The 122,366-nt window shown below is 36.9% G+C and overlaps 1 protein-coding gene across 1 annotated transcript; it reads right to left on the bottom strand.

Annotated features, from left to right (window-relative positions):
* Positions 1-6,531: 6,531 nt before the first annotated feature.
* COBLL1 (cordon-bleu WH2 repeat protein like 1) lies at positions 6,532-72,994 on the bottom strand. The gene is made up of 14 exons (XM_029933314.1): positions 72,894-72,994; positions 68,979-69,167; positions 54,754-54,955; positions 52,948-53,176; positions 52,077-52,115; positions 47,524-47,621; positions 47,176-47,412; positions 29,847-30,000; positions 27,808-27,927; positions 23,541-23,775; positions 22,010-22,104; positions 15,276-16,846; positions 12,983-13,159; positions 6,532-7,240 (listed from the first exon to the last, which is right to left on the bottom strand). Exons 1-14 carry the CDS (start codon positions 72,992-72,994, stop codon positions 7,154-7,156), a joined length of 3,534 nt encoding a protein of 1,177 aa, XP_029789174.1. The 3' UTR covers positions 6,532-7,153.
* Between the last annotated feature and the right edge of the window lie 49,372 nt (positions 72,995-122,366).

The following is a 122,366-nucleotide window of genomic DNA, read 5'->3' as shown; positions in this document are numbered from 1 at the left end:
GTCTAGATCTGCCTTGAGCAGTTCTGTGGCTGTGACTTCTTCCTGGAGGTTTTTCAGGGAAGAGTTCCTTCGTTTTGTCATTTTTGCTAGTTTTCTGTCTCTTGTCAGCTTTAAAAAGCTTGTTGTGCACTGTGCACCTGTTAATATTTCTCTGTTAAAGGAGGCTTATTGACTGTCCAGGCCCTGTCATTTCAGGAAATATTCTTTTAATGGTGTCTCTCAGTTTCTCTTGTTGTGCCTTAGAATATTTTATTTCCCCACTCGGCGATATTTGGGACTCGCCATCATGCACACTTTGGCTTGTTTCTTGGTGTAGCCCTAAGAAGGAAAACAGACAAACACAGAGGGAACAGAAGCACACAAACGCACAGACAAATCAAACAAACAAACAAACAAATTAAAAGGGGGATAGGAAAGAAAGAAAATGGAGAGGAAAGAGCCGAAAGGAAGAGAAGAAAAGAAAATAATAAAGGGGGTCAGAGACAACAAAGGACAATGGACAGTTTAAAAGTGTATGACCAGTTGAGGGGAGAGATAACGATGAGATACAGGGTAATATATCTGGATTGCAAGAAAGAAAATAAAAAGAGGGAGAGAAGAGAAAGGAAAATAAGGAGTAAAATTTAAAAAATTTTTAAGTAAAAATATATAATAATAATAAAAAGTAAGTACAAAAAAACAAAAAGAAAAAGGAAGAAAAAGAGAAGAAAAAGCAGCAGCTCCCCCTTGCAGATAGGCATGGTTTGGTGTGGTAGGTCTAGGAGGCTGCTCTCAGAGACTCTGCCTTGGTGTCTGCAGAGAGTAAAATAGCCGCATGCCACGCTCCGCTGGAACGCTGGAACTAGGTACTGTAGGCCACTCTAATGAGTCCGATTTCCTTGTGCCGTGGTTGAGTTAAGCTGTATTTTCCAGGCCCGCCTCAGTTCAAAGTCCTAGTCCATGCACTTGTATGCTACCACAGATGAGATGTACTGGCTTTGGCGGCTGGCTTCTTAGGGAGAGGGATCAGTTTTTTTTGGCTCAGGGGGGATTTCAGCTGCTGCTGCCTGAGGCGGGGTGTGCTGCCTGAGGTGAGGTGCGCAGCAGGAGGTGAAGTGCACTGCACGCCCTCACAGACACAACTGCGGATTCCCAGCCCCCAGCCGGGATTGCGATCGCTTTGGGGGAGGAATGAGTTTCTCTTGGGGCCGGCTGGGATTCCTGCTGTTGCTGCCCAAAGCGCCGGGCGCTGCCGGAAACGACCTGCCTGCTCCTGCAGCAGAAGTGTGTGCCCTGGCCTCCACCACTGCCAACTCCCTGCCAGGATAGTGTAGGAGTGGGGGCTACTTTTTCCCCGTTGGCACCCAGGACTCAGGATTCGTGTGGCCAATGCTGGGGGCAAGATACACTGTGGAAATGAGGTGCGTGCTCCAGCTCTCATAACCGAGGTTGAAGTGAGCGCCCCTGGCACTCCCCACCGGGATGGCGCAGGGCTGGAAGCTGTTCTTTCCCTTGTGCCACCCGGGTTCAGGATCCGTGCTGCCCAGCAGTTATATATGGAGTGAGAGTTTCGCTCTCCGAGCGCGCTTAAATGTTCTTTATCTCTTCCCCAGAGACAGTAGTATGAGCGTGTTCAGTCTCTGCACTGTAAGTAATAAAGGAAAGATTAAGCTCAAATGGTTTTGAGCTAGTTGGGAGCTAGAGTGTCGGATGTACATTTGTGGTGGACTTAGTAAATAAAATAGTCCATGGGCTCCCTGGGGGAAGTAGGGCATGCGGACCTAAACAGACTGAACGAATTTACGGCTAGGGTTAAAGTCGCATGTGTACAAGTTTGTTTAACGGCATGTATTGCATCTATTGCCACATTAATTCTGTACACCCACCAATCATGAAGCCTGAGGCCTCACGCGTGGGTAGCATTTATGGCTCACGCTTCGGCACCAGTTAGGGGGCGGCCATGTGGCCCTGCCGATCTTGGCTGAAGTTGTTAGAAAAGCTCTAGGCTGGCCTCAGTTGGCAGCTTTGGACCACGCGTCTCTCATTCTCTTCTGAGGATCTCCAGCGAGCTCGGAGATGTCTTTCTTATGGCAGCTGTTCAGGCACAGGGAGAAACATGCAAACACACGCAGAGCTCTGAGGGCTGGTCTCTGAGCTGGTGCAGTCCCTCCCACCTCACTGTATTAGTCCCAGAACCTACTTCTATTAGTGAGAGAAAGTGCAAGCAGCAAAAGATGTGGATGCAGGGGGCCACCATGCTTGCCTACCACAAGGAACACGGGTGGGCAGGAACATAAGAATAAGTTGGAAAGTACAGAAATTGCTTGTTTTGAAAATGAGAAGTTTGGAATTGTAGCACTTTTCTTTCTCTACGAGGAGCAATTTGCAAGACTTCCAAATGAAGTTCTCCGGTTTGTGAAGCAGAAATGCCAACAGTTCTACACAAATTACTGGAATGTTTTGCGATTTCTCTCAAAATACCTGTCAGGAAAGCTCTTTCAAGGGAGCACATGGTGGCATTTTTCTTGCCATGAACAAAATATACCCGTCCATATGAAGAGTCTGAGGTGTTAAAAATGAAAACCTGTAAGAAAGTGGTGACACTGAAAAGGAAGACCAACTAACGATCCACAAGTAGATTTCCATGTTGGTGTCCCGAGACCTCGCACCATTTTCTCCCTGGTTTGCCAAGTTTGGGGTCAGAAAGTGCCTGCTGAAAACTACAGGGAATCTGCCACTCGTCTGACCTTTGTAAAGCAGCAATCTCTTTGTGTACTTTTTTGCTCCATGTGTAGTCAAATGATATAAAAACTACGTATAATCAAAGTGCCAAATAAATGAGCTATTTTTACATCAAAAATAACCTAAGAAGAAAGCATTCTGCCCATAGAAATCTTCACTGTGACCTTTAATTGCAAATTTTTTCAAGTCATTTATCAGAATCCATGGAGAGTAAAAATGATGAGTTTGATTTTAGCTCTTTTTACATCCATTGTCCCTACTGGTAGTGGGTAGAAAATGAACTGACACTAGACAAATAACTGTATCAGCTGGAACTCTTCAGGTTTCAAAGTTCAGGTCCAGGAAAAGAGACTGGCCTCAGTTAAGGACTTGGATCGGAGGCCGGGTATGGAATCTGAGCCCAGTACCTGGTGGTCAAGGCCGGATGGGGCCTTGAGATGGGAGGGAGGGTCACTCTTCAGCAGGATGGGGAATATACTAGATAAACAAAACCTGGTCACTAATAGTATTAAAAATAGATAGCTTTAACAAATGAATTGTGTGCCAAACTCTTTTAAAATTCATTTACTCCTTACAACCAATCTCATGAGGAAGGTATATTATTAATGCAGTTTTTCAGAGGTTAAAATGAGGCACGGAGAAAATAATTTGCCCACGATCCCATGACTTGTGAGTGGCAGATTTGCGGTTTGAGCCCAGGATCCTGACTTTAGGCAGCACTGTGCCCCACAGCAAGAGCCGAGCCGGCTGAGCTGTGAACTGAACCATGATGGGGTAAATCTATGTGCAAAAACCTCTTCCAGAACACTGCTGGTGTGAGAGAGCGTGCTACGTGGTCTTAGAGTGACTTTCTAATGTTGAAACAGTAACAGAAGGAAAAAACAATACAAAAACATGAATATATTTGATATATGTTTTGGGTATAAATATACCTATACGTATTGAGTATATATTGTATTGGGTATGGATATAAATATGTCTATTGAGGGATTTCTATCAATACACTAAGAGTGGTTATCTCTGGAGAGGGGAGTGAGATGCTGGAGACAGAAAAAAAATTTCATTTTGTATACTATGATTTATATAGAATGTGGGTAATTTAAAAATACAAATATAAAGAAATAATGTGATGGGGGAAAGCAAAAGCAAAATGCCTAGGTGCCAAAAATTAAATATGAAAATAGAAAATTGATTTTAAATTGGTATCTGTATCTTAAATCTGCTATTACTTGAGGACATGGTTGCTGAAAAGTTCTTGTCTCAAATTTCTTTCAGGCCAGTCGAGTAGAGAGGTATGTTTTTCTCCTGAAACAGTGTGGATAATGCAGTCTTTTCAGAATGTAAGTTTATTATTAATGGTTCATATATATATCCCCTTAAGTACTATGCGATCTTTAAAAAATAATTATAAACTACTTCAAGTATGCTGAAATATGGAGTCATAAAAGTACAGCTGACCCTCGACAAGTGGGTTTGAACTGCTTGGGTCCGCTTTTACGTGGATTTTTATCAGTATGGCACTGTAAATGTATTCTCTTATGATTTTCTTAGTAACATTTTTTCTTTGACTTTACTTTAAAATTACAGTATATAACATATAAAATGTGTGTTAGTCAACTGGTTATGTTATAAGGCTTCCAGTTAACAGCAGGCTGTTAAGATTTGAGGGGGTCAAAAGTTACATGTGGATTTTCAATTGTGTGGCGAGACTGGCTCTTGGAATCCCGTCATTCAAATGGGGATTGTTTTCAAGCTGCAGTTTAGAAAATAAAATAACTACCAACACAATTGATGACACCTGTAAATCTCCCCAACCCAGTGTTCATTTCTTGGTACCCACTGGCAAACCTGTGTATGTTTTTCTATGTATACAGCCATAATATATGGTATCATTTTGCATGTAATATCAAAACACATGCAGAGCTCCATAACTTGCTTTTCTTGCTCATGTTTGAGCTGTATCCAACATGTATCCATGTTGACATGCATAACCCTGGTTTGTACATTTTGGATGTTGAACAGGGGTTATCATATGAATGTACTATCAACGTCAAGTGCGGGTTAGGGCTGCCATGACCATTTCTGTTAATATCTCCTATGTACATGCATAAGTACTTTTTAAAGGTAACATGGTAGTAAGTCTTTATTCAATATTGCAAATTTGATGGTTGTGCCAGTGTATTTTCCCACCAACAGCGAGAGTTCCACTGCTTTTGCTGTCCTTGACAACACTTGCTATTTTGAAACTTACATTGTTGCTAATTTGATGGGTGTGATGTAGTACAGCCTTATGTTTTTAACCAGAACTTCCTTCAGTAGTGAACAGTATTTTCCCCATGTTTGCTGGCCTTTCAGATGTACTCTTGTAAGAACAGACTTTTTGTGGGGCACCTGCCTGGCTCAGTCAGGTGAGCATCCGACTTTGACTCAGGTCATGATCTCACAGCTGAGGAGTTTGAGCCCCGCGTGGGGCTCTGTGCTGACAGCTCAGAGCCTAGTGACTGCTTCAGGTTCTGTCTCTGGCTCTCTCTGCTCCTCCCCTGCTCTCACTCTGCCTCTCTCTCTCTCTCAAAAATAAACATTAAACAAATTTAGAGATATTTTTGTTCTTTTAGCATGTCCATATTTCTATTGTAGTATTTGGAATTTTTGTAACTTTTATATTAAAATATTCTTGTGGGTTATGTTTTCACTTTCATAGTACTTAATGTAGATATGTCTTAAATTTTAATATATTTAAATTCATATCTTTTATGAATGTCCCTCTGTGTCTTATTTAAATAATTTTTCCATGCTGAGGTCTGAAAAATGTTGAATATATTCACTTAATTAAGTTTTAAAATATTACTTTTAAAAGTCGTCTTTAATCCAACTCAAATATATTTGTTTATGGTTTGAAGTAGGGATCCAGATTTATTTTTTTCCAGGTGGATAATCAAACATTTTTTTTTAAAGTCACTCCTTTCCCTACTAGTTTATACTATAACTTAAGTTTTCATATATTGGGGTCTTTTCAACTCATTTAAGGAAATAACAGCCACATTTAACATTTAAAATGCACCTGCCATGTGTCAGGAACTAGTCTAAGCATCTCAGATGCTGGGATCATGCACTTCGGAGTCTGTGGGCTCACATGTGCCCTAGACAGCCCTGATGAGAACACACAAGTTTTCCTAAGACTTGTTTACTGGTGGATACAGATATGGTTGGCAGGTGAAATTTGTAAATATGCTGGTTGACACAAACCAAATATATAACTTGCTTTTATTAAACAGGGGGGAAAAAAATCAACACATTTTCCAAAGAGGCAGACATCCCAAGAGCTTTAGGGAAAACCAACTTAACATCCACTTGTTTGACAAAGCTTTTAGAATAAATGAGCAATTAGATTCTTAAAGTAGGACTAGAACATGAATGAGCTCTAGACCCCAATACAGGTATAAGCCAACAAATTAGGCACTGTTTTGCTTAATCGTTTTAGCTTTAACGTAAATATATATTATTTAGAATATTAGCATCTGAACTACATAATGACTTTATCATTTTACTTTAATTAAAACAAAAATTTCTGGAATCTCCAAGTAGTCTTTGAAGTTTTCCAATATGAACATATACTAACCCCTGTTCTTCACTACCTATCAAATGTGAAATAATTGTCACAATAGACCAACATTTTCATAAGATTTCTAACGCTTCTGGCACATAAAATATATATCTGTGTGACAACGTCATGATTATATACAAAAAATATTTAAAATATTCCTTGTGCAATTTAAGTTCTAAAGATTAAAAAAACACAAATGTCCCATGTTAATATTAAAATATTATGAGCTTCCCATAAATTTGACACTGATTTTGTAATTACATAAAGAACACACAAGAGAAGACTGGCACACTAAGTGATTCATCATTTAAATGAACTGTCAAACCAAATATACTTATTTGATATTCTTAGATTTCTAGATCATACTTTCAGCCAAAACACACTTTAATATAAACATTTCCAATTAAACTGTAACACTGAGGCAGCAAATGTCAGATCTATATTTGCCTATTTATCTGTCACACAAATCCAAGTCTCTGAATCTTAATTTATTCTTTTATCTAATTCCTACTGTAGAGATGTGTCAGCAAGTAAAATCAACAAAAGGTGACTATGTCCCACTTGAAAAAAAATGAAAGTCATCAACACCTTGTCTTAAAGTTCTAAAGCAGCATATTCAGCTTTTAAGGCAAAATAAGGCCAAAAATATTATAACTTATAAATTCTGTAATTCTTCTTTTGGCATTAAAAGCCACGGCACAAATTTTTACACTTTAATAGACAATATATTAGTGTACATCTGAATATACATTTGCCAACATTCTCCATCAGCATGACGTTGTTCTTTGCGGTAGAGGTGGGTAAGTGCATTAGGACAGGGCACTTAATTTAAGGGCCATCCTGGGCATCAGGGGACGTGGAATGGCTGAGTCTTGACCTTCCATTCACAGATATTGTATTTGATGGAACAGTAACCTAAGGGAAAGAAACATGTTTTGCACCCATCAGTTGAAAATGGGACAGCTATCTAATTTTCAGTTTTCAACAATTACCACATTTTAACTTCTGTATAATTGTAAATAATATTTAGTGTTTTGTATTCAATAAATCACAAATGATTAAATGTTCACTCTACCATAAAATTAAGAATGAGAGAGTTGTTATTTCCACAACAAACAAGTTAAATAACCCACTAACACATCTTAGTCTTCGCAAAATTACCAAATCAACTCAAAGGACAAGAGCACAAACAGACTGCAGGCCAAGCTGTTGAAGAACATTTTTTGCTAGATTAATTCTGGCTCCTCCAAAGCGCCGGGGAAAATGTAGAAATATAAAGTGGATTCCACAAATCAAAGACTTCGATTGCACTGATGGTAAACGTTACCTTGAAGTTCCCTCCCAGGCACCCCTGACTTCTAAGGAAATACAGCTTTGGCTTTTAAAAGGCTGTCATCTGAAGGGCTAAAAAGGTCAAATCCAAGAGTGTTATGCCAAAAGAATTGCAGAATGAAAAGTAGTTTTCTTCCTCCCAATAAATAAACTCCTAAATTACAAAATTCTATGGCAAAGTCTCCTATTTTCGAATGGTAAGTGAATGAAATCCACTAAGAATTTCCTAAGTAGCTTGACATTCTAACACTTAGAAGAATATTTTAAAAAATCATCTGGATTCTACATAGTAAACTGGCATAATATCTTGAAATATTATACATAAAATACAATATTTTAAGAAAAATGGTTACTGTCCAGATTATAATGTTTAGATTCTTAACCAAAGATTATCATCTTCTCACAAGAGAACTGATATACAAAAGGCCACAGATTTTGCCTTGCATCAAAATAAGTTCCTGAAAAGGAAAATAAAATGGGCAAATTCAGTTTGGATTTGATTTTCTTGTGCTTCATTCAAGGCTTTTTATGAAACAAAGACTGGTGATTGAAACAAATCAGCTTTCTTCACTGTCATAATGAACCCAGGATGGAGTCCAGCGGTCGAGACTAAAACAGCTAAAAGAAAAGCTGCCACCAGGGGAGGGAAAACTCCTGCATCTTGGTTAGTATTCACGTGGGATTCCTTTCCAAGTATGCCCAGCAAACAACAGACAGGTAACGACTTTTCATTATGTAACTTTGGTATGAAAAGTTTCAGTGTGGAGGGATTATTTTTGTAATTATTGCCAAAATTGCAGTGGTCATAATTCTTTGTAAGGAAAAGAGAGAAATTTTGTTTTAAGCAAAATTTAAGCATTTAAGAAACATACCGATGACTCTAATGCAAATAAAATATGTTTATATTGTAACACCATTTATAGAGTGGAAAAACCAAAATCTAGTTACATGTCCACCAATAAGGAGCAAATAAACTGTGGTTCATTCATATAGTCAAATACTCCGTAGTCCTAAAAAAAATAGTGTGTGTGTGTGTATAAGATGGAAAACTTCAAAGAGATATTTATGAATGGTTTACAGAGGATTTTATTTTTGTACAGAAAAATTAAATATGTTTATATACTACAAAAGTGGTCTGGAAGGTTTCACTGTAATCTATCACAAGCAATTACTTTGGGAGGGAAAATGGTATTTCGTTTAATATTTAAAAATTTGTATGCTAAACTTTCAAGCATGAGAAGACATTTTTATAGACTAGTCTATAAATTCTGTGAGGTCAGAAACCTTGTCTATTTTAATGCCACATTATACACATGTTTATTTTAGTGCCTGGCATGGTGTAGATCAATGAATATTTCTTGTATGGAATATGGTAACTTTTTATAAACATTTATAAAGTGAAAGAGTATTGCTTAAAATTTTCAAATAAACAATACTTATGATAAAGATTTTTTAAAGATTAAAAACTTTTAAGCATTAAAGAATTTGCTGATATGAGCATCTACTATTTGACTCTCAACTTTAAGTTTAAAGAATATCAGGAATCATCTCATAGCTTTCTTATACTTGTAAGGAGCATTTGCTATAAAACTCTCATTTATTAATACACATATGAAAAGAACTGCCAACCTGAAGCCCTGGGATTGTACATTTTTCCAAACAAGGAAATATAAGTAAAAAGCAGACCATTAAACAAATAAAAATGCCAGCAAGATTCTGGGTGACATACCCAGTCTTTTTCTTCCTACCAGGTTCTTATGGAGCCAAAGATAAATTTTACATTCTTAGGAAATGGTTAATATCAACTACTAAGTGGCATTTGACAGTTTATTTTCATAAACCTATTTTAAAAACCTATATTCTACTTGTAATAGTGTAATGGCCTTTAGTAACTGAAGCATCAACAGGAACCAAAAGTAGCCAGAAAGTTCTTGTATCAACACAAGTAAATGATTTTAATCTCTTATTCTCTGAAAAAAATTTGCTGATTCACATATAAATTTTAACACCAAATGCATTTTATAGAACAGCGAACTAGATATATTAAAACTTTCTATGAAGGCAAGACAGAACTCTGACTACATGGGGATCAAACGGGGTAAGGTGTGGAAAAAATCTTAAGAAATATGAGAGAGCATGGCATGTTCATGACTACATTTACGCTAGAGCAGTCAACTAGATAATTGTTCTAATGTGAACCAATTATTATAATGAAGGTTAATTATTCGGGTATGAACCGAGCCATAAGGCAGGTTGGTACCTGGAGTTAAACTGAGCATTTGGGTGCCAGAATACAGGCAAACCTGGAGCCAACTTTCTGATGAACAGTCTAAGCCCACTGTCAAAATCACGGAAGATTTTAGTTGGCACTATAACTGTTGTTCTATAAAAGAAACGTTAGAATTTAAAACAAACCAGGAGAAATGTTCAGTGCAGGATAGAAATATGGGACTTACGCAAATATCACAAGGAATTAGAGCCTTCTGGTGTCCATTTTTATTTCCTTTTGCAATATAATATTGTTTGAAATACAATACCTACACAGAAACTTAAACAACCCAATGGAAACAAATACAAACATATATAAAATCCACCACTCTGCCCAAGGGAATAGCTCCAGCTCCCTACTGATCTTGTCTTTATTTAAAATGTTGACATTTTCTTTATCACAGGTTTTTGCTTTCATTTAGACATTTAAAAAATCTTGCATTAAGATAACATTTATCTTGATTGCTTATTTTTTTAGTTTCCTCTTAAATTGTGTTGCCTGTCCTTCTCCTACAAACCCTCAGCAACGCCTTTTCTTTTCCTGTGGAAGTAACCCTAGCATGATTTCTATAATTACTTCCTTGCTTTTAAAAATAATTGCCACCTACGCATGCATCACTAAATAATATAATTTAGTTTTGCATGCCGTCAAACTTTACACATATATTTTTATAGGATTTTACCCTGTTGTGTTTAGGTGTATTTTGCCCAATTTATTGCTGTTTGATCATCTATTCTCTGAATATACTAATTATTCTGTTTTTGGATATTAATGTTATGTTTATTTGGAGCTATGACAAACAGCATTTCATCAATATTCCTGTAAGTATGTTCTGGTACATAATACACACCTTTTTAGGGTATAATTGAAGTGAAGATACTGATCATAGTGTGTGGATAATGTGAACTTCATTACACCCTATGTCCATTTTTAGTGCAAAAAAAGTGGATTATGTAAGGAATTTTCATTAAACAAAATTTAGGAACTGGCAGTATAAAGCCTCAAGGCTATTGATAATCTCCTACTGAAAGAGATAAAACTTAGACTTGTTGGAACCTCAAGTAATGACTTATAAACAGGATACAATTATAGGATCATCATTTAGGGCTTGCTTTCTATGCTGATTCACATCCAGCTCATTCTGGAAGCGAGGCGAGTTTTATAAGCGAAGAGACGGCCAACTCAGAGCCCGTACACAGCCCACAGCTGCTTGCCGGTACAGTTCTAAAAGGCCCTCCCAGCTCAACGCACTGTTGTCTGCAGTTAGTCCATCGGAACTGGTACTTGACCCAATGACTGCGGAAAAGGCACTGCAGTTGTGTTCTGTGCAGCCGCCTGATTCTCCTGCGGACCTGATGCGCCGTGGTCCTCAGGCCCAGCCTGTGCACACCCGGGAGGCAGAGGCTTCCTTTTATGCATTTTTGTATCCCCCGTATCTAGGGCAATGTTTAGTACTTTTGTGCTTACAAACTGCTTATCAAGTTTATTGAATTGAGAAAGCTTTACATCTTTTTAATGCTTATTTTTTTGAGAGAGAGAGAGAGAGAGAGAGAGAGAATATGAATATGGGGGAACAAGAGAACAAGCAGGGGAGGGACGGAGAAATGGAGACACAGAATGCGAAGCAGGCTCCACGCTCTGAGCTGTCAGCACAGCTGACCAGAATTGAGAAAGCTTTAGATCAGAAGTGACTGACTTGAAACTGAACCTTAATTTACAAGATTAGAAAGAGAACTATTTTCTTAAGGGAGAATGTACAACTTATTTGCATGGGCACATTTCCCCCACAAAAATATAAATGTCATGACCCCTGAAATACCAGTTACAGTATTCAAAACCACCAATTCTCCCCCCCTGCCTGGCACCTAAATTCAGATCCTATAAATACTTGACAAATTTCAAACCTAATCTCCTGAATTATTCCTTTATGTTTCCTCCACCCCTGACAGCAGGCAGTCCTTTGCCGTCTCGTTTGCCCGGATGGGAGCGCCAAGCCCTCCGTGACAACCGTCGTCACTCACGGCTCCACTGAAACACACTGAGGAAAATGGCGAGTACAGACAGGCGGCCGCGAAATGCCCTCCCCTCTTCTTTCTCTCTTTGCAGCATTCCTGTCCCTGTGCAGAGTTCATTTCTGTTGAGCTCAGTGCTTTGTTCAACAAGTCTCTTACTCTTCTCTAAATAGCCTCTAAAATGATTAGAGAAGGAATTCACAAAACGAAATGCCTAGGGAGTCAGGGGAATAATGAGCACTTTTCTTGTCTTGGGTGTTGAGGAACTTGCAACCAAGACAACTGAGGGGAGAACAAGAAAGACATTTAGGGAGACTGCGGCCTCGGGAAGTCCAAGTTTGGGCGCCAGGCTGCAGGCTTCACCATGTAGGTCTTCTCTGAGTGGACGAAAGCGACAGAGGGAGGAAACTCACCTACAAAGAATTCCCTGGGACGTTTCCTTGGCATTTGTCCCCCCAAGAAGTACACCTCCCTTCCTGAGGTTCTCCTACATCTCAGGGAGGAGCCAGCCACTGTGGCAGGGCCGTCGTAGACCAGACTCTCTGCCTTCAGTCCTCTACATTCTCCCTAGATTTTTTGTTTAACCTATAAAGCTACCTGGGCCCCTGCTCAGTCTCCCACATATGGTAGTTGACTTTGATCATTGTGGGAGCCAGGACTGAAAACCTGCACATTCCTATGACTAGTGCGGCTTTTCTGGAATACGGAAGGATTTTCTTTCTGAAAGAAGTTTTCTTACTATGCTAATATAATTTATTAAAATAAGAGTCCAGGGTACCTTCTACATATAGTTATATAATAATGAGCAAAACCCATGTTCTGCACCTGGCCCATGCTGTGGAAAATAGACCGGACATATTTTTAAGTATGTGTAAGACTCTGGACTCTTTCAGCTTATACTCAAAAATGACCCTTGACATCAAAGAGCAACTTCTGGCATACACCCTATTCAGATGCAAGAGCCAGAAAACAATTTCCTCTAAGTATTAGTTTGACAATGTTGAAAATAAACGTGGTGTCACCCATATGATAAAGAAAACTTACCCTTTTCAATTTGGCAGCAGCCTCTCCAGAACGAATTGCAGTCAGCAAACTCTGTCGGATCTGTTCTGGGTCAGAGCTTTGGAATGTTAAAGAACTTTGTCTCTTAAGAATGAATGATGGGCAGTCAGTTGGAGATGGTATTTGGGAATTCTGTTCATTATGTGCAGAGTTATGTCCCTATAAAAATAAATGCAAAATATTTATATGAATACCAAGTGAAGAATGGGCCATTAAGAAAATACATCATCTGTATATTCTTAAAGAATCACTATTTGCCACACTGGTGTTTTAGACATAGCTCTGCTGCCTTTCCCTGTGAGTTCTCTCTGCTGCCCGCGCTCAGCTGGAAGATAAGGGTACTACCTTCCCTTCTCTTCACCTTATAAGGCTAAGGAAGAAAAGTGGTACCTCTCTCCTTGCTTTACGAATATACTGGTAATTTTACTGTTCTTAAGTCAAATAATGCTGATTTCACGAATGGAATTGGCCAGAAGAGCCAAATAATAATAAAAAAATTCCACAGGCTAAAAAATAACACATTTTTATTGACAACATATTAGGTTTCCAAATTATTTTTGCCAGTACAAAATGGACAAATTGACAATTTTATAATGTTTGAATCTACCGTACCTTCTAATAAAAGAATATTAAGGACTATGCTACAGGTTAACAACTTATTTTGTGTTAATGGAAGTCACAGGAGCTAAGTGATAATTGTGTTTTCTTTATTTTGCCCATGGACTAAAAAATATTAGGAATTTCCAAATTTAAGAATCAAAATTTAATTAAACTTCTTAGGAAAGAATATGTAGTAACTGATTTAACTGAGAACTATTAGCAAATAATCTTTAGAACTGTCTTTTTTAAGCTGCCAAATATCTTTACAAAAGATGAGCTAAACAGAGCTTGGGCAATGACTCAAAAACTGTATTATCTAAATCAAGCTTCTGTTGTTTAGGAATAGTATTCCATTCTAAGAAGAAACACAGGCTTTGTTCCCAAGTAAGAATTAATCTCTAGATCATACATCTCTTCCTGACATTATAGCAAAGCTAAGAACATAAATGTGAAATATATGAAGAAATATTCTTCAAGATGAATACTGCTTTGAAATTATGGAAAAATCTTTACTTGGCAATATGGTTAATATTCTGTTACTCTAGGAATGCTTGAAAAAGTAATATAAAATACTTCTGGAACTGTCACACAAATCTGAAAGTATCTTTAAACACTATTAGGGTAAAAGTACACAAAATATTTTTTTTAAATTCCATGGGGATTATCATAATTCATACTATAAGTTCCATCCTTTCCTTTGACTATATTATTTGAATCTAGCAAATTATAGCACTTAGTTGACCTAACACTAAGTCAATAAATGCCCTTTTATGTAAATTATTAAGGTTAGATAATGCTTAAATGATATTTTAGTCTACATACATGTAACTGAAAAAGTTGACACTGAATTAATATGGGAAATTAAGAAAATTACATTTTGAAATTGAAAATTCTGATTTCAATTTAAATCATTTATATGCATCAATGTTTGGTAATTGAGGTTGAGTGTATGTGATAGAAAATATATAGCTGAGAAGTACTTGGTTATTATCTAGTCTTCAGGGCTTATGTTTCTGTATAATTAAAACTATTTTGCTATCATATAGAATTAGAGCAGAAAATAAAATGAAACAGAACATCTAGAAGAGTTATAAACAAATTGAGACACGCAAAACACAGGAAAATAGAATCAGAACTATAAACTAGTACAATATACAAATGTATGGCAAAGAAATTTTAAATTAAAATAGGGGTATCTGGATGGGTCAGTTGGTTAAGCATCTGACTTTGGCTCAGATAGTCATGATCTCACTGTTCGTGAGTTTGAGCCCTGGGTCAGGCTCTCTGCTAACAGCTCAGAGCCTGGAGCCTCCTTCGGATTCTGTGTCTCCTTTTCTCTCTGTTCCTCCCCCACTCACATTCTGTCCCTCTCTCTCAAAAATAAACATTAAAAAAATTTTTGTAAATAAAACATTTTTAACAATTAGAATATTTGCTAATGATACAATTATATAATGACCTTATAGTAATACCCAATCAAGTTATATGAATTATAACAATTCTGAGAGTAAATAATCAGATTTCATGTGTTACTACTCTTTTTGCCTATGGCAGCTTGCCATTAGATTACTACAAATTCAGAGTTAAATAACACACAAATATACCAACATGCTTGTTAACCCCCATCTAAATCATGTTGTATAAGAACCCCTGTTTTTTAAAAAGGTCATGTTACCTTATCACTCACAAATAGTTGTGGGATGCCCACAAACTGATTTACAGAAGGAACCTTCCCTTCTTCTGTGTCAGGTGGAGGTTGGGCGGCCCCCTCCCCGTGTGACACTGTGCGCACTTTGCTGAGAGACTGTGACCGTTTGACTACAGCGAGGGCAAACGGTGAGGGCGCAGAGCTCGAGTAAGGCCTCGGGGCACCAAAAGTTTTCAAAGTTTTCAGATTGAGTGCTGCTAATTGACTGGCAGGAAGAGAAGCAGGTCTCGGGGCTATGGGAGGCGGAGGGCTTTCAGTAGGCTTCTGGAGGCTGATGTTATCAGCGGTTTTAATCTGGGGCTGTGGTGTGGACGGAGTTGTTTTACTTAAGGGAGAAAGAGTTTGTTCTGGAGGAGGTATCGCATCCCTCTCCCCCTCTTTCTTTATTAGTTCTTTTGGAGTAGGGTTAGGGGCCGCATGCACACCCTTGGCAGCAGCAGATGTCACATAGTGACCTGAAACTCTTTTTTGCATCTGTAGGAAAAAAGTACTTGGTTTGGTCTGGGGATTTGAAACCCGAGATTTAAGTTTTGACTCCAAAATATTGTTTATATCTTCCAACTTCGGCACAAAAGGAGCTGCACCAGTGTCCCTTGTCATTCTGAGAGTAGGTTGCAGAGGACTCCCCATGGCAACGCGGGGTGAGCTCGCCACCCCGTGCACCTGACGCTCTGTTCTTGGGCTAGGCTGCAGTTCGAGGTCTGCCTGGGGCTCCTCTGGGCTGTTGGAAATAACAAGCTCTTCTGTTTGGATTGCAGTTTCTTTCACATTCTCACCAGTGTGCTTTTTCCCTAAAGTATGTATCTCGTGATCATCTTTATACTCAGTGGTTTCTGATTCCCAGTTCTTCAGGACCTCCCGGGATCTGGGAGGCACTACTGTGTAAGTAGTCGTTCCTGCTCTGGGTACGAGCTCCCTTGTGATCTCAGTCGAAGGTTTGGGCTTGGGATAACAGTCTTGTCTATAAAGTGGATAATTCTTTGTATAAGAAATAGTCGAGTTTTTATCAGTCCCATCTACAGGAGGCAAAAGGTCCTCATTACCATGTGCACAAATTGGATCTTTTATGGCGAGTTGGTTCTCTGAATGCACGTTTAAGGGGCCCCGACTCCTGAATTTCCTTGAGGCACCCACAGCAGAATCTTGGGGACTTAGAGATGAGTGCTGAGTTGATTTATTGTTACCTGGAGTTTGCACACTTTCATTAGCTTTGAAATTAGACAAATTCTGATCTTGGTGATTCCCCTCCAAAGTGTCAGAGGAAGGGGTCGTCTGAATTGCTGCATCTTGCATTTTTGTCTTTTCCTCACTGGGTTGATTCAGTTTTTGGTCTGGCACTAATGGTGCAGCGAGAGGACTGTCCTTGTAACTTTCAGCCGTATCAGTTTTTTGTGCCTGATAGTTTGATAGTCTGTCAACTCCCATGTCCACACTGTTATTTCTGGCAACACCTCCCACATTGATTTCTGTTATCCTCACTCCATTTTTCATATTCACTTCTGTGTTCATTGGGATGACAATTATTTCATTTTGATCTACTAAGGGGAAAAAATATTGTCAAGTTAAATGTATAAAAAAAGTAGAAAAATAAGCCTCAAGTTTCCAAATGTCTGCCTCCCCCAAACTGAAATAGGTTGATTTGAATTCTACAGGCAATTTTCAGCTCACTAATTATACAAAATAAAGTAATAGCATTAGCGGGGGAAAGCATGGGCTTTGGTACCACAGAAATCTGAGGCTAGAGCCTGGCGTGGCTGACTACAGGCTGTGTGGCCACAGCATGTTACCCAACCGCTTTGAGCCTCAGTTCGCTCTGGTGTAAAAAAAAAAAAAAAGGCAAAAAAATGTATTATATTTAAACATCATTTATGTAACATGCCAAATAGACGAGGATATTCCCCAGAACAAGCACTCCATAGAAGAGAGATACATTTCTCCTGATAGGCACGCTTCATATTTGAGTTATGTTAAGAATGACAATAGAAATTGACAGATTCCAAAATATGTTTTTCTTCCCCCCGCATTGTGATTGTCTTTTCCATAACCCCTAGTGTATTTATATTTCACACCTTACATCAAAACGGAAATAATCCCAGAGAATGTTATCAATTTTATTTAAGCCAAACAACAGAAACATTACTTTTAAGAGTTGAAGTAAAAACAAAATCTAAGTTGACTGGCTTGGTAACTAGGCATCCTTGGTAAAGACTTTGTTTTTAGTCATACTATGGGGCATTTCCGTTACATAAAAACAATCCTGTGGGTTTTAATTTTTCTCTGAGGGCAAAGATACCTATTCTCATGTCAGAGTCCAAGTAGAGAAAACAGCCTCTTCTCCCCTGCACTACTTTTCCTCTTACTTCTAATTCAGATCTCCTGAAAGCAAAAATCACTTGCCAGTGTCTAGGTTAACAAGCAACAGTTGCCAGGCGGCAACACAATGGCACAGAATTGGAATGAGGCATCTGGAAGGAAACACAGGTTTATGAGTGTGCACCATGTGCCTGGTCCTCAGGGAAATGGTTACTATATTGGGCGCCTGTAGTCAGACGCCCAGAAGAATCATTTCTCCCGAACGACTACTAGTCTTCATCTTCAAAATCATTATTGGCTTCCCCTTCCAGATATGGTAGTTCACACAAGTAAAGGGTGAGCCCTGGGAGTCAAATCATGAAAGGATGTCAAGTATTTCTCTATAGTTGTATCATTACTCACTTGTAAGATAAAGAACAATTTCACTGCCTAAAATGTCATAAGCTATTTTGAATAGTTCTGTTAGAAAAGAAAAATATGCATACAAAAAAATTGCGCGTTGTCAGGTAAATGTGTATACTTTAAGCTTATTTATGTATGGGGGTGGAGGGGAGGAACAGAGAGAGGGAGAGAGAGAGAATTCCAAACAGGCTTCACACTGTCAACACAGAGCTTGATATGGGGCTTGAACACACAAACTGTGAGATCGTGACCTGTACTGAAACCAAGAGCCGGACACTTAATCAACTGAGCCACAAAGATGCTCCTGTATACACACAACTTTTAAAAACACCTTCATATTGGGGCAACTGGGTGGCTTGGTCAGTTAAGCATCTAACACTTGATTTCAAGTCAGGTCATGATCATGTGGTCCGTGGGTTCGAGTCCTGCGTCAGACTGCGCTGACAGTGCAGAGCCTGCTTGGGATTCTCTCTCTCTCTCTCTCTGCCTGTTGCCCCCCTCCCGCTTTCTCTCAAAATAAATAAACTTAAAAAAATACTGGGGTACCTAGGTGGCTCAGTCGGCTAAGCATCCGACTTTGGCTCAGGTCATGATCTCATGTTCCGTGGGTTCGAGCCCCGCATCGGGTTCTGTGCTGGCAGCTCAGAGCCTGGAGCCTGTTTCAGATTCTGTGTCTCCCTCTCTCTCTCTCTGCCCCTCCCCTGCTCATGCTCTGTCTCTCTCTGCCTCGAAAACAAACCAAAAGAATTATGAAAATAAAAAAATACCTCAATATTTGTACACCGTACCCAACTGCATGATCTTTTGGTCATGGTAGTAAGATTTTCCATTATGTTGCAAGGTTCTTGTATTAAATATCTAATTTTGAAATGGAATTCATTTTTATTCTTCCTAAAAGATGCAACTGATTATCAGAATATTTATTATCTATACAAGTGATCTCTCGAAGACTAGTAATTGTTAACTTTTGTGAGGAAGGGCACATTTGATTAAAAAATCATTGAAAAGGCACATTTCTGCCTAGGTTCTTATTTAACTAGTTCACAAGTATTTTTACTGTCTACATGAAAAGTACTATTGTCAACACTGCTATGAGCACACAAGAATGTAAGAAATGTTCCCTGGCACCAGGACATGAATGTAAATGTACTTCCTTCTCCGTTATTTCTCGTTATCCTGTGAATATAGGTATAGCCCAGTTACACAATAGAAATATTTTCCAAGACAAAATAAATCAACATAAAAATATATTGTAAATTCAGTTCCATATAACAAGCCCTAACTGTTTTTGAACTCCAAATGTCTATTTTTCACATTTTGGTGGGTCCCACCTACTTGACTGTTTCCTATTTCTGAATTTGTCATCAGAAACTCACAGTTATTCCCAATGACAGGCCTGGAAACCTAGAATCACTTGTGAATTCAGTTGCTAATCCAGCTTCATACTAATAATGACACTAACCACATGTCAGTGACTGGTAGGCCATTTTCCAGTGATAGCCAGTAGAGGTTAAAGGTAGATTTTGTACTATCCTGTCCTTTCCCTACTCAAAATCGATACCAACATCTATAACACAAGTCATTTGACAAAAGGATGACTGAAACAAGTATACAGGATAGGTTAAAAAAAAAAAAAGAATAAAACTCCTTTAAGGATAATAGAAATTATTTTTAAAATCCCCTATATAATTCAATTTTTTAAAAGTGGGGGAAAATCCCACACAGAGTTGACAAAGCTTATTGCAAATCAAATGCAAATAGAAAAATATTATGACAGGGCACCTGAGTAGCTCAGTTGGTTAAGCATCCAACTTCAGCTCAGGTCATGATCTCACGGTTCATGGGTTCAAGCCTCACATTGGGCTCTGTGCTGGTAGCTCAGATCCTGGAGCCTGCTTCTGATCCCAGCTCTCCCTCTCTCTCTGCCCCTCCCCCACTTGCTGTCTGCCACTCTTTCTCTCTCTCTCTCTTAAGAATAAATATTAAAAATATTTTTAAAAATTAAAGAAAAATATTATTACAGAAATATACCTGTGACTCTAGCACTAAGTTGATGCCAAAATCTTAGCAAAAAATGACTTAATTTGATCATTTTAAAAAGAAGAAAGCATCTCGATAAGCATCTCACTAAAAACTCTACTGGCCATCCAGTGAATGCTGTGAGAAACTAAATCAAGAGGTAAAAGATGGGGAAAGTATATACTTTTAGAACTTCTCAGTATTCTATCTTAGGATGGAAATGACCATGGGGAAAATGAAGCAGAGACTTATCCAAATTAACCAATACATGGGGAGCCTGGGTGGCTCAGTTGGTTAAGCATCCAACTTCAGCTTAGGTCATGATCTTACAGTCTGTGAGTTCAAGCCCTGTGTCAGGCTCTGTGCTGACAGCTCAGAGACTGAGGCCTGCTTTGGATTCTGTGTGTGTCTCTCTCTCTGCCCCTCCCCCACTTACACTCTGTCTCTCAAAAATGAATGTTAAAAATTTTTCAAAAACAGCAACAAATTAACCAACACATACCACAGAGGTAAAACTCTATCCATTTGTTTGTGATGCTGGGATAACCCACATTTTATCTGAATATGAATTTATATACATCCCTATGTTTTCTAAGAATCTTCACCCAGTTTTGTATATAACAGACCAGACTATGAAAATTCAAGCCCCAATTCCCCCGTATTTTCTTAAAATACCACCGTGCACTCCTTGCATCTTATGTTTGTTTAGTATCATTCTTCTGAAATTCAATGTTAAGTATATATCTTCCTTAACTTATGATGGAGTTACTTCCTAATAAACCCATCATAACTTGAAAATATCATTAAGTCAAATGCATTTAATACATCCAAGCTACTGAATGTCACAGCTTAGCCTATACTACGTTAAATGTGCTCAAAACTCATTAGCCTACAGTTGGGCAAGATCACCTCTCACTTTATAATAAAGTGTTGAATATGTCATGTAGTATATTAAATGCAGGACTGAAAATGAAGGCCAGAACGGCTGCAGGTGGAGGGCTGTTTGCCCCCAGGGGGCTGACTGGGGCTGCAGCGGACGCCGCCTGCATCATGAGAGTGTAGCACATGGCACATTGCCAAGGGAATACCCAAATTCAGAATCCAAAGTACAGTTTCTGTTGGATGCGTATCACTTTTGCACCATTGTAAAGTCAAAAAATCTGAAGTCAATGACTGTATATATTCTAACACTATCTCAGTATTCTACTAGGTGCTATGAGGGATTTAAAGTATTGGATATAATTTCTCTGATTCAAAAGACTGTCCAAGCTGGTTGAGCAGTCAAGACCAGAGAAATACATGGCTTGTAGTAATCAAGTAACAAAGTAAGTGAAGCAGCAGGATTTGGATAATAGTTGAATGGGTGAAGTCAGGTTGGAAAATTATAGTCTTTGCAAAGAAAAAAAAATGAGCATAGCCCTAAAGATAGAACTGAGTGAAATATAACAAAGAGATGAAACTTTCTTTATTGAGGGATAGAGAATACTGGTAAGTAATATTACAGAATTAGATGGTTTCAACCTTAAAAATCAGGCAGACAAGTTTCACCCACGTAAAAGCAACTTGAGTATGAAGTAAAACAGGCTTTGACTCAGGAGTTGGTATAAAGAAATAAGAGAAATACATCACAAGTAAATGCATAGAGAACACATTTTTAAGATCCAAAATCTAGGTTAAATAATCTCTAAGATTTAACAACAAAAGTAGTTCACATAATGGTAAATGGCACATTAGAGTAACACTGAGTTCAAATCCAAGGTCCACAACTTACTAATTATGGGAACTCAAATGAATTATATAATATTTTTGTGGCTCAATCATCTGTAAAGTGGGACTAAAAATAAAACCCATAAATAAGTTAATACACAAGATCAAATGAGTTGAATATATATAAAGTATGAAGAATGGCCCTTTGGCACATAGTTAGTGCTACGGAAATGTTGGCTATTAGTGTTTGTAGAACTCACCACTTTCCTGGTTTGAGCCCAATGACTTCAAGTTTCTTACGCTGTCGACTACCCTCTCTTCATTGTTTGCATTATTTACCATAATGTGTGGTCCTCTGCAAAATAGGATATTGTATGTTATTGATACTACTTAAACACACACATACACACACACACACACACCAGATGAGAAATCAGGCAATAATTTTCAAAGACAGATGGATTGAAATAAGCATCTTTTTTTTTTCCCCTGCCAAATACTGGAAATTTAGTAGCAAAGAAAAAAAAATCCAACTGAGAGGAAATGCTGCTATGAACCATTAGCTTTCATAGAGTGATCCTATTACAAAGAAAGATCTAAGAAGCTTGGTGAAATGAACACTTTTCCAAAAACAGTCTCTTTTTATTATTATTGATTGTTTGTCTTTTAAGGAAAAAGGAAACTAAATTAAACATTTTAGTCTTACATCTGCCAAGGCAAGTTCTGGCAAATCAGGATGTGGACTGACCTCACTGGGATTTCTTAGTGATAGAAGGGTTTAATTTGGAGACAATCCCATGCAAATTATGGTGAAACTTTGATAAAGAAGGTTTATTTTGCCTACTTGATTCATCTTTATTCATGATTTGGCATTTCTAACACAATACAAGTATACTGTAGTATAGATTTCAATTTCTAGGATCAAGTGGCAAATGCACTTTCTTCATCATGAAGTTGACTGTAAAAATATTAGTAACGTAACATACTCTAATATGCAGAATTGTTTTATATATCAGTGAAAATCTTGGAGGAGCATTCACTATTAAAAATGAAATGTTTCATTTATATCAAACAGATAATAGGTGAAATTCATAGGATACAAACAAACACTTTTATATTTGAGTCATACATATTAACTACATGTTATGGTTTATCTGACACAGGGATACCAGAACTGTCAAACTTTCATTTTATTGAAAAATAAAACATGCAAATAGATACTTTTTTTCAGAAGTTTTATTTATTCAATATTTTTTTAATGTTTATTTTTGAGAGACAGCATGAACAGGGGAGGGACAGAGAGAGACATAGAATCTGAAACAGGCTTCCGGCTATGAGCTGTCAGTACAGAGCCTGACGTGGGGCTTGAATTCATGAACCACGAATTCATGATCTGAGCCAAAGTCAGACGTTCAACCGACTGAGCCACCCAGGTGCCCCAAATGCTTATTTATTTTTGGAAAAAAAAAGTTTAAGCAGGGGAGAGGCAGAGAGACAGGGAGAGAGAGAGAATCCCAAGCAGGCTCCATGCTGCCAGCACGAGGCTCGATCCCACAAATGTGAGATCATAACCTGAGCTGAAATCAAGACTTGGTCGCTCAATGAACTGAGCCACCCAGGAGCCTCACTCAAATAGATCCTTTATTAATAAATATTCTTAAAATGATGGTGAAATAAACAGAGTCTAAACTAAAGGAACTACCATATTTGTGTTTAAAATATCGACCTATAATTCAAAAACTAGTATTAATTAAATCATAAACCAACACTTCTGGCGCACAAACTACTTACTGTCCATCTGTGTTTCTAGCTTCTTGTTTTTCTTCTTTGGAGTTTTGTGAGGAGTCTCCAGTAACATTGCCAAGGGCTGAGTTAGGATCATTTTTCAGTGTATTTACTGTATCAGTAGATCCAAAAGGAATATCTTGTGACTTCAGAGAAATCTTTTCAGCCTCATCTTTAGGCACTTCACTCAGTTCTTCCTTTTCATCTATCTCTTCAAGGCTATGATCAGAGCTAATTCCAGCTACAAAGAAATGAAGATATAATCCTAAATATTAATTTGCCCCATTCATCCTATGCAATCCTAGCAAGAAAGGAGTTTTTTAAAATAATAAGTAGTTGGACTCTTTTAAGTGCTGGTCCAAAACTAATAGTGAAATACTTTTATAATAGTGAAAAATCAAATTAACATAATCAGATTATCTCAAACACATACAATTCTAAAAATAATATGCTATCATGCTAACTTTTACTCATGGTAGAAAAATAAATTATCTAAACTCAAACTTCAAGTTATATATCTGAAAGATACCTATATATTTTTGAATTTAAATGATGTTACATTCATGCAATAGTTTTAAATGTAAATGAAAAGAACATGAGATTTTTATATTGTCTACAAGTGCACTTAAAAAACTTGACTCCACAGTTATCAGTGCTCGCTACAACGGAGAGTCAGTATGAGCCCCTCTTAAAAATACTGATTTTTTTTTTTTAACCTGTTCTACACCGATTAAATCAGAATCTCTGAAGGAGGGGACCAAAATGTTTAAAGTTCCTGAGGTGATTCTAATAAAAACGAAGGTTAAAACCCACTGCCTTAGATGCTCAATATAATTTTTGAAAATACAAATAAGTATTATACAATGAAAATTATTCTCACCGAGTTTGAGTCTGAGAAGCAACTTCCTTGAACAGGTTTTTCCTATATATTATCAGAAAGCATAACACGCATACAAGCAGATCTGCATACTCATGTTTCCTTTTTTTGTTGTTCATCTAATATAAATGGAAGCATACTACACCTGATGTTTTTCACTGTTTCTCCAGTTAACTATATCTGAAAAATCACCCCATATCAATATATGTGTGCGTGTGCGATTCTTCTCAAAAGCTGTGGCTAGTACTTCATTTGTATAAAATGTGTTTTATCATTATTCCTTAAGCACCAACAACAAGTGGCCAACAGGCTAAAAGAGGAGACAGACTAACCAGTGCCCACACTAGCTGTGAAAGTTAATTTAATCTAAAGAACAAGGTTCTGAATCTTCGTTTATTTAAATATAATTTAACACTTCCATTTACATAATAGCAAGTGAAAAAAGTTTAATTTTACCACAATAGACGAAGGGAGGAAAGGTGGCATAGCATTGGATTATAGTGATCAGCACAGCCACAAAATTTAATAAAAACTTCAACATAGTAGAAGAATATTTAAAGTACTTAAAATGTATGTCTTTAATTTTATCTCTAGGTGTATCAACAGAAAAATTTGCTGAGGGAGGGAAGGAAGGAGGGAGGGAGAGAGAATCCCAAGCAGGCACCACTCTGTCAGCACAGAGCCTGAGGTGGGGCTCTGACTCACAAACTGAGATCATGACCTGAGCTGAAATCAAGAGTTGGATGCTTAACTGACTGAACCACCCAGGTGCCCCAAATATGGAGACTTTTAATGATAGTTTTGTTGTAAATTTAAAAAAAAAGATTACTCAACAGAAAAAAAAATTAAGGGATTTGAATTTTTAAAAAAATATATTTTGACAAATATTGTTTTATTATGATTTAGAAAAGAGTCATTATGATACCAATGCACAAATACTATGTATGTAAAACAGCATATCATATCTGTGTAGTAAGTATATTTACATAATTTGAAAACTGTATATTGAGAAAATGAAAGGCTGTTCTGATTTAGAGGCAAATGTGTTTTATAAATGTCTCCTTGGCATATAATAAGCTCCTTTGCAAATTAGATTAACTGAGGTAACATTTAGCAAATTATTGATTGTATCTCTATTTCTCTCTTGCCCATCAAAAGTTATTTCATATAACTTTTCTTTAAGTATGGGGCCCCCTCAATGAGAATCAGATCTCAGTTAATTAAAGTATAAAGAATGAGTAACGTGTTTCAAAAACCTTCTCTATTTTTATGAAATTTTATAACTTGCTAGTCATAAGCATCATATGGGCTTGCTTAAATATATATGTTTTTTAATAGCTTGAGGAGAATTCTTGCTCTTAAAAGTCTTAGGAAAGGCAGTGATTCTTTTTAAAAAATTCTAATTATCTGAAAGAACTTTCAGAGTTGCTTGGTTGACTAGCACAAATTTCCCCAAGCTTTGAAAAATAAAACATCAAGTTTGTTTTGTGTTAACAGACTTATATGAATCAGGCCACATTTTAGGACTATAATAGAAAAAAACTGGGTAAGGGCTGTGAACAATGAATACATTTTGCAAATACTGTAGCACAACTACTGTATTTCAGCTTCATAGGTTCTAATGGAAGAATATTCACTTTCAAAGAATACAGTGTTCAAAATCTTTGTGAAGTTTTAAGATCTAACAACTTCCAAAGTATAAATGTTTAAAAAAAATTACAGAAGTCATTGTTTTAAAGTTTAATTACTGCATTTTTACCTTCACTTAGCTTTATTTGAATATTTTTCATCTTAAGTTTTTCATTCCCTCTAAAGAAAGCAAAACTGAAACAAAATATACATTTCAAAAATTCTTTAAAATTCACAAAATGTAATATGTGTAAATGAAATTTAAATACTAAGCTTTCACAAGACATTTTTGTTAAGTTTGTAGCATTTTACTTTTAAATTATTAAAGCTTATAGATGCACCTGGGTGGCTCAATCAGTTAAGCATCTGACCCTTGGTTTCAGTTCAGGTCATGTGGGGCCATGTGGATTTGAGCCTTGCCTCTGTGCTGACAGAGTGGAGCCTGCTTGAGACTCTCCCTCCCCCTCTCTCTGCCCCTCCCCTACTCACACTGTCTGTCTCTCTCAAAAAATAAATAAATCTTAAAAAATTATTAAAGCTTATAATTTCACTGAGACTTTTGAGATACTTTGCATATTTTTCCTGGGAAATGATTGAAATGGCAAAATAAACAAATTATCTCCTTTGCTAAAATAAAGTCATATTACATCCATTCACGTGAACTACTTTTTTTTTTATTCACTCATTCAAAAAATGCTCACTTTGTCAGACACTAATGCAGCTGCTGCCAGAGTAGTTTTCTTTCTTTTTTAGAAAATGAGATACAATTTACCTTCAGTAAAATTCATGGTTTTGGTGATCCATTTTGGAATGCTTCATTTTGATAATGAAAATACCATATAGTTATATATAGATATATGGTTGAGGGACCAGCACCACAATCAAGACACAGAACAAGTCCATCACATCCAAAATCCGCCATCCCCTCCCACAACCCTAGACCCTGGCAGCTATTATCCCCCTAGAGCTTTGCCCTTGCAAGAGTGTCCTAATAATGAACTCATACAACATCTAGCTCATTTTTGGCAATTATGAATAAAAATCCCACAATAATTCACATGTATGTTTTTGTGAGCAGAAAGGTTTTCATTTTTCTTGGAAAATACCTAGGAGTGGGATTTCTGGGTTATATAGAAAACCAGTGTTTAAATTTTATTTTTAAAAACCTGCCAAAGTATTTTCCAAACTGGCCACACAATTCTGCAATGACTATAAGCAGTATGTGATAATATATTAATTTTAAATAAGGACCCATTCTGAGTTTATAAAAATTAAACAAAATTATTTGTGATGAAATTCAAATATTACCTAAAACTATAAATTTTTGCCATCTGATAACAATAACTCCAATAGTTTACTTTAAAAATCCCAGTCAAAAGCAATACTACAGAAAATAAGCCATGCCTGGATAACAAGAGTAGTTCAAGAAAGAAAAAAATGTATATATTCTTTTATGTTCATACAGTTACACATTGAAAACAACAGCGTTTAAAGAGTTTTGTCAAAAAAGCAGAGAGCCAAATAGCAGAAAAGCTGGAATCTCCCAAAGCCACTTATTTTATTCATCTTACACCCTGCATTATTCATCTCTATGGTCAGGGAAAACATCAAACTCTAAACCTGTAATAGAATTTCAAGTGAAAAGGGGAAACTACTATTTCTTTGAGACATTTTTATACACGGAATGACCAAGTAACCAAATTTGTCGTTGGTGACATCCGACTCTGCGTTAAACAAAGCGCCAAGCGGGAAGGCCTGGCCACCTACGTGTCAGAGCCGCTGCGGCCGCCTCGGGCGATCCAAGGCACTCCGAGAGAGGGGCTTCTTCCGGCAGTTTGGGCACAGGGCACTGTTCATGACTGGAGAGCCCGGGGCCAAGGGCGGCTTCTGCCAAAGAAGCAAAATCTGTGGAAATGGCACTTAGACAACAGAATTAAGGCAAGCAGACAACGAGAAGCATTTCGAAGAAATCAGATTTGTTAGCTCACAATTATCCGTGCATTAATCAAGAAGAGATAACTAGGAAAAAAAAAAAAAAGACAAAGAGAAAGATCAAGCAAAGTCTGAATAGCATTCACATATTTTTTCTAATACTTCTGAATCTTCTCATTTCACTTATGTAATCTGATATTAATACATTTCCTTAATGGAACAAAACAGTATCATTGATATTATTCAGGGTAGGACTTAAGAAAAATCATGATTAGTTATATAATGATAATATTTTTAATCACAGAGGACAGGAGAATTCTTACATCTGTCAAAACCTCAAATTCCTAAAAGTAAGCTAAGGATTAATGATTTAGGAGAATTTGGGTGTGCCTTAGTTTTTCTAGTGTTTATGAATATTAATTATAAAAATTAGGGTTATACTGAGTAATTTTCTTACCTATAAAATTATCCCCATGCTAAAGTACTAGCAATAATATTCTATTTTTGGTTAGAAATTAATCTGTCATATTCATTTGTATCTAACTTTAAGAATTATTATATTTATTCTTATAAATTCTTATAGCTACTAAATAGCTATTATTAAAATATTAGGAAATAGTGCTAAATCTAATTATTTTATTTTTACTGGCATTTCATTTATTTGGGGAATCCAAAATGAGACCATATAATATTTCATGATGACAAATTTTTTACCACTAAATGATGACATCATGTATATGTCGAATTCACAACTAGGACAGTTGTGTAAAGAATGGTACTTTATACTTTGGTGTCAGTTTTCTTCTGAACACGCTAAAGTATATTCCTAACTAAAATGTGTCATTTGTTTTGGGAAGGACATTGATAAATGGTAACCTGACACCGCATAAGGAGAGTTCTTTTTTTTTTTATAATAGTTTATTGTCAAATTAGTTTCCATATAACACCCAGTGCTTCTCCCCACAAGTGCCCCCACCATGACCATCACCCCCTCCCCCTTCAGTCCATGGATCGTCTCCAGTATGCAGTAGTCTCCCTTGATCTGTGTCCCTCGCTCTTCCCCGCTCTCTTTCCCCCTTCCTCTCCCCATGGTCCCCTGCCAGGTCTCTTGCATAAGGAGAGTTCTTAAGGTCTCATTACAGAACTGAGTCTTGAGTTCTGCCAGTTTCATACTCAGCCCAGGGTGGAAAAGTTTTCACTTCCTAATATAATATTTGGGAAGTAGAGTCAAAGCACCTGCCTCTCTTTCACAGAGTTTATAACTAGATTCCTTCCTCCGCTGTCACGAAAGATCTTTGTCAGGACCACATGACTGGGCCAACGGTGCCCTCCCTGGGCTGGACGGCCCCTTGGGGGAGCTGGCTTCCTCGGCACTGTCTGGAGGAACCGCACGTCCGCCTGCAGGACTCAGGACAGAAGCAGCACCCCTTACACACACTCACACTCACAAATGGAACAAGTCCTTAGAAGGTTAAGTTCATTATTATTTTTCTATAATTTAGGAAGAGAGAGCCCTAACTTTGTTAGAAGCCATTTCTCTACCCAGCTTTGATACAGCTAACACCTCCTACCAGTAGTCAGCCCTGGGATGAGCGTGTCCTTCTGAACAGATGCACAAGGGCTCGCATGCTCAATTTTAGGATCAGGGAGCTGTGCAAGTTTTTTTCATTTTATCCTGTGATCTTGCAGATTTTAAAAAGGTAGTTAAGTAAGAATAATCAGGGACTATCTAAATATTATCAAAATTTATTAAAAGCCTATGTTTAAGTATTCTCTTTTAACAAAAAGACCTGATTTATAACCTATATCACTTTCCTGTCTGTGTTAAACAAGACCCAACACACATGTAATGTTAACAGGAAAAGCAACGTTACCAGTCACATGATCGGTGTCATCACTTTGATGCAGGGGCATTTTGGAGGGTGGGGAAGGTGCTTTTCGCTTTGTCCTTTTCAAAGATGAATTGCCAACAGATGTACTACTGAGCTGCAGTGAGCCGGTCCTCACTATGCCTGCTCCACAGGGACTCTGGGAAACAAAAGGACCAGACACAATCTCTATTTAGAAATTAACAGCAAACTTCAGGAAGACATTGGCCTTTATGTCAAATGCATCACATTCAAGAAACGTTATAGAGCATCTGCCATGTGCCAGAAGCAGAGCTAGGAGACGGGTACGTAAAGTAAAATAAACTATGGTCCTTCTCAAGAAACAGGCTCGGTTGGGAGGGCATACAAACCACCAATTATGATGTGGAGTACTCAGAAGCATAATAGTTAAAAAGTAGCTTCCAAAGAAAAATACAAAGAAAATATTGGATATAAAGTAAGAGCTAAAAAGGAAAGAATATCTGTACATTAAAATAGCTGGCTTGATTAATCCATTTTTTTCTAGTACTAATGTATTAATGATAAACATCTCAAAAATTTATGTCTACCCAAGGCAAGGTCATTTGAGGTCACCGACTCTCTACACAGCCAGTGGCTGAGGCTCACACTCACAGCATGTGACTGTCAGCAGACCCTAAGACAGTCAGTTCTGCCTTAGCAGGCTGCCGGGTGCCTCCTGGCTCACTGCCACATCATCTCACTCTTTCCAACTAACCTGCTTAAAAGAGCGGCTCATAGTTTTTTGTCTCCAATTTCTGTCTCCCAACCAGGAGACACCAACCAGGTATTTCCGACTTTGGATCCATTAAAACCATTCCCATCAAAGTCATCAAGGACCTCCACCACGACTAAACTAGTGGTTAATTCTTAGAACTCATTTATTTGACGTGTTAGCATTCAACAAAGTTGATCACCCTCTTACAATCCTCTTTTTCTTAATTCCAGATTACTACATTCCTGTTTTGCATAGATCCCAACACTCTGCCTTCCTTTAGAGTTCTTTTTCATCTCAGGCCTTGGATACATTTTCTTCAGCCTCTGGGTTCACTCTATTGGTAATCTCCTCAATTCCCTTGAATTTATGTATTATTCATATGCCAATTAAGTCCAAACTTACATCTCCATCCTGGACCTCTATCTGATCTGCACTTAATGTCTAAGGTGATTTCAAACATGGCATGTCTAGAACTGAGATCCTGATAATCCCTCTTTTCCACTGTCCTGTCAAAAATAATCCTGTTCTCACAGTCTCTGTTTTAATAAAGAGCAAGTCATTCCTCCAGCTATTCAGGCCAGTAACTTTGGAGTCATCCGCATCCCTCCCTCTCACACTCCACATGAAGTCCATCCTGTTGGTTCATCCAGTTTGACTGCCACCACATAGTCTGAATTATCGTCAAGAACCCCCCATCGGGACTCTGCTTCCATATGGCTTCCCTACAGTCCTTTCCCAACATACCAGCAAAAGGATCATATTAAAACTTGAGTTCGATTAGGTCACTGTTCAAGACCAAGTAATGTTTTCCCAGTTGGCACAGAAGGGCCAAAGTCCTTGTGATGACTTCTAAGGTGGTGAACCACCTGGCCCTTAGATCTCTTTGGCTACCTTCACCTCTACAGGTGGAATGACTCATGCCCCTGCAGACACACTGGCCTTCACGCTGCTCAAGTGTGCGGGAGTGTCCCCACCTTGGGCGGCTGCCCTGGCTGTTCCCTGTGCCTGCAATGCTCTTCTGATGACTAGATGCCGTACTATGTCCTCATTTTCTTCAGGTTATTTCTCAAATGCCAGCTTTTCAATGAGATCCTCCCCCTATATTTATCCCTTTTCCCAGCTTGATCTTTATGATCAGCATTTAGTAGCTCTCAACATACCAGCTAGTTGCCTTATTCACCTTGTTTATTGCTTGCTTCCACTAGAGTTGAGTGTAAGAGGAGGGATTTTCTTTCTGTTTTGCTCACTGCCATATATGCAGAACATCTGGCCCATAGAAGTCTCTCAATACATATTTGTTGAGTGAATGAAGGAATGAAATACTGTCATTTCCATTTGTAAATAAGAGCCTTTAAAGCATGTAAAGCCTGAGCCATTCCAATCTTTAGACAATGCAAGTGCACCTAACAGAAGGGAACGAGTTCATTAGATGCCTTTCATCTTTATGCCTGTGGCACACCAAGGAAAATGTAGCAAATTTTACTATTTTGTATTTCATAATATGGCTGTCAGAGAAGAAAGAAAAAAGAAACGTTTGAGTCGGTTGTCATCATGTCAGTTGTGCTAGGTACTAAAAGGGAGTCCTCTCACAGGGACAGAACACAGTTAGGTCCACAGTGGCAGGCACCTGATGGAACACATGTCCGAGGTTAACAGCTCTTAACAAGGGAGTGCACAGAATGGCCCCTGGCTAACCTGACTGTGGTCAAACCATTAAACCTCCTCCATACCAGCTGCAGCCACCGACCTCCGCTCCCCTCCATACCCTGGTCCTTCCTCCAGAACGTTTCAGACCTCTCCACAATCCAGCAAGGAAAGAGTTAAAGCCCGCCACCCAAACTCAGATTGATCCAGTCAATAAAGCCAATTCTGATTAAATCTTAGGGCCATCCCTCATCCCCTGCTCCCTCCAGAGCAGATGTGAGGACTGATCCTTGAATGCAGCTTGGACTTCTGAAAAGCATCAGGAGGAGGATCCTTGGTATTCGAGAGCTGAGAAAGAAATGCATTATATAATACAGCTGGATAAGCAGTATTTAAATATCATTTTGAGTAGAATATAAAGTTTCCTTCTTATTGATTGAGGATATATCTCTGTGTTCAGAAACTTTCATTTGCTATCTTATAGTAATATTAACCAATTTAGGAGTCTTTAGGAAAAAGGTCCAAAATTCTCCTAAAACAATGTGCCATTTCACTTTTCAAAATAGTGATATAAAAATCAAAAGCAGTAGAGAATATGTCATTTTATTTCTCTGATGAATTTAATTCTAGAAAGCCCTATTAAGGCATGCCTTCTTACTCTCACAGACCGAGCTTAACGCCAAAAACACAGTAAGTGGTCAATACATAATTGCTGAGTGCACAGAGTTGGGGCAGCATTTGCTTTTCCTCCTATTTCCATGCTGAAAACTTATTTCTCATGCTTTGATTGCTTTCATGAGGTCTAGGGTACAAACCCGTGTTCCCCTTGAGGCCAGATTCCCAATCGCGGTCATTTACTGGTCTTTCCTATTACCTGATAAGAGCAGTCATGACTGGAATCAGTCATGACTTTCTCAGATGACAGTATCCGTTTGGGAGTTAGAGCTCTTAAGTTTTGCTCACAGTAATGTAGACAGTATAGAAATGAGAAAGGGAAGAATTTATATACACAAATCTATATGAGCCTATCCATAACTCAAAGATAAAAACAGATGCATATATTTGATTTATGTCCCTAGAGGTCTAAGAATAAGCTAACTTCGTTTTTATATAGGATATCTATATTTCTATGGACAAAGAACTTAAAATTAGTCAAAGTATATAGATTTCAGTTTTACAAACATTAAAAATGTTTTGATAGTCTTCATAAAGACAGTTAAGGGAAAAGAGGGGCAAAGCCATGAACATCTTAAAGGAGCACAGATTTTGTAACTTTACCCCATAGAACGTAACTCCCTTTACCCTATTTTGTACAACATGAGAAGAGGAGGACATACATTTTTAGAGAGCTGCAGTTGGACCAAAGACTAAGAGGAGGACGTTAAGAAAAACAGTGTAATGGTCACTGCGTGGTCCCAGGTAGGTGTAGGTGACCTGCCGTAACTGTTTCTGTCCTATAGATTTTTTACTTTGATTCTTTATTATAATGAATGGCTCAAACTTATTAAATTTATGATAGAAATATAAATTTAACACATTATGTAATATGGCCCAAGTTTAGATAATTAGCAACAATGACAGAAATATAAGTTTGTCCTGAGGTACAATAATACTAGTGTTAGTGTTCAAGGAAATAGTTTAATATATATTTCTTGTCTTTTAATACAGAGATGCAAGAGCTCTCCCCTCTTTTATTTTTTAAGACTGTTAGAAAATAATTTCAATCAGCTAAGAAAGGGTAAGAGAATAAAAATCAAACTTGCAGTTATTTTGTATTAAATAAAACATCACAAACGCCAAAATGGAGGAACCCCCAGGCCTTGAGGAAAGGATGTTCTGTATTTACTGTAAGCATCTTCTCTTGGGTAAAAGCATGCCAGAAAAGAAGGGGCATAAGTCAGATGACCTGGGTGCTCCTGAAAACCAAGAAAAGTGGCATGTGCTGAGGGATGTGGTAGGATACACACAGCTAGCACATGAGAGTAGAGAGGCTCCTAACCCAAGAATGATACGGGTAGAAAGACTCACTAACCCATCACAACTACTTACATAAACACAACATGATTTCCCATATACAATGCTAGGGAAGCAAAAGCAAAAATGAACTACTGGGAGTTTATCAAGATAAAAAGCTTCTGCACAGCAAAGGAAACCATCAACAAAATTAAAAGGCAACATTCAAAATGGGACAAGGTATTTGCAAATGACATGTCCGATAAACGATTAGTAGCCAAAATCTATAAAGAACTTAAAACTCAACACCAAAAAACCAAATAATCCAGGTAAGAAATAGGAAGAAGACATGAATAGGCATTTTTCCAAAGAAGACATCCAGATGGCTAATAGACACTTGAAAAGATGCTCAACATCACTCATCATCAGGGAAATACAAATCAAAAACACAATGAGATACCACCTCACACCTGTCAGAATGGCTTAAATTAACAACACACAGAAGTTGGCAAGGATATGGAGAAAGGTGAACCCTCTCATACTGTTGGTGGGAATGCAAACTGGTGCAGCCACTATGGAAAACAGCGTGGAGGTTCTGCAAAAAGTTAAAAATACAAGTACCCCATGACCCAGCAGTTGTACTGCTAAGGTTTTTACCCAAAGGATACAAAAATACTGATTCAAAGGGACACATGAACCCTGAGGTTTAAGGTAGCATTATCAAAAATAGCCAAATTATGCAAAAAGCCCAAATGTCCATAGACTGACCAATGGATAAAGAAAATGTGGTGTGCACACACATACACACACACAAGAATATTACTCAGCCACCAAAAAGAATGAAACCTTGCCATTTGCAACAATGTGGATGGAGCTAAAGTCTCTTATGCTAAGTGAAATAAGTCAATCAGAGAAAGCCAAATACCATATGATTTCACTCCTGTGTGCAATTTAACAAACAAAACAGATGAATACAGGGGAAAAAAGAGAGAGAGAGAGAGAGAGAGAGGCAAACCATAAGAGAGACTCTCAAACAAAGAGAACTGAGGGTTGCTGGATGGACTAACTTGGTGATGGGCATTAAGGAGGGCCCTTGTGATAAACACTGGGTGTTATATATTAAGTGATGAATCACTAAATTCTACTGCTGAAACTAGTATTACCCTACATGTTAACTAACCGGAATTTAAATAGAAACCTGGAACATTAAAAATAAATAAATAAAAATAATAAAATGCTTTAAAAAAAAAAAAAGAAGGGAAAAAGGCAAGGAAGGCCATCAGTGTTTAACCAGCAGTGCTCTTCGGCCCTAGGTTTCCTGTGACCTTCAGGAGAATGCACCTGACTGTTCTACCCTTGCATTAGTCAGGCTTGAGCCCAGTCTTTTTGAGTGTGAATTTGTGTCTAACTGGAGAGAGGCTTCCAGAGGGTTTGCAAGTTGGAAGGCGGCCTAGAGTAATGGTTACGAAACAAATGAGCTTTAGAGACCAGGTCAGGGCTTCAACCGGGCTGCATGGCCACCTAGTGTCTCTGCAACCTTCAGTCTCCTCATCTACAAAGTGGGAAACGTAACAGCATGTACACTTCAGCAGGACCTGGATGCTTAAGTGAAATGACAAGTGTGAAAACAGTATAGTGCTTAGTATACAGTACCTCCATAAATATTAGCTAATAATGCATGCAGCTTGTCTATTTTAAAGGATGTGAATGTGATCTGTAAATAAAATAAGCAAAGAATAGTTCTAATGTAGAGTTGGAGTGAAAATTATGGATAAAAGGAGACACTTACTCTAAGATTTGTGTATTTTGTAGGCAGTATCTGTGGTGGTGAAGAGTCCTATTAGAGTCTGTCTGCATTATAATCAACCTTCAAATGCCAAGAGGGCCCAGGATTCAGGAACTTGCATAAGCCAAACCTATTGTGTTTAATTCATTGTGTGTAAAAATTCCACCTCTAAGTCACCTCAGGCAACTCTATCCTACCTTAAAGGAATTTAATAAAAGCTCCATGCTTAACACCAATTAGTTAATGTTTGGTAATGGGTATTATGAATATGTATAATAATATGTAAATGTGAATATTTCATAAACTTAATGTAAATAATTAAAGTTGAAGAACTGTTTAGAATGGTCATTAGCTTTCAGCACCAAGATGCACTCTCTTTCATCAAATTAGGACTGAAATTTTTTAAAAGAGGTTGAGATTAAGCTATATTTAAATCCAAAGGGTTTACAAAACAAGAATACAGAGAGGTTTCTACTTACTGGGGGAAAATGCTTTGGTTAATAATTAGAGATGTTCAATTATTTACTTTAGTTACAGTCCCTAAGTCTGTTTGCTATTAGGGAAAACTACATCCCTGGCAGGAATGCACATCACTGAGTTTTACAGTCTGTGAAAAAGAAAATCCTGCATGGAGAAACAGAACACACTAGCAAAAGTGGCAAGGTCAAGCTGAAAACTATGCCAGATACTTAATCCCTCAGAATTCACACCCAGATCAGGATTTACTGGTTCAAAATGGAACTAAATTTAGCTGAAGAAAATAGAATTGAATGGCATTCAATATATTTGCTGAGGACGAGCTCAGTACAAGTTATTAGATCATTTACTAATCAGAGGTGAATTTTAAGATGTGGATCACTGAAATCAACATATTCTGTATAAAAGACTTACAGGAAAGCATATATGTAGAGAAATAAGACAAGTTTTTGAATCAAAGGATGGAAATACAGTGGCCCAACTTCAAGGACACTGTTAAATGTTTCTATTAGAAGCTGTTGGGTTTTTATTTCTGTTGATTTCTACAAGTAGAGAAGGATGGGTTAGAGAAGAAAACCTAAGCTATCCTTTGAAACTGTTTTAAAAACTCTTACTTTTTTTCTCTCCTTCTAAAGTGACAAATTAATTACAAATTACAAATTTAATTTACTATGAATTATATCCCAATGACTGAACTTTTACATAAAGTTTGAAATCTTAACTCTTGTTGGAGTAACTTTTCCTAAAATAATTTTACAACTTAAACAACAGATCAGTTTTCTTAAACTTCCAAACATATAATTATAATATATGTAATACAGAGTATGAGGTATCGAAATGAATTTGCGAAATAAGTGAAGCTGTAATGTTTTTTTAATCACAATGAATTCAGTATTATTGCTGACTTCATCATAAAATTAGCACAATCTCATAAGATGCAAACAGTGCATTCATTGATGAGAAAAAAAAGAAAAATTAGTGTAAATCCCAACACCTGTAAATCACATCATCGAAGTTTTGCTGTCCACTATTTTACAGATACCTTTATGCTTTTATTCACATGAGTGCATTTTTTTACTTGTATTGGATGAAGGCATATATGCCCATTTCTTTCTTGTGAAGTTTTATTAATTTTTTTTAGGTGTTTTTGAGAGGAGTGTGTGCAGAGGAGGGGCAGAAAGAACAAGTGAGAGGTAGAATCCCAAGCATGTTCCACACACTTTAGCGCAGAGCCATGTGGGGCTGGAACCCATGAATCATGCTAGCACTAAAAGTCTTAGCCTGTTTCGGTCACCTTAGATGAAGAAAAATCCTGTCAGTGAAGGGGTGTAAGAAATAGAGGTGATATGCCAAGTACCCGGCTGCTGTATTTAGGGTAAGGAGAAATACGGTGGTAGTGTTAGGGCCCCGCGCTCTTCAACCCACACCTTGTAAACAGTCATCTATTCTGCCAATTTTTAGGGTGTTCCCACCAATTTGCCGACAGAAATTCTATGACAGCAAGTAAGGAGATTAGAGCTGGATTCACTTAGAGGTGTCTAAATACCATGACTGCTTGTAACTTGTATCTTGTTTGCTTACTAGAATTACAATCCCTTAAGAGGATTCGGAGTGGCCAAACTTGCCGGTGTATTTCTCTCAAAATGGTCTGGATTTAAACTCAGCATTATTCAATAATAACATCTACATCTTCTGGCTAACAAATGCATTAGCCTGAGCATATCTTCCTAAAACTTTGTGTCCTCTATCTCTTTTTATTGAGGCCCAAATCGCTTGTGTTGACTTTTGTGTTATAGTCAAGAGTTCAAGGAGAAAGATGTCATTTCATGTCTTGTTATTGTCCTTTAGGGTTTTAAAAAATCCTCAGAGAAGTAAAGTAGGAGACTAGCCATCACTATATGGTTAACATTAATCAAACCAAAAATCCACATAACGAAGCACTTTCATCTATTAAAGGCCAATTTTAAAAGACAACAAAAGAATAATTTGATTAGACTGGAGTTGGAAGAGACTTTTGGAAATTTAGTCCCAAAATCTTTTTGTACAGAGGAAAAGCCAAGCCACAAAGTTCAATGGCTTCTTCTTCAAGGTAGAAGACAAAGAAGACAATGAGAAAAGTGACAACAAAGAATATAAAAGACCTACTGGTAGATCCAAGACTGTCTGTCAAACCAGACAGGGGCTTCTTCTGCCACAACAGATTAACTTTCCAGCTCTTCTCCAATGCAGAGCAGAAAAAATAAAATTAAAATTAACACACACACACACACACATTTTACAAACTGGCTTATAACCTTGCAAAGTTTTTCAATTTCTCTCCCTGAGGCAACCTGTGCTTTTATTTCTTCAGCCCTCTAATACTTTGAGATATCATATAACCAAGCCTTATTAGCGGTAATCCCTTACAAATGACATTTCTTAAATGTCCAAAGAGGAGGGCCTAACTCAGTAATACATCTCAGATGAAGAAAGAGAAGATGAATCAGGAGAAACTGGACCTCAGGATAAAGTTAAAAAGACAGAGGGTGGTGGTAATCAAGGTTCTCCATGGTCAGTGATGAGAACAAAGAAGAGTGTGCAGGGCAGGGTAGGAGAGTAGTAAACGCGTAACCGAGTTCAGGGCGCCCACCAAGGTAAAGCAGCAATCAGAGAAGCTAACTGGGATCAACTCAGTTCATCCCAGAAAGAGAGCCAAGACGGCAGGCAGGCATTGTGACCCCGCTGTTTTACCACCATGGTTCCAAAAAAGTGGCCTGCTTCTCTCTGCCCTGGTCTCTGGTAACAGAGAAAGGCATTTTCTTCCCCATGAGATCACAAACATCACAGTGGTAGAAAGTCTAAGTAAGCTGCATACGACAAGAACTTGTAAAAAAAAGATTATCCTGACAGTGATTATTTTAAATATTTTATTAATTCAGTATGCACTTCAGAGAGACACAACTTTTGTGTACTGTTAGGTAAGGGAGAGAAATTCACACTAATTCCATAAAGGACCCATTGTTCTTTGAATAGTATTATTCTTTAAATTTTAACAACTTTATAATGAGCACAGTTATTTACATTTGGGTCAGAGGTAAAGCTGGTAGAAACTTAGAAAGTAATGGCTCAGAGGATTTTCGAAAATGAGTAATGTGCTTTAGTACCTGGTCTGAAACGTTACTAAATGCTACATAAGCATTAGTCATTAATTTTGCTATTGTAATTATGACCCTTTGAAAATCTGATTAAAACTACCAAGACAAAGTATATTTATGTATGGGAAAGCCTTAGAAAGGGAAACAGATTATATTCAATTATATCGCACTGGTGCATGTCTCTACTGAATGAAACAAGTCATATTTTTGGAAATACAGACAGCTGTATCCCGTATATCAAACTAAAAATGCCATGGCAACCACTGTTCCTAGGCAATTGTAGAACTGTGTGTGTGGTTCTCTTTCTATATGATACATACAAGTGGAAAGTGGCGGGGAAAATCAAATGTTGCATGATAACCTGGAGAAAATAACAAAAAGATGTATTTCTTAAAGATAACAAGTACGTGCTCTGTTACAACCTTAGTGAGTCTGCATAAAACAACTAGGATTGAAACTCATTAAGTGAGGGGGCGCCGGGGTGGCTCAGTTAAGCCTCTGACTTATGCTCAGGTCATGATCTCACTGTTTGTGAGTTTAGGCCCCACATCAGGTTCTGTGCTGAAAGCTCAGACCCCGAAGCCTGCTTCAGATTCTGTGTCTCCCTCTCTCTCTCTCTGTTCCTCCCCCACTCATGCTGTCTTTGTCTCTCTCTCAAAAATAAATAAACATTAAAAAATTTTTTAAAATTCATTAAGTGAAACCGACCAAATATACATTTACACATTTTATAAACATGATAATCTGTCATCTTACCTACTTATAAGCCATGATAAATATTGCAAGGTAAAATTGACCAGAAGATGACTGGCAAACATTTTTTAAAAACAAATCATCTGTTAAAAAAATGAACACTCTCAGTATTAAATTTCAGTTGCATAACACTGGATGGCAAAGTATTTCCATTTCTCAATATCTGAGTGTTTGACTGCATCAGAACGCAAAACAGGACCAAATGAACAGTTCAATCATAATTCCTTATTGTGTTTCCAGCCAAAAGCCAATATCCTAAAGAAAATGACATGCCATTCTGGTAGGTTGGGAAAAGCTGCCTTACTGCAGTGTACACATTAACTCCAAAGAGTAAAACCATACCAAATGTGTAAAAATAAAGAATTCTCCAAAAGTTTCTGTGGCTTCTGTGGGCCAAGGTCATCCACAAATGGCACCCCCTTCTTCAAATGTAAACTACTTGTTAGAAGGCTAATTTGTCATTAATATTAGGACATCCTTTGGCTACAGATTTTATTAAGTATGCTCATACAGGAACTTGGTCAGCAAACATGGTGCAGATACTGGTTTTCTGTAAAGTTTATTTGAGAGTGAGACTGAGAGTGTGAGAGGAAGAGGAGCAGAGAGAGAGGGGGAAAGAGAATCCTAAGTAGGCTCCATGCTGCCAGCGGAGAGCCTGATGCAGGGTTCAAACTCATGAACCATGAGATCATGACCTGAGCCGAAATCACAAGTCAGATGCTTAACTGACTGAGCCACCCAGCCACCCTTGAACTTACTGTCAATCCCAGGATTGTAAGTCATTTTCAGTTTAAGTCAATGTCATTGTATTTCTAACTTTTGTCATATGTGAAATGACAATCTATGTAAATAACTACATACTTCTAATCTTATTGTAAAGAACTATACACATTTATACAGTAATACATGAGATATGATTTAGGTAAACAGCAGGAGCCTACCATTACATATGTTGCAAAAATGGCCTTTCAAATCTTTAGGCAGGATCATATTCACAAAATATTCAAAAAGAATTCAGAAAAACTGCTCGAAAATTTCTAATAGGATAGTATTTTTCTGCAAATGAAATTTCCATAGAAGAGAGTATGGTTTTTTAAATTTTTAATGCTTTTTATTTATTTTTGAGAGACAGAGAGAGACAGTGCGAGCAGGGGAAGGTCAGAGAGAGAGGGAGACACAGAATCTGAAGCAGGCTCCAGGCTCCGAGCTAGGTGTCAGCACAGAGCCCGACGCGGGGCTCGAACCCACAAATTGTGAGATCATGATCTGAGCCAAAGCAGGACGCTTAACCCACTAAGCCACCCAGGTGCCCCAGAAGACAGTATGTTCACCTTTTATAAGGAAAATGACACAAAGTTTGAAATGCATAAGAATACAAAGAAATTTAGAGACATGAAAAAACACACTGTAGCAATGACAGTAAACTGTATTCTTTAAGATATATTCTTCAGGTGGACAAAATAATTTTAGTTGCAAAAAATATTCCAAGAAATAGGTTAGGTTAAATTATTTTAATAACTTGGATCTTCATTGAATCCTCTTTGGAAACTGTACAATCAGTTGCCAAAATTAGCTTAGAAGATCAACAGCCTTTTATGTGAAGAGTTTCAGTTTAAGCTCCAAAATCACTATCCAATATTTTAATTTGCCAATATTGAGAAATGCCTTAGAGAAATGAGACAAATTATTAAATGCTGACAGCCAAAAACATAAAATAGAGATGATGAACCAACTTCTTCCAAGCTACAAGTAGACTGATTTATCCATAAGCTTGTCTACAGCAAACATAAGATCAGTAACTACTTAAAAGAAGGCTAACGAGAAGTGAAAGCTCAAAATGAATAAAACTGTTAATTATAAATCACTTTGTCATGCATTACTGTTTTTTTTAATCTCCCTAGCTCTATTTTCTTGCACTTCACTGGCAAAAGATAAGCATTTGCTATTTCTAATAGAAGATAACTATTTCCAATATTTTCTTTCTACTTTATTAAAGGATGCTTTGGGGGGAAAAAAAGTGTAAGAATGAGAACATTACAGATCTGTTAAACAGCGCACCCTTGTGGTTTATTCTGACTCCTGAAAAATAAAAATTACAGGATAAGAATATATCCAAAATTCTTCCGGGAGTTGAAAGTAATTCTTTCCCCATGCCTGCTATCACTTTCTTTTTTTTTTTTTTTTAATGTTTTTAAATTTGAATATACTACCTACACATATATACAAATTAAAACAAAATAAAAATTCACATGAGAGACAAATGCAGAGAAAGTAAGATCACTCTGCTGGAATCTTTAGAAAATCCTCCATGAAGTAAGTGAAACCGCAGGTGTAACTTGAATGGATAAATAGGAATGAAGAAGACAGCTCACTATTCTGAAAGGATAGGAAATAGGCTTCTGCACAAGTAATGAGTCAAATCTTATGGTTAGAGTTAAAAGCATACTGGAAATGATGAGGAATTAAAAGTTTCAAAACAAAATTGCACTTCTGCAAGGCAAAGGAAACCATTGACACAGTGAAAAGGCAACCTATGGAAAAGGAAAAAATGTTTCTAAACCAAATATCTGATGTGGGGTTAATATCCAAAATATATAAAAACTCACACAACTCAATTGCAAAAACAATAAGTGGTGCAATTTGAAAGTGGACAGAGGAACTGAATACACATTGTCCTGAGGAAACTATACACATGGCCAACAGGTACATGAAAAGGCGCTCAACATCACCCATCATCAGGGAAGCACAACTCGAAACAACAATGAGGTGTCACCTCATCTCTCCTAAAATGGCTATCATCAAGAAGAGATTTGTGCTGGTAAGAATGTGGAGAAAAGGGAATCCTTGTGCACTCGTGGTGGGAAAGTAAAATGGCACAGTCACTATGGAAGACAGTATGGAGGTTCCTCAAATAATTAAAAATAGGATGAGCGTATGATCCAGCAATCCCATTTCTGCATAGAGATCTAATAAAAATGAAAATGGTATCAACAATATACCTGTACTCTCATGTTTATTGCAGCATTATTCGCAATGGTCCTAATATGGGAACAATATGTCCACATAGGATGAATAGACATGCGGTACCTACGTACAATGGAGTATTAGTCAGCCAGGGAAAGAAGGAAGTATTGTCATTTGCAACAACACAGACGGACCTTCAGGGCATTATATTAAGTGAAATAAGCAAGAGAGAGAAAGATAAACAATGCATGATAACATTTATATGGGGAACCTAAGAAAGTCAGCTCACAGAAATAGAAAGTAAAAAAAGGTTGCCAGGGGCTAAGAAAAAAATCAGGAGAGGTTGGTAAAGGGGACAAACTTTCAACTATAAGATGAATAAGGTCTGAGGATCTAATGTAAATAATGGTGACTATAGTTGATAATACTGTATGATATAATCAAAATTCACTAAGAGAACAGAATTTAAATGTTCTTATCAAAAAAAATACATGAGGTGATGGATGTGTTAACTGGATGGTAGAAATTCTTTCACAATGTATATGTTTTTCAAATCATCACAATGTACACTTTAATATCTTGTAATTTTCTCTATCCATTATGCTCCAAAAAACTGAAACTGTAGAAGTGCCCCTTGTACCAAATTTGTGCTTGGTTTGTAGAGGGCCTTGAATGCCTAGAAAATAACAGCCAGTTATCAAAGTTTCTGAGCTAGGAAGACATGTTAAAGTACTGGTCTTCTCCTTATTCTGCACTCTGGATTTCTCGCTCTTTTTAAATAAATTTTTTAGTGTTTAACTATTTTCAAGAAAGAGAGAGACAAAGCATGAGGAGAGGAGGGGCAGAGAGAAAGGGAGACACAGAATCCGAAGTAGGCTCCAGGCTCTGAGTTAGCAAAGAGCCCAACACGGGGTTTGAACCTGTGAACCAGGAGATCATGACCTGAGCTGAAGTCGTACCACCCAGGCACCCCTGCACCCTGGATTTTTCTATGACATGACTTCAGCAGAAGGAATGAAAGAAAGGGGCAAGGAAAGATAAGGAAGGAAGACTGAATGAAGGACACTAATTGGATGTGAAAAGAAAAGGGAAAAAAACCCATCAACAATGATCCCGAGGTTTTAAATCTGGGGGAACAAAAACAAGCTTGATCTCCAATATGCTGATTTCTAAGTAGTGGTGAGTAAACAGGCAACAGTGAGTTTAGCCTGCAGCTGGAATAAAGTACTGGGATTGGAATCACAGTTGATGTATTCGTTTCCCAGGGCTGCTGTAACAATTCACCATGACTGAGGGGCTTAAAACAACAGAAATGTATTCCTTCACAGTTCTAGAAGCTAGAAGTCTGAAACCACACTGTTGGCAGGGCCATGTCTCTCTGAAAGTACAAGGAGGGAATCCTTCCTTGCCTCTTCCAGATCCAGCTCCTCGCTTTCCTTGGCTTATGGCAACAAAACTGCACTCTTGACCTGCATTATCACATGACCTTCTCCTTTTTCTGTCTCTGTGCCTGTCTCCACTCTTACAAGAACACAAGTCATAGGAATTAGGCTCAGCCTAAGTCCACCATGATCTTATCTCTAGATCCTTGACTTGGATATATCTTTTGTGGAGATACTATTGTAATCAGTACAATTGAGAACTCAACAAAGAACACATTTTCTCGGAAAGAGTGCAGTTAATATAGGTTAAGACCATATTTCAAGTACCTCCAAATTTAGAAAATGGGTAAAGGAAGTGGTGGTAAGAAATAAAAAGAGAGGTGAAATATAAAAAGAAAATCAGGACCAAGAAAAAGAGGAAAAATAATCAAGACCACTGGGTGATTTAGCACATCAAATATGGCGACGAAGTAAAGGAAATAAATGCTGAGGTGCCTAGAAAGGCATGAGTGTGTGTGCACACACAGCCCCCAAACCACAGCTTAATTGTTAAGAATTCTTGTAATGAATAAATAAAAAGTAGTTCTTCAGTTTCTCTAGGGAGAAACAAATAATTCGGGGTCATACTGAACAATACATCAAAGAACTGCCCAGATGTCCAGATCAAAAGAAAAAATAATTAGAAAATTATATAAAGATGTCCAGTTTGCCAAAGGCAACATAACCAAAAAAAGAAAGAAAAAAAAAAGATTACTTAACACGGGATCATCAACTGGTCATAGACCAGAGGGTGAGAATCAAAAGAAATGGCTTTTGGTAAGGCCACCAGAAGCACAGTCTAGAATTTAAGAGACGGACTATTAGAAGGACAATGTAGACCTTTTCAGGACCCAAGTGCAAGGAAGTTTACTGGAGGGGAATGGGTGAGGTCATCTGGAATAAAGATTTGTGAGCAGGGGCAAAGATTTATTTCTGCATCAAGAAAAAGACAGACTTTGGTAACTCCTCTAAAGTATAATAATTTACACCCTTGTAGTATAGTTCTATGATAATTAAAATTTTTAAACAATCCTAAAAGTGCTACCTCTAAGTAACTTACTATGAAGAAATGCAAAGGAGTTACAGCCGCAAAATAAGTCTTTGGGGACACTGACTTAGCCTCTGTTTATCTCACTAGGTTTCATCTCTGCTTCTTGTTCATGCCCGGGCAGGCCATCGTCTTCACATTCCCACGTCTTTGAAATGGTTCCTCTTGCCTGACTAAGGCACACCCACACAGATGTTAATCCTGAACCCAAGAATCACCTCTTCTGTAACACTTCACCCAGTTACGAAGTAGTTACTTTGGAAAACTTTGCAGCAAATGATTCTATCATTTGAAAAAATAACTGTCCTCCTGATTTGTAAGGTGCATATTTTATACCACAGACATTAGATAAGACAATCTTTGTAGAAATAAGAAGATAGCCTAAGAGATGATTTTCTAAATAGCTACTGAGTTTAAACATTTTCTTCTTCATTTCTACCTTGATTGCTATTTACGTTCTAAAGGCACATAATAGTTTATTAACTACAATGAAAAACTATGGTTAAAAAATTTTAAGTTAAGAAAGCATAGAAATGCGTGTTAGTTGTTTGGGAGGAGTTAATTTACTTAAGCACTGAGTTTACTAAACTTCCAAGGGGAAATAAAATCTTCAGTAGATACTGGAAAACTTCTCAGTGTCTCAAATACCTCAAAATAAAATTTGCTCTCAAAGTTACTTAAACCATTTGTCTGATTACAAGCAACAAAGTATACAGTCTCATGTTCAATCTCCTTTGCTTAAAACGTCATTTATAGTCCACATGAATAAAGCAAGGTATGTACATATTTTATAGCCATGAAAAGTAGTTTGCAAAAGGATTTCCACAAAACCACATACTTCAAGAAAATGTGGGAATAAACGGAAGCAGAGACACACCTAGAACAATGCTTTGAACATAAGAGTATAGAAAAGTAATTGCGATATATTCTATATAAAAAAGACACACTTCTTTTTTTTAACTATAGAGTATCTGGGTACCAACAAAGTGTCAGGATTTCCCTATGAGAATCCCAGAGTCAGGTCAAGAAGATATATCTAGTTACAAACCCATGAATGCCAGCAACATAAAGGTTTTGTTGCTATTAAAAAAAAAAGTTCAAAAATAAGTATCTGCATTCCCAATACATGTAACAAACAAGCACCTCTGGTTGAGTCTTAGGTAGGACTTGAAAGTTTATGGATGATTTATTTGTTTGAATATGAAAGCTTCTTAAAATTGACACATTTATTCTTTAAGGCATCATAGAACAGTATTGTCTCTTCCCAGTGCCAAGGTTATTAATAACATGTTATTTATCTTATTACCTATTAGTAACTGTTATTAACCTTATTAGCAGACTAGGTGGAAAAGAACAAGTAAGAGGAAAAATAGATGGTTCCTCCCCCCAAAAAATACAAAACAAAGCAAAATTACATACCTTATCTGTTTCATCCACACTCAAGGATTTCACTACACAAGCAGCTGCTCTCTCCTGGATGTGAGCGAGGTCCTGGGGGGCGCTCTGAGACCCTGGCATTGGAGGCAGGGGAGCACGCCTCTTCTTGGGTGCATCCGACGGCAGAGTATTTGAAATGTATGGCTTGGAAATGGTATTGGACCTCGTAAACGTTGGCCGATGCTTGCTTACGAGAGGGGTTGCAGGAGCGCTTGCAGTCTGGCAAAGAATGAGAAGGCAAATCTATGAGTTATTTCAAGATAAAAAGCACATGCAATTAAAAAACAGATGAGAAGAATCTTAGAAAACATTACATAAGAAAATGTTTACCTGTTCCCGCTTTTTCTTACTGCGTTGAAAAAAGCTGAAAAACCCTTTATTGTCTTTCTCCTTCATAATGTCTAGGTTTTGTGATATTTGGCAGGATTCTAAAATTGAAGAAAAGCATCTTTTGTACATGGGGTTGTATGTTCACCTCCAAGTTTTCCCTTGAAAACTTACCGAGTGATAAAAGCTACTAATTATGATTGACTATGCTAGGTGCCTTATATCTTATTTAATTTTCAAAGCAACATGTACATATAGTATTATTGTTCCTATTTCAGAGCAGAGCAATCTGAAGACTAGAGAAACAGACATACTTGGGGCCAACAATCAAGAAATGACAGAGCTAGGACATAAACTCAATTCTTTGTGACTCAATCTGCGTTCTATGCACAACTGCCAACGTTTCGGAAGTAAAATGGACACTTTGAATTAAATGAGTTATGAAGTTGCTATCACAGTTTGAATTTTTATCTTGTCTCAGATAAAGTTATGAAATACTTTATTCTCCAAAACAGGATTCATTAGAAGTAGTACTTTTTTCAGTGTTTCAAAACATGATTTCTTTAATCTGATGGTTCTCAATGAGGGGGCAATTTTCCCCACTCCCCACTCCCCAAGAACACTGGACAATGTCTGGGGACAATTTCAGTTGTTACAACTGAGGGTAGGGCAGGAGAACATGCTACTGGCATCTACTGGGTAGAACCCAGAGATGCTGCTGAACACACAATGCACAGGGCAGCCCCCCAACAACAAACGATTCTCCAGGCCCAAATGTCAGTAGTGCCAAAATTAAGAAACCACATTTTAATCAAAATGACAAATGTCAAACCTCATGATTGCATATTAACATTCCATTTTTCCAAAAAGTATTTCCTAATGTCAACTTAAAAGCCTTACAAACAATGACAAATCCAGTCGTGCTGAGGAACCCTGGCCCTGATAGTCTCTAAATACCATTTCCCACTAGAAGGGGACCACAGCTGCATAAAAATGGTTGATTCTTTGTGACATCAAGGATTGTAAAGATTATTCTGGAATATCTAGTGATAGTAGACAGAAATCAGAATCAAAGGGGGTCATTTTAAAAGGGCACAGGAAGCAATCCAATATGGTCTACTGACCAAAGTCAGGACAATTTGGGCATCATAAGAACAGCTCAATAAATTGAAACATTTTGCATATGTTTAATTCCATGCAGTCATAGTGATACTGAAAAAATAACTTATCCTCACTGTTTACCTTTGGGAACTGCTAAGGATCCAGTCTGTTAGGTTAAAAACTGATGAAGGAAAAGAATCCTGCCTCTTCTGAATGAATTCCACACAGGCAGAGAAGCTGACCTGGGGAAATTTGCTGTTTTATAAATATCTCAATTAAGAATTAAAATAATATTTGCAGATTATAATTATTTCCCAACTCCTAATCAAGATTTAAGCAATGATTATTGATAACTAACATAAAAAAGGTAACTTGCAGAGCACCTGGCTGGCTTACTCAGTAGAGCAAGTGACTCTTGATATTATGGTCATGAGTTTGAGTCCCACATTGGGTGCAAGGATACATACATCAATGTAGCTTGCTCTTACATACAATTGCAATATACAATTAATGCTAATGAAGGTACATAATACCACCTATGAAGTATTCTTGCTGAAAATATCTCACCCAAATCTGATCAAGTCTCTAGGTTTAATAATCAATGTACGGGAAATATAGATGATCAAGACACACGTTAAATGGCACTGCAGGATGCAATCAGCAAAATTCTGAATGTGGGAAACTCAATAAAACAGAAGGCCTGGTTTCTTCAACAAACAAATGGCAAATTTAAAAGAAGAGGGAGAACTTTAAAAACATTTCTACTGTTTGGGTACTGGAGCACCTATGTATTTTACAGTAAATCATAATTTAATTTCAGTGACATTTGAAACAAAGTACTATATATTGAAACAGTCTAACACAAACTTAAGAGTAAATTTATAGTCTTAAATACACTTACATCTTAAATACATACCTCTTTCTTAGGACTGAATGTATAGTCTTTTTATTTAAAAGAAATGTTTCAAGGGGTATCTGGGTGGCTCAGTCAGTTGAGCATCCGAGTTTGGCTCAGGTCATGATCTCATGGTTAGTGATTTGAGCCCCACATCAGGCTCTGGGCACACAGCTCAGATCCTGGAGCCTTCTTCAGACTCTGTGTCTCCCTCTCTCTCTCTCTCTGCCCCTCCCCTGCATGCACTCTGTCTCTCTCTCCCCCAAAATAAACGTTAAAAATTTTTTTAAAAAGATGTTTAAAAATTAATAAATTATGACAAAATAGGGGTTACTCCAAGAAAGCAGTGTTAGTTAATGACAATAAATATATTAATGCAATATGCCTCAATAACACATTGAAGGAGAATTCTATTTCTCAAATTAAAACTTCATACATCTAATGCTTTAAACATTAATAAGCAGTATGCTCTGTACAATGAGTTTACTGACAATACTAATACTGAGTGGATAGCACTTTACAGTTACAGATTTTTCACATGCTTAATTTCTTTCCTAGAACAATCCAATGAGGTAGTATCACAAATTATCATTCGAGCCCATACATTCTGAATGTAAAGAAATGGAAGCAAGTAATATTGCCTCACTATACATCTGAGGCCCTGACCAATGAATATGAATGACTTGCACCAAGACACACAGGCATTAATTAAATGGTAGAACTGATTCTAGTATCTATTCAAAGATATACATGATACCTTTGACTTTTCCTCTTTCTTTTGTTTTTGGAAATGCTATTTCATTTTAAGATGGACTTTTCTGCTAACTGAATGTAGATATACAATTAAATTGGGATGGAACAGTAGATAGAAAATTCACACAGTGGTATGGTGCAATCAATATAACCAAATTATTTCATATATGTTTCGTAAAGCAATTTCCAGCCACCCTGTCACCCTTCATACTAGTTAACCTAAGTCTTTACTTACAGCTCTATGGCAGAGATCAACGTAAGTCAGCATTTAACACTAAGAAACACAAGGGCTTGAGCTTACTTAGAAAAACAACTTAAACACTGCAGTTTCCTGTTTCCAGAAGAGAGACTCTAAGTAACTGCATACAAAGTTCTAAGATTTCTGATAATATCAGACAAAATTAGGAGGCAGAGGCATTTAGAACATTTGGGTTGATCTTGTAGATTCTGACAGTGTAAAATGAACTTTCTTAATTTTCCTAATCCAATATCTTAGGGTTATATTCACAACATTTAATACACTGAATAAACCACATTAGTTTCTGGGCTTGGAAGGCATGTCACAAACCAATGCATTAAACACCTTCAAAATGAGGCCAACAAGACTATGGATTTGCTTTGGGTTGTGTATGTAGAGAATGGCAAAGGTAGGAGCAAAAGCCCCATATAAGTACTAGGATGTTGCTACCGGAAAAAAGCCCATTTCCCCCCCAATCTATTATTATAGAAGTGGAAGGTGAGATCCCAACAGATAAAAAGCTATTTGCCCTATTAACTTGCTAAGTGAGTTTGACAGCTAATCAAGTTTTAGAATTTAAATGCCTGTCTTCTATTAGCCAGCTCCTTTCAGCTCCTTTGATGAGCCTAGTCTTCATGATGGCCACTATTAACGAATAATCACACTTATAGACTTAATTCTTAGAATCGAGAGGCTTACTGTGCTATGGGAAAATCAGAAGTGGTAAAGAAAGAAAATTTCAATAACACATAATGTTTCTTAAGTTTCTTTTATTAAGTTTCTTATTTTTTATTAAGTCTATTAGGTTTCTTTTTTTTCCCCCAGTAAAGTGGTAATTATTATAGTAATCAATTATCTGAGCCTATCCTTTTTTAATGGAGGGAAAAGGCTTCCAGACTTTATTATTATTGGCTAATTTTTAATAAAGTTTTCCTCCATGAAAGTAATACATTCCCATTATAAAATTCTGCATTATAAAGAAAAGGTTGAAAAAAAATCACCCATAGCCCTACCAAAAGGTAACCAGCATTAAAATTTTTTATGTACTTTGTTTCAAAATTTTTATGTAAAAATTTTTTATATACTGTATTAAACTCATTTAAATGCTTTAAAAGCTAATTTTAGCATGCATGTTTTTTCCATGTTATTATAAAATATTCACAATTTAACACCACAAAAATTTTCTATGATGAATATACCCTCATTATAATGTAAATAATCTGAGATCCTTTCATGGTACCACCAAACTATCACCAATGGTACTTAATAAATAAACCAGAAAAATCACTTTTTCTTGTATGGGAGTGAAAAATATGTTTTTCACATTCTTAGGATGATATTAACTTTTAAGCAATTATTGAAATGTAATTATTGTATTAATTTCAGAAATCAAAGCCGGCGGGGGGGGGGGGATGACTTAATTTTCAGGAAATAAAAGCCAAAAGTTTTCTTACATAATGTACACATTAGTAATGTTAAGACAGGTAAATTAGAAGCTTATTTTTAATGTATCCAATAAAAATAGAGATTTCATGATACCATTTTTTTCTACTGATTCATATGTCTTACCTTGTAAGGACGACTTATTGGAGGCAGTAACAGAAGTGGCTACAGAAGGAGGGGGTAAAAGAGGGTAAATTGACGGTAAAGATGATGTCTGTTCAAGTATAAAACACCGCTGGGTTGAAACAGCTGTCTATGGATTATATACACCCACAGTTTGCGGGGGACCTTTCAAGTACTCCATGCACAGGGGATGTTAAGTCATCATCGTTCACTAAACTTTTATTTCTAATAAAACAGGGTCATGTTGAATAAATAAGCTTGCTTTATCTACTAGCATAGAAACCAACATTATCCAAGATCTCCAAATTTAATACATTAAATTATTTCTACAGATTAATACTGCAAGTTATGTTTTTGGTTTTTGTTTTGTTTTGTTTTTTTTTTTACAAGTTATGTTTATTTAGAAAGTTTTGGAATTAGATTTATTTTAGAAGCCAGTTGATTTGGGAAGAACCTAGAAAAAAATCTTTCAAGAAACTTCTAAATTTGAATGATAATTAAGACTCAGGCAAAACTATGGTGACTACAGTAATTCCCACTTGATTAAAACAACAATGAATTTAAATGTAAATTTTTATTTTCTGTTTAAATCACAAAGCCACAAAGAATTAAGTTAAATCCCACCAAAAAATATTCATAGGTTGATGGAAAAGGGTAAAATGTGAATGACAATAAAGAAAATTTTTGTTCTAATTTCAAAAACTGAAATCAAGTTAAATTTTATTATTTTCTCTTATTCTCAATGACATGTATTGACCTCTATTTACAGGATCCATTAAGTTGTCATTATGAACTTCAGAAACTCTACTCACAAACACAGTACATGCACTTACACGGACCCCCTGTCAAGTGTATAAAACAGGGTTTTCCTTACCTCTGCTGACATCCATGGCATATAATTCTCTTAGTCCGAGGTCATTAAGAGATTTTGTCAAATCAAGGGGCTCCTGAGATTGATAATCCTTTAACAACAGTGTATGCAGTGGATCAAACTCACATTTGCTGCATATAATGGGGGCAAGTTCTTGAAGTGGTGCATGTGGGCTGACTCTCACTATTGTCTTCTGCGTTTTCTTAAAATTGATCACGACTCTCACAGTTTTCTGAAACACAGAATAAATCCAGTTATTACCATAATTTACTAAAAACAAACATTCCATAATGATATCTATAATAAAGAGATAATCTACAAATATATAGTCATATAATAAGTAGCATTTTTCTATTTTGGTATAAAATTATTTTTTCCCTGAAACATATTCTTAAAAATAATTTGCTTATTCAATATCCTAGGTTCAATTTATAATCCTTGTAAGGTAAAGGAGATTTTACATCTAAAAGGGAACATAAAATCCTATTCATATTTTTGTTTTTTTCCCTAAAATGTTTATAAGCAAACATCCATAATAATACAGAATTGCATATGTTCTAATTTGTGTTTCAACTGAAGAATATATATCTTGTGGTTTGCCAGTTGTTTTGATGAGAAAAGTAATATTTGGATTAAAATATAAAATTTTGTGTTTCCTTTACTGGAAATAAGATAAATGAGATAATCCATATAAAAAGCTTAGCATAGGTCTGGCACATAGTAAATTATCAACAAATAAACATTAGCTTATTGTGATTACCTATTGTCACTGTTGTCTGACAATTTAGATATCTAGTAATAAATAAAATTGAGAAGATTCTAAATATATCATTTTAATGTAACTGAATTTATTCCTGTATATAAATGGAACTTAGAAACAAGTTACCATGCTAAGAAAAATCTACAGTTTGCAGGTTCTCAAAGCTTAACACATATTCATTAAACTAAAACACCATGTATAATCCCATGCTATAACACAAATATTTCCACCTAGATACATAAGTATCTAGATGGAAAATAGTCCAATATCCTAATTCTTAATATTAATATTTTGTATAACACAAATGTTTTTATATTGTAAAAGAATTTTTAATTTTTATAAAAAGCTATATAACAATATGAAGAAAATGTGAGAATATATATACACTCAAGTCATATGTAAATAAACTATGAATTTAATATATAGACCTCCATATATTTCCTGAAGTTAAAAAAAGTTATTGTTCCTAACAAAAAAAATAGTTCTTGAAACCCACAAAATTCTATCCCTATTGCTTATAGAAACAGAACAATTTTGTAAATAAAGAAGAATTGTTATTAGAATAATGGTTAAAAGTTTAGATAGCAAAAAAATTCTGCTTAAAATTCATATATTACAGAAAACAGAGTCATTATAAAGCTCAAATTAACAATTCAGAATATGTATAACCACCACTTACCAAGTAGAGAGAAGCCAAAAAAATATTTTAATTCTTAAATAAATTTTCATTAAAAGATTCTAAAACTTTCCTTTTTTGAAAGAGTAAGTTAAAACGCAGATCATTTATAATTGTCAAATTCTGATAGGGTCCTATAGATCACTTTAGAGCATCTAAAATCTAAAGTTATTCCCCAAATTCTAGTTAATCCAAAAATCAATAACCAAATGAATCCTAAACAAAGTAGCCTAGGCAAAACATGCTCACATCAAATTTAAACAGAAAGTCCATTTTTATTTCATTTGAAATAAATACAATCTTCAGACAATGTCAGAAAAATCAACTTAGTATTTTTGCCAGAAGACATCAAACTCTACAGTGACATTCTTACCTCTGGTATTATAGGTGTAGGTTTCTTCTTATCCAAAATTTTTGGCTTTAAAATGACTTTCTCCACCTCCAACATTCCTATTGGTGTGTTTGGCTTAAATTTAATGGGGTTATTTTCAGCTGACTGCAGATCAATTGTGTAACTTGATGGGTTTAAGTGATACTGTGCACAGAGGAATATCAACAAGTCCATCATAGGTTTACTGTAAAACAAAAGTAATACTCATTATAAAAGTCCATAAAACAATTTCATTAAATGTTAAAGGTTATTATTATCCCTAGCATTTTTCATAGGGCCTTGTTTTCAGTAGATGAAACTAGTTCAGTAGATTTAAAAAAAAAAAAAAAGAGTATGTGTGAAAGCAACTTAAAAATCTAACTACAAGATTTTTTCCCCACTACAGGAGGGAGGTATATACATGGTAGCCTGAGCCTTGGACTCCAAGCATCTCTCTAACTACAAGATATTTAAGTGGACAAATTTATAATAGTTTAAAAATCCTGTTTAGTATTCAAGGGAGCTTGGATCCTAGTGCTGGTTTGAAAAATACCTATATATTTTTATCTGCCAAGTTGTCATCATATTATACATTTTAAGAGAAGTCTTTTCCTTACCCAAGAGCATCTTGTTAGATGCTCCTTTACAATATTATTTTGATTATTAGAAGTCTTTTGCTTATGAACAGGTTATACTCCAAAAAGCTCATTAAAATGAAGCAATCAGAACCACAACCACCCCAGGGTGGCTGGCTGGCTGGCTGGCTCAGTGGATAAAGCATGTGACTCTTGATCTTGGAGTCATGACTTTAAGCCCCATGTTGTGCAAAAAAGCTTACTTTAAAAAAGGAAGGGAGGAAAGACCATCACTACCACCCTTTGGGCTTTAGAAAGCACAGTTGAGTATCTACATGAAAAAGTCCACAAAATTCTAAAGAAGTGTGTAGTATAGATTTCTTAATTCATTAAAATAATTTTTTGCTCGGCCCTGGAGACACAATGCAAGTGTTAACAGCGTATCTGCTCTCACAGATCTACACTACTAAACAGACTAGACAAAGTGTTGGCAAACTACAGTCTGCAGGTCAAACTGGTCCCACAGCCTATTTTCATAAATAAAGTTTTAATGGAACACAACCATGCTCACTTGTTTACATAATATCTAGGGCTGCTTGTGTGTTATAAAAGCAGATTTCAGTAGATGTGATGGAAACTGAATGTCCTACAAAGCCTAAGATATTTACTACCTAGTTCTTGACAGAAAAATGTTATGGGCACTTGTCCTGAGACAATTAGAAAGTAACCAAGTAAATGCATAATTTCAAATGTGATTAAGTACTATATATTACTGGTAATATAGAATCTGCTTCTATAGGAAACTGCACATCCAATATGATAGTCAAAGACACCTCCCAAGTTTTTCTTCTCTTTCCACAGACTCCAATTGTTAATACAGATTGTGTTTCCACTCACACCAACAACAGAACAGTGTGGTCTCTGCGTCTTTCTTAATAGTCAGCCGTTAAGGAAAGAATACTAAAAAATCTTTTGTATTATCTGCTTTCCTCAAATGTCTGATGATCCTTAAGCTGTTAGTTCAGATTAAAGACTGAGGCACTAAAACTTATTTTCATGGATTAGGTATAGGTTGGTGGGCTTCATTTGACAGTAATTAGCCAATTATTTTTTTCCATGGGGAAATATAAATGTCAATAAAAAATTCTCCAATTTCTTGACTAGATATGAACCCGGGTACTGGCTTTCAGGAACCTGACAGGGAAATGAGGCTAGGAATCTCACCACTCAGTCTGACATTTAAAATTGTGTACATCTGTTCACAAATGCACCTCATCTCCACTCTCCTAAGTGGAGTTCTCTGATCTGTAGTCTCCCTGGTTCAGTTTTCCACAGAGGCATTCTCCTCCTGGGAGAGGGTTAGTTGTCTGAAATCATATGGTCTTGAGATTAAACAACATTTTACATAGATTCTCCAACAATCCCCCGTGTTCATTCCCCTACCTCACCCTCACCTCCTGCTGCCCATTAGTTCACATCCCTTTTCCTTTCCCATATACAAGTACCCCCTCACTATACATATATCAAGAAAATAAATAAGAACTCTTAGTCCTTCCATAAATTAAAAAAAAATATTCTCTGGACTATGTTTCAGTCCTTAAAATATGTTCCCTAGGTCTTTATTAGATGATTCCACAACAACAAACTTAGGAGTTTCATGTCCTCTTGAACTATATAATATGAGCATATATAAGTTTGTTTATAATTGCCCAAATTTTGGCACTGAGTAGTATATATTAAATTTCACCCACAGGAAGACTAGCATAATGGTATTATTCAAGTTTATGTTTTTGGTAACATACTACTATCTGAAAGCAATTTAATGCTACATACCTATTCTTGACTTGAAATGGTTTCTCCTTTCCCTGATAGTAAATAAGGTTAAAAAGGGTTAGGTAATGTCTAGGTAAATACAATACAATTCCAGGAAAGCTGGGGAGAAAAAGAACTTTCACTGCCAACCAAAATGAGGAGCTGTCCACTACTGTTTATGAATAAATGATGATATGTTCACATATTTCTTTCTGTATATATAAATGTGCCAAGTAACAAATGTAAAAACAGTAAAGCTTATATTTTAAACACCTTTTTACTTCTTGAATATACAGTTCTTTAGAATCTCTGCCAGAAATATACAGAAGTTAACAAGATAAAAATATTTATTAGTGCCACCATTTTCATCCTATGTACAAAAATATAAACATTTAAGGAAAATATATTTTCCATTTTTAAAAGGTAAGAATTTGACACTTTTTATATACACTTATTTAAGCTTGTTATTATGACTTAATGAAGTATTGTACTTTTATCTGTGACATTAGTTTTCTAATTTAATAAATGAAGTGCATAGTGGGCCAAGAATATTATAATAATGGCCTATTCCCTCAGTCAATTTGGTCATGTGTATCTTTGCACACTATATCAGATTTCATGGCAAAAAGGCTACATGCAAACTAGATCTATGTGATGACTTTTAAACTCAACGCTGCCTAAATATTTTCTAATAAAAATGCCTTTTTGAAAGGCAACTAAAAATCTTGGAACTTCTTTATGACTATTCTCTCATTCTAGAATTCCATTTAATTCTTTATTCAGTAATTCCAGAAACCAATTTTCTCTTGAAAATATTTCTACTTAGAGACAGATAAAAATGCAACAGGTCAGAAAGTTCTATAACAGAAGGGAATTTAATATTGCATATGATATTGGTATTCTAAATTTTCAGGGAAAAGAACTGAATTTTCAACAAATGGTATTTGGGGGAAAATAGCCATCTGATAAAAAAAAAAAATAAAAGTTATGTACCCATTTAATGCCTTATACTAAAGTAAATGCCACATGGACTAGATATATAAATATGGGGACATTACTCTGAAAAGAGAGGTGGCAGAAAAGAAATCCATCTACATGTAGCTTATGTTCTAGATCAGTACTGTCCAACTGCTCCAAAGCATGGAAGTTTTCTCTCTCTCTGCTCTCCAGTACCGCGGCCGCTCACCACACGCAGCAGGCGGGCACTTGAAATACACTGACACGTAGGATCACAAACTAAATTTTTCATTTAAGTTCAGTTTAAATAACCACAGGCAGCAAGGGGCCACTGTATTGGCCGTAGGAGTTCTGGACACTGGTTCTTAAAGTGTCATGCGTGGGCCAGCAGCATCAGGATCTCTAGGACCTTGTTAGAAACACAAATTCTTGAGCCCCAGTATAGATTACTAAATCAGAAACTCTGGGAGTGGGGCACAGCAATATGAGCTTTGACAAACACTCCAGCTAATTCTCATGCATATGCTAGTTTCCATACCAGCAATCTAAGGAGGATAGAGAAACAAGAAAAATACACAGTATAACAGATAATAATAAATAAATAATTTTCCGATGAAAAATAAGATAACAAAGGAGGTTAGGAAATGTTCTAAATGTGGGGGAAAAAAAGACATTAGAACCGAGACCTGAATGGAATGGGCTACCTGGGGAAAGAAAATTCCAGGCAGAGCTGACAAGCCGCAAAGGCCCTGGGGGCAATAGTGTGCGCAACTTGTTTAAGGAAAAACATAAAGCAATGTGCTAGGGTGAACAGGGAGACTGAAATCAGAGTGACGGGATTTTATCAAGTGAAAAAGAAAACCGCTGGAGTTCTGAGGAGAGATGTGGTCTACTTTACATCTAAAAGGATTCTATGCTGAGTGTATATTCACAATAGCCTGGGGGAGCAGTTACAAAGCTACTGCAAAAACTTGAGAGCCGGTGGCTTGCTCTAGTCTGATTTCAGATATATTTTGTGAAGTGTTGATGGGATTAAAGTTGATGGCCAGAGGAAAAGGGTAAGAAGACCTGAGAGTGACAAGGAGTTAAGCAGTAGAAAGAGATCAGGATTGGGGAGCCTGGGTGGCTCAGGCAGACTTCAGCTCAGGTCATGATCTCACGGTTTGTGGGTTCAAGCCCCGCATCAGGCTCTGTGCTGACAGCTAGCTCAGAGCCTGGAACCTGTCTCCAGATTCTGTGTCTCCCTCTCTCTCTGACCCTCCCCTGGGAACCTGTCTCCAGATTCTGTGTCTCCCTCTCTCTCTGACCCTCCCCTGCCCATGCTGTCTCTCTCTCTCTCTCAAAAATAAAATAAAAAACATTAAAAAAAAAAAAAAAAGAGTCCAGGATTTCAGGAACAGTAGAATGTGGGAGGGTTGCTGAAAGGACCCAACAAGAGGCCTAAATTACTAATTTAAATGATTTGCTATGTGATACACTAAGGTCCTGGTAGCTTCCAGGGATCATGTTAAATCAAGAAAAGAAATTTCAAAAGGGAGAGACTAAAATAATAAAAATCTAAAAATAAGACATAAAGTCAGAGCCAGAGGAGAAGCCTTCAAGAACATTAACCCTTGGGAATTTACAATAATATTATAAAGGGATCGAACTTTCCACAAGATCTAGGACAAGAGTTCAAGTCAATCTTATCTTAATCTGAAGGATGACTTCAAAATGTTACGTGGGTAACTCCTTTCTTGCAAGACCATCCCTTAGTAATGTTTATTCCCAGTACCTAATATAATATCAGTGCACAGTGAGGTCAGTGTCAGTGAATGAGGAGTTTATAGGAACCAGCGATTATTTATCTCGTAGGTAATTCTAGTATCTTAAACACATTAGGCAACAAACAACTGAGTTCTCTGCACAGTATCAGACATAGGAAAAGGCAAAGTTGTTGAAAGGAGATTCATATGCTTTAAACACACACAGAGGTATGAACACTGGTTTTTTTCTCCCTTAATTAAACAAACTTGATTAGTAACCTTATTGTATCTGAAATCAAGACATCTTTACACAGAGGTGGGATTATGGCATTAGGTTGGGTTAACCTTTTCCAAAAATAACCTCAAACCTGTTCAAATGCTTCTGGTATTTCACCGAAGCCTCAGCATTTGGCACTAAAAATACAGAAGATACGATCCTGACCTAGCCAATTTTAAGGGTGAGAATTACTGTCTTAACTCTATAATAAAGAACCATAACACTATAAAAGTAGGGCGTTGACTTTTAAGCAGGCTCTGCACGCAGTGGGGCTACTTTAGGGACTACCTGGTTCCAAACTATACCACAGAAAATACAAATCATCTGTTGAGTACGTTTAGAGTTATCCACCTAGAAGCCAAATTTCTTCTAGCAAAACAACAATTTTGTTTTGAGGACAACTATCCCAAGTTGATGCACCAAACAGCAGTTGGCTAACAGGTTCTACCCTAGAAGCACCACAGGAAGGAGGCTTGTGCCCATGTTTGCTACAGCAGGAGCACGCGCCAACAGGCCACCTGAAACCTGAGCCAAATGACTAAACATAGGAAAGGACTGTCTGACCTTGGTCATCAGTTTCTCAATCAAGTAAGAATAGTATCCTCCTCTATAGCACCCTATCACTTGGAATTTTGTTTTATTATATTTAAGAGTCTACTGTGTATTACTATTTACAGACATTTTTTTTCTCTTGTAATTTCCTGGAGGGCAGATATTTTTTTAAGGCTCTTTAATAACTCTTCTCTCTTCTTTGAAATGGAGAAATCCCTGTGAAATTCCCTACTTCCTTTAGATATAAAAACAACCCCTTGTATGAATTTCATATCTATTATCTCATCTGAGCTCACAGCACCACAAAAGCTGCTCTGACTTCATGAACGAAAAAGTTGAAATTAGAGAAGTTACATGACCAGATTATGAGGAACATATACAGAATGAAGGTGCAGTCAAAATTAGCATTTTCTGAGTCCTAATGGAGCTACATTTTAGCCTCCTAATACGCATAAATCAGGATTCAAGATGGGATGATGGTGTGCAACAGGCTATCTGTTATCTCTGGTAGTTTCTACTTCAAAGAATGATGACATCACTGCATCACCTGCCAAATCCTATGGTGACTCTCTCTGCATTCATGACACCTATTAGGGGGAATCTTGTCCTAGTTTTGCCATCTGCTAGCTAAGAGGAGACTTCCATTCTTGTGTTTCAAAGTCCAACTGGATATCAGAAATGAAGGTCATGATTCAACAAAGCGCTCTCAGATCAGCAAGATGTCCAATAACTGCCTCAGTGAATTTCCAACCCCGGGAGGTGTTTAAACAACATCACTCACCAATAGGGTGGCTATGTAATTTATCATCCCATCTGGAACAAGTGAGAGCGAAAGGGGGCACTATTAGTAATTAATCTGGGATAATACATACAATCAGGGTTTGTCATAGGAAAATGAAGATGCATCATGTTAAGGACTTTTTATGAATAGATAGGTTTCAAAGTATCTGATGGGGTGGCATTCTATGAATAAGATTCTTATTATGATTTTTTAAATGAAAAAATAATTTTTTGATGTTTATTTATTTTTGAGAGACAGAGCCTGAGTAGGGGAGGGGCAGATAAAGAGGGAGAAACAGAATCTGAAGCAAGCAAGCTCGAGGCTCTGAGCTGTCAGCCCAGCGCCCAGTGCAGTGCCTGAACCCACAAACCACGAGATCAGGACCTGAGCCGAAGTCAGACACTAAACCAACTGAGCCACCCAGGCACCTCTTTATTCTAAATCTTTAAATCTGCCCTATTATCTAATACCATTTTCAATGCATCCTCAAAACTGAGTTGAGTTGAATTGGTTCTAACTGCCCCTTACAAATGCATACCAACAACCCAATTAGACTTACTAATGATAGTATGGAAATTTTTAGAACACTCTTTGTTATTACTGACATTTATTTATCTTATTCTAACCCACTTAGCTCCGTAATGAGTTCAGGAATGAAGTAATGCTTTCTAACTATTCCTATGTGCAGGAAATGAAGTAGATGAGATACATAATACAAATAGACCTAATCTCAAAGTTGAGAATGCTTACTGAATTATGGCTATAGAAAACATTTAGAAAAAAGGAACACAGAATGAAGATTTTAAGACAATAACAGATCAGATCAGTATTAAATTGACTAAAGTTCTTACATTAAATGACGAAAGATATTTCTAAAAGGAAAAAAAATTTTTTTTAATTCACCACTTTAGGCTAAACTCTACTCAGTCATTTACCTGAAATGTTATATTCAGAGCTAATCATAATTACTTAATAAAAACTGTCTTTTAATAACATACCTATTAAACACACACACACACACACACACACACACACACCAGATTTTTTAAAAAAGTAGTACTATAAATGTAGCTCACTGTAATTGGGGCAATGCAAATATGGACAAAGGATAAGATAAAATTTTATTGACACAAAAGTTAGATAGAAATCATTAACTTAAAGGTAAGTTAACAAGATAGCATGTGCAATATACCATATTACCATATTGGCAAAACAAAAAAAAAAGATGCCTATATAGATTATGTGTATACATATACATTTGTGTGTTTGTGTCTGTGAATGTGTATGAATAAAAGGTTATATACTATAATGTTAATAGTTGTAAACTGCCTGCTTAATAATGACATGATATTTTAATTTTTTGGCTTATCTGCATTTTCCTACTTTATATAGTGTCCAACTATTGCATTTGTAGTCATAAAAAATTAAAAACAAAATTAACGAGACTCACTGTTATAAGGCGTAGATGCCTGGAAAGTAAAGAGAGGCGGGTGGCCCCCTTAGGAATGGCACTCAGAGGACATCTGTGAGTATTCTGTTACCTTTTCCCAACCAGAAGAGCACTCAGCCAGCAGAGCTTTATGCACTCCCTGGCTAAGAGCAGTGGAGAGCAATGCTCGGGCCCGGATTACAGGATTCTTCAGTCTCACCAATGAAAACTCAAACAGCACTGTTCTACTTAAGTAATTTAACAGTACAATTCCAACTTTTATTTTAAGCAGCCACAAATGGATAAGTATCTACACTAAAATTTAAGTATTCTTTGAGAGTACAACATAATTTGTGCCATGGAGTAGATTTTCAACAGTGTGTTTTTGAAATCTATTAGCCTATTACATATTCACTACACACTTGCCATTATTTTACACTTTGCAATAAATGTGTGATATGAAATTTTGAAACTCTTCTGAGATCCATACTGTTGCATTACTGGTTTGTTTTTTAAACAAAATTGACCCACATTAATCCTATTATTATGTTGTCATTTTTCATAGTCTACTTTTTCCAATAGATGGCACTGTACTCCTTGTCAACCATTTTCTAAGCTAGTTCTGTAACCCAACCAGTGCCCCTGAAAGTTGGGCTTACTCTCATCTCTGCTATAAACTGGTGCTGCTGGAGAGGTAAATTAGGTCACAGATCATGTGTAACATGTCTCTGGGTCATTTTTTAGGCAAAGACCAGAGAGATGAGGTGACTTGCTTGAGGTCACATAGCAAGTTACAGAATCAACTATAGGGCCCAGGATTTCTAACTTCCAGTTCTATGCTTTCTTTATTTGTGTTTTCATTTTTATGGCATTCCAGATTTGCTCAAATCAAAACAAACTTCTATTTATGGTAGGAGCATAAAAGAAAGAAATACTTTGTTATAAATGCTGTTGATTCCATTCCTCTTTTGAAGAAGAGAGACTATGCTAGTCTAGCCATAGAATGCTCTCTCCACAGGCTAAAAGAGGATTGATGTCAATCTTTTACCAAATCTCCAAAATGAAAACTGTTTTTAAAGTGTCCCAGAGAAAGAGAATAGAGAAAAAAGGAACAAACACTTACTTAATGAGGAATAATTACATACTGGGCAGACACCTGACTATAAAGTAAGGACCTTATAGTCCTTATATAATAATGATAATGCAAACATACTCACATATTTCCTTATTCTGTCGTGTCCATAGGAGTTTACCCCCATAAACTCATTTTCATTAAAAATTAACTTTTCCAAGTACATGTAGAGACACCACTACTTATGCTGTTGCATAGTGTAGCATTTTCTGAGGAGGGCAGGCCCTGGGCAGCTTGTTCCTAACACCAGTATCCTTTAATGCTTACTTTTAGTAAGGCACAGAGCTGCTCTGTCTGGTGAAAAAGGTTGTTTATTCTGCCAGCACACATGTGCACGCACACACATACACATAATGTTTATGAGTGTATACATATGCGCACGCACACACACACACACACACACCCCCCACAGTAAACATTTTAATTCCACCTCCCTTTAATGGGTGGAGGATAATCCTAATATATATATGGGATAATCCTATCCCTCCAATCATGACAGGATACACAGAAATGCTCAAGGGTTTTAAGGCTGGCACTGTAGCTACCCTCAGTGTAAGCAAAGGATCACAAAGACAAGATGGCAGACAAAGGGTAACTTTTGGTCCTTAAAGAGGCATTATCACCAAGCTCCAGTACCAAAAGATTGGTAAGCCCGTGCGAGATTACCATCCTGACTCAGGACAACAAGTTTTGAGTTTCCCCTGAGCATAAAGTCTATTACCACCTCCAACCTTATTGTGTTCCCTAATCTGAATAAGCTCTTTGGTGAAAAATCAATGTACAAATAAGGGCATTCTTCTGAAGATAATGCTATGCGTTCACATTCCTGCAAATCGAACATTCTGAGCATATCTCTGCATGAGTTATATAGGGAGACAGAGGGAAACTTTCTAAATACTTCCCAAGAAGATATTTTGAGAAAAAAATTATTTATATGAAAAGTTAAATGAAGTATATGTTTTCTAAATATTTATTCCAGTCTAATATTGATATTATTCTTCAAAGGTAATGTGTATTTGATAGATAATACTATCAAAATAAATATCATGCACAAGGAATACTTAGACAAATTAATATCATCTCAAAAGGTTTTATTAGAATATTCACAGTGACACATGGAATTCTGATTTTCTAAGAAAACATTATATATGTAAACATATTTATTTTTAATTTTTTTTTAATGTTTTATTTAGTTTTTCAGAGAGAGAGAGACAGACAGACAGACAGTGTGAGCAGGGAAAGGTCAGAGAGAGAGGGAGACACAGAATCCGAAGCAGCCTCCAGACTCTGAGCTAGCTGTCAGCACAGGACCTGATGCAGGGCTCGAACCCACGAACCATGGGATCATGACCTGAGCTGAAGTCAGACGCTCAACCGACTGAGCCCCCTGGGAACCCCTGTACACTTATTTAAAATGACTCTTCCTTAATCTTCCACCAAATTCCTGTATTATTTTGTTGCAACTTTCCCTATTCCATTTATAGTAACAAAGCCAAGAAGAGATTTAAGTTATCCATGTCATGGGTCTTCACTTTAGGTAGCTAATATTTATTTGCACATTTTGTTGTCACACTGTTTTGTTTTGTTTTTTAACCATGGGCCAATCAATGGTAGCTGCAACATTCAAGATACTCCAAATTACACTCTTAAGATATTCCAAATTTCAGCCTAAGATATCTATAATCACTCCTAAGATATCCAGAATCATACCACTTTTAATTATAAACACTTAATATTAAAAAGATTAGTCACTGTATCTATAACTTGAGTCATTCCTGAATGATAAAACTATTAGGAATAAAGTCCCTGAACCAAACTGCCTAATGAAAACACTGGTATGAAACAAATTCTGCTTATAGGAAAAATTTTCAGCCCTAAACAAATTTTAAAAAGCAATCAGTATTTGGGACATACCTTCCTTGTTCTCTATGTGGAGAAATTGTCTTTATTTAAAAGATCCTAGGAAAGTAACTATGGGCTATCCAAACAAATGTCTCTAGAACATACCATTTAAGTTGCTATCTCCATCTACATAAGAGTTTAGAAAGAACATATTCATTTTAATGCATTTATTAAATGCCTAGTATATTGCAAGAAACTGTGCTAAGCACCATAAAGTAACAATGCTCGCATGGGTGTTGTGGTTTTTCAAAAGGACAAGACATGCATAATGATTACAGCATAGAATGATACATGGTAACCATCCACCGTAGTAAAGTGAAGAGTTTGGAAGTTAGAGGTAACAGTTCATTCTGGGAAGATCAGGAACCCTTTATAAATAAAAGTGTCACCTGAGCGACAAACCAAATGGAGAAAATGTGGGTGGTAAGGTACGCCAGATGGAAAAACTTTCAAAATGGTATGGAGGTGGAAAAGTACAGTATCTGTAGAAAAAAGAGTGATGCAGCTGAAGCTTAAGATATTCAAAGGGGAGCTGCGAAGGAAAATCCTACCCAGTTTTGGAGAAGAAGAAATAAGGTGTCCCAATCTTCAGACTTGGTAGTTTGGACTTCCTTAATTTAATATTAAATTGCTGTACCTATGTTCTCTTATCAAAAATAGTGCCACAAACAGAGGGGTGTTTTAGTCAGATTAATCTGACGGTGGGAGGTAATGAAGACAGCCCAGAAAGAAGAAACACAATTCTCGATGGAAAATGGAGGAAGTCCACATGTGCCAGGCACTGACACCGTTTCATTTAATCCTAACAACTGAGTTAGAGACCATTTTATAGGTGAGAAAACTGAGGCAATCCAACAATCAGTGACCCAGAAACAAAAAGGTAATTAATGGAAAACGACTCAGGTTTAGGAACCTAAGAAGCAAACGTTCGGAAAGGTCAAAAAGGTGAAGAAAATCTAGGATCCTGTTAAGGACAAATGTGGTAGAAATGATTGATGCAGAATCTGAGATAAATATGAAGAAAAATGCATCAACTTGCAGAAAAGTCATAAATTAGACTTAATAAAAAGGATGAAGAACATATCCAATGAAGAAATAGAAAGTGGATAAACTACATGTCAAAAAGGTCGTGTCAAAGAGGGAACCCTAAGATCTCAGTAACAGAACAGCCTCAAAGTGATGAGATCCAGGGGCACCAGGCAGCTCGGTGTCCAACTCTTGATTTTGGCTCCGGTCATGATATCATGGTTCATTAGTTTGAGCCCCACACTGGGCTCTGTGCTGACACTGTGGAGCCTGCTTGAGATTCTCTTACTGTCTCTCTCTTAAAAATAAACATTTAAAAATAAAGAGTGATGAGATCCTATTCTCCAGGTACATAAGGGAAGCAGACTATGGATATCAGTTTCCCAAGTTAAGGAAACAGAAAAGTTACCTCAGAAAACATGTGAAAAATTCTAAAATAATTATGATGGGTGACAGGACAGGGGAAAACCATGATGCTATTACTAAAGTCACTGAGGTTAAAAAAAAAAAAAAGTCCAAAGAACTCAGAAAGTTGAGAGTAGAGAAGGCGGCGATATAAATGCGTATGATGGGAGGACCAAGAAGACATTTTAAGAAGTACTGGTGAAGAAACCATTGTTACCTGTCAGTGTCAGTGAAGAACTAGGAAAAATACCGACCTTTTAAAAAAATTACTTCGACTTCAGGGAATATAAAAGGAACTGTCTTCATTAGCCCTAGCAACATCCATTATTATTATTATTATTATTTTAAAACCAGGGTAACAGTATTATTTCAAGGATTGAAGATGATAGGCATGGTCTCTAACTTACAAGATGCCTTCCTTGCCCAAAGGAAGTACAATCCAGGTGATTACCTGCATATGAGCTAGAGGCCCACCAAGGACAATCACAGGTCTCTCAAACTCCTAAAGAGAATTCACGATGTGATCTCCAAAAGCACTTTCAATACAAAATAAATGGCAAAATGTAACTTACTTCAATTTAATGAGAATTTAATACACCAAAACTATGTATTGTTTGCTAATACTAAACTTTTCTATTTTCACCTATTTCCAATAATTTATGAAGTTACCCATAAACTTGATGGTAAATCTGAAGATAAGGGTTATCTTGAATGAGTTTCTTCTAGATAAAACCACATTGTAAGAATGCAATACCCTATAGGTTGCTTACTTATTCTTTTGTTCTACACACACACACACACACACCACATTCTTTCTCTCTCTTTCACTCTTTCTCTATACAAAGGTCAAAACAGCTTAGATTTCTAAAACAGGACTCCTGATAACAAATGGGCAGTTGAAGGTGAAAGGTGGAAGAAGACCAAGTATACAGCTCATGTAACTTTCCACTTCAAAATGAAATGGAAAATTACACTTGGCTTTATTCCATTTTTCCGATTTTTATGCAGGTATTAAAAGTATCAGTCTCCTAAATCACATTTTCACTTCTTGCTGGGTTAAAGTTTAATTTTATATTTCTATTAAACTTATCCACATTTTTAGTAAATTAATGAAATCATTCAAAGAACTAAAAACTCCTACTAATTTTACAGTTAGATTTATTTGTTTTGATAATAAGAGAGTATGACATTTTAAGAGTAGTTAGTTAACTTCTGCAAAATCAGATTCAGAGAAGCAGCTTTAAAAGGAAGGAACAATTTGGAGAGAAGGGAAAGAATTTCCTTATAGGTCAACTGGCCTGCTTTGTAAGTTGGACTTATAAAATCAATAAAATGGATGATTGTTCCTCTGGGGAAAACTTTTTTTTTTTTTTAAGAAGACTTATTAAATTAGTAATAAAAACTAGAACTCTAAATTTCAAGAGTCACTTGACGGGGGTTGTGGAATTCATAGCATTGATACTAAAATATGATTAGGAAAAATGTATCACCTTTTAGCATATTTTAATAGATAACTAAATAGGGTAGTGAATGAAATATTTTGTCAAAGAAAAAAACCAAGAAGTACGTATACAACAGGAGGAATCAATGACAGAGGAAGAGAGGGAACTCCTGCTTTCATTTGCTCCATCGTACCTGCCATGCACAGTAGTGGATTTGATAATATCTCCAGGTAGTACCACTGAGAGTTCAATGTCTTTATCTATCATGTTTTCTTTCTGTTCCATGATGCAAGCAGAGGAATCTACAGTATCATCAACTGAAGAGGCATCAAGGTGTTTGGTCTCAGCTGGAGGAAGCGGTGCCTTGGCTTTTGGTTTTCTCCTTAAATAAAAACAAAAGACAGAAATTAAATATATCTATTGTATTTTTTAATTTATTTTGAGAGACAGAGAAATCAAGCAGGGGAGGGGCAGAGAAAGAGGGAGGGAGAGATAATCCAAGCAGGCTCCATATTATTAGCACAGAGCCAAACACGGGGCTTGAACTCAATGAACCACAAGATTGTGACCTGAGCCAAAATCAAGAGTTGGATGGTTAACCAACTGAGCCATCCAGACACCTCTAAATATATCTATTTTAGTAATTTTCTAATATGATGTGACTTAAGAAAAATACAAAATGTGTGTACATGTTTCTCACATGTAGAAAAAACATGCACCGAAGTGTTAACTGTTAGTTTATTAGAGATGATGGAATTAAGGATTTTTCTTTGCCTTTAAAAAAATGTTTAGTGCTTATTTTTGAGAAAAAGAGAGACAGACAGACAGCAGAGTGTGAGTGGGGTGGGGGGTGGCAGAGAGAAAGGGAGATACAGAATCTGAAGCAGGGTCTAGGTGCCTAGCTGTTAGCAGAGACCCCACGCAGGGTTCAAACTCATAAACCGTGAGATCATGACCTGAGCCGAAGTGTGATCCTTAACAGACTGAGCCACCCAGGCGTCCCTTTTTATGCCTTTTTTTAAATTGGTACTTGCTTTTGTTTTCAACAATATGACTACATTATTTGGTACTAAAAAGAAACATGATAAAGAAATTTGATATTCACTTCCATTAAGTTCTATTAATGTATGTTTATTATAGTAAAGCAAAAGTGTAACATTTTCTTTGATGAGATAAATTATAAAAATCCTTGCTGTCCCAGGATGGAGACGTGTATCTCATTCTTATACCTCATCACAGCCCTTACCTTTGTGACTTTCATTCTATTCGTTTCCAATCTAGCGTGTTCCACCTCTCTATCCAGATAACCCCAGCTACTCTTCAAAGTCAAGCTGAAACCACTCTTCCCTGACCCCTCAAAGCACAGTCTCTGCCTATATAGCATATACAACAGATTCTATAATTGTGACATTTTTTTCATTTTTCCCCCAGGGACCAGTTTCATGTCTTCCCCTACATTTATAGCTTCCTGCAGGGAAGAAGCATCTATATTAGAACCCACAGCACTTAGCAATGAATAATGAACTGTGATTGGTTATTTGAAAAAATACATTTCTGCCTATGTGAAAAATTCTACAAATAATTACTGTAGCAAATGCTTCAGTATCACTAGGGCAACCTCTTAACCTATTTATAACAGAAATAGGTAGTAGACATCCTGAAAAAATTCACATGGGTCAATTCAGTGATTTGATGGGTTGAAAAAACATAAATATATAGTAACTACAAGTAATGACAATACATATTTTTTAAGTACTACAAATTAAAGCCTTTGAAAATGTTGCTTTTAGTTGCTTTTGGAAGAATCACTACTGCTTTCCACAGAGAAAAATATAAATATTAATTTCTCTCTCTCCCCATTTCCTACACAAAGTAAAAACCAAACTAGACAAAAGGGCTTCTGTATAACTAAATATGTAACCTCCAGCCTATTTAGTATTTTCGAAATTTAAGGTCTCTTAAGCACCTTATGCACCTGACATTATGAAAAGCAGAAACAAATTTCCTACACTGCATATTAATTTTCCAAAGTAATAGGCCTTTAATTTTTGAGAGTATAATTGCAGAGATACATTGTACCTGAGAAAATATTTCTTTTGTAGTAGTGACAAAAATGAATTTTTAAAGTGTTACAATATATATAACACATTTATAAAATCTATATAAAGAAAAAATTTATCCAATTTCAAAACATTTTTAATATGTAGAATTGACTACTCATAAGATAATTGTAGGTTGAACACATAAGAGACAATGATGTAGCAGATTCAGCTAAGCACTTGGGATGTAAAGATGATAGAACCCAGTTCTACCCTTAAAGAGTTCAAACCCCAAAAGGGGCAATAAATACACACAAAATCATGATAAAGTTTGATGACTATTTTAATGTAGTTATACAGATGATAAAGGTGAAGCTCATGGAAAAAGAAATGTTCCCAGGAACTCAGAAGTGTCTTACAGATGGGAAACATGAGTTTAGGGGAATGAATAGAAACAGCCAGGAAAAAACAATCAAATAAGAAATAATTGACATTTCAGGCAGAGGAAAGTAAATGGAACCATGAAAGAAACTGGTACGTTCACAATAGTTTGGTAAAAATTCTCAAGAAATCAGTAAATCAATTTTTAAATACTTTGATAAATAAGTGAATTCGGGGGATGCCTAGATAGCTCAGTTGGTTAAGTGTCAGACTTTCAGACTTCTGATGGTAGCTCTGGTCACGATCTTAGTTAGGGTTTGTGGGATCAAGCTCCACACTGGGCTCTGTGGTATTAGCAGATTTCTCTCTCACTCTCTCTCTCTAATAAATAATTAAACTAAAAAAAAAGAGAGAGAAAATTCAGTAAAGCAACTCAGCATAACAGGAATACTCTAAAGTCAATCGCCTATATAAACAAATGCAAAACTAGTCAAATTATAATGAAAGAAATGTCTTTTATACTAGGAACAAAAATGAATCTTAAAAATTGTTATAATACATATAACAAGAATTCTGCAAAATCTGTGTGAAAAAAATCTTAAACGCCAAATATTCAGTTTGGATCTCTCCCTTCAACTCCAGATTTGTAAATCTAACGCCTACTTGACATCTGGACTCAGATGACTAACTGGAACCTCCAACTTAACTTCCGATTCCTCTCTCCAGCTCCTCTATACCAAATCTTTTTCTCTCCAAGTCTCCCTATCTCTGTAAATCATAATTCTCCCAATTGCTTGAGCCAAAAAATCCCCTCACACACATAGCTGCGATCTAATCCATCGACAGCTTCTACCAGCTTCTATCCAGTTCTATATGACAGGCCTGGATTCCACCAGCAGCCCTGTTCACCAAACATCCCTGACCAAGTGGCTAGGTAGTCCCTGCTCCCAACGCTGGTCCCTCACATTCTTCTCCATGCAGCTGCTGGAGTGACCCTTTTAAACTGTAAGATCACCACACTTGCTCTTATACCCTCCACTGACTTCTGACTTCACCCAGAATACGGTCTAGAGTGCTATAATTTGTCCTTCCTTACCTCTCTCTAGTCTCTCCAATTTTCTTTTCCTGCCCTCACAGCACTCCAAAACTGTGACTCTTGGAACACACCTAGAACAATCTTTGTTGTTTTTTGTTTGTTTGTTTTGTTTTGTTTTTTAACATCTGGAACAATCCTGACTCAAGATCCTCACAGGGTCTTGCTTCTAACTTTTTAAGATGGAATCTCTATTTCTCTGCTTTACTTTTTGCCTTAGGGTTTATCAACAACTAACATACTTGTTTTCTCCTATCTCCTTTTAATAAAGAATAATTAATCCCATGACAACAGGGACTAGTCTCCACTGCCCTGTGTCACACAAACGTGCAAATGCATAGAATCTCTGGAACAATACCTGCCGCATAACAGGCACTCATATTTATCAAATGAATGAATTCAATGAATATCTCCCACAAAAGAGGAGGTCCCTGTGCATATAACTGGGCAGGAAAAGTTCTTACCACCAAGGAAGGGAGAGGATTTTTTACATCCGAATAACCTGTGTTGGAGTTTTAGAAACTGATAACTGGGAAACTTTGGGCTTTAAAAGAGTTTCATCAGGAAGGCTGAAGAGAAGAAGCCCAAGTGTCACAGGCAGGGAGGTAAAGAAACAGGAACAATGGTGTCCGCAGTGGACGTGGCTTTCAGGAGTGGCAGAACCGAGGTCTGACAGGCACCTCCTGCCACCGTCATTGTCCTCCCAGGCCCTGCATTCACTGGGGATTAAAAAAAAAAAAGCACCTTCTCATCCCCAGAAGTGGCCCATCCTGGTCTTCATTTGAAAGCTCTCCCCATCCTCTCTACTTTTACACATATTGTTTATCCCTCAAGATCCAGACTGAGTCACAATTCCCTGGGATGTCTTTCCTCTCTGCTGCACACCACAATGAACTCTGATTAACAGTTTGTTCTGTGTACGTGTGACGCTTATTTCCTAAAGTACTTTGAGTCTGTGATGAAAACTCAAATTACTAAAGATAAGCCTACTTAGAAAAAGGGGAAGCAGAACAAGGCAGTACTTGAAATATTATTTACACGGTTAAAAACATCTCAGTATTCAATCATTACTTCAAATAATAAAGCATTGGTCACCTCTGGTCCTGCTAATTGAAAAGCATATTGGCAATCAGAAAGATCTTACCACTGTGAACTAGAAACCCAATTGGGATAGATGCATTGTCTAGTTAAATAATGAATACAAAGCAAAAAATAAGTGTCATAAAATAAATGAGTAACCTTAAAAATTCAGAGGAATGAGAGCATGCTGAAATGAGCTCTGTGGGGGTGGGAAGGTTCACTTCAAAGAGAAGAGATATGTGACTCAGTGATTGAAGGAAAAGCAGAATTCAGGTGGGCAGAACCTGGAGATCATTATATGTTGCTTCCATACTATGATTCATTTATATTAAATCTGGGCATGTGTCTATAAGTTAAAGTTTGCTTACTACACAGTATAGTCTAGTGAGAAGAATACTGGGTAGAGGCCTGGATTTGGTCTGAATCTTAAGTAGTTTTAAGATTTTGTTAACTTAGCCTTTTAGTCACCAGCTAAATTTTTAAAATATCTTTTACCTACTTACCTCTCTTCTAATGTTATCAATTTTTTTAAAGTTTATTTATTTATTTAGAGAGAGAAAGAGAGCAAGCTGAGTGGGGGAGGTGCACAGAGAAAGGGAGAGAAAAAAATCCCAAACAGGCTCCACAGTGTCATCACAGAGCCCAACATGGGGTTCAATCTCACAAACTGTGAGATCATGACCTCAGCCAAAATCAAGAGAGGAGCACTTAACTGAGCCACCCAGGCACCCTCACAATGTTCTTAATTCCTTTACTGAGATGCTCTGAAGCAATAACAAAATCAAGTGTTACCCAATGCCCAAGGTCTAGTGAAAACCATCCATTATCACCTAATCCAGGTTAGATAATTCTGGTAATACAAAAAAATTAAATTTACACAACATGCAATAAAAACTATAATTTACTGCTTAAGAATACTAATTTTTTTAATATTTTAAAGTTACAATGTCATTGAAGTCCTCCATCACCTTTTAAATTTATTTTTCAATGTTTATTTTTGAGAGTGCAAGTGTGACCCGGGGAGGGGCAGAGAGAGACTCCCACTCCAGGCTCCACACTGACAGGCTGTCATGGGGCTCAAACCCACAAACTGTGAGATCATGACCTGAGCCAAAATTAAGAGTTGAGAGAGTTGGAGGCTCAACTGATGGAGTCACCCAGGTGCCCCCCCCCGGCCCCCCCCCAATCCCTTTTAAATAGGAATGTTTGAACCAGTTTTCCTACCAGGGTATTTTCACATGAGCTCTTCTTCACCAGTGGCCTAATTGACTTATCAGTTTCCACTCGACAGAATCTGCTACCCATAACCAAAAATAATAGCAAATAAGGGGAGATGGGGGTGGGGGCAACTTATAGATAAAGATATAGAAAACTCTTCTAGGTTGGAACAAAAATTCATTAATCAAGCCTTAAAAATAACAAGACATCACACATGAATGTGGTAAATTGACTAGTATTATTTACATCTGTACTCTCATTTACAATAGATTTACATATAAATGCTTGCTTCTGTCTGAGGCACAAAATTTCTTTCTCTCCCCCAGCTTGAGGCATAATTAGCATACAAAAAATGCACATTATTAATGTATGCAATTTGCTAAGCTTGCACATATGCATATACTCCCTTCCAAAATATTAAAATTATATCAATATTATATTTTCACGATAAAATTAAGGTAAAATTTCACACAATGCAATAACATTTAAAAAATATCAAAACAATTTTTTTAAAGATAAACCTTTTATTTTTTTTTAATGTTTTATTTATTTTTGATACAGAGAGAGACAGAGCATGAGAGGGGGAGGGGCAGAGAGAGAAGGAGACACAGAACCGGAAGCAGGCTCCAGGCTCTGAGCTAGCTGTCAGCACAGAGCCCGACGCGGGGCTCGAATCCACGAACCACGAACGGGAAATCCGACCTGAGCCGAAGTCAGAGGCCTAACCGACTGAGCCACCCAGGTGCCCCAATATCAAAACAATTTTAACACAAAATTTAATTGGTATCCTGCTAATACTGATTGATCTTTTTACCACTTGATTTACAAATCACTTCAAAATCTTGTGTAATCATTACTCCTTCTCTGTCAATATTAGTAAAATAAACGGAAAAGAAGGACTATAAGTAAGACCCAGCAAAACAACAGAAATCTACTCAAACACCTCTTGGTTTGAAAGGATAAAAGCTTTACATTATATATGAGATATACTTACATCTTTAATAAGCTACTCAAGTCCACTCGGATCTAATCTGTCTGCTATATTTACATAGTATTTCTATAAATTCATTCAGGAAAGTATTATATAAAAATACTGCCTCGGGGCACCTGGGTGGCTCACTTGGTTAGCCTCCGACTTCGGCTCAGGGCAGATCTCACGTTCATGGGTTCAAGCCCCACGTCAGGCTCTGTGCTGACAGCCAGCTCAGAGCCTGGAGCCTGCTTCCGGTTCTGTGTCTCCTTCTCTTTCTGCCCCTCTCCCCTCATGCTCTGTCTCTCTCTGTATCAAAAATAAATTAATAAAAAATAAAAATAAAAATACTGCCTCAATATCAAAGACTAAAATATAAAAGTGGAATAATTAGTCTTAAAACAATAGGCTTCTTATGTATTACATCCTAATGCCAAAAAGAAATTGAACCACTCTCTCTCAGTATAGTGGACTACCAAACAGAAGATGCCAAGTAAGGTGGTCAGTGTCTGTGAGATAGCCCTTCAAAGTAACTGGCAATGTTTGGTGGCCCCTAAACTATACAGACCCATTCCTCAAAGCAATTTCTTAGTGTTTCTCTCTGGGTTTAATAAGAGAAGATTGTATTAAACAAAATCTGTTCTAATGGTGGGCAGAATACTGTGCTATATGCTTGAGGGAATGCAATTAAGAACAACAAAAGGTCCCTTTTCTTGATGAGCCTTATATGAAATTAGAGTGACTAAAGCAAAATGGCTTTAAAAGATAAGCAATAATGAGAGGCAACAAGGGAGACATAAAAATCACATGACTCCTAACAGACATTTCTCTTGTCAAGGTCACCAATCACCTATGTGTGTCCAAATCTCATAGACGATTACCTGAGTCACCTCAGTTACACTTGAGTGAGTTTCTAACTTCTAATAAGGACACATTTCACAGCTGTGCGGCAGCTGTGCTGGGGATCCTTTTCCCTCAGCTTCTGTGTGTGACAATACAATCTACTATGTTCTTCCACCTTCACTATCACTCCTCAGTCTCAGTGCCCTCATCTCCCTGTCCCAGACTCCTTCCCTGCCCTTTTCTCTTTCTCCCCTCCCGGTGATTTCATCAAACTCCAAGACTTTAAATACAAGTCGAGGACTCTCAAATTTACTTCCCCAGCCCTGACCTGTTTATTGAGCTCTGATTAAATGCTCAGTAATCTCATGGTCATCTCCATTTGGATGTCCAATAGGGGTCTCACAACCCATACTCTTTTCTTTTTAACTTATTTTTTTAATGTTATTTTTTTTTTTTGAGAGAGAGAGAGAGCGTGAGCAGGGGAGGGTCAGAGAGAGAGGGAGACACAGAATCTGAAGTAGGCTCCAGGGTCTGAGCTAGCTGTCACCACAGAGCCCAACACAGGGCTTGAACCCAGGAACCCGTGAGATCATGACCTGAGCCAAAGCCGGACACTTAATCGACTGAGCCACCCAGGTGCCCCGTCCCCCAACTCTTGATTCTCCTCTCCATCCCAATTCTCATCTAAACCTCCCCTGGTAATCACCATGTCTACAAATAGCCACACTAAACACCCCATTAACTCAAGTAAAACTCTTAGGCATTCTTTGATTCCCCTGTCACTATCTCCTATTTCCAAGCCACTATCAAGTCCTGTGGGCTCTGAACTCTGAAACACATCCGGAATCTGTGTACTTGTCACCAGCTTCTCTGTTATCACCCTGGTAATTAAAGCATCATCTCTTGTTTGGACTACTCCAATAGCCTCCTGGCTGATCTCTTCTGTTTCTCCTCGTGTGCACCTTAAAACCTATTCCTCTCTTCAGCAGCCAGGAGGGATCTTTTAAATATGTAAATTGGATCATCTTATATCTATGATCTCTCACTGGCCTCTCAGTGAACTAAGAAAAAATCCCAAATTCCTGTCCTTGGCTTACAAGGCCTAGAGGAACCAATCTGGTGGCTGTCAAGGCGTGATTTCAGAGAAGCAACAGCACCAAGGACCTTGTTGTAAATGTACAGCTTGGGGGCACTTGCATGGCTCAGTTAAGCCTCTGACTTTTGATTTTGGCTCAGGTCCTGACAGCATGGAATCTGCTTTGGATTCTCTCTCTCTCTCTCTCTCTCTCTCTCTCTCTCTGTCCCTCCCCTACTCATGCTCTCTCTTTCAAAATAAATAAACCTAAAGCAAAAAAGAATTGCACATTTTCAGGCCCTATGCAAAATTTATATAACCAGAAACACAGAGGGTAGAGCTCTACAATTTGCATTTGACAACTCCCAAGTGATTCTGATGCACACTAAAGTTGAAGCAAGCACTGACCTAGCCTCAGTAAATCTCTGAGCTCCCCTCGGGTTATTCTGTTCCAGATCCCTGAGAATTTCACACTGGCATCCTTTCTCTTCCTCAAATAGACCAAATCCCTTCACTTCTACCCAAAGTGCTTTTAACCACAGATCTTCAAGTTGCCTTCTCCACAAGCTCATTCAACTGCAACTGCTTCCTCCTGATAGAGACATTCTGTCACCATTCAAAAGAGATGCCAAGCCGATTGATTCCCATCCATTTCCCCCTTCTCTTCACAGAACTCCATTTTGTCCTCATCAGATTTATTACCATCTGATATCATCATGTTCATTCATGTATCTACTTTTTTATTATTTGATGGCAGCCTCTGGAATGAAAATTCTACGAGACCTGGGACCTAGCCTGCATCATTCTCTGCTACCACCTCTAGAATGCTAAATGCCACAAGAAAGGGAAGGGTGGTCTGTGTTTATTGATTTAATTGAAGGAAGAAATGACAGGAGGTTATAGCAGTTCCATAAATTCATAGGAGAATATGAGCTTGGTGGGTTGCTGAGTATCAATTATTTTGTGACCAGTCACAGATATAAGAAGTTCAAAGAGACCAACATCAATAAATGTATTTAGTCCTCAGGAAGATTCTAAATCTTCTATTGGGGGAGGCTGAAATTAAGAATTACATTGGAACAGACTGAATCCTGGAGTGGAAAGAAATCATCTTGCCCAGATGTTCAGTAACCTGCTGTGGGTCAGAACTCAGATGTCCTAGCTACAGCTTCCTTTGACCAGGGAGGAGCATGATTAATATGAGGAAAGAATAACTTAATTTCATTTTTAAGAATGTAACTCCTCTCTCAGGTACATTTGACATAATGTACCTGATAACACAAGTGCTGACTCTGTGTTGGAAATTTCCCTAGGTCTTTTATATCTGCTAACTCATTTTCACAGCGGTGTATAAGGTAAGTGTGCCCGTCTTCATGTTCCAGATGAAAAGAACTGATGCACAGATGTTTAAAGAACTTAGCTCTCGGTGCTAGAGTGGAAATTTAAACCCAAGTTGTTGAATTCTATAGCCAGTGCTCTTAACTATTTACTGTATCACCCCTTTGGGAGCACAAACAGTCCTACAAAATAACAGCAAAAAAAAAAAAATGAATGAGCAAAAAGCCATGTAGTAGAGAAGACAACAGTAAGCAGTTATTGAATATCTACTGCTAAGCACTCTGCAAGAACCCTTATTCCACATTTAATCTCATGAAGCAGGTGTCACTGCCATTTACCTGGGTTTTACAGAGGTTAAGAAGAAACTCGCTCCAAAGCACACACAACATGGTCCCAAACTCTCTCGATAACCTCAACAAGGGCCATCTAAACAATCCCTGCTTATATAAAAAGGATTGCGGACACCTGATGTGCGAATCCCACTCCCACCTACAGAGGCTGCTACTTCCTCCAGTGGAGTTGTGGAAACAAAGTACTAGGATCCAAAAAGCACAAGAGTGTCCTAAGTGGCTACTTGTGGCACCTTTAGTTAATCATTTCTCTGGTCCTCCATTCCTTCATTTACAAAATACAAGTATCAAACCAGATGCTCTCTGGTCCCTTTCCTCATCTAACATACAGAGGTTTGTACATACCAGTGTTGTCTAGTGACTGAGAAAGGCGGCCTCAGACGCCGTAGGACGGGGCATCGAGGCACGGCGCAGTGTCTGAGCTAACCTACAAATAACGTTTGGTGGAGAGAGTAGCCTGGACAGAACCCTCTCTCCCAGGGCACTCTTCCTATCCTGACACACACTGGTCCTGGTCAGGAAGGGGTCTCTCTGAGCTCATAGGAAATGGTCCCATTTCCAAGTGCCTTTCTCTGTCTTGGCATACACACTAGGAAAAAATGATGAACAGAGTGACAAACTCAAAAAACAGTTTGAAAAGTTTCTGGTTTCAGTCTCCCACACTCAATACTTTCACATTTCCACACTTGGAATACAAGGTTCCTATCAGAAGCCATTCATCACTTCAGGGTTTTTGATCCCATTGCACCTCCACTCAAATCTGATCAACAATCCAAACTACGTTAGCTATATCCTGGGTTCCATCACCTTCGATATCTTTCCTTCTCCCCAGAACATGCTAACAAAATGTACTGATTATCTTAATTTCCACTTTCTTGTTCCTTCCAAGTATTATTTTATTTCCCTCCTTGCTTTTGGAGCCAAACTCCCAGAACTCTGATGCCCAGTGGGACAGCCATGTGGCTACTGAGCACTAGAAACATGACTAGTGTGACTGAGAGATTATACTTTTTAGTGAATTTAAATTTAAAAAAAATTTTTTAACGTTCATTTACTTTTTGAGAGAGACAGAGACAGAGCATGAGCGGGAGAGGAGCAGAGAGAGGGAGACACAGATCTGAAACAGGCTCCAGACTCAGAGCTGTCAGCACAGAGCCTGGCGCAGGGCTCAAACTCATGAACTGTGAGATCAGGACCTGAGCCAAAGTCAGATGCCCAATCGACTGAGCCATCCAGGAGCCCCCTAAAATTTAAAACTGATACTTCATTCAGTGGTTGGTAAACATTTAAGTATATTTGGAACAACTCAGGTATGTGGATCTATTTTTTAACTATAAATTTTATGACAACTAAATGTAGACCAAGTCCTTCTAATGAAAATATCTGAATGGAGATGTGCTATAAATATAAAATACACACTGTATTTTGTTGACTTAGTACAATATTTAGTATTAGTATATTTATATACTGATTACATATGAAATAATATTCTTACATTGTTAAGTGACTCTACCTCTTTGTGTAATCCCCTCTCACTGAATGTGGGTTTGGATTTAGTGACTCATGTTCAGTGAATAGAATATAGCAAAGAATGTCACTTCTGAGATTAGGTTACCAGAAGACTGTGGTATCAGTTCTGGGCATTCTCACTCTAAGGGAAGCCCGCTGCCATGCTGTCAGCTCCCTGTGTTTCTCTGGCCAGCAGCTAACGAGGACTTGAGCCCTGCCAACAGCCATGAGTGTGAGCTTGAAAGTGGATTATACCTCAACTAAGACTTGAGCCCCAGCTGACACCTTGGTTGCAGCCTCACCTCCCTAATCGACAATCTATAGAGTACAGTTCTGCATAAGCCCTAGGCCTCGGCTCCAGCATCCGGTGATCTGACACGTACACTACCCTTGGAAGCACCCACTGCTCATGCCATCATCTGCATGAAGAGGCCTTCTCTTTGCCACCAACCAGTGAAATCTCTTTGCATGCCTTGTCTTTCAAAAACCTTTCTTGCTTTACATATAGAAGTTGTTCTACTTTGAAATTGTTTAGAATCTTGTTTATATCTATAGATCCTTTTATTCATTAAGTATCTGTGATGAATTATCACACCTGACACACTATGCAGATGAAGTGGTGGGAGTCCAGAGAGGTTTTCTCTTATAGCACTGTTAGTAGTATGGTAGAAAGAATAAAAAGAAAGCCAAATAAGTAATTATAGTGTAGAAATAAAGCACCCCAAGGCTGCCTTGTGTCTGAGAACACAGTTCTCAATGCACTCCACCTTATCTGCCGGAAAAGTTTTTGAAGCAGAAATCATGAATAAATTTTTTTGTATTTTTTACTAATTCATCAGAGTATTAATTTCTCTCAGAGTATGCTCAATCATTTTTTAAAGAATAAACTATTCAACTACAGTTTTCATTTGGTTTATGCATTTTTAATTATATGCCTCTTAAGTCTTCCTTTTTTTACTACTTTTAGGACTTAGCAATTGTGTAAAGTGAGGGCAGGAACATAATAGAATCTCTTTGTAACAGAGGTCTTCCAGCAAAAATCAGCATGAGTAAATGAAGTTTTTGTCATGGTTTAGTTGTCCTATACCCAAAGAGACACAGATGCTCCCTTCTCCTGTTTTAACCAGACATCCATTCCAAAGGCAGAAATAAAATTTCCAAATGTTAATTCTGGTGAGGAAACGTTAATGAGACGCTAAACAACATAATTCACACTCCCTACTCCCACCCTGCTCACAAGGTAATTTCTGAGAAATTTCATCAACATTTAGTGATATCCAATAACATTCCCAATACCAAAAGCCCAACTTCTAGTCTTTATTTTGTTTATATATCTAAAATAGCTAAAAACCACACAACATATCACATTTTAATAATCAGTAAGACAATAATTTACTCCTGAGTATTTCTAAGCCAAGCTCTTTTTCAAACACACACACACTCAAACACACACACACACACACACACACACACACACACCACACTTACAATGCTTAAGATGCTTAAATGCATAATTTGGCTTTCACCTTTTTTGGTCAGGAGGCTATCAGTGGTGTGGCAGGGGGAAACAAAGATATCTAGCTCATAATCTCCCTATGACAACATTAAGATATTACATGTAGAAAAGCACAAGGTGATATTTAAAAAGTACACATTTGCAATTAAAAAGAGAAAAAGAATCTACATATAAATCTCCAAGAGGTACTGAAAGAGTTCAAGATTTTAAAATGAGTCAGAGACTGTGGTTTGTGCTTAGGGCTGCCCTTATTAGTAGGTCACTAATCTCTCTGGAATAATTTCTTCCATCACAAAACTGGATAATCTATCCCACTTCACAGGGTTGCTGAAAGGGTTAAGTGGGTAATGCATATTCATTGTGTAGCCCAGTGGTGCCTGAACGTGGCTATACAATGGACTCACCTGAGGAGTTTTAGAAAATGCTGAGGCATACGTCTCACTTTTGAAAATTGATTTACTTGGCTTGTGGGGATTTGTTAAACCTCCCCAAGTTGATTCTAAAGTGCAGCGAAGTTTGAGATCCACTAGTCTACATAATGCCTGGCCTATAATAGGCATTCAATTGGAGTTAACAATATACCTTCATAAGAACTATGTAAATGCTGACACACTGCCTAAAGGTTGCTACTTAGGTCAATCCAGTTTGTATCCATTCAAGAAGGTCTCAGGATCACTGAATACAACAGATCTAGAAAGGCAGTCCAAAAGTTTATAATAACTTTTCAAATCTAAATATCCATAATACTTTTGCTTATTAATTCCTTATAAAAGGAAGGAAAATATAAATCTCACTTGATATATTTTCACTGAGGTATATTTCAATACAAAAAAATGTACAGACATAAGTGAATACATTTTTACTCATGTATACACACTCAAAAAACCACCTCGCAAAGACAGAGTACAGAGTATCTATAAGGGGTGACTGGGGGGCTCAGTCAGTAAAGCTTCAGACTCTTGATTTCAGCTCAAGTCATGATCTCACACAGTTTGTGAGTTTGAGCCTCGCATCGAGCTCTGTGCTGACAGGGTACATGCACATACCCGATGTCTCTCAAAAATGAGTAAATAGACATTTTTAAAAAATGTATCTATAAATTAAATATTTAATTTTTCATCTAGTCCATAATTGTCACTGCAATTTCAGTTTGTCTCTGGGCTTTCCCAAATATATTAGGAGATGTTTATTATAAGCAGTTAAGAAAGTCACACAAGAGGTAGGATCCGGAAAGTCTCTAGTAGAAATGTGCATATCAAAGGAGGAGATAAAAACTCATCAAAACAAATGAGCAAAGTTGAGAAAACAGACCTGAAAGCAATATAAACAATGAGTCACAACATTTATTGGGCACCCACTGTGTGTTCAGTGCTATAGAAAGAAACTGAATAGACTATTAAAGAAATACCATGAGATCCTCAGATACCAGCAGCTTAAAAATGAAATGAATCCAAAAAACACTCAAAGATCTCGTAAAAGGATCTTACCAAAAAAAACCAAAAAAACAAAAAAACAAAAAACCTACATTAACTGAATGCCTATCTAGCTCCAGGAACTAAATTTATTCAGTAAATAATTTCTCTCAGAAACTAACTGAAACTCCAAAACCATGACCCAGTGATCACTTGCTGCTCCATTTACTCTTACATAGTCTTCTGTCCAGAGAGTAACCAATGTCAGGAGCAACTGGGCTCAGCATCATCTACTGAAAGCTTCCTTAGAACATTTTAAGTGCTGTCTGGCAGGCAATGTATATGGGACACTCGATGCAGTTTATGGAAATTAGTCTAAACAGTAAGAAAAATGTGACTGACACTACAATCTAAAAATTCAAAAATGATTAACAAGAACATGGAGAAAGTGAAGCAGGCAAAAGTTCTTGAACTTCTTTTTCTCCGCCACAAAATAATTAAGTATAAAAAGTCCTGTATAACTCCACTTTTTCAAGAGGTTACATACTTACTAAAAATTAAAGAGTTGCTGATTAAGTTTGAAGTAAAAAATATTTTTTAGTTTATCCTGAGAGAGTGTGCACACATTCAAGCATTAGTGGGGGAGGGGCAGAGAGAAAGAAGGGGAAAGAGAATCCCAAGCAGGCTCCATACTATCAGTATAGAGACTGATGGGGGGCCCCCCTTGATCTCACAAACTATGAGATCATGACCTGAGATGCAATCAGAGTCAGAAGCTTTACTGACTGAGCCACGCAGGCGCCCCAGGGCAAGAATTTATCCACAGATTGCTTCATCTTATTATGAGCTCTGAGACAATAAAATAAGAAATAAATAAATAAATTTTCACCCCTTAAAGTAAGTTAAAAAGTTCTTAGTTACAGGGTGCCTCAGTAGCTCAGTCGGTTAAGCATCTGCCTTCAGCTCAGGTTCTGATCTCCTGGTTTGTGAGTTCGAGCCCCAGAGTAGGGCTCTCTGCTAATGGCTCAGAATCTGGAGCCTATTTTGGATTCTGAGTCTCCCCCTCTCTCTGCCCCTCCCCTGCTCACACTCTGTCTCTCTCTCTCTCTCAAAAAAAAAAAAAAACATTAAAATTTTTTTTAATAAAAAAGTTCTTAGTTGAAATAATTTTCCAATTTTCAAAAGCATGCTACGTAAGGAACTAAAAAACATTAAATGTGGACATTATAATTATTAAAATATATATATATGTACCTATGTATATTACTTAATGGGAATGTATATGTTAGCCAAACAAGCACACTAATAATAAATTAGCCAATTATAAAATGAAAAAAAAGTTGACTTCAAGTCACAATTTTAATAACCTTTTCTCAAATACAGCCATAGCTCAGAGATATTGCAGGTTCAGTTCTAGACCACGGCAGTAAAGCAAATTTTGCAATAATAAGTCAAATTGATTTTTTTTTCCCAGTGTAGATAAAAGTTATATTTAAACTAATATGGTAGTCTATTAAGTATGCAATAGAGTTATGTCTAAAAAACAATGTATACACCTTAAAAAGTACTGTATTGCTAAAAAATACTAACCATCATCTGAGTTTTCAATGAGTTTCTGAGTTTCTCAGAGCTCATTACTAATCACAAATTGCTATAACAAATAATAATGAAAAGTCAGAAATAATGCGAAAATTACCAAACTGTGACACAGAGACACAAAATGAGCAAATGCTGTTGGAAAAATGGTGGCAGTGACTTGCTTAACACCAGGTTGCCACAGACCTTATTTGCAACAAAAGCAAATAAAGCAAAGCACAATAAAGTGAAGAGCAGTAAAACAAGATATGTCTGTATGTACTTTGGTAAATATTAAACAGCATTTAGTCATTAATCTCTGTTAAAGTTTTAAATCTTTGTTGGGGAGTGGTGTATGTTAGAGTAAACCACATTCAAACAAAACCTTCACTGCACACTGATAATGAAAAGTCCTTGGAATGAATTTTCCTAGCTGAGATTTTATCAAATACTGGGCTAGAAAAACTACTTGGAAATAGTGTCTCAAACTTCGGAAACACTAAAATCTAAAGTAGCACCTTATACAGAAATTAACCTGAAGCTGATATAAATGTAAAATATAAACTTATAAAATGTTTAGGAAAATAAAGGGAAAAAAATCATTGGGACCAATGCTTAGGCAAAAGGTTCTTAGGCTCCAAAGATACAATCCACAACAGATTTTTTTAAAAAATATCGATAAACTGGATTTCATCAAAAATTGTTTTTTGATCTGTGAAAGACCTTTTAAGAGGATTAAAAAAAAAAAGCCTCAGAGTAGGGGAAAATATCTGCAAGTCATATGCCCAAATAAATTATATTCAGAAAAGAGAGTGCGCTCTAAATTCAACAGTAAGAAAACAACAAAGAATCCAATTATAAAATGGGCAAAAGCACTTAACACTACCAAAGAGGATACAAGAATGACCACCTCATTCTCCATTAGGGACATGCAAGTGAGAGGGGCGACTGGGTGGCTCAGTCTGTTGAGTGTCTGATATCAGCTCAGGTCATGATCTTGTGGTTCACTAGTTCAAGTCCCATGTTGGGTTCTGTGCTGACAGCTCAGAGCCTGGAGCCTGCTTCAAATTCTGTGCCTCCCTGTCTCTCTTTCTCTCTGCCCCTATCCCGTTCACGCTCTCTCTCAAAACTAAATAAACATTAAAAAATCTTTAAAATAAAAAAAAAGAAAAAAGAAAAAAGCTATGACAAGATACCACACCACATCTAAATCTAAAACTATTGACAACATCAAGTGCAGATGAACATGTGCAGAAACTGGCTCTCTCCTATGTGGTTTATGTAACATGAATGCAAAATGGTACAGCCGCTTTGGGAAAGTTTGAGAGTATAATATGAGCCTAAACACACACTCCATATGACCCTGTAATCTACTCTTGGTATTTACACAACAGAAATGAAAATATACGTTCACATAAAAGCTTTACATGAGTGGTCACGGCCGCCCTCTTTTTAACAACCCCAAACTGGAAACAACCCAAATGTGTGCCAGTAAGAGAAGGAACAAACAAGGTGTGGTCCACCTGTACATCAGACTCAGCAATAAAAAGCAACAAAGATCTCAGATGATCTCAAGAGCGTTATGCTGAGTGAAAAAAGCCAATCTCACAGGGTTCCATACTGTAAGGTTCTATTTATATGAGTCCTAAAGTGACAAACTTAAGGTCATGGAATACAGATTACTGCCTGCCTGGGTTGGAGGCAGGCTGTGACCAGTAAGGGTATACAAAGGAGTTCCTGTGTGGTGAGGTAACAGCTCCGTTTTCTGAATGTGGGATGTCACACAAATCTATGTAGTAAAATGTCACAGAATTATAAATCAAAACAAGTAAATAATAGATAATAATAATCATAATAAATAATGCAGGTAAAAGCTGATGAAGTCTGTCCCCGAGATGAGAGTACTGTACCAGTGTCGCTTCCCTGGTTTTAATAATGTATTATAGTTATGGAAAATATTATTATTGGGAGAAGCTTGGGGGAAGACGTATGGGAACTGCACTATTTTTGCAACTTTTAGCAAATCAAACTATTTAAAAATAAATTACAATAAAAATAGATTAAGGTAGTGATTCTCAAAATTTGATAGGTATTAGAATCATCTATGGAACTTGTTTCTAATACAGATTTGTTTCAGTGGTCCCATGTTGTACCTACTTAAATAGAATCAGTATATGGGGTCCAAATAATATATCCCAGTAATCCACACATTACACTTTGAGAACCACTGGACTAAAATAAGGACAATGGTATTAGAAAAATGATGTTCCTCATCAATATGTATTGCTCTAGTTCACGGCCAATTACTGAAGAAGTCCTACCTACACAGAATTTCATTCATAGACTATCTAACCAAGCTAAGAGGCTCTCGTTTATAGACACAGTAGGAGACATGCAAATGAATTTAATTCTCTATTTAAAAAACACAAATATTATTCATAACACAAATCTGACATATCAACAGAGAAATGAAAATGCTGTTATAAGAAAAAAATCCATGCTATTAAAACAAAGGCATGTAGGGAAAACATATCCTTAATAAGAAACAAGGGCCCCTTTTTTGAATGTCTATTAAAGGTTCTTAACCTGTACTTCTCTGTAAAATAACTATTGTTGGCAAATAGCAAGTACACATATAATAAGCATCAAGGCACTGATTTAATTTTTTAAATTTTTTTTAATGTTTATTATTTTTGAGAGAGAGAGACAGAGACAGACAGACAGAGACACAGAGCATGAACAGGGGAGGGGCCGAGAGAGAGAAGAGACATAGAATTCTAAGAAGGCTCCAGGCTCTGATCTATCAGTACAGAGCCTGATGCAGAACTTGAAGTCACAAACCATGAGATCATGACTCAAGCAGAAGTCAGACACTTAACCAACTGAGTCACCCAGGCACCCCAAGGCACTTGATTTAAAAGCTTCTTTTATAGGAAAAAAGAGAGACAGAGACAGAGAGAGAGATCAACCTAGACATTATTCTATATGCAACATAATAAAAATTAAACCCCAAGAAGTCTCTCAAGATTTAATTCAATTATTCCCTCCCTAATGAGCATTCACAGGGATTGGTAAGATTTGCACACTTCAAACCCCAGACCTATGGCTTTTGCATTTGCGTTGGTTGTCTCTGTGCTAAGCACCTACTCGGCCCCTTTTCCCTTTCTGAGGGAAGAATGATTCAGTTTCCCAATGTCTCCTATCCATCTTTTTACCAAAAGAAATACAACAATAAAACAGAATAAGTCATGTCTTGGAACAACCATTTTTGAAAGGCTGCTCCATTTTAAATCTTAAATCTCAATCTGAAACAGCTGCTATAAGTTCTTAAATGCAAACTCATTTGCTCTCAGCTCTGTGAAAAAATAATTCTTTTGGATGAACTGTATAAAGCCATTTTCTGATTTGTGCTCAAATAATTCAGCTAATATAATAACTAGCAAACCTGGTAATCAGTAAAATCTAGAATGTGGATAGCCTACAGCCCAGTTTCTCCTACAAATCCACAATGTGGGAAACAAGTGGGGATATAGGAGGAGGAGGAGAACTGGTGTAGAGTGGGAGATTTAAGTACCATAACCACGAGAGAAATGGGAGAAACTGACTCTAGTTTGGACAAACTGACTTCTAGAGAAATTTAAGAATATTAGATGATATGTTAATTTTGCTAAACACAGTAATACTAGAGAAGATATGTTTAAAAACAAGAGTCCTTATCACTCATACATCTATAAGAAAATACTCAGGAGTAAAGTGGCTATGGGTGGGATATTCTTCAAAAGAGAAAGGGGGAAGAAATAGAGGCAGGGAAGGAGATAGTAAGACAAGATCAGCAAAAGTGATTTCAGAAGCTGGGTGATGAGTAATGAATACTCTCTCCTGTTGTGTTTGAGAATTACTGATACAGAACCACTCCCACCCCAATCTTATGTCTTATGGTACAGATGAACAAAACAATTGGAAACAATTGAAAACCAAAAAAAGAAATTACTAAGGCTAATCAAAAATGCATATTTCGAATATATCTAGATCAAATACATGCTCATTTCCTAAATGAAAGCCACTTCTGCCATTTCATATGCAAAATGAGGAGCTGTGCTGGAATATGTGTGAAGTTTCTTCCACTCTCATATTCTAAGTGCTTTAAATAAGCAAAGATTGCAGTGCCTGGGTAGCTCAGCTAGTTAAGCATCCGACTTTGGCTCAGGTCATGTTCTCGTGGTCCATGAGTTTGAGCCCCATGTTGGACTCTGTGCTGACAGCTCAGAGCCTGGAGCCTGCTTCGAATTCTGTGTCTCCCTCTCTCTCTGCACCTCCCCCTGCTTGCTCTCTGTCTCTTTCTCAAAAATAAACATTAAAATTTTTTAAGTAGGATAAAAAAAATAAACACAGATTATCATTTTTCTTTCTAATATCTGTGTCCTATCCCTAACCCGTCTGGAGCCCTAGGCAGCCATTAATCTACTTTCTTTCTCTATACACTTGCCTTTTTGGATATTTCATATAAATGGAATCATAAAATATATGTTCGCTTCTCTCTGGCTTCTTTCACTGACTATAATACTTCTGAGGTTTGTCCATGTTGTAGCATGTAACTGTACTTTCTTATTATTTATTGCCCAATATCATTCCAATATATGACTAGATCACATTTTATTTATCCATTCATTAATTGAAGGACATTTGGGCTGTTTCCGTTACTTATTTATTTTTTTGGCTATTATAAATACTGCTGCTATGAAGAGTCACAGGCAAGTCCTCGCACACACATACCCCTTTTTGGCATATCATCGTTGTTAGGACTTCACAACAAAACCAATATAGCATGCTCCTAGTACCCAGGGTCACTCCTCCCAGACCCCTGTAAGCTCACAGAAATAGTTTAAAGCCATGATTCCCTAAAGCTATTTGACATCACTGGCATTTCAATGTGTAATACATTTGGGGCACCTGCATGGCTTAGCAGGTTAAGCATCCTATTTCAGCTCAGGTCATGATCTCGTGGGTTCATGAGTTTGAGCCCCACATCGGGCTCTGGGCTGACAGCTCACAGCTTGCAGCCTGCTTTGGATTCTGTTTTCCTTCTCTCTCTGCCCCTCCCCAGCTTATGCTTGGTCTTGCTCAAAAAATAAACATTAAAAAAATTTTAAAGTATAACATATTCATGGAGGACTAATAGTTATTCAAGAATTGTTAGTCACACTTTGACTAAGCAAAACACAGCCTCGGACACAAACTGATTATCCAAGAAACATTTTGATTGTAATTCAAACAGCTCAAGAACTGCTTTTCCAGTAAAGCCATTCTTCTTTCAACTATAGATTAAAGGGCTAATATAAATCTTTAATGTCCAATAACTGTAGTGAATATAGTTAAACATATTTAAGTCAAGATACAAAGCAGCAATCATTGAATACATTAACACATCTAATAAAAAACAAGGTCATTGGAACAACAAAAACATAGCATAACTGCATTATGTACAGGTTTCACTACCTAACCCCAGAAAAGTTAGGATTCCCCCAAGTGTGGCTCATGTAGTTCAAAACTGTACTTTTAAACCCTGACACAGAATTGTAGAAATGTCTTTAATATTTTACTTACATATTTAATAAATTCATTTGGGGAAATATCTCTAAAGTTGTCTATATATAAACAGAATTGGTACTGATATTATCTTACAAGTATACTGTAAGCATGTCATTTTGACTTAAAATAACAGATGTAAATTCATACACTGATCTCTGATGCAGAGTGAAAGCTTATCTTTGCAAATATACACACTGAGGGGATTTTCACCCTGTTGGTCTTACAGACATAGCACACAATGGCTTGCCTTCCACTTTCAATTATTTTAAGGAAGCCATGGATTTCAAGACATCTGCAAGGAATTTGAGTGCAAATTCCTTGATTTTTACGATTTTTATTCTTTTAGTTCTCTCAGTCACATGTAATTCAATAGCACGTTTTTGATAAAGTATAATAAGAGGTATCAGCAGGCAATCTAGAAAGTAGCCTACTGGCTCTAGTGGTTCATTGTGCCGAGCACAGCCATTTCAGCAGGTTTCATCCAGAAAGTGAAAGTTTCATTTGACCCTGTGAGGGAGTTCACTGAATTTCAAGAGCTTCTACAGTATTAATACACATAAGATTGCTGGAAAACTTTGATCCGCACACTGAGAAATCTTTAAGAAATAGTGGCTCCAAACTCATTTTTATAGTTCACCCAAACACTTGCAGGCTAAACAAAAACCACATCAAATACCTCTTAATCTTGTAAGAAAGGTGGTAAAAAATGAGAACACTGTGGATCAGATCACAGGTCAAAAATTATACTAATAATTCTCTCAGCAGAATAATAATCCAAGCAGTATTAAGATATAAATTCATTAAAGTATAACTCTTGAGACATCATCCTTTTTCTCCTTCTGCAGAAATACTCCCTTTCATCTGGGGAAAGAATAATCTGGAACTATTTTATTTTTATTATTTAAATGCTTGCATGATTATTTTCAATCCCAATTAATAATTTAATATAAAGAAAGTAAAAAAAAAAAACCTAGAAAAAGAATCTTATTTGTGCCATCAGAACTGAAAAACCACAATGAAAATGAAAACTAAATAATATTTACTGACAAAAAGGTCTCTAGGAAAGTTCACCAATCTCCTATTTTTTGTTATTTATTATAAGCAAAAAAGGGCATATCAAGCAAAGAAATCCTAATTACATATTATATACATCTCATCCAGTATCAATGTTCAAGTGGCTTACTGTAAATGTCCATAATTCTGACCTAGCAGATAGTTCAGATTAGTGAATTCTGATTAGTGACTGAAAGCTCACTGAACCCGAGCACTTTAATGCCCTAGTTTAGTGCTGTATTTCGAAGGATCTTGAATTTTTGGGGGGGCACAAAGAAGATGCTTAATAAAATATTGCTGAATGAATGAACTCTGTCTCTTCAGATAGATACATACACACAGAGTCAGGTGCTCAAATATTTTCCCAATTAAAAAAAAAATCCTAATTTCTTAATATGCTGAGCTAGGACATTTGATGTATTTGGTGTGAAATGAATGTTTCACCATTTGACACTGAATCTGAGAAAACAAGGAGAACTTACACAAGGAATAAATTATTCTTAATCATACAAAATTCTGGTCTTGAAGCGATGCAGACAAATAACCAACCAACCATTAAGATTCCTAACAGCTATATCCCATTTAAAAAATGTTCTCTTCCTCTTCCCAACTATCATAGAATCCTCTACCTTTTACTAACATTTTCTCATGTTAGTCTGACAACTCTCCCAAAGAAATTATTTTATATGATTTCTCCCCAATCATCAACAAAAAAATTGATTTGATATTCCTGTGTGTGAAAAAGGTCAGATTATAGATAAATGGAAATGAGCTCACTTAGTAGAATCACCATACAGAGGTGATGATACATGGGAAAGAACTTTGAACCAGGACGTAAAGCAACATGAGTTGTCCCCCACACATTCCTGCACAACAGTATTTACTGAGCTACCAACGCTGGCTTTGGGTAGAAAAAGAAATACAACATTTCCTGCACTCCCAAAATTAATAGCTTATTATTTTACATAACTACGCATGAAAAGCCCCAAATGTTACTTTGGTCTCCCTTTCTCTTAAGTGTCTTCATTTTTTAATGAGCACTGGTGAAGTACCCATAATAACATCAATAGTGCGACTCATTAAGCTACAATAGGTGAGAAACTATGCATAAGACATGCATGCATTATGGTTAATTCTTACAACAACCTTGCCAGTTACTCTTTTCTGTATTTTACAGCATAAGGAATGAATTCCTGAGAGGAGAGTTATCTTGTCCTAGTCACAGTTTGTAAGCTACAGATCCAGATTCTAAACCCAGGGCAGCTTATTTGCAAGCACCTTCTCTTTCCCGCATGCCATTCTACTTTCAAATCTCCTACTACATATGTCCAGCTCTGGTGAAACAACGAGCTGAAATCTTACAATTCTATTTGAAATGACAGATAGGAAGAAAAATTGTGTGAACCTATTCAATAAATACAATTCATTATTATATTCTCGGGAACAATATCTAAAAGAAGAAAACCGTGAGATGTTGTGTATGCTAAAGACTAATTCATTGGAACCAGGCTTTCATGATCTATAAAAACTATGGTCTTCAAGCAAAGGAAGTCACCGACACTCTAAAACATAAATTATGTGTCATCTGCCTGGTTTAAGTAATCTGACATACTCTTTCCAGCCCTCCCAAACACCATACATGTCAGCTCCACAGTAAGGTAGCTAATTTAGGGTAGAAATACTGTAAAGTCTATTGCCATTCTTCCTCCAGAGAAACAACAGGAGGAAATGACAAAGAAATATACAGTAGTCCCATTCATTTACACAAGCTTTCCCTGAGGAAATAGGCGGATCTAGAAACAAAGGCATATATGACATGCCAAGTACTGGTGGTCAATACAGTACAAAGACTTAGCAAAGATTTTGTTCAAAAATAGCTTGAGAATATCAAAGCCATTAAAACAGCTTTAGCACAAGAATTCTGGTATAATAGGTGTGTCCCGTATTATGAATGTCAAGATAAAGGAACCAAAATAATAAGCAACATTCACTTTTTGATCCTAAAATAAAAACCCATCAGATATATTGCAATGATCTCACAAAAAGATCATTATATTCTACACTTTGTCCCCAAAATTTCCTGAACACCATGCACATGTCATTCTAACTCTAGTTTCTTAATCTCCTTCTACTGCTTTTCTTAAGGAAAACTTCAAAAGTAAAAAACAAAAATTGTACAACTTAAAGAATGGTATTTATAGTTTATCCCAAAGTAAAACTAACCCTGTAAGTATTTCTTTTTGATGAACTGTGGTTTTTTTTTTTCATGAAGTCGATGGGATATCTTAGGTCTTTACTTCAAGAAATGGTGGCTAACTTTGACCAACAACTTTTTTCCATCTATAAAAGTTGGCAAATCATGTTTATGCGATTCCACAAAAGTAATTAAAAAAAAAACAAAAAGAGCCAGAATGTCATCAATATTCAAATATCAGGGCACATGGGTGGCTTTGTCAGTTAAGTGTCCAACTCTTGATTTCAGCTCAGGTTATGATCCCAAGGTTTGTGAGATAGAGCCCCACATTGGGTTTTGTGCTGACAGCGTAGAACCTGCTTGGGATTCTCTTTCTCTCTGACCCTCCCCAGTCCTCACTCACTCACTCACTCTCTCTTAAAATAAATAAATGAACATTTAAAAGGTGTTTTTGTTTATTTAAATAATAGTTTTATACATTATTTTCAAGTATTTCTCTTTAGGGGGAAGAAAACAGAACTTAGCTACATTTTTACAGAAAGTCAAAACCTTTAAGAAACAAGTTACCCCAACAAATGGAATCATCAGTGGACTATCCATATGACTTGAGAGTTGTAGGCCTGACAATTGGCTCAAGTTAAAAAGAGAGGGGTAGGGTGGGGAGTCAGCATTGTGAGGAAGTTGACACAGTTAGGAAGAATGAGTTTCTAGTTGTATATCTCCATATACATGGCTTTGGGACTAACCACTGCATTTTTCCCTTGTGTGAATAAATATCCGCTTTCCTTTCACAAAGTTAAACAATGCTAGGAAGGCATTTAAACATACCATTTAAAATCATGACTATAAACCTCCAAGATTCTGTAGAAACCCTCACCCAAATTCAATCCTAAAGACTGATGCATAATCATTTCAAACATGGAAGTGCAATATAATTATACTCTTAATGTTGAATGTATAATGAGTTTGTGTTAAATAATTCTGTTACTCACCTTAGTTTTCTTTCCTTATTCCATCTGGTTCAGTACTTTGCTTTCTGAAGAACATATGCTTAGTGGGAGTAAACAAGACACCCCAGAGGTACATTCTCCTCTTTCTTATTAATGACATCATTAAATCTGCCTATTTATAGTCTCAATTATCTGACCTCATGACCTACATGGTTAAATGGATTTGTTTCCCTTACAATCCTCAGTGTGTGCTTAGTAGCATTTAACAGATAATAACTTGATACATCTTTTTGATCTTTAAAATAAAATATGGTGAGATTGGATTTTCTGTTGTTTGATATGTGTGAATCTTAAATGTGATAGTTTCTTTGTGACTGAAATTTGAAAAAATAAATCTCATAATTTATTTCTACAGGAAACCTATAAATTTGAATTATGCAAGCCAGATTTCTATAAGATATTCAGAAACATAGCCCTGTTTAAAAAACGTAACCTCTCTGATCCTACTGAACTAATTATTTTCCACATTTTAGATGTATTTTATGATAGCGAGTTTGTTTATAATTTGAACACTAAGAATCCTTCCTAAGTACAAACAATTGTTACTTTTCCATTTTCTAGGGTTTTTATAATTTTATCACTTTTAGGAAGACTTCTTTAAATGCTGAGCAGCTATAAGAAACACCTTTGCACACTGTTATTGGGCAGGTAAACTGGTGTAGCCAGTATGGAAAACAGTACAGAAGGACCTCAAAAAATTAAAAATAGAACTACCATATGATCCAGCAAGGTATACTCCCAAAAGAAATGAAAAGAGTATCTCGAAGAGACCCCATGTTCATTACAGCATTATTTCAAAATAGCGAGGACATGGAAACAACTTAAGTGTCCGTCAATGGATAAATGAATAAAGAAAGTGTGGCATACAATATGATGAAGTATTATTCAGCCATTAAAAAAAAGGAAAAGAAATCCTGCCATTTATGACAACATGGATGAACCTTCAGGGTATTCTGCTAAGTGAAATAAGTCAGACAGAGAAAGGCAAATACTGTATGGTATCACGTATATGTGTCATCTAAAAGAGCAGAACTCAGAGCAACACAGACTAGAATGGTGGTTTCTGGGGCTAACGAGTGGGGGGAATAGGGAGATGCTAAACAATTTAAGATGAGTTCTGGGAATCTTGTACAGTTCCGGAATAATGTACAGCAGAGGTGATTATAGTTAATAATACTTTATTACATACTTGAAAGGTGCTAAGAGAGATCTTAAGTGTACTCACCATTAAAAAATAGTGGTAATTATGTGATATGATGGAGGGATTAAAGTTCTAGTGGTTATCATTTCACAGTATATAGGTGTATCAAATCAACACATTGTACACCTCAAATATACACAAGACAGTGTTAGTTCACCTTTTTTTTTTTAACCTTATTATTTCTTTTAAGTCCCCAGACCTCCAGTGGGAACCATTTAGGGTTTCGATGAAAGTTTCTATTAGAGTTTCAATTCTGATTATCTACAGATATTCCACCCCAACATTTTAGCATACACAAAAAGACTTGTTTCCACATTTCATCTAAAATTACATAATACTGGGCATCTATTTGAGGTTAGTGTGGTCTCTAAAAAGAGAATGAAGCTTTAGCACACACATTTTTACAAAGGAAGTACATTATAAGCAACGTGATGAGTCAGGTTGTGTTATCTGGTTAGTTAAATAAGTGAAATCATATAATCAAGTACCAGCAAAATCATAATTTCCACTCGTATCCTTCTTATTCATGGATCATGCAGACAGAGTTAACATTACACTCAGGATCTGCTCTAAGATTAATGTATTATGGATAGGTTCTTTGTTTTTGTGGGTTTTTTAACGTAGGTAAATTTGACCTAACGCTATTTTTACTCACTACCTAAACAGGTGCTATACAGAGAGAGCTTCTGCCAGTATGGTATTGAAAAAAGAACACCAATCTGGAGAACAAAATGTTAATTATACTTTGAATTTCTTGTTAAGTAACATAACACCTCTGAATCCAGCTTACTTATTTACTGACATCGAATGAAGAAAATGTTCAAAGTATGCTTTATAGGGTTTTTTGTATTAAAAGAGATAGTGATTAGTATTACTAATTTAACTTTTAGTGAAAGCCCTAGATAAAAAATTATGTTATATATTTAAATATTTGTGATCATTTCAAAGAAACATCACCATGGTTTAAAGCTTGAATATGTACCAAAATATAATAAACAACAGTAATTATTATACACATAGAGTTTAAGAGATTACGTATTATATTTATTTTTTTCCCTTTCCAACAAACTTAAATTACATCCTTGCATCTACATCTAATGTGTCAAGGGAAATAAATTATATAACTTACTCTCCAAAACACCAATTCACAAAACTGTAAGTTGTTCAGCTTTTTCTATAAAAATTCTGAATTAAAGAGTCCTCAAATAGATTAAAATGTTTAAAAGTATAATAGTTCAAAGAAAAACATTAGATGATTTTTAAAAGCAAAGCTTAAGAAATTGTAAGTTATTGTAAGTTGATAAGTCACATATACTTACAACTTTTGCAGAAAATGTTCATGAAATGGTATCGTCCCTTTGGCTATTAGCTCTTAGAGAATGGTAAACCAACTGTCCTGTTCTATTACTGACTCTACTGTTTATCATGTGTGTTAAGTGCCAGGCACTTCTTACCTCTGGCAAATATGTAAAAGGAGGAATTTACTGGTCTTTCAAAATCATTCCAGGAATGATCATGTAACATTTTCACAGGTCCTTTTTCTGAAGGGAATGTGTCTTACACAGTAGTTATAAAAAGTAGCTCCTTATTTAGCAGTTTAAAAACTAGAGAATTCAATATTTTCATCTGTTTTTATAAAATTACAAATTCTTGCAAATTTTCAACATATACAATTTCTTTTAAATTCTTAAGCAACATCTCACTAGATATTTTAGTTAATCGTTAGATGCTAGTGCCAAGAAACATCTGTAGAATATTTAAGAAAAATCTTAAAAATTATTTGTAAGATGACAATTTGAATAAAGCTGAGTAAATACAAATAAAATTCAGAGAAAAGGTCAGGTATTTAATTTTGTAAACAGGAATAGGAAACAGGCACATTTCCTGCAGAGTCCCTAAGACTTCTCCCAGTTGGTTCAAGGCAAATACCATTTCCCATCATAAAAACCCCAATACAGACAATAGAAGCTGATACTTTGAGTTACATGGCTTTTTACCACTTTACCAGTCCAGGACACTCTAGCCCTGACGTGAACAGAGGAGCATCTGAAAGGCTAGATTTTACAGTCAGTCCTTTTACAATTCAAAGGTCATCTTTGAAACAATTCAATTTCTTTTAGGATGTTCAAAATCAAATACAGATTATTCAACTAACAGCAATAGAAACTTTGATCCAAAATTACATGTCCCATTATTTTCACTCACAGAAGCACTATTTCTTCTTCCACATGTGCAGTATTGACTTTGATGCAAGCAATAGCCTCAAATAAACCAAGGACTTCCACTGGAATTCTTTCTAATCTCGATGGAACTCAATGGTCTCCAAAAGAGCTCTAGCTATTTTTTACCTACATCTCTCTCCACAATTAAACCTCTTTATAAGGGTGTCTATAGCTTTTATGTCTAATTCCTTACCTCCTAATGGCTCATGAGTCCACTCCTATCTATCTGGCACCCTCTAACCTCACTGATACTGTCATATTTTTATTATCACCCAACCCCTTTAGTTGTTCTGGATTTTGAAGAACAGACCTTCTCTCTGTTCTTATCTCACTTGACTTCTTAGCATTACTTTAGATATCTGATATCACCAATCCTGAAATCTATCCCTGGAACTAGATTCCTACATATCAGACCTTCTGGTTTGCCAATAGAGTCACAATTTGTCTCTGCTGTCCCCACTTTAGTATAGTAGTTGGGTGTTACTAAATCCAATCACACCCCTGTTGCATTTTCAAAGGTGTTCCGGGTTGCACAGTCACATAGTCACCCTACCTGCAGTATTACTGCCCATTTTCTTACATCTGTCTTGGTTGTTTAATTAGGCATCTCAAAGTTGGCAATGTCAAAAGCAAAATCTTCGCTTCTCCTAACTTAGCCTTCCCATCTCAATAATAAGCCACAGGAAAGCCAAAAATCTAAGAATTAACTTTGATTCTACTCTTTCCTTCACTGCTCACATTTAGTCCAAAATAGATGCTGAATCTGTAACTCCATCTCTATTACCACCATTCTATGGTCAACCTGCCATCCCTGCCACATACACCACCATTACAATCTCCATGTCTGTGCTCTTACTCTGCAATCCAATCTCTTCTAAACCCTTTAAGAGTGATCATTTTTAAATATAAACACAATCAACTCATTCTCTGTTGTAAATCCTCCAAAGGCATCCTATGGTTCTAAGAATAAATCCCAAAAGCCTCATCCTTGAGTAATACATGAACAGACTGGCCCTATCTGGCTCTCACACCCCTTTCATAGCCCTCTGTGCACTAGCAACACTGACTTTCTTGACTTTCCATTATTCATAAGCCTTCCCAACCTTTGGGGCTTTACCTTTGCTCCTCCCCAGACCTGGAATTCTTTTCCCCCTTGAGCTTTCCTCATCACTCAGGTCTGTTTAAATGTTACCTTCTCAGAAAGACTTCTAGGAATCTTGTTTAAAGCAGAAAATCCATTGTTATTACATCACCCTACCTTAATCTGTTCCAAAGCATGTGTCCCTGTTATTTTTCTTTTATTTACTTATTTTTCTGGCTACCCTCACAAAACCCTGCTCTCACCCCACCCTTCCTCCAGCCCCCAGATTCTACCTTGCAAGATACCTTGCCAGTCTTTCCACTGCAGGATGTCTCCTAGACCACCAGAGACACCCAGGCCCTGGTGCAACTGTCTGGTCAGCACTGAGGGTCCCTGCAAACTCCTTTGGCAATAAGACCCTTCAGCTGCAGCAGCCCAGACCAGATGCACTAGGATTCCTCCACCAGCCACTGTTCCAATAAATCAGTCTAGAAGGAAAGAAGAGCTAAGGCAACAGAGCTCCACTAGTATAGATGCAACAATGTAAGGAGAGTAGGGATGTGCAAGAAGGAAACATGGGTAGGTTCCCATCTGTGGAAAGGTTCCATCTATGGCAACATTTGCCTCATGCCCTTCTATATTGTAAAAGGTAAAAATATAATGGAATTATTCTTATTTTTCTGTAGTTTAGATAAATAATTGCAGCATCACAAGCACTATCCTACAATTCAAGCTAAGTGCTATTTTGCTAAACACCAAACAACCTAGCGAGATAGAGCTGACTGTCTGGGCTGATTCCCGGCTTAGCCATTAACTGGTTGTGTGATTAGGGCAAGTTACTTATTCTCACTCAATCTTGGGTGATCATCTGTAAAATGGGATAATAACAATAATACCTACTCAGGGGCTTACTGTAAAAATTTAATATGCTAATATAAAGAAAGCTCTCGGCACAGTGTCTGCAGCATAGGGATGACTAATTCTTGAACATTTTAAGGTCCCAAAAGAGAACATAAGCAGGCCTTTACCATAAATATTTTGATAGTGAAATGAGTGAAATGAATTCTATGCAATCCCTTTAGGAAAGAAAAAAAAAAAAAAAGAAAGAAAGTCTTAGGCACCTGTGTGGCTCAGTCAGTTAAGCATTCAACTTCGGCTCAGGTCATGATCTCACAGTTTGTGGGTTCAAGCCCCGCATCAGGTTCTGTGCTGACAGCGCAGAACCTGAAGCCTGCTTTAGATTCTGTGTCTCCTTCTCTCTCTGCCCCTCCCTTGGCTCATGCTCTATCTCCCTCTCTCTAAAATAAACAAACATTTAAAAAAATTTTTTGAAGTATATCAGTTAAAATTTAAATCTATAACTTATTATTCAATTACACTTAAAGATACAAACACAAATGCACTTTCTTTTAAAGGCCTCTGGGTGAACCACATGGAAAAGTTTTAAGACGTTTCATGAGGGCTCTTTCTAGATCAACTTTTTTAGTGTGTCTTACTCTTGGAAAATAATTAAACATTAACTTTAAAGCTAAATATAATTTTTCTTGGTTCCTAAGATGTTGGGTTGTAAACTCTAAAATGACATAAGTATTATCACCGCAAAGTACAGACAGGAGCTGAGGCACTACAGTCACTCTACTTTTGTGTATTTTCAGCTTTGTGCCTTATTTAGAAACCAAATGATGTTTGCCCTGGGCGGCACTGCCAGTGTCTCTGCAGGGCTCAGTAGAAATCCAGAAGGCAGAGTAAGCAACAGACACAGTGGAGATGCTATGTTTTCATGAAGACATGCTGTCGCCTTGTGAGGTCTCTGGGCAAGAAGTAAATATAATTCTCAGTCAATAATTTGCTCTTCCACTTAGTCAAACTCCAGAACAGACACCCTTTAAGAATACCTTGTCTGTGATGTGCATATTTCCCCTGGGCGTTTCCTTCCTTTTGGGAGAATTTTAAATACACACATGCCCCTCCAGAATTTTACCAGCAGTGAGCAATCTGTTTCCCTCCATAATATTCTGAATTTCACAATGTTGCATTTTAATTGTGAAAGTAATTTTCACTCCTTTAAAATCAAAAGCACAAAAATAAGATTCAGCACCTTACATGTAGAGCATAATGAATACCATATAGAGAAAGCAGCCATTTATCTTTTCTGATTGATTTCTTAGACTTTTTTTTTTTAATCTAAAAGGCTTTTATGTTTTAGATGCCCCATATCCTTAAGACAAAAAGCATAATAATGATGTATGTCCTCCCAAAAAGTACATAAATACTAATGGATAAGGCTGGAACAGTTCTGTAAAAGGTCAAACTGCTACTAACAAATTGTAGCAGTACTTAGCTAACATTTTAACTTTTAGATAAATGAATCCTTTGGCATCATCATGGCCCCACGAGGGAACCAAGGTTCAGCACTCACTCACTGCAGACCAGGCTCTTTGTAAAGTGCCTCTCAGGGACTCTTTTATTCTATCTCAAAACACCCCACAACAGGCACTCTGCTCCTCTGTAAGGCACTTAGGGATAAGAACTATTTAGAGAGTCAACGAGGTGTTTACGAGGCAATATTTGAACCCAAAACCTATACCCCTGTTCATTAAACTTAACAATTTAAGTCCAAATTTGCTCCAAATTAAATTTTGCACCCTAATTTCATTTTAAAGGGCTGGTCTGTGAAATGACTTATTTATAAGCATTCTATACTCAAAACATTTTTTAGTAAGAGCATGAAGAAACCGCATGCACAGAGAAAAATCAATAAAACTGACTTATTTTCAATAGATATCAAAAGCATAACAAGGTATTCAAACACCACTGCTGCTTTTTAGGAAAAAATCTAAAAATGATTTCCTAAATAGTTGATGGCATTATCAATGCATGTGTATATATATATTATATACATTAAAACTGAACAAAGCCATACATTATTTTCTTAATGATGTTTTCTCTTTAACCTCAAGAAAGTGTATCAAGTAGAAAAACAGGAATTTTTATTCTTATAATTTAAACACTACTTCTAATTCCCTTGTTACTTTGCATTGCCTTTTATGTTTTATAATTTTAGATTTCCAGATTACAAAAGTCTGAGTAACTTTAATGGCTAGAATGATTATAGCATTTAATTCTCAGTTATTACTGTGGTTATGCTTAAAATGTTAACAATAGTTCAAAAGACTTTTCAACACTATTTTTTTTATGTTTATTTTTGAGAGAGAGAGAGACAGAATGCAAGAGGGGGAGGGGCAGAGAGAGGGAGACACAGAATCCAAAGCAGGCTCCAGGCTCTGAGCTGTTAGCACAGAGCTCGACATGGGGCTCGAACCTACAGACTGCGAGACCATGACCTGAGCCCAAGTCAGACATTTGCCAACTGAGCCACCCAGGCACCCCCATTTTTTCCCTCTATTATACAAAGGGAATATTAAGCCTTCAGTGTATGATTATGATGACTATGTATTTTGCGACTTCCACAGCAATAATCAAACAGTAAGGGACTAAAATTCCACAGGTCTTTCTGACAAGCAGGACACATGCCTCTTGGGTTGTGGGCTGTGGCCCTCACAAAAGCCATCTACTCCATCAGCAACGTCAGGAACACATGTTCTGGCTGGACTGGCCAGATCCAACACTAAAATCTCCTCTTCCATCTCAGACATTCCAAACACACCCAAGATTTAGATCAGACATTTTAATGCAAGAGATAAGAATGAAGTTAAAACCATCAAACACCAACACCAATCATGGGAGTGGACCTTGTCACACGCTCTCCTGGGTGCTGCCACAGGCCTGGAGGGAGAGGCAGGGAGCAACAAGGCCAGCTAGACAGAGAAGCAGCAAGTCCAACGTGGGCCACCAAAACCTTCTCAGGCTTCCTTTCTCTCCTCAGCTCCTGGTGATTGCGCTCACTTCACGGCACTTACCTCCTAACTACTTTCATTTTAATTTTATAGGCAAAAATGCTGTTTTTTCATTTCTGCCTGCTTTATATTCTCAAATAAGATCATTGAAGAAGGGAGTGCTATCACCATAGGCACAGCATGTGGAAGCTACTCACTTTCTATGCATATAATCCTAGACTGTCTTATGGATCTATTTTTGTGTCTGTATTTTGAATCTCTAATTATGTAAGTTTCTTTCTTTAAAGAATAATTCACAGGTATTTTTCAGTCCCCCAAAGTTCTTCACATGACTGCTAAAGCATATATAAATTCTCAATCCACATATTTTGCACAGCTCCTGTGAAATCCTTAGGAGAATATGCATATCTGTTGTCCAAAACACTGGTTCTCTCAAAAAAAAAAAAAAAAGGCGAGTTCCAGTATTAATTCCCCTGAGAAGAGCCCCTGCTCTCTCTGCCTTCCTCCCAGTGAACATCCTAGTCCTCTGTCCTGTGTCACTAAGCACTTTGAGGACACTCAAGGTACTCAAGGTGCAAAAGTTCTCACAATACTTATTATGGGTCATCTATTTCCCATCCTACATTATGGATTTATTTTAGGCAAAAAGTTTTGTCCTTTTCATCTTTTTTATTCCATTGGTACTAGAAGAGTCAGTAAGTGATTTTCAAATAATGAAAATAAAGACTAAGTGGACATCTATAGAAAGTAGTCAGCTATTCATGAGAATACTTCTAGAGAACCCCATGATGAATTGAAGTAGTCAAAGATTTAGAGTTGGGACTTTGTTTGCTTTGGTTTATTTTGCTGTGTGTGTGTGTGTGTGTGTGTGTGTGTGTGTGTGTGTGTGTTTTCTAAAGCCAAAGCTTTTCCTTTAACCAGGGACAAAGCCACAACTTCCAGCAGGAGTTAATATCAGAACTTACACCAGTTACACCAAACATTTTTTTCATGTGAGCTGGGAGCTCCAAAAGTGAGAGACAATCTAACTGCTGGCAGTTGCTATGGTAGCAAAAATAAACCTTGTACAGATATTCCAGTCATCCCTTAACTATGCTTTCTACTTGCTGGGGGTTTTCAATGGTGTTTGAGCCCAAGAAAGGAAAAAAAAAAAAATGCTAAGGCTTATGCTCCAGGAAGAAAATAGGAAGCTGATACCAGAGCTACAGCTGTGGTTTTCTTTGATAATAAAGAGCTAGAGGAAATCCCCAACCCTTCTCCACAAAAGTTGGGCTGGAGGTGGATTTTTTCACCAGACAGGTAAAAAACAGGCAGCTGAAGATACAAACTGAAAGAAAGCAGTGACATTTAAAAAAATAAATCTAGGGGGAACTGGGTGGTTCAGTCAGTTAAGTGTCCAACTTTGGCTCAGGTCATGATCTCACAGTTTGTGAGTTTGAGCCCTGCTTCAGATTCTGTGTCTCCCTCTCTCTCTCTCTGCCCCTCCCCCGCTCGTACTAGGTCTCTCTGTCTCTTTCTCTCAAAAAATAAACATTAAAAATTAAAAAAAAATAATTCTTGTTAACAAAGCTAACCTTGCTGCATGGAGAAATGAATTAGGAATATCTCAACACATGGGTTAAAACTCCATGAACCTGGAAGGCTCCTTCTACACGGGGGTCCCTTTAGATTGCCCTATTCAACAAGGTATTTTACACACAGGAGGGGAATAGACCCATGCTAGGTAGTAAAAGGAAATTAACTAAAATATGCAGTCCTGCAATAAATACACAAAATAACACGTGCACAAAGCAACTCAGCAGTCATGCCAAATACAACGGAGAATATATATTTGGGGAGAAATATGAAGAAAGCATCCCAGAGGAGGTGAGGGTTGACATGGTCTTATGGGAAGTTGATTACAGATGATTAGACGGACTGGGGGAGACATTTCTGGAAAACTGCATATCACAAGCAGGGGCAGCCATAAACAGGGCTTGGAGAATAACAACTAGCTGAGTTTATGAGTAGTCTAGAAAGAGTGACTCCAATAGACAGTGATAATACTAACAAACAGCAACTAAAAGTTGCAAATCACATCACAAAGAGCCTGAATGAAATCTATTTCTTTTTCTTTTTAAGTGTTTTATTTTCAGAGAGAGAAGAAGGGCAGAGGGAAGGAGAGAGAGAATCCTAAGCAGGCTCCATGCTGTCATCACAGAGTTCGAAGCAGGACTCAATCCCATAAACCATGAGATGATGACCTGAGCCAAAATTAAGAGTTGGACACTTAATTGACTGAGATATTCAATTGACTGAGACAGGTGCCTCTGAATGAAGTCTATTTCTTGACTCCATACCTCTCCACCTCAGATCCATAATTATTGCCACCAAGTAGCTTAAGTATCACTTTTCCAGGTTCTTTCTCACCAACCCCAACCCATAGTCCTTTCAATAGAAATTCTGGAATTGCTGATTCCCAGGAAGATGATGTATATTGCCTTTACCTCAATTATGCCATCTCCATCATGAATGCCATTCTCCTCCTGCCTGAGCAGATCAGGGAAAGGGAGTAGAGTCTGCATCTTTCTGAATCTCTTCTGCACCTTCCACAGGAATGTGTGCTATAGTTCATTAACAACACTCCTCTTCCTCCCAGGGGCTGGCCATCTAGATAGATTGCCACTTTATCTATGCTAATCACTTACCTCCAGGTTGCCATCTATAAACGATGAGGAACTTGACATCTGGCTCATACTAAGCTTGCCCTTCCTTTTGCTATCACTGCTCTATAAATGTCAGTGTCCATATGGACGGCTCGTTCAACACCCTACCTAGTTCAGACTTCTTCATACCTGTACTCCATCACAGGATCTTGTAATTACCTGAAATTTCACATCAGATATATCCAACTTGAATCTCTATCCTCTGATTATAACTTCTTACACCTTTTTGAATCTGTACCCATCCTCCACACCCCATGAACTTGACCTCAAATAGATACCTCAGCTTCATTTCCTTGTCATCCACCATATCCTACTTGGCAAATACCTAAGTTACACTTTCAATTCCAATTTTGATTATTTTGTATTCTTTATCCTCCAGATTATTTGGTTCATAAAATACCAAATTGGAATTACTAAAGTAATAAAACCTTCCCTACTCCAATATGAGTCATCTGAAGAAAGTAAACCCACTGATTTGACTATCTTCTCTTACGATTTAGTTTTCTACATTTCTGTAACCAAACCAGAAACTATTAGAAATGGAAAATATTTCTTTATGTACCAGCCACCATAACAAATACTTATCAGTTATTTCCCCTGCATCCATTTCATACTTCTTGCACAGTTTAACAGTCCTGATGATTAGTTGGGATGGATTCCCATTAGCAAGCCACATAAGCAGGCCCTAATTGGCCTAAAAAAAGTAGCATGGTCCTACAACCATACTACTGAGATTGATAATAACTCAAGACCAAATCAGTTAGAGGCTGGCATTACTCTAGCCACAGGCACTGCTATGCAGACTGTCTAAAAGCTGGTCCAATGTGCAGCCCAGGAGTTTTTCTGACAATCATGGTAAGAGACTTCTCTAAGAAAGACAGATGTGCAGATGTGACATTTGGAACTTTAGTCATCATTCTACAATGTATCAGAAGGCCTGAGTTGAAACCCAACTTCCCTCTTGTTCACCCTCCTTCACCACCCCCTTCTTTCTCCACCTCCTCCTTTTAATCTAGAAAATGGTGATAATAATAGCTTCCATGGAAATTATGAAAATTATATGAGATACATGCAAACACTCTACCACTGGGTTATCTGGCCCGCCTTCTCCCTCTGGTAGCACCCATCAAGTAGAGAACTGAAAGAGGAGATACTACAATTTAGGCCGATTCAGTTCTTTGGTTGGTGGCATGTTGAGCAAAAGTCTGTCTAGGGAAACCAGAAACTTGAAATTGAGCCAGCTACTGAAGAAAGTTAAAATGACTGACCCTGGAGTTTAGATAGAATAGAAAATAAATGCATGAGAAGCCAGATAAGTAGAAAAATAAAGAATGTTAAAGAAATGTAAAGAGCAGTAGAATAGGTTTGACAGGAAAGGAGTTTAAGATTTGTAGAGTGAGTGGAGTTTCTGACTTTATTGTATCAGAGGTATGCTAATTCCAGTTACTAATAAGAGAGATGGCTTGCAGATACAGTAGAGGTTTTAAAAACAAAACAAAACTTAAGGGAACATGGGTGACTCAGTTGGTGTCTGACTTCAGCTCAGGTCATGATCTCAGGGTTTGTGAGTTTGAGCCCCGCATCAGGCTCACTGCTGTCAACCCAGAGCCCACTTTGGATCCTCTGTCTCCCTCTTTCTCTGCCCCTTGCCCACTCACACATGTGCACACACTCATTCGCAAAAATAAACATTAAAAATTAATAAAATAAAAACATAATTTAACTAGGTGGCTCAGTAAGTTAAGCCTCTGACTCTTGTTTTCAGCTCAGGTCATGATCTCACAGTTTGTGAGTTCAAGCCTGGCAACCAAGCTCCATGCTGATAGTGTGGGGCCTGCTTAGATTTCTCTCTCTCCCTCTCTCTGCCCCTCCCCTGCTCACATTCATGCTTTTTCTCTCTCTCCAAGTAAATAAATAAACTTACAAAAAAAAAAAAAAACACATTAAAATAGGTACTGGATGAGTCAAATATCCCATCTTAATAGACATCATAATGACAGGCTAGAAGGGACTGAGAAAAAACTGTAGGAGATGGGCAGCTCTTCCAAGAGTATAGAATAATATGAAGCAAAAAAAGAATCATAATGTAAAACCAATATTAATACTGCCTCTGTGCCTGGGAGAATAAATATCTTCCAAAGGAAATGCAATATTTTTGAAGAACAAGAATAATGTAAGAAAGCAGAGGGAGGTGTAAAGTTGAAGCTGTGTTTGTCACAGAGTACAAGTTCAGAAGATATAGCTGAATATGTAGCTAACCCATTAATTCTCAAAACTCTATTTTTAGACTCATATTATTTCTATTCAAATTTCAGAACAGGTGAAAATATAAGATTAATTTAATTACTACTTAAATATCTACCTGAAAACCTATAATCAGCAAACCTATTTCTCACATCAGAATCTAGATTGTAATTGCAGATATTCTCTGCAATTACTCCTTTTACAGGACATTTTCAAAAATAAGTAATTATTGAGTACAAGTGGATAATTCTCTGCTAAGATTATTACTTACTTTCCTGGTCTCAAATTGATGGATGTTTTACACATACTGGACTGATTACATAACTGTGAACACTTCCAAAAGAGCCAGCTGGGTTTTTTGATTAGTTTTCTTTTTTTCTTTCTTTCTTTTTCTTTTTTTTTTGAAGGGTTTTTTTTTTAAGCTTACCAGTTTTTTTCCCCTGCTTATACTCAAATGTTTTGAGGGAAAACAAATGAAGAAGATAAAAATTTTAATATCACAAAAAATGTTAAGTACAAATACGCTCTGTAACTAAACATGAACAAACCGTATCCTTCAATTTTTTCCCTTAACCTTTAAAAATTATATATTTGCTCACTAAATATTAAAGGTTTTAGGAAAACGGAGACACTATACAAGGAACTCTGGGGGGGAGGGGGAAGCATAGCTTATGTAATATAACATCCATCAGTGAGGGGGAAGTGCTTTGGAGAATTCTACTTCTCTCTAAAAACCAGTTAAACTTTCGACTGTTTTAAGCATCTGACCTAAAAACAGTAACAAACGACAGAACACCAGCCTGGAAATTACTCTTTTACCACGCTCTGCACAACTTCAACTATTACCTTCTCATGTGCTCTCCACAGGATAACTCCCATCAGAAATCCCCAAGAAAATCTGTATCAAAATTGCTTTCCATTCAGAAAAAAAATGTATATGTATGTTTATATTATACACACACATTTGATTCTCTGGAGCTTATCTCTGAAAAAGTCCTCTGAAAAATGTTCCTCCAGGGATAGAACAGATTTAGAATACTCTCCCAAGGTTAGGTCTCCTATTTTTTTTCCTGATATTTGGGGATTGAGAACTAGAGGTTAGCTTGAGCGTCCCCTGTGGCACTTGCTTTAACATCTAGCTTCTCAAAATTAAAAGAAAAATTGCTGCATTTATAATCAAATACTTATTTTAAATATTTATATATTTTATTCATTCACTAAGAAAGTGAATAAACTCTTGTCATGGAAAAAATTCTTGTCACCTATATATCTACCCACTTGAAAATCAGGAAGGGTTAAAAATTCTTCCGCAGTACACGTGACCAGAAAGGCCAAAAGTGATAATTACTTTTAGATGTTAAAAACATAACAGCTTTATTGAGATATAATTCACATACCACAAAATTTACCCATTTAGAGCATACACTTCAATGGGTTTTAGTACATTCACAGAGTTGCACAACTATCATATCAATATAATCAATTTTAGAACATTTCCATCACCTCAAAAAGAATCAAAGGTGATATTTTAATGACAGGTAGGGGTTAGGAAAGTTAGGAAATGTGGCCATGGAAAGCAAAACAAGGTCTCATCCATCACTAAGATCAGCATCAAGGAGCTTCCTGCCTAGGTATTCTTTTAGGAGTTTTATGGTTCCAGGTCTTACTTTCAAGTCTTTAATCCATTTTGTTACTTTTTGCATATTGTGTGAAACAGTGGTCCAGTTTCATTTTTTTTCCCATGTAGCTAGTTTTCCCAACACCATGAACTGAAGAGATTATCTCTTCCCCATTGTATACTCTTGCCTTTGTTGTAGATTTATTAATAATATGTATGAGTTTATTTCTGGATGCTCTATTGTATTCCATGGATCTATGTGTTTTTCTGCCAAGACCATAGTGTTTTAATTACAATATCTTTGTAGAACAGTTTGAAAATCAGGGAGCATGGTATATTCAGCTTTGTCTGTCTTTCTCAAGATTGTTTTGGCTATTCAAGGCATTGTGTGGTTCTATCCAAATCTTAGGATTATTTGTTCTAGTTCTGTTTAAAATGCAATTGGTATTTTGATAGGTTTTGCATTGAATCTGTAGATTGTTTTGGATGGTATGGGCATTTTAACACAATAAATTCTTCTAATCCATGAGTGCAATATATCTTTCCATTTATTTGTCCCCTCAGTTTCTTTCATTGATGTCTTATAGTTTCCAGAGTAAAAGTATTTTACCTGTTTGGTTAAATTTATTCATAAGTACTTTAGTTTTTAAATGCAATAATAGTTTTCTTAATTTTTCTTTCAGCTGGTTCATATTAGTGTGTAGAAACTTAGATTTCTGTATGTTAATTTTGTATCCTACAACTTACTGAATTTACCTAACCATTTTTGGTGGAGTCTTTAAGGTTTTCAATATATCGTATCATCCGCAAATAGTGACAATTTTACTTCTCCCCTTCCAATTTGGATGACTTTTATTTCTCTTGCCTGATTGCTTGGCTAACACTTCCAAAACAATGTTGAATAAAAGTGAGAGTGTGCATCCTTGTTTTGATCCTGATCTTAGCAGAAAAGCTTTCAGTTTTTCAATGTTGAGTATATTAGGTGTAGGTTTGACAATATATGACCTTTATTATGCTGGGATACATTCCCTTTATAAATACATTGAGAGTCTGCTATCATAAATGTGAGTTGAATTCTGTCAAGTGCTTTTTCTGCATCTCTTGAGATGATCAGTGTGGTCTGTCATGGTGATGGATTTGCAAATGTTGTACTATGCCTGCTTCCCTGGAATAAATCCCATGTGATCATCGTGTATGTTTTTTTTTAATGTACTGTTGAATTCTGTTTGCTAATATCGTGTTGAGGATTTTTGTTCATCAGGGATATTAGTCTGTAATTTTCTTTTTTGTGTCTCTGTCTGGTTTTGGTATTAGGGTAAAGCTGGCCTCCTAAGATAAGTTTAGAATTTTCTAAACTAGTTTGAGAAAGATTGGAATTAAATCTTTCAATATTTGATAGAATTCACCAGTGAAGCCATCTGGTCCTAGCCTTTTGCTTGTTAAAAGATTTTTTTTTATTGATTTAATCTCCCTAGTAATCTTGGGTCTATTCAATTTTTTTTTCTTCATGATTCACTCTTGGAAAACTGTGTGCTTCTAGAAATTAATCTGTTTCTTGTAGGTTCTCCAATTTCTTGGTATATCATTGTTCACAATATCCTCCTATGATCCTTTGTATTTCTGCGATACCAGTTGCAACTTCTCTTTCATTTCTGATTTTACTTGGGTTTTTTCCCCTTCTTCTTGATGAGACTAGCTAAAAGATTATCAATTACAATGATCTTTCAAAGGAACAGCTCTCATGACCACAGATCTCTATTTCTTTCTTTTTTCCCCACCACTATTTCATTTATTTTTTAACTCTAGTCTTTATTATTTCCTCTCCTCTACTACTTTTGGGCCTCATTTCTTGTTTTCTACTTCCGTTAGAGGTAAAATTAGACTGTCCATTTGACATTTTTCTTGTTTCTTGAGGTAGGGCTGTATCACTATGAACTTCCCTTTGCTGAATCTCATATATTTTGTAATGTTGTGCTTTCATTTTCATTTGTCTCAGAGTACTTATTTCTCCTTCGATTTTTTTCATTGACTCATTGGTTGGATAGTAGCACATTGTTTAGGATCCATGTGTTTGTATTTTCTTCCATTTTTTTTTCTTGTAATTGATTTCTAGTTTCATACCATTGTGGTTGGAAAGATTCTTGATAGGATTTTAATCTTGTTAAATTTATTGGGACTTCTTTTGTGGCCTAACATCTGATCTATCCTGGAGAAAATTCTGTTTTTACTCGAAAAGAAGGTATATTCTGCTGTTTTTGGATACAACATTCTGTAGACATCTATGAAGTCTATCTGGTTTAATGTGTCATTTAAGAGCAATGTTTTTTTCTGATTTTCTGTCTGAATGATCTATCCATTGATGTAGGTAGGGTATTAGTATCTCTTACTATTATTGTATTGCTGCCAATTTCTCCCTTTATGTATGTGAATATTTCATATATTTAGTTATTTCTATGTTGGTGCATAAATGTTTGCAAATGTTATATTCTCTTGTTGGACTGATAGCTTTATCATTATGTAATGTCCTTTGCCTTTTATTAGTCTTTGTTCTAAAGTCTATTTTGTTTCATAAGTCTTGTTACCCCAGCCATTTTTTTTTTATCATTTCCATTTGCCTGGAATATCTTTTGCTGTCCCTTTGCTTTCAGTCTATGTGTGACTTTAGATTTGAAGCGAGTCTGTTGTAGGAAGCGTATAAATGGATCTTATTTTTTTTTAATTCATTCATCAACCTTGTTTCTGAGAATTTAGTCCATTTGAAGTATTAGTAGTATATACTTATTGATATCTTAAAACTTTTACTAATTATTTTCTGTCACTTTTTTAATCTTGCTCTCTTTGTGGTTTAACAGCTTTTTTAAATGATATGCTTATATTCCTTTCTCAGTATTTTTTGTGTGTATCTATTATAGGTTTTTGGTTACCATGAGATTCATATATAATAACCTACATAGATAGCAGTTTAGGTTGATAGTTACTTAAGTTTGCATTCTAAAAACACTGTTCTTTACTGTCCTTTGATGTTTTATGTTCTAGACATCATACTGTATATCTTTGTGTTTTGTGTATTTATGATTGTTATAATTTTACACTTTTGTCTCTTAACTTTCATACTCACTTTATAAGTATATTTGCCTTTACCAATAAGATTTTTTTCTTCCATACATTTTATTTCTAGTTATGGGCTTTTCTTTTCAACCTAAAGAAGTTCATATAACAATTCTTATAAGGCTGGTTAAGTGGTGATGAACTTCTTTTGCTTTTGCTTCTGAAAAACTTTTTATTTCTCTTTCAATTCTGAATGATAACTTTGCTGAACAGAGTATTCTTGGTTGGAAGTTTTACCTTCAAATATACCTTGTCACTCCCTTCTAACATGTAGCTTCTGCCAAAAAAACAACAACAACAATAACAACTTATAGTCTTATGGGATTTCCCTTGCATGTAAGTAGTTGCTTTTTTCTTTTTGCATTTAAGGTTTTGGTTTTTGTTTTAACTCTTGAGATTTTAATTATAATGTGCCTTGGTGTAGATCTCTTAAATCCATCTTCTTTGGAATTCTCCATAACTTGCGGACTTAGATGTCTATTTCCTTCCCACGTTCAAGAAATTTTCTGTTCCTTTTTCTTTCTCTTCTCCTTCTGGGATCTCTATAAATGCAAATGTTAGTATGTTTGACATCCCACAGATCCCTTAAGCTATCTTCCTTTTTAAAATTATGTTTTCTTTCTGCTGTTCTGTTTGGGTGATTTTCCCTACTCTGCCTTCCAAGTTACTTACATGTTCTTTTGTATAATCTGCTAGATGCCTTCTAGTATATTTTTCAGTTCAATTATTGTATTCTTAAACTCTGAGTTCTGTTTAGTATTTTTTAATATTTTCTATCTCTTTGTTGAAGTTCCTGGTGCATTCATCCATTCTTCTCCTGAGTTCAATGACCATCTTTATGACCATTACTTTTGGGTAAACTCTTTATCGGGTAAACTGCTTATCTCCATTTTTTTTTTTTTTTTCATTTTTTCGGAGTTCCACCTTGTACCTTCATTTGGAACATTTCCTCATTTTACTTGACTCTGTTTGTTTCTGTGTATTGTGAAACAGTCATTTCTACCTACCCTGAAAGAGTAGTGTTGTATAAGACATGAACCCTGTCATTTAACCTTACTCCAGTCCTTGCTTGTCTACTGAGTTGTCTCTCTTGATTTAGATCCTTGGGGTCCAGAAACACAATCCCCTCTGGTGACCCGAGCATACTGCTCGAGGGGCATCCTCTGTGTGGTCTGCACACACCCACTGCTCTGGTGGGGTTGCATCAGCAGCACAGAGGGTCAGGGCTGCTTGCCCACTGTCTGTCTGAGCTGTGCAAATAGCATGGGGGTGGGGGGTAGTGTTGCACAAGCAGTTCAGAGAGCCATGTCTGGCAGTTCACTCCGTTGGCTCAGGGGGCGGGGCTATTTACCCACTGCAAAGTGGTTAGAGTAATAGGACAAAAATGGCCACCAGCACTGGGGCCAACAAGGGATAGAAAGCCTGTAAAAATGGCAGCTGTCAGCATTCAGTATCCAGAGAGTCCCCAGGGGCTTTTGCTCCTCTTGCAGACACTAAGTTTAGCAAGTGAATTTCCTCCACCTACGTTCTAGGCTGTTCCAAACGGCTGGTGTTTGCAATGGATCCTGGGATGATTGGATCCGTGTACATGCCCTTTAGGAGCAGAATCATCATGACCTATAGCCCTGATTTCTCTGAACATAATCCGCCTTGGTTTTGAAAGCCGGACATTTCGGATTTTGTCTGTCTGGTAAAGGACCCAAGGATTGGGGTACATGATGTGGGGTATAAATACTTTGGTCCTTTGGATGAAGCTCCCTTTATGTTTTGTTTGGTTGCGTCTTTTGTTTTGTTTTGTTTTGTTTCTGAGACACCTCTCTTGCCCCCAATGAAGGCTGCCACACCAGGGGTGGGGTTTTGGCAAGAGTGAGAGTCTGCCTCTCCTATCCATCTCAGTGTGGAAATTTTATCCTTTGTTGTGACAGCGTTCTGCTAGTTCTCCAATTCTTTTCAGAGGGAATTGTTCTATATGTAGTTGTAGATCTACATGTCCATGGAAGAAGAAGAGTTCAGGATCTTCGTACACTGCCATTTTGAATTGCCTCTTCAAATTGTCAACATTCTTATAAGCATAAGTTTTATTTTTTTTGTATAAAACAGCTAGTTTTCTGTTCTGAAACTAAAAACTGATAATACACATTTATATTAAGATAAGCAAATTATATTTGATTAAGATATCAAAAAGAAAAAGTGCTCATTTTATTTTTAACCCAAATCCTCCTTTGATAAACACATAACAGATGCTATTTTAAATAAGTAGAAACACTTCCTGAGCCAACAGGCATTGGCTCCTGAAAGAATAGAGTTAGGGTCTTAGTTATCTCATAATTGGAAATGGTCAACTTTTCATAATAGGATCATGATTATGAAACATATAACTCAAGTTCAAAAAAACCTAGGCTGCAATTCAGATTCCATTACTCACTATGTGACCTAGAGCAAATTATCTAACCTCTGTAAGCCTCAATTTCAACTTTCAAATTGAGCAGTACCGACCACACAGTGTTTGTATTAAAATTGCATATGTAAAGCACCTAGACAAATATTAGATGTCATAAGGGAAAAAAGTTCCCTTCAAGTCACATAAAAGTTGTTTGACTCAGACACTTTTAGAAATACTTAAATTTTTGAAATATAAAAAATATACTTTTAATGCTTGTTTATTCTTAAGAGAGAGAGAGAGGGATGGAGGGATAGAGGGAGGGAGGAAGTGGGAGAGGGCCAGAAGGAGAAGGAGAAAGAGAATCCTGCTGTCAGCACGGAGATCCATGAAGCCATGAAGGCTAACTCCTGAACTCACAAACTGTGAGATCATGACCTGAGCTGAAACCAAGGGTCAGACGTTTAACTGACTTAGCCACCCAGGTGCCCTTCCAATCCCTGAGAGAACACTTTTGATTATATATTCTTTCTCTGTGAAGATCTGGCCTCTCAAACACTCCTGCCCTAAATATCAACATTTAGAAAAATTAAGTGGCCTGCTGCTGCTTCTCCCCCAGATGAATTCCCTTCTAAGGCCTACTGTCTCCTGGAATCTCTCCTTGGAGTGGACATTCCATTACAAGACACACCCTACAGTTTCCACCCATAAACATTCTTACCACCAACTGCACGAAATTTCCAAACAGCCATCACTACTCAGCTTGAGAGAAAAAGGAATCACCAATTTCATCTTCTGCTTCTTAAATACAAACAGCAGTCCTGAGATAATATGCCTTTAGAGCCCCCCATTGAGGAGTAGAAACTTTAAATTTACCTTTCTGGGCCAGACCCACCCACTAGTACAATATGATTCAGATCTCTGAAATAAATTATTCCTTCTGAAGTGACTTCTCTGCCATGTAAATTGTAGAAATAAATGGGACTTCTTTTACAGATGGAACAACCCTCTGCTAGAAGATATTGGCTTATAAAACCATTAAAAAAAAGTTTTAGCCTTTTCTTTAAAAATAAAAATGAGGGGACTTCATACTATCTTAGAGTTCCAGCACTACCAAAAGTCAACATTTTACAAATGTTATATACTTTAGTAAGTAACATTTAATTTCAAGTGTTTTTATATGTAACTTTAACATTTATTTTGCTGGAAAATTCTAGAGGAAAACAAATGAAAGACTATTATAATGTTTTGTCATAATTTTTCTATGTTCTTGCATAGATCCTTATGACTAAAATCACTGGTGACTTAGAAACATGTTGTACTTAGACTTTTCTTTCTATAGCTTGTGAAATTCCTTTCCAATTTTAATGGATCTACATATAGCAAAGAGCAAAATGCCAAAAAAAAATAAAAATAAAAACATCTAGTGTGTTTTATAATAAGACAGACATTTGTATGAAAAACCATTCAACAATTTAAACCAAACAGAGGTACCTATTTTATAGTAGGCTCAGATTGGTATCATTTTGTGTTACCCGGAGTACTAATAAGACCAAAAAGATTTTCCTTTGTAACCTGTTATGAAGTACGAAAATCATTAGGGTCATTTATTAGAGAGCACTTTTCAATTATAAAGATTTGTTTGTGTGTTAAAATTCATATTATAAAAAGTTTTGCTAGGTGGTTAAAGTTTTATATAAATTAATTATTTAAAATAATTAAGGTTCCACCCCCCCCCAACCCAAATCATTTGACTTTCTATTTGCAAGCCCCAGGTCCTACACACCTAAAGGGGGAAGAATGAATTGAGGGAAATAACAGCAGAGTCCTCTGTGTTAAAGAACTGTCTGCCTTTTCAATGTGGTAATCTCTTTGAAAAATCCAAATCTCAAAACTAAAGGCATGGAAGCTGAACCAGAGCCTTCTCATCTGTATCCTGGTGATAGTGGTTCCTATTCTCATAGCATTATTATGGAGGCTTAAATTATGCAGACCATAAACCACTCCATAGATATAAGATAAAAGAAAGTGGTACTTGTCTAAATGCTATATATAAATGGTAACCAAAAAGAAAAAATGCCCTTGAGTTTGGGAGGTATCTTACACCTGGAGGAAGTCCGGTAAGAACTTTCAGAAGTCTACAAATAAAAGTTCATTTCGGGTGTTCTGTGGGAGGTAATGGGGTGAGGCAGGCACAGAAAAATCAGAGGAGTGAAAATGAGACACACACCAAAGAATTACACAATGCCATATTTAGCATTCTAACATTTCAGTGACCCTTTACTAGGCACAGCGATGGCCCAGCAAATTTCTTACCATTTGGCAAATTCCATTGTTCAGTCAAGTGCTCCCTCCTGAATGACACAGTGGGAGCAGAAAAGAGAAAGAACAGGGACTCAGTACATGGATGGCCAGGTACATGAACTCCCCGGGAATCACAAAGAAATTTCATCCTCAAACACAAAGGCTGATGGTTAAAAGCCCGAGACAAGTCCCACCTACCCCTTTCTCTACCCTGGGTTGCTCTAGTGTTTTCTTATTAAGTCAATACCATTTATATATAAGAGCAAAAGACATTGTTAAACTCACAAAACCTTTCCCCCACCCAATAAGTACTAGTGTTTAAGACCTAGCATTGTTAAGAAAAGCAAAGAATATGAATTTTTAAATCTTCTAAATCAATGCCAACAGACAGAGCCAATACAAACAAAAGTGAACTGTGAGAAGTCCTTATCACAGTTACCATTCTTCACTAAGCCCACTTCCTTCCAGGACTCTTCTCATCCTCATCTAGGGAAAAGTTGCTTCCACATATCACGGAATCAAATATGTTTATTTTGAAAGGCTAACTACCCTAGAGGTTTCTTTTAAAGTTATTCCTTTATAACAACATTCTAAAAAGAGATTACTTAAATTTTTAAAAGAAACAGAATTTTGAAGCACTAGTAAGACTAAAAGGGATATAGACACAGAAGAGGAATATCATGCTTATATGTATGGGTGTGTGTGTGTGTGTGTGTGTGTACAGACAGACAGGGAGAAAGAAGCAGAGAAACTGCACTGGAAAAATGATACCTTTTACTTTTGATAAAAACTTGCAAGTCTTCAAGGTTTAGAAAACTAAAGTAAATTAAATGACATTAAAATTTTTTTCATGATATTACTAGTGATCATTTCTATTTATTCAGTATATTTTGCTAAAATTAGCACCATAGTAATCTCCTAAACTTTTCTTGTTTCTGGAATAAACAGATTGGCCAACAGCCACACCCCAATTAAAAAAACTCTCTCCGGGACTGTATGCAACGTCTTCATCAAAGCCTCTTCCTTACAGTGCTTAAATTGCCAGAGTAGGCCTTTCTGGAAATCACACAGAACATACGTCAAAAATATCTAAGGTACTTTTCTATTTTCTTGAGACGAAAAACCCCACATTAAAAAGTCTAAAATAAGACATGCTTAATCTTAGAGAAAGCTCTGAAAAGTACTTAAATGTACATTTTCTTTAAAAATTATTTCAAAAAGTTTCACTCAAGAGACTTTTTTAAAAGCTTTCAAAGCTTTAGTTAACCTTTCAAAATAAACATATTTGATTCCATGATATGTGGAAGCAACTTTTCCCTAGATGAGTATGAGGAGAGTCCTGGAAGGAAGTGGGCTTAGCTTTCAAACATATAAGGTTTACTCAGGCTGAAAAATTATGATTTTGAATATGCAGGAATACTAATCACAAGAATTAGAAGCGGGGCCAACCCAGGAAGTGGCACTGTCACTGTGGTCTGAAGAACAGAGCACACGGATGGTGGTCCCTGTGGGTAATACAACATACCTCCCAATGTGACGTACTAGGAAACATAGGACCCCATCTACAAAATATTCTAGCCAAGCACCATCTAAATTAAATACATGTTACTTAGATCTAACTTTTCAAAAAAAAAAAAAAAGGAATTTAAGAACATGCTTACACCACCAAAGGAAGAGAAAAATCCAGAAAGTGCAATATTTTGTAGTGCAAATTGCCTGTTCTCTTCAAAAAGTCAGCGTCACTATTTGAAGTTTACAGGACATAATCAGTGGTCAACCAAGTCCCAGTTAGCTCCTAAATAGAACAAAGTACCTGTAAATGTTTTAGAGGCAACTGAGCCAATGTGAGAATGGACTAAGCATTAGGTAAGATTATCGACATGGAGAGGTGAAGAGCACTAAAGGAAAAAGGCAGTTGATGAACCAGCATGATGAAAACAGCATTTCATTTGGGTCAAAACACAGATATGTGGAAATAAGCAGATCCTGAATTCTATACATTGAAATAAATGTAAATAGGAATAACCTCTAGGCAAGAGAATGTTGCTTTATTGTACTTTTGCTTATTAAAATCTTCTAACTTTCTACAATGGATATTTATAACAAAGCAATATTAATATGAACTTATAATAATTAATAAAAGTCTTAAAAAGAGGCTGGGATCCTGTCCAAGCAACTAATCTCATAAAACTTTATGTGCATAATGATAGATGGAGATGCTGGCCTCCCAAAAAGAAAGAAAAGGACTTGAGTTAATAAAATTGTCTAAAGGAAAAAATTAATTGATTCTTTCACATCTAGGATTGCTGTAAAGGTTCTAAAAGTCACTGTAATTCATGAGGCTAGAAAGAAAATGAAGCATTGCTTCTAGGAATCTTGATGTCATCAGTTACAGGTAAAATGTCAATGTAATGGAAAAGTCCTTTCCTGTGCAAGCATAAAAAATGAGACAATGTGAGGTCCCTGCTGGCTGATGACTGCCATGCAGAGCAGGAAGGAAGGTGATAAGGAGTAACAGAGATGGAAAAATCAGACTGTAGCTTCTCCCCTTAAACTACAAAACACCCTCAGCCACCAAATGACTATTGATAACTTGAGACCCTGCTGCTGCAAACTTCAAGCAGATTTAAGGGATGTTATGATCAAAGTTCAGCAAGTTTTTCATGTACCACTGGTATGATTTAAGTTCTCATTCATTTTTATAAATCATTCCTTCACGAGATTCAAAGCAAGGCAAAATAAGTATCTAGTTAACATTCTGCATACTTTATAGATTTGACATACTGACATAAACCACTATTTTTTCAAAACAAAAGATACCGTATGAGTTGTCAATTTACTGCCTCTTAGTTTTAAACATACCCTCCAATGCAGACCCTAGGATAAACACTGAAATTCCTTTAAGCATTTCTCCTTTAAAGTAGACATGATGTTAAGTTTTGTATAGAGGGCGCTGAAGGGCATTGCAGAGGAGGGGCTCCCTAGAATTTCCTGTCTGGGCTGGGGTTTGGGAGTGAAGACATCTGGTAGAGCCTTCCCCAGACATGGGCACAGAATACCACCCCTCTGTGATCTTGCAGCCTCTCCTCCTGGAAATAATCGTTCTAGGTTCCTCTTGTCATCGAAATGAGAGTCCCTACACAGACCCAATGCTCTGAATGCCTCCTGCCTGTGCAGGTCTCTGGACTATGCTGGCAGAGTCCCTCTCAGCCTTCACACTGTCACTTTTGGCCTGGTAGGTCACATCCTGACTGGCTCCTTCAACAATACCCCTCCCTAACCCTTTACCCTCCCTACCATCCCTGTCCCCACCATCTCATGCAATGCAAAATACCTGCCCTGCTCCCCACCTGCCCTGCAAAGGGTGGCTTATTTGCCTAAAGACTCCTGGGCAGCTCCAACCTGGCTACACCTGCAAGATTTTCTGCTTTTTGGGGGGCTGAACCAGATCTTCTCTAAGGAGGTCTTGTATCCTTGGTGAGTTTGTCCTTCCTCACTCTCCCTCAGCCCTGGGGTACTATAAAGAGCTTCCTTACATATTATAGTTAATATTTTATCATCATAATTCTTTACATTAAGTTTTTCATATAACCTACCATGTAGCTTATTGGACCCATGCAGCTTAGATGCCAAATAATATGGTCAGCTCCCTCAGGCACATGCAATGAGAAATTCACAGCATCACCAATTGGTCTTTTACTTTCTTCTGCCACGTCATCTCTTAACCATTTAACATCATCACAAGCTCACCTTAAAGACTGAAATGTCCAAACAAATTCTCTGTAGGTCTCAAGTTATACTATCATGTGATATAGACAAGACGGGGCCTAAAACATTTGTGTTTATGTACTCAAAAGGGAAATTAAAGGAAGATGAAAAGAAGAAAAAAAAGTCTGCTAACCTACAGATGCAAGGCTACCATTCTACCCAAACCTTACTCTAAATCCATTATTACTTTGTGTCTCAGTCTTAAGGAATGTAAGCAAACCTGGGTACTCAGGCCCAAAACTAGGCAACCTTATTAAATAAGCTAATCACTCTCCTTGGTATTCATCAAGGTTGAACATTAGCATGTGCTCTTTCAGAAAGCTCTCAACTATTAAACTACTTACTTACTCTTTTGCGCTAGAGAGGCATGATTTCTTAATGACTATACCACTGTGTCTTGCAGGCATAGTTTTGGGTCCCTTTACAACTGTTCTTGTTGAATTCATCAAGCAAATCTACAAATTAAGTAGGTAAATCAACTGTGCCCAAGAAATGAAACTCTGAGGCATTAAGCAATATATTCACTATCTTAAATGACCGAGCTTAGATTCAAACCCAGATCTTTCTGATCCCAAAGTCTATGCTCTTTCATTTCATCATGACCACACACCCCTCCTTCCCTTCCAACTCCTTTCCTTCACCAAAATGAGGCGTAACTGAGATACTTTGTGAACCAGGCTTTTCAAGAACTTGACTATATTTTTTTGGACAATGGTACATTTTTGTTCCAAGAAAAGCAAGCCAGGAAATATTGTGCACTCTTAACCCACTTTTGAAAAAGCAGGTGAGTACTTTCTTCCTCTACCACAGAATTGACTTTTAGTCAGCTTCCTTTTTCCCCCATGCAA

Source organism: Suricata suricatta, chromosome 3, assembly GCF_006229205.1.
Source record: "Suricata suricatta isolate VVHF042 chromosome 3, meerkat_22Aug2017_6uvM2_HiC, whole genome shotgun sequence".
NCBI classification, from domain to species: Eukaryota; Metazoa; Chordata; class Mammalia; order Carnivora; family Herpestidae; genus Suricata; species Suricata suricatta.
The sequence above is the reverse complement of the archived record's forward strand: the minus strand, read 5'-3'. Positions and strand labels throughout refer to the sequence as shown.

Excerpts from the sequence above, each read along its gene's own strand:
- COBLL1 (XM_029933314.1), bottom strand. The coding sequence starts at position 72,994 with ATGACGGTGGCAGGAGGTGCCTGTCAGACCTCGGTTCTGCCACTCCTG. Across the intron at positions 30,001-47,175 it reads GTGTGGATGAAACAGATAAG|AGTCCCTGTGGAGCAGGCAT; the intron begins GTATGTAATTTT and ends TTTGTTTCCCAG. Across the intron at positions 16,847-22,009 it reads GGGCTCAAACCAGGAAAGTG|TAGATCAAAATGAAATAATT; the intron begins GTGAGTTCTACA and ends TTTTCCCCTTAG.